This window comes from Salmo salar, chromosome ssa06 (assembly GCF_905237065.1).
Source record: "Salmo salar chromosome ssa06, Ssal_v3.1, whole genome shotgun sequence".
Classification (NCBI taxonomy): domain Eukaryota; kingdom Metazoa; phylum Chordata; class Actinopteri; order Salmoniformes; family Salmonidae; genus Salmo; species Salmo salar.
The window spans coordinates 58,873,100-59,017,278 of NC_059447.1; the positions used below are offsets into that span (position 1 = coordinate 58,873,100).

Here is a 144,179-nt window from a genome sequence, read left to right on the forward strand (position 1 = left end):
CGTTAGATATTGCTGCACTAGATAATTGAAGCACAAGCATTTCGCTACACCCGGAATAACATCTGCTAACCATGTGTATGTGACCAATAAAATTAGATTTGATTTGATTATAGATTAAAGGTTTTGGTCAGCTGTGAAGAAATGTAATCCATTTGGTATGACTGCATATTATTTTGTATGTTAGCTAGTAAGCGCAGAGACAGACAGATTGAGCCACAGAGGAGTCTGATTATCTCATCAACGGCATGTACCTGTAGCAGCCCAGCAGGCACAAGCACAGATCGGGCTGTACCTGTGCAGAGCCCAGTTATCTAAAAGGGTCATGATCTATTAACCTGTGGCGGCATACTGGTATTTATCTTAGCCAAGTATATTGAAATACATTTGAACTGCCTCTTAAACATTCTTCTCAATATCAATGTTGACCTTAGTATTTGATGTGAATTGTATGAATAGTAGGAAACTAGTGCTTCAGATTATTAAAGAAATAAAGACATTTCTTCCCCTTAATCCTCTACTGGCAGTCTTTCAGTTTTTCTCCCTCCCTGTCTGACGGTTGAGTTTAGTGCATTATATCTGGGAGATATAAGTTTTTCCTATTCAGACACGGAGAGAAGGCTTTTATAAAGAAGATCATTATTGTAACACCTCAAGCAACTGACTGGAAATAAAACCTTGCCTTTTCCAGCGAGCTTGCACTTTGCAGAGCTCCTTTTCTTTACTTGTTCTGTTGGAGTTTGCATGTTTTCAGCATTAATACTATGTCCAATCAGCCTGCAACCACTCAAAGTGTCCCCATGGTCGTGAGAAAAAAACAACCTCTACCAAAATACCTTTAACATAAATCTGACAAACTAGGAGTCATGAGGCTGGAAGAACACTCTGTGTTCCTATTAAATCAGTCCAACTTTACTGTGTATATCAAAATACCTAAACATTTCCCCATCCCTGTTAGATGGCAGGGTGATAAGCAGGCTGCAATGTACTGTAGGGATTAGTGGTGACAGAGGAGTAACCATGGATCCTCTCTTCCTCTCCCAAAAATGCATGGATGGGGGCCAAACTCCCCTGGAAACATACATTATGGATGTGTCTTAAATGGCACCCTATTTGCTATATAGTGCACTACTTTGACCAGAGACCTATGGACACTGGTGAAAAGTAGTGCACTATGAAGGGAATAAGGTTCCATTTGGAACGGATATTATATGTTTTATGATTGAATTCCATCAGCCTCTGGGACGAGATGTTAAGATTCCACCAACTTAATAAAATAAATATTACAATAATGGGAGATATAATCTTTATAAATCCATTAAGGTTCCTTTGTTTAGCCTAAGTCCCTCAGGATGGAGCTTAATTAGATTTTTTTGTGCAAGGTTGGAGGGCTGGTAATGTCTTTTTAATGACACCATCCCTTGCTGTCTTTCTTCATATATACTTTACCCACCCATGTCATTCACACACACACACACACACACACACACACACACACACACACACACACACACACACACACACACACACACACACACACACACACACACACACACACACACACACACACACACACACACACACACACACCACGCAAACACACACGCACACCATCACGCAAACACACACACACAATCACACACACACACACACCATCACACACACACCATCACGCAAACACGAAAAGGTCATGCATTCCATTTGTTTACATTCAATCAAAACAAGTTCGATCATATTCTTACTTGAACATTCAAAGAACACTGATTAATGATTTACAAAATGGTGCATGCTGATGGATATATAAAACGAGATCCTATGTAAAGACATGACACTAATTACGATGGAAAAGACTCCAATGAGAGAGGATTTCTATAGAGATTGTATTATATTTCCAAAAATATATGTACAGTCTATTACAAAGGTTACGAAGCAAAAAAGAAACGTCTATTTAACAAGAAATCGTCTAAGTAATGATTTTACACTTCTGCTGTTTGGGGAAAATACTCTTGACCAATGAATACTCTCAATACTCTCATCACAGAAAAATAAATAATAAATTGACAATTCGTATTACTGTACATTAAACTAAAAGGCAAAAATAAAAACAAAATACAATTCTAAATGGAAAACCTATCAGCTGTCTTTGGTCCTAAATGAGAAAGTATGTACAACTGAAATCTTCTGGGTGACAGTAATCATCTGCAAGTGAGATAGAAAAATATAGTGCATTTTCAATGTATTCAGAGCTCACTACAGAGTAATGTGTGTAAAAAGACAACAACAATATAAATAAAAATGTACAAGTTTTACAATTAGAACATATAAAAAGTTCCCCTCGGACCTCTGATCTTTCTGACACCATCAACAGTGCTGAACTCTTTGGAATTATCCACCATCTATGCAAAGGCGCGTTCACAATTTCCAACAGTTTGTCCAAAAGGTTTGCAAAATATTAACCAGTCTACTTCATATTTTAAATGACTTCTCATTCTTGAATCCAATAAACCCGCCACACAATCTGCCTTAAACTTAGTTGAAACACAATAACACCCCCATATATTGAGTTAAACATCCTCAACTACAAAATGGGTAAGAAACAAAGTAAAAGCGAACAGTAAAAGGTGACATTGCCCGTGAAGGTTACAGATGATTTATATGGCGGATCGATTGTATCCACGTCTTAATCTCAATTTGGCTCAAATTGCTGTCTCTACAGGACCCCTGACTCAGAGGGAGAGGGAAGGGGGAGTGGGGGCCTCCAGCACCGAGGTGTGAAGGCCCCCAGGGGCCCGCTGTTTGAGATCAGAGCAGGGGAGAGTAGACAGAGAGAGAGCGGGAGAGGGGGAGAGAACGAGGACTGACTGCTGCCTGCCTGTGAACTGGGGAGTTTTGTGCTGACTGAATGCCTTTGCACTGGTATTCAATTCAAAGGGCTGGCATAGACCCAATTGCTGAGCTTTGCTGTATGGATAAAGAGTGGCTCTGTCTGTCTGTGACATGGGGCCCAGAGCAGGCTGGGCAAGGTCTGATTCCCAGGTATCCCCCTACCACAGGGGTGAGTCCCTTTGGACTGAGCACAATGGAAATGTATCTAGGAAAGAATAGACAAAATCGCTAATGGCTTTACAAATCCTTAGCTTACAGCCAAAGTCCATGATGGTGTTTCAGGGTTGGCTTTCCCGAAGACCATTTCAGTCTCTACAGGCAAATTGAAGGGCATCTTAAATAATCATTGGAAAAACTGCAGCTTTAAAAATCTGTATCTATGATGAGTCCACAGGAACAAAGACAGCATCAGCTACAGCCAAATACTCTAACATTGGGTACATATATACAGTACCAGTCAAAAGTTTGGACACACCTACTCATTCCAGGGTTTTTCTTTATTTTTACTATTTTCTACACTGAAGAATAATAGTGAAGACATCATAACTATGAAATAACATACATGGAATCATGTAGTAACCAAAAAAGTTAAACAAATCAAAATATATGTTAGATTTTAGATTCTTCAAATAGCCACCCTTTGCCTTGATGACAGCTTTGCACATTCTTGGCATTCTCACAACCAGCTTCATGAGGTAGTCACCTGGAATGCATTTCGATTAAAAGGTGTGCCTTGTTAAAGTTCATTTGTGGAATTTCTTTCCTTTGCATTGTGTTTGAGCCAGTCAGTTCTGTTGTGACAAGGTAGGGGTGGTATACAGAAGATAGCCCCATTTGGTAAAAGACCAAGTCCTTATTATGGCAAGAACAGGTCAAATAAGAAAAGAGAAAAGACAGTCCATCATTACTTTAAGACATGAATGTCTGTCAATATGGGAAATTTCAAGAACTTTGAAAGTTTCTTCAAGTGCAGTTGCAAAAACCATCAATCGCTATGATGAAACTGGCTCTCATGAGGACCACCACAGGAAAGGAAGACCCAGAGTTACCTCTGCTGCAGAGGATACGTTCATTAGAGTAACCAGCCTCAGATATTGCAGCCCAAATAAATGCTGCACAGAGTTCAAGTAACAGACACATCTCAACATCAACTGTTCAGAGGAGACTGCGTGAATCAGGCCTTCATGGTTGAATTGCTGCAAAGAAACCACTACTAAAGGACACCAATAAGAAGAAGAGACTTGTTTGGGCCAATAAACACGAGCAATGGACATTCAACCTGTGGAAATTTGTCCTTTGGTCTGATGAGTCCAAATGTGACAATTTTGGTTCCAATCGCAGGTGAATGGTTGATCTCAGCATGTGTGGTATCCACTGTGAAGCATTGAGGAGGAGGTATGATGGTGTGGGGGTGCTTTGCTGGTGACACTGTCTGTGATTTATTTAGAATTCAAGGCACACTTAACCAGCATGGCTACCACAGCCTTCTGCAGCGATACGCCACCCCATCTGGCTTGGGCTTAGTGGGACTATCATTTGTTTTTCAACAGGACAATGACCCAACACCTCCAGGCTGTGTAAGGTCTATTTGACCAAGAAGGAGAGTGATGGAGTGCTGCATCAGATGACCTGGCCTCCACAATCACCCGACCTCAACCCAATTGAGATGGTTTGGGATGAGTTGGACCGCAGAGGGAAGGAAAAGCAGCCAACAAGTGCTCAGCATATGTGGGAAATCCTTCAAGACTGTTAGAAAAGCATTCCAGGTGAAGCTGGTTGAGAGAATGCCTAGAGTCTACAAAGCAGTCATCAAGGCAAAGGGTGGCTACTTTGAAGAATCTAAAATCTAACATTTTGTTTAACACTTCTTCGGTTACTACATGATTCCATATGTGTTTCATAGTTTTGATGTCTTCACTATTAGTCTACAATGTAGAAAATAGTAAAAATAAAGAAAAACCCTTGAATGAGTAGGTGTGTCCAAACTTTTGACTGGTACTGTATGTTTATCCACCTCTTCTCAAAATACTGTTAAACCCCCCCCTTTTTTTTTTTACACAACTGCAGTTGGAAATACCTACATTTTCCTTACTTTTAATGAGAAAGAAATGAGTGAACCAACCATTCGTCAGAGAATAATACAATGCTGAAGACATATATGATAACATTCATTTTGTTGTAAAAGGTGAAGACTGATGGCACCATTAGGTTGGCTTTTTAGCACATCTTCGCAGAGCCCATTCCTAATCTCTGTGCCCTGATTAGCATACAAAGGGCCAGGGAAGTAAAAAAAAAAAAAGCATGGAAACACTTTTATGCATGTTACATCACCCATACTGTTTGCCTGGCTCTCCTGAATGGCTAGGGCTGGGACGGTAAGTGATTTTCACAGTTTGATCATCGTAATAAGGAGTATCAGGATTTTCTATATATCATGATATTGGGTTATTAGATACTGTAAGTACCTCATATCAAACTGAAGGCCTTCAAATTCAGTGTGGTGCAATGGAAAGGATGATGTCATGACTAATGCATGTGCCTCTCTGCTGCTTGAATGTCATTTCACCCCACTGTTACAGCCATATATTCCAAATATAATCATACACTGTGACCTCGTTATTAAGTCATTAGCATATTCCGGGATACCATTTCGTAAGTGGCATTACTATTTAATGATTTGATAACTTAGTATACCGGTATATTATCCCAGCACAACAAAAATTTCTGTAAAACCTAGCACCTTCAAATCTCAGAGGAGGACCATTTCTACCTGGGCTAATTATTGCTCTGTTTGGTCAATCTTCTACCCTACACTGACTGTGTCAATCATCAATCGTGAAATTCAACATACGCAAGTGTGCATGATTTTCAAGTTCAGGATGAATGGAGCAGGTTGGCATTTACTTTCATGAGTCTTGCCCTGGAGGCAGCTCTGCAGAGTGGTCACTAGCTGGCACAGCCACAAAGTCATAAAATCTGATTTTAAACCTAACTCTATCCTTAACCCTAACCTTGAGGGGTTGGGTTAAATGCAGAAGACACATTCCAGTTGAAGGCATTCAGTTGTACAACTGACTAGGTATCCCGCTTTCCCTTTCCTTTCCTTTAACCACACTACTAACCCTAATGTCTAACCCTTACCTTAAATTAAGACCAAAAAGCGAATGTTTGTTTTCATGAATTTTTACGATATATCCAATTAGGATTTTGCAGCTGGCCCATCTAGCGGAAACTGCTCAGTTCTGCCTCCAGGGCAAGATTCGTAACAATAAACGTCAACCTGCATGAAAGGAACAAAGAAAATGGGGAAACTTTCCATTCAACCCTACACAAGACCTGTCTCACTGAACTGCAAAAAACATTGCCATTGAATAGCCTAAAAATAATGTCAATACATTAGTCTAACACATTTTAAGGCATTATTACTTCTAGAAAGAACGTACACAGCATTTCCTAGACTCACCCTCAACCACTGTATTCACTAAAATACGAAACAAATACTGTTTGCTGCAACATTGTTTTGGGGGGGGGATTTCAATGGCAACACCGTTTGCGGTGGATCAAGTCATCTCATTAAGTTTCAATACAATCTTTCTGTAGAGCTATCTGTGGAAACTTTCAATTAATGAATTAAACAACGGAAATCAAAGTTCAGATTGAAAGCATATTGGACAATATGATCAAATGATTAATGTGGTAAACATGAACATGTAAAGAATGTTGCCACTTTGATGCTTGATATTAGATATAAAAGTTGTGATCAATCTTAAATCAATTTGAATGATTGGTGTCATACTGTTTCAAAATGTCTACATACAAATTTGAAATCAGATTTTTCCATCATAAAATGGGAGTATCTGTGTTCAGAAAAATGCATACAGCAAAGCACTCCTGTAAGCTTCAAACGACCAAGAGGACACTACTATCTCTGAAGTCACTTATCTGAGGTGCAGGATACCATTTTTCACTTCAAAAACATCAGGAAGAAAAAACACAACTCACTGCAAACAGTTAAAACAGCCAGTAGCGTCTCAAGACAAACTGGTCAAAGTACCTCTAAATCATTTCCACCAAAATGTTCAGACACCATATTCATCCTTTTGGATGGGAACGTTTACCCTGTTGTCAAGTCCAAAATAGAAAAAAGGAAGAAAAAAATTGTATGGGGAAAATAAAAATGAAAGATTACTGTACGTACCACACCATATCACTGTGGCTCCTGACACTAACAAAATGAACAAACTAGTAAAGAAAATACTGAAAAACCACCGCAAGGGGAATAAACAAATTGTTTGAAATCTTTTTTCTTTTTCCTTTTTTTTAAGTGAAATCCATTTTCATGGTGCACAAATAAAATCATTCACGAGGTTAAAAGAACAAGGTAATACGTATCAAACTCATTTTCCAAAGCTCCATCTCTGTTTGATATGTTGTTGAGAGTTCCTCAGAGCGTTTTAAGTTCGGCATCATGGTCAGGTAGTATTCTGTCATTCTCTCCTTAGTACCCGTTCTAAAGAGGGGTTAAATCCTTCGCCAAGGATCACAGGAATTATTTCATTCCGAAACATCCGGAAAAAAAATAGTCAGATAGGAGACGACATCACGTCACATGATTTTCAAAGATTATCCTGGGAGGTTTTTGCCTTAGTGCTGCTCTAGATAGCCCGTCCACAGGGGGCACTGTAGTCTGTCATCACACCTGGATTCCTGTGCCATGGAGATGCAGCATCTGGGCTCTCATAGTCTGTATGCTGCTCATGATCTTCTTCTGATGGCCCACTAAACTGATCCCCAAGCTCATCACATCCCTGCAAGACAAGACGGCCAATCATAAATCACAGCAGTGGACAACAGAGGGGCTCAAAACATCCCATGATGTATAGCAGCACCAGGTATTTCATTAATGGACGAATAGATCTGAAAACATGACAGGCTTGTTTCTGAATCACAATGATGAAATAAAAATGCAGTAGTGCCATGTCCAATGATATTGAATGAGAAAATAGTTATATGACAACTCTCCAGAACTGGCTATATTGGATTTGACCTCCACAAGGGTTTTAAAGTTCAGGTTCCTTACTCAATTGACATCCTGGCCACAGAGTCCAGTGAGCTGTAGCCAGCGGCGGTGAAGTTGTCTCTGTATCTCTCCATCTTGATGGCCTCCAGCCACTCCCCAACCGAGCGGAAAGTAGTGAAGTCTGGTGTGCTCTGATCTAACAGGGGACTAATCGGTCTGTTGGATGAGCAAGAGGAAGCCATTAACGTCTCATGCGAAAACTGAAACATTCCCATAACAAACACAAATTGAGCCGGGAGCAAAATACAAAGACAGCCAAAGACATCCCGGGGTAACAGTAAATTGCATGTGAAAAACAAATTAACACATTTTGAAAATTTCAATCGATGTCAAATTCAAAAGTGCCGATGCCATTTGATCCTCTTTTTCAAACAAACGTGTGTGCTATAAGTAACTATCAAAAACACTCAACATCATATGGATGGTAATTTTACTTCAAACCTCCACAAAATGGCCTTCAAAAATGGAAGCACTTTCTAACAGTTATTTTTTTTGGGGGGGTTACGCTGTCAATCTCACCCAGGGAGATTGTGTTCTGAATGTAAATAGAGTTAATTTGACAAATGTCCCAGAGGGGTCCAGAGTTCCCACAGCACTTAAAAACCCCAGGAACTCATTACAGGGATTGATTTAAAAGCCCTGCTATTGACCATAAAGCCATGGAAGCTGCTTTGGCTTATTGATTCTCCGGGATTTATCTTTCATCTGTGAACTCCTGTGGATAAATCAACCCCTGGATGCTTTGGATTGTCCACTAATGTAGCTCCATAGGAAAGAAATATGAAGAAGCAATACAAATATACTTCCATAGTCTTACAGCTACTTCGGTCACATTTTATAACTGAAGCTGCTAATTTATTCCATTTGGAGGTTTGTAGTGCTCAGTTACAGGGTTTAATGAGACAAGCTTTCCTTACCTCGTGCAGGTTCCCACCGGGGTTTTCAAGGTATTGGGATTGCGAATCATCTTATCAAGGATGCCAACTATTTGATCAAATTTGGGTCGATCGGCCCTGTCTTTCTGCCAGCAGTCCAGCATTAGCTGGTGCAGGCCTGGAGGGCAGTCCATGGGAGCAGGGAGGCGGTACCCCTCTTCTATGGCCTTTATCACCTGGGAAAACCAAACCACAGGCAAGTCTTTAAGGGCTATTACCACTACCATTACCACCACATTAACACAAGTCACCATTTACTAGAGTTCATTTCCATTTCATTCTCTAATCAAGATGTTTGTAAACAGGAAGTGTCAGTACAAGTCTTGTGTGGTTCCCTATTTACAGAAGTGGTGCTTTGAGGAGAAACAGGCCTAACCAGATGTAATCACTCAGTCTCAGCTTGTTAAGATGATGGTGAGACCCAAGGACTCAGAGTAGCAGGACCCAAATTAGGAGATATTGAGAGTAGCATCTAGTGTCCCTGTATGGTACAGAGATGGGTCTCTAGAACACCTGCTCATGCCTGTCATATTATACAAATAGACCTGATTGTAATTAATTAAGCAAACAGTGGCTCTGTTTTCCCTTAGATGCATCCTTCATATTGTTTGTACTCTTTGTCTCATCAATAGACTGCATTTACACAGGTCTAATGAATAATGAAAATACACAAAGTTGCATGTCTTCAAGCTACTTCTATTCTCACTGTGTCAATAGTTCAAAACAAAGTCCATTGAAAGTCAACGGCGTGAGAACTTTAAACATTAGGGGCAATGGGCACCTTTGATTTGAGACTCAACCGTCTCTTCCTCTATTTCGGGGAATGTGAGGATGTTAATTTTCTGCACATATTCATCTGTTATTCCTGTCAGGGCTATTCAAACAAGACTGAGCTACGGAAGAAAAAGTGTCAAAGGAGCTGTTTGCTGACATCTTGACAGAGGAACTGTAATCTCTGACATTGATGCCTGTCAAGCACCCTACTTCCATAACCAATCATGTTTAGCATTTCTAACAGCTGATTGTTCAATCAGCAGGCTTCCCATTAGGAGGAGCTGAGTGTAATATAATCCTATTTAGTCTTTCTGCTGAGGAGAAGACTGTTTGTCCTACTGGATTATGTCATCTTTAACTTCGCCACGGGAGAAAACTACCACTGGAGCATCTTTCAGACAAGTACTTGCAAACAGTGGCAAATGAAACCATTTTACCGGTTATTAAGTATCATCGTTACAGACTTTCAAATCGGCGGCCAAACTCCTCTAAAGCCACTCTTACGATCAGCACGATGAACAGATTTGCAATGTTCATCTGTTCCAATTTAGACTGAAACAAAGCAACGACCGCAGCTAAAACTGAAAGTTCCATATGACTAACTAGTTAGCTCCGGCATTATTGAACTCTGACAAATAAGGTTCAATTATCATAACTCATTATAAAGGTTAAAAGCAGTTTTGAAGTCCAAAAAGTATTTTGTATGCCAAGTATTAAGTCTCTTTCTTTGTATTATCATATAAAAGCATTTTATGAATATCAATCTCTGATTAAAACAGAATGAATTAATACCTAACAATCCTCCTCATTCAACTCTAAATAGTCATTGTGGCCCACGTTTAAATCAGTCCAAAGAATTCAGCTAATTCTGTTATTCTGTTCATTTCTGTAATATGATGGCCAGTCTCTGAGTAACATGCGAAAGCTGACATGTATTTGGTGAATGATTGACGTCATGTAAGAGAGCAACTCACATCTTGATTGGACATGTCCCAGTAAGGCCGTTCACCATAGGACATGACCTCCCACATGACAATGCCATAACTCCACACATCACTAGCGGAAGTGAATTTACGGTACTGGATGGCTTCCATTGCTGTCCATCGAACAGGTATTTTTCCACCCTGTTCAGTAAAATGCAGGTCAGTGGCTGGAGTAAAGATCAAATTCATTATATCCTGCATCTTCCCCTAAAACATCAATTAGAATAGAGTTACAACTTTGCACACAGGGTCAGCAAAACTTCCAAACGTTCAAGGCTAAAACTTCACCAAAGAGACTGCAGGCCTTGCATATTGAATAACTAGGCCCAGACATGTATGGGCATGCATGCGTAGTTTATACTCCATTCCCATGCATTGGCTGTTGGCTTGATTTGAGTGTTCAGAGAGAGAGCTCAGGGAGTCTAGGCAGGGAAAGCAATACGGGGCTGGTTTAATTGACTCACCGTTGTTGTGTAGACAGCCTCGGGATCGTCATCGATCACTCTTGACAGGCCGAAGTCAGACACTTTACATACGAGATTGCTGTTGACAAGTACGTTTCGTGCAGCCAGATCTCGATGGACATACCCCATGTCGGAGAGATATCTCATCCCTGCTGCTATGCCCCGCAGCATCCCCACTAACTGGATCACTGTGAACTGACCATCATGTTTCTGTACACAACAGAGGAAAACAGTCAGCTAAGCAAAATCCACTCAGTTCACAAAGGTATTGCAGTGCTATTATTTATAGAATAAGGAACTCTTAATGCGAACATACTGTATTTCACATGTATAACTGGTAAGGGAGTTGCGGTTTACATTTTTGTTACATTTAACCTTTATTTAACTAGGCAAGTCAGTTAAGAACAATGACAGGCTACCCCGGCCAAACCCGAACGACGCTGGGCCAGTTGTGCGCCGCCCTATGGGACTCCCAATCACGGCCGGATGTGATACAGCCTGGATTCAAACCAGGGACAATAGTGACGCCTCTTGCACTGAGACGCAGTGCCTTAGACCGCTGCCCCACTCGGGAGCATTGAACGCGTTGAGAGGTACTCACCCTGAGAAAAGCGTCTAACGAGCCGTTTTCCATATATTCAATCACAATCATCACCGGTTTGCCTGAAAACAAGGGTGACACATCCATTATTTGACAACAACAAAAAAATGTCTTGCAATTGTTTATTAACGGCTTGCTAAAATACATTTCCGCCTTTAGTGTTATATTGAACCATTTGTTTCATTGGTTTGTAATTAAGTGTTAACATCTGTTCCTTATTTTAGGCTGTCTAAATGAGACAATATAAAGCAGGGAGCAAGGCTATTTTTATCAGAAACACTATATGTACAAAAGTTTGCGGTCACCCCTTCAAATTTGTGAATTTGGCTGTTTCAGCCACACCCATTTCCGACACCTGTAGAAAACTGAGCACGCAGCCATGCAATTTCCATAGACAAACATTGGCAGCAGAATGGCCTTACTGAAGAGCTCGGTGACTTTCAACGTGGCACCGTCATAGGATGCCACCTTTCCAACAAGTCAGTTCGTCTAGCAGGGCAGATTTCTGAGCTGCCCCGGTCAACTGTAAGTGTTATTATTGTGAAGTAGAAACACTGAGGAGCAACAACGGCTCAGCCGCAAAGTGGTAGGCCACACAAGCTCACAGAACGGGATCATCGAGTGCTGAATCTCATAGCGCGTAAAATTGTCTGAGTTCCAAACTTCCTTTGGAAGCAACGACAGCACAATAACTTTTTGTTGGGAGCTTCATGAAATGGGTTTCCATGGCCGAGCACCCGCACACAAGCCTAAGTTCACCATGCGCAATGCCAAGCGTCGGCTGGAGGGGTGTAAAGGTCGTCGCTATTGGACTCCGGAGCAGTGGAAACATCTGAAGTGATTTATCATGCTTCACCATCTGGCAGTCCAACGGACAAATCTAGGTTTGGTGGATGCCAGGAGAACGCTACCTGCCTCTATGCATAGTGCCAACTGTAAAGTTTGGTGGAGGAGGAATAATGGTCTGGGGCTTGTTTTTCATGTTTTGGGCTAAGTCCCTTAGCCCAGTGAAGGGACATTTTAATGCTACAGAATACAATGACATTCTAGGCGATTCTGTGATTCCAACTTTGTGGCAACAGTTTGGTGAAGGCCCTTTCCTGTTTCAGCATGACAATGCCCCCATGCACAAAGCGAGGTCTGGTATGGAAGAACTTGACTGGCATGCACAGAGCCCTGTCCTCAACCTCATCGAACACCTTTAGGATGAATTGGAACGCAGACCGTGAGCCGGGCCTAATCGGCCAACATCAGTGCCCGACCTCACTAATGCCCTTGTGGCTGAATGGAAGCACGTCTATTAGTAATACTTTTGGTCAGGAACAAAAAAAGTATGTGCACACCTGCTCGTTGAACATCTCATTCCAAGATCATGGGCATTAATATGGAGTAGGTCCCCCCTTTGCTGCTATAACAGCCTCCAGTCTTCTGGGAAGGCTTTCCACTAGATATTGGAACATTGCTGCGGGGACTTGCTTCCATGCAGCCACAAGAGCATTAGCATTAGTGACGTTGGGCACTGATGTTGGGCATTTAGGCCTCGCTCAAATTTGACAAACTGACTTGTTGGAAAGGTGGCATCCTATGATGGGTGCCACGTTGAAAGTCACTGAGCTCTTCAATAAGGCCATTCTACTGCCAATATTTGTCTATGGAGATTGCATGGCTGTGTGGTCGATTTTATACACCTGTCAACAATGGATGTGGCTGAAATAGTCCAATCCACTAATTTGAAGGGGAGTCCACATACTTTTGTATATATAGTGTGGTCTTTGAGTGCACTTGCTTTACTTTCTTGCTGCAGCTGTAGGCGTATGTGTGTGTGTGTGTGTGTGTGTGTGTGTGTGTGTGTGTGTGTGTGTGTGTGTGTGTGTGTGTGTGTGTGTGTGTGTGTGTGTGTGTGTGTGTGTGTGTGTGTGTGTTTGAGAGAGAATGCAGTCCTTACCTCTGGTCACCACTCCCTCCAGATGGACAACATTGGGATGGTCAAACTGGCCCATAATGCTGGCCTCACACAGGAAGTCCCTCCTCTGTTTCTCTGAGTAGCCCACCTTCAGGGTTTTAATGGCCACTGACATGTCCCGTTTCCCTGGGAGCTTCATCCGTCCACTACACACCTCCCCAAACTCTCCTGTGAGACAGACACAGAGACAAAACCACTCATGAGTCATGAACCTTCAGAAAAACTAGCAATCATGTTTTTTTACAAAGTGCTTAGTGTACGTTCAGAGAAAACAGCTGTGCTGCAGGAGATAATAAATTGGAGTAGGACATCTTGTTATGCTCAAGCTGTGGAAATATAGATACTCTCATTGACTGCATCTCTAAATCTGATGTGGCAGCAATTCATCAGCCGTGAAGCATCTTTGCTATTGTCGTACCTTTAAAAAAGATGCAGGCCCACACATTAACTGCAATGAACTTTTCCCCCCTTTTTGCAATTGCCCTATCAATATACAGCGAGGATAAACCGTGTCCCAATTCAAAGTGTAAATATGTGGCTGTCATTGTGATGTATGAGTGTATGGTATGACTAAACAGAGAGAGCTGGGAGACACCAGCCAGACTCACCTGCTCCAATAACTCGCTCAATCTTAATGCAGGACGCGTCCAGCTCCTTGGCAAATTGATGGACAGCCCTGTTCGGGTCCTCGTAGGTTTCAGGGTCAATGTATGTTTTGGTGCCTGGAAATTTAACTGTAGAAAGGTAAGGGGATTACTGTTATGATTAAATATGCATACAGCATGCCGGGCCGACCGGGCGCTTGTCAGACACACCATTACCAACAGCAACCATTCAGAAGGAATTGCTAAACAGCCAGCTGATGGAAAGCACCTGGGTCAAAAAGCTCTTTTTACAAACACCCTTATACCAGACATTTATTATTTTTTCCTTTTTTATTTTTCCTCCAATAGAAATGAACACGTTATTATATTTTCTTCTCAACCTCCTCACAAAAGGACCAACAAAGGTTTGAGCAGCCTAGAACGAGATTTACTGCCAAGGTTGTCTGCTATACTGAGCAGGTTTTGGAGCTAGCTCAGACCAATCAAGCTCTGCCAGTGAATGAAAAGTCTGTTAGACAGACCCTGATATACAGTAATGCCAGTCATGAATGCAAGTTATTTACTTATGGTCGTTTCTGTGGCTTGATAACCTCCTGAATCATGCTGCCCAGGTAATGGTGACTGTAGTTATATCACAGTTAGATCAGCACAACGAGTACATGTTTTGAATCATGTATCACCATAAAATATGAAGTAACACAATGATACTGGATTGACTCATACGTATTCATGCACACATAGGGGAAATGCGTAGTACAAAGAAAAATAAGCATTTAGCTGACCGTGGTTTGAGAAAAAAAAATATGATATAACGCCACACTAATAAATGACACTGTTATGGTACGTGTGTGTTCCGCTGACCTAATTTGTTCATATCAAATTCCCCCTAATTACAACATAACCTGCCAACTTCCATACCACAAGCTATTTAATGAGATGCATATAGCTGAAGACAATAAAATACAAGGAAAACAGACACACCAAAACACCATAATTAAATTACTAATCAGCTCCAGGCTCAATAACGACAAGCCGAAGAAAAAAAATTCTGCAATATCCTCTGTTTGCGTCCTGGAAAGCCATATTGGCCGACCCACTAACAAACACTATGCATTGTTTTCCAGCTAGGAGCTCCAGCGATGGCAGCTGATATTTCCCTCCACTCGCTCCTATAATTGCTTCGTCCATCCAAGCTGTCACTGGATCTGATAGGGAGACGTCTTATCACGACTTCTCGCGCTACACAGCGGACAAATTAAGCCTACATGTTGAATTCACGCACTATCTGGCTTCTGTCGCCCTGGCAGCGTTTCCTCATTTAATATTGTAGAGCAAGTCCCTCTATTAGGCCCAACAACAGCGGAGCGCTCTTGTTTGTGTTTTCATCACCCAGTGTTTTTAGCAAGAGGACCTGCGCCTTCCTACAGCTTGATCTGTCAAATACTTAGCAGCCGAGGACCGTGGAACGCCAACACAGCCCTATTTCTACCGCTGTGGCCATGCCGACACCCTGAACCTTTGTTTCCAAATCGTCAGTTTGCCTACAGCAACAGATCATTACGGCTTCGCTTGGGAAGATGTCTGCGGCTGCATCTCCAGGGGCATCGTTAGGACTGGGTGGTGTGGTGTGTGTGTTGGTTAAAGGAGCGTGGAAGGAGAACCTTAGGATCGAGTGAATGTATCTCTATCTCTACTCCGAGGAACACCAGGAAACGAACAGTATACGGCGAGCATACGAAAGAGCCTGAAAAGTTAGGTTTTTTTTAATTTTTAATGAAATATTATCACTTTGAGCTCAGCCCTGGCTCACGGCTCTCTCGCAAATCTCATACGCATGTATTTGCAGTTTGGAACTAAGCCTAATGTCCTCATCTCAACAGATTTGTCCATTAAATCCCAAACAGATGCTAGTGCGAGGGTTCCTGTCTTTTGTTAGAATAAAAACCTATCAAATGAAAGGGATCAAACATTACGGCGTGGGGGCCTTGTTGATGGACCCATTTCCCGTGTCACGGCGAGGCCGTGCTGTAATTGAGGTGTTTCAATGTGTGCGTGTGAGCTGACGGGGAAAGAAGGGACTCACATTGGAAATACAGCTCCTCGTCTCCTTCCTGGTCCGCCTTGCTGTAGCCACAGTGTCTGACAGGGAGAGAGGTAGACACACAATCAACTGATTGGGCAGAGGCAGAAGGTAGAATGGTCTGTTTTGCTAGAATCTTAATGCAGCGAAGCCATAATGCAGTCTATACAGATACAGTACCAGCGGAGAGGTATGGGAACAATGTTTGGCTGCTGATGTTGAACTAAAGTACCCTTGTGTGGTACTACTACATGCTGTTCTCTGTAAAAGACTGATCAGCATTCCTTGTTATATTAATTTGCAACACTGATGTATTGAATGCACCCTCAAGCAGGTAATTCATTGCACTATACAATAGTGTTTGCTGGCAAACTGAAAAATGGATGGATGGGAAACATCAAGTAACAAATGGTTGACATGCAGGTTAATATGTCAAATGCATATAGAAATTCCATGTGTACAAGGCTCTACCCCCATGTAAGGCATGCTGTGATGAAATGCTATCCATATAGTAATGAAGCATCATTGGAGGAGTGCAGCAGGAAATGGCGGTAATGGTGACTGACACATAGGAGGGTTGCTCTGGTAGGAGATGGCTAGAAGCACTGCCAAACAGCACTTCATCCTACCCGAGTGTATTACTGTATAACACCACAGATGTAACACACGCACGCACACACATACATACACAAACACACAGTTAACGGACACACACTCACCATCACCCTCTCACTCGCACGCACACAGAAATATGAGCAAAAACCTTTCATTTTAGAGTACACTTGTCTCTATAATGGATCCATTACAACAACAACAAAAAGACATGCAAAAAATACGGTCCGTTTTTCTTCACAGTGTGAGGACTGGAAAATGATGCATCACAAACCATTAGCACAGCATGCCACAGATGATGGGTGCGTGTGGTGTGTGGTGGCCTGACTCCACGGCTATGGAGGCCAGTGAGTGACAGAAAGGCTAATTGACAAGCAGAGACTCACAGCAGCGGAGAGTCAATGGGGCCCGCGAGAGCGTACCTTCTCCCAATGATGAAGCCGAACACCATGAAGACCAGGATGATGGTCCCCGCCACGGCTACCACCGCGATGATGATGACGGGATTCTGCTCGCTGGAGACAATGGTGGCTGCTTGGAGAGGGACACACACACGCAAGCAGACACACACACACACACACACACACACAAAGGGCACACAGTGTGAACTTTCAGCACATCAGACGTTGGAATCTACAGGGCATAATAGAACCAATGAGGAGTGAGCGGGGAGACTGATAACCCCCTTCTCGCCCTTTACCACAGAGACAAGGGTGTCTAGTTCTATTTCTAGCCTCCGTATGCACGGCTCCACTGTTTCAGAAAGTGGGCTTAATAGTCCCAGATGGTAATGCTGGTGCCCTTCTCCTGAAACAACGACACATTCAGGTTGGATTGTCTCCCATACAGAGACACATTACACCGCTAGACTATTTGCATTGACAAACCACCAATTGCTCAAAAGAATGGGTGCAGTGGCACTTTCTGCTGTCAGTGCAAACGGTGCATTACTGGGAGAATTCGTGCATTTTAAATCAAGTGAGTTCAGTTGCTATATAAACACCAGCGACAGAGGACGGCAATGATTTCTGAGCCCTGCCACTTTAGTTGAGACCTACTGCTCCTTGTGGACGATCCTCAAGCATATTTCTAAAAGGGAAAATTGGCGCTATGAGATCAGCAGTAACTCGACGAAGGTCTGAACACACTAATCATCTCTATAGAGTGTGTGTGTGTGTGCTTATGCGTGTGTCCGTGCGTGCCTTTGTGTGTGCACGCCCATGCATGTGTTCTGCTGGTACCTGAGGCCTCCTCCTTGGTGGTGACCTCCAGCCGGGGTCCGTAGGTGCCGTAGCCGGCCGCGGTGAAGGCTCGGATCTGGAACACGTAGGCCGTGCTGGGCTTCAGGTTGTTCACTGTGGCTGACGTGGACCTGGACTTCACTGTGGAGTAGATGCGATCCTTCTGGTCCTTTAGAGAGGAACAGACATTGGCTTTGTGTTATGTTATGTTAGTCCTGTCAATCATAGACACCAAGATACAGCCATTTTTTGAGCATAAATGTTTTGACAATGACAATTGAATCGCGACCCAACATTTATTGTGTGTGTGTGTTTGTGTGTGTGGCCTATCAGTGGGAAAGCTGGAATGTTTCTTCAGTTTGATACATTTATTGAAACTGGGGTGATGGGATGATGGTTGACAGGTCAACTCGGAGGACATGCTGGCTGTCCAGTCTGTTTCTGCTTTAAGTTTTCAGCACGGCCCTAGCAGAGAAGCCACTTTCACACAGATAGGTAGTGCTGAACGGTAGCATGATTCTGATTGCATGACAGGCGAGAGCAGGATACTCATTTCCCGGGAAGCGCATGCTCAGTCCGCAAACAAATGACAGCTCCACCAGCTGATCCTCTTCGTTGCCTGGCAACATGATGCTTACCATCTCCACTCGAAAGGGCTCCCGTATCCAGTCGTCTTGTCTCCTGTTATCCTCTGTGAAGTAGTTGCAAAACTTTCCTGGCAGCTTGACAAGATGCTGTTCAATGGGTTTTTTTTCAGTATGTCGCCGTGCGCTTTGTTGACCAGATTCGGAATCTCTACATCAGCATTGGGAAACATGTCAATCCCTCCGTTAGAAACATGACTTGCCCAAACGGTGAGCTTCATCTCGAAGGCATCTACTTTGTCCCTCTGTTCACATCGATTGTGCCCCCTCCCTAGCATTGACACATTGAGCGAATTCAGATGATCAAAAATATCTGGAAGGTAGGCTACCTGCGCCAGCCATTCCTCACAATCGAAATGTTCAGCCAGAGGTGACTTGTTTTCCGGAAGAAACTCAGTAATCTCCGCTCGAAGCTCATAAAAATGACCCAACACTTTAGCCCTGGAAAGCCAGCGGACCTCTACATGATAAAGCACCTGCTGGTGCTTTACCGTCATGGCAGCTGCCCCATCAGTGGTCATACCGACGCACCAATCCCAGGCCAGTCCCACGGAGCCCAGGAGCATATCCATTGTGTTAAAGATATCCTCTGCAGTGGTGGTGGTGGGCAAATCAGCACTAAAAAGGAACTGCTCCTCGAAGTTATTATCCAAGACGTGTCTGACACAGACCATTAGAATTGCATGGTTGGCCACATCTGTGGATTCATCAAGCCGCACTGCGTAATGGCCATTTGCACTGATGCGCTGTGCTGTCTGGTGCATTATGTCCTCAGACATGTCCTGGATTCTCCTCATGGTGTCATTGGATAGGGGTGTGGTTTTAAGTTTGTTGGCGTGTGACTCTCCCAAGATTTCAGTGCACATATCAATCGCAGCAGGGAGTATGAGATTCTCTGCGCTGGTGCAGGCTTTTTTGCACTTAGCAATGCGCTGGGCCACAAGGTATGATGCGTGAAGTGCTTTTTCTTGTACCTTGTATACGTTCTTCAATGAATCTTGTGAGGCCTCCAGATATTGACATTTTCCTTTAAAAAAAGTCAGCTGTCTTATCTTTGTGGCTCGGATGCTTGGTGTCCAGATGCTTTTTCATTTTGGAGGGTTTCATGCTATCATTAGCTAACAGCTCACTGCATAGGACGCACTGCGGTCTACACTCACCCTGCCTGTCTTCTATACACAGCACCAGTCAAAAGCTGTCATCAAGGCAAAGGGTGGCTACTTTGAAGAATCTCAAATATAAAATATATTTTCATTTGTTTAACACTGTTTTGGTTACTACATGATTCCATATTATTCTACAAAATATTATTCTAGAAAATAGTAAAACTAAAGAAAAACCATGGAATGAGTAGGTGTGTCCAACCTTTTGACTGGTACTGTATGTAAAACCATATATGAGGAAGTCGGGGTTGTATTTTCTCTTCTTGACAGGGACCGGGTTGTCTGCCTTGCTGTTGACATTGGAAGCAGCAGTAGATGAAGTGGGAGCTGCATGTTTTAAAAACTTATCCATGATTTTACTCTGACAGCTAGCCTGCATGAGTTAAATGACAGTTAACTATTAACATGTGCAATGCCTGCAGAACACATCTGCATAGCTAGCTGTCAATCAAGCTAGCTGTCTGAAGAAATACTGTATTATCTGATTGGACGTGTCACATTTAAAACAAAACAATGTTGCAGAATGCCATTTTTATTGGATCAGTGTGTGTGTGTGTGTGTGTGTGTGTCGGGAAATCTGTCATTTCATTGGATCAGTGTGTGTGTGTGGGGTGAGGACGTTATTGTATTGGTCAGTGAGTGTGTGCAGCGCGAAACCCTGAGAGTCAGAGTGTAGCTAGCCTTTTCACCACTGCGGACGCCCTGCATGTGTAAAGTCAGCAACAATGAGCGGTGCAGCACACACCTGTGTGTAGCGGTAGCGGTGTGTACAGTCTGCCCCAATAAGCGGTGCGGCGGTATCCTTTCAAAATAAATGTTTTGGTGCGGTGTTTACCTTGCAAAGTAATGTTTTTTTGTGTTTTCTTATTATATATTTTATATATATATATGTCACGTCCTGACCGGTAAAGGGGTCTTTTGTCATTGTAGTATGGTCAGGGCGTGGCAGGGGGTGTTTGTTTTGTGTGTTTTGGGGTTTTTGGTCTAGGGGATTTTGGTTCTAGTTTTCATTTTCTATGTTCCGTTTTCCAGGTTTGGCCGAGTGTGGTTTCCAATCAGAGGCAGGTGTCTTTCGTTGTCTCTGATTGGAAGCCATACTTAGGCAGCCTGTTTTTCCTTTGGGTTTTGTGGGTGGTTATTTTCCGTTATAGTCTGTGAACCTTACGGAACTGTTTGCTGTCGTTAGTTTTTTCTTTGTTTACGTGTTCTCTTAAAATAAAGAAAGAAGAATGAGCACTATACCCGCTGCGCCTTGGTCTGTCCTTAATGACGCTTGTGACAATATATATATTCTTGCACAAGTCCCGCAACCCCTTAAAATCCTCCTGTGACCACCAGTTGAGAGTCACTGCTGTAAACGCTTTCTATCAAAGCCAATAGGCAGAAAAGAAGCTCTGCGATGCCAGGCTCGGAATCCGTTTGGAATCTACAGACTGCGTGTACTGTGTATTTTGTTGTTGATCTGTAAATTATTTGTCAGCAAAAACACCAAATGGAATGCCAAAGACTATTAGGAGAGAAGTCATGCTTGTTTCCAATTTTACAGCTGGGCAGACTACAGCCACAGTACGTGACCCAGGAGACTGATTCCTGGCAGCCTGAGAGGTCGTGCTCAACAGGGTCTGGAACCTCTGGAGCCATGGAATCTAGCCCTTTGATTTGTTGTGTTAAACCCACTCTCCTCAACCTCATCAACCTCCTCACTACCTTGCTCATTTGTTCAGAGTTAAAGCACACGGGAGCTCTATTATATATGAGGGGGCGAGGGAAGATACAGTAAGAGATTGTTAATGCTGGCAAGGTAGTGCAATGAAGTGTGTGCTGCCTGGCATGCGTGTGTGGGTGGCTGTGAAGGACCAGGGACTGATTAAAATCTTATGAGCGTCTCATTCAATTTTGAGACAAAGGACGCACTCGCAGAATCCTGCTGATTCCACTCGCAGCGTCTTGCAGATATAATGCAAAATGAAGAGTAGGCTAAATGAAACTAAGAAGAACAGGAGAGAGATAGGGGGAGAGGGTTGAGGAGAGCCAGAGTTGTCTGTGTCCAAAGCTGCCACACACAATCACAGACAGACAGACAGACAGACAGACAGACAGACAGACAGACAGACAGACAGACAGACAGACAGACAGACAGACAGACGGACAGACTGACTCTCTCTCTCTCTCTCATTAATGGATTCAGCGGGGCATCACACACTCACTTTTTCGTAGTACTTAATCTCATATTCGGTGATGACTCCATTGGGCTGCTCAGGCTCCTGCCAGGAGAGCTGGATGCTGCGCTGCTGCACTCTCTCCTTGATGACTTCACTGACTTGGGAGGGAGCTGTTGAAAAAAGATGTGTGTCAATACGTGATGGGCAAACATACTCAGAACTCACATCGTGGCACCTGTGTGCTGGAGTTTTACTCTATTAAGTATACTTCCTTTACTTTCTCAAACTCACATCGTCTCACACACACACACACACCACACACACACACGCGCACACACGCACGCACACCACACACACACACACACACACACACACACACACACACACACACACACACACACACACACACACACACACACAGTCTTGCAAACTAACCTTGTGGGGACACACAATTCAGTCCCATTCAAAATCCTATTTTCCCTAATCCCTAAACCTAAACTTAACCTTTACCCTAACCCTAAACCTAGAAATAGCATTTGACCTTGTGGGGACTAACAAAATGTCCCCATTTGGTCAAATTTCTGTTTGTTTAGTATTCTTGTGGGGACTTCTGGTCCCCATAAGTATAGTTAAACATGTCCACACAGACACATACATACACACATACTCACTCCTCCACTAGCTGCTAAACAACAGTCTTTCTGTGGCCCTCGTGGCTTTGCTACCACTCTGATGAATATTCACATGGCCACTCTTAAATGTTTACACCTCATAATGGAAATTTCAATTACAGTAGAAACAGCGGAAGATAGCGTTATCTCAACCAGTGTAAAACTGCAACGTGGGTTATGAATGACAATTAAGTTCAATTCATTCCAGTGAGACTATTCTCCCCCATGGCAGAGGCATTCAAAAAGCATTTTAGAGAAATGTACCTGTTACCTTGTGACACCTAGTTTATAGCTGAGTAATTATCTGTTGCACTGGGCATGAACTCTGAAACTTTGTCTATTTTTATCTACTTCTACTGCGCAGATACTGTATTGTTGCTGCACCTGGTGTGACGAGCTGCGAAGTTACGATTGTAATTGTACATTGTAGCAGTTCTGAATATTGAAATTCTCACACATTTTTTATATGTCCACAGTTAAGCAAGAGGAAGTAAACACATCGACACGTTTCTTAAGCAAAGATAATACACTCAAGACATTGAATTCCAATATTTGTGCAGATGGGGCATGCATTGCTCATTGCTGGTGTGAGCTTGAAGATGGACAGATTGATGTCTGATACCCTACTTCCATCTACAGTATCAACCACACAGTCATGCCTCAAGACCAGTTGGCTTCTGAATGAAATGTCACTTTTATTTTCACAGAACCACAAATTATGACCGATACAGTTCAACTCCAAAACTTCAACAGAAAATGGAAAATAGTCCTCGTTGAACTTTAAGTTATTGATATTGTAAGAATATGTCGAAAATACACAACGCAGAGACAGAGGGAATGAGGTCAAGAAGATGAGAAGTCAATAGAATTAACAATCAATGGAAATAGTGTTTTTTTCTGTAATGGGGAATTATTTATCAATGGGTCAGAGTCATGGGACGAATTTATCTATACAGTGAGCCTGAAATAAGATACTTGTTATTTGGCCATTGGCCCAGTTGTACTGCAAGGACTTCTAATTGGTCAACCACATGCTAGGGCTGGGTAATAAAACAAGATCCTGTCCCTTTGTTCTGGGGAGATAATCACAGGAGAGAATCACTGGAGAGAACCACTGGAGAGAATCACTGAGAGCATCACTAAGGACAGGGGAGCATGACCATCTACTGATTTGTCCTTTTTGAATAAACCTATTTTCCTCCCCCTGATTTGCTTTGGGGTCTGTGTTATTAAAGAATAACATAAATTGCTAACAATATTGAGCAGCCATGCTCAAGTGGCGGACCGCAGTTCGGATTCGGACCCAGAACGGGTTCAATATGGACCGAGGGTCCCGACAAACACAAAAATCACATTTGTAGGAACTCAGTTGGGCTTTTAACTTTCTGCACAAGGTTCAAATTCGAAATTAATTTGCTAGTGAATGGGCAGTTATCCTCTTGTTATGTTTATCACTGACATAACAAAGAGATATTTTTAACCTGTCAGAAATGTCCAGATGATTAACTACTGGCCATGTTAGCGAGATGGGTAAGTTAGGCTAACCAGCTACAGTTGAAGTCGGAAGTTTACATACACCTTAGCCAAATACATTTAAACTCAGTTTTTCACAATTCCTGACATTTAATCCTACTAAAAGTTCCCTGTCTTAGGTCAGTTAGGATCACCAATTTATTTTAAGAATGTGAAATGGCAGAATAATAGGACAGAATGATTTAATTCAGCTTTTATTTCTTTCATCACATTCCCAGTGGGTCAGAAGTTTACATACACTCAATTAGTATTTGGTAGCATTGCCTTTAAATTGTTTAACTTGGGTCAACGTTTTGGGTAGCCTTCCACAAGCTTCCCACAATAAGTTGGGTGAATTTTGGCCAATTCCTCCTGACAGAGCTGGTGTAACTGAGTCAGGTTTGTAGGCCTCCTTGCTCGCACACGCTTTTTCAGTTCTGCCCATACATTTTCTATGGGATTGAGGTCAGGGCTTTGTGATGGCCACTCCAATACCTTGACTTTGATGTCCTTAAGCCATTTTGCCACAACTTTGGAAGTATGCTTGGGGTCATTGTCCATTTGGAAGACCCATTAGCAACCAAGCTGTAACTTCCTGACTGATGTCTTAAGATGTCTTAAGCAGTGGCTTCTTCCTTGCTGAGCGGCCTTTCAGGTTATGTCGATATAGGACTCGTTTTACTGTGGATATAGATACTTTTGTACCTGTTTCCTCCAGCATCTTCACAAGGTCCTTTGCTATTGTTCTGGGATTGATTTGCACTTTTTGCACCAAAGTACGTTCATCTCTAGGAGACAGAACGCGTCTCCTTCCTGAGCGGTATGACGGCTGCGTGGTCCCATGGTGTTTATACTTGCTTACTATTGTTTGTACAGATGAACGTGGTACCTTCAGGCATTTGGAAATTGCTCCCAATGATGAACCAGACTTGTGGAGGTCTACAATTTATTTTCTGAATTCTTGGCTGATTTCTTTTGATTTTCCCATGATGTCAAGCAAAGAGGCACTGAGTTTGAAGGTAGGCCTTGAAATACATCCACAGGTACACCTTCAATTGACTCAAATGATGTCAATTAGCCTATCAGAAGCTTCTAAAGCCATGACATCATTTTCGGGAATTTTCCAAGCTGTTTAAAGGCACAGTCAACTTAGTGTACGTAAACTTCTGACTCACTGGAATAGTGATACAGTGAATTATAAGTGAAATAATCTGTCTGTAAACAATTGTTTGTAAAATGACTTGTGTCATGCATGAAGTAGATATCCTAACCAACTTACCAAAACTATAGTTTGTTAACAAGAAATTTGTGGAGTGGTTGAAAAACAAGTTTTAATGACTCAAACCTAAGTGTACGTAAACTTCCGACTTCAACTGTATCTAAATATTGTAGTTTTCACAGCCAGATTATGTACCCATTGACCTCAACCCCCAGGGGTCCCCATTGATTTTGTTGAGTCACTCAGGTATCAAAACACACATGACATGGCAAAATGTTTAGAACTGCCGGAAATTTGCTAAAACTGCAAAATGTTCTATCTGCCCCATGGCATGGTGTTGATTTGGCAGGAATGAGCTTAAAAATGGCAAAATGTTGTCCATGCCAACAAGAGGGGTGGGAACAGTTTGGGGTCACATGGGTCACGAGGTTGGGGTTTGTTACTACGCCGATAAATTACAATATCAATCCGAACCTTTGACGTCTAAGAAAAATGTGTGAACGGACCTTCTCAAATAGTAGTTGAGTACCCCTTATATCCTATAAGATGAGATGGCAAAGGAATTCCCCATAGGAAGGAGGGGAGGAAAGAGCCCTGATTGTGTGGGAAGGAAGGAAGGTTGGTGTTGGAGCTAAAAGCAGATAAAGTGCTGATGTTTCTGTGTCATGCTGCTCAGTGACCCGGTGGGAGAGGGGCTCTCGGCCCTAACACGGCCTGACCCCAGATTTGTTTTAAGATGCCCTCCCCGCTAATGACTGCTGCTGGATTAAAACCTTGTTAGGGCTCATCTGCATTCCTGACAATAATGCACACAGTGGACAGTGGACACCAGAGACGCTGTCACAACCCCCTGTTTTGACATGTCACGTATAATCCCATCAATCCAACCAAAACACGTGAACAATATATCCTTCTCACGATGGCCGGGCAGTTACAGGGACAATTAAGTTTTCCTTTCCGGAGTCACAACAAGCAGTTAGGGCAGCTTAACTTGGACCAGCTTTGATGCTTGTTCTCTGCACCCTGTCATGTGACTAGCCCTTTAATAAGTGCAGACAGCCTCCCTTCTCCTGATTGATGTAAGTCCTGGTTTGAGTTTAGAACTGCCTCAAGACACCTCTAGTGTGTGTTCCTCTCTGAGGTTCTGCTCTGGCATTTTGTTTTCATATAAACGTGTCAATTACCCTGGGAGGATTTCAGCAGCCATTGATGTGGGTAGATAGATAGATAGATGCAATCTAAAGTGACATTTGTACAGCTGAAAGCACTTGTAGCTCAGTAATTGGATCTTTTTACACTTTACTGTCGGTTACTTGGTTCCATCGACTATTTGTTTGGAGGTTGAACGAAGACGCTGGCTATTGTGTGTCTCTCTCTCGCTCTCTCTCTCTCTTCAGCTAAACTAGGACAGCAGCAGCAGCTTGCGTGAGCCACCGTTCCTCACAGAAAACATGACAAAGCCAATAGAATAGATTGAGTCTCTTGCCTGAGATCTGTAATTATACTGAGGTGTTTCTATGATGAGTTGTAACACTGTGACACACACAACCAGACCTCATCATCAGCTCCACCTCATTTAGCCCCCTCTGGCCTTAGGCATTCTGCTGCCATGATTCAGTCAGTCACCCAGCAGCCCAAAAAATGTAACTCCTCCATCTCACTGCTCCCTCCCCTCCCTCCCTCCTTCACTTAGCCATGGGTGACATAGAGACAAACAATTTGCAGATCAGTTCCACAGGAGAGAAAACCCTAATTCCAGGATAGTAATTCCAAAAAGTAAAGGGTAGCATTGGCCTTTAAGAACCTGCTTCTCCCCTGTGGATTACTATTCAGGCAGCACCCTGTGACGGCCATTAACGACATACTTCAAATTATGGAGGCCAGAACCCAGTCAGCCACTCTGAGACTTTTAACATACCTGAGGGGCTTAGTGTACCAGAAAATGGTATAATTGTTATGCCTGTCTCAAAGTGACTGTTTGGGGGAAAGCATTTGTGCAATCGCTCACTCTGCAATATTAGAGATCTTATTAGTGACCTGGCAACACCTCCCCCTGTAAAGCTAACTGATCCAGAAACCCTCTCTCTCTCTCTCTCTCTCTCTCTCTCTCTCTCTCTCTCTCTCTCACGTGCCGCACTTGAAAACCTTCATGAATACATTATGCAGGGACATTTTAATATCCGCTTCTTTCACTCAGCCGGTTGGTTCTGAGTAAGTCTACAGTGGCGGAAGCAGTGTCAGAGGCAGAAAAAAATGGCAGCTCGTTATAGAAGCTTCTTTCTTTCTGCTCCTCTGCTTGGCTTGTGAACCAAACCAAGGCTATAAACTACTCGTCTTTTAATTACCAAACTACTGAAGTCACGCTTGAGTATCTTACGCCCACACTATTGATTGAGTATACTAGATGACTTACCGTACACCATCTTAAAAGCCACAGCTACTTGACAGCATTTAAATCCAATACAAGGGGGAGATTGCTGCGTCTATTCTTCAACAGGCTCTGCACAATAGACAGGAAATCTTCTGACAACAGGGACATTTTGAATCAAATGTTTTTGGTCACATGTGCCAAATACAACAGGTGTAGACTTTGCAGTGAAATGCTTACTTACGAGCCCATTCCCAGCAGTGCAGAGTCAAAAAGTAAGTCACATACATGATGAATAAAAAAAGGAAAGAGCAACACAATAAACACAACAAATACAATAAATAACGAGGCCATATACAAGGAGTGTCAGTACCGAGTCAATGTGCAGGGGTATGAGGTCGTTGAGGTAACTGAGGTAATAAAATATGTACAAGTTGGCAGGGGTAAAAGTGACTAGGCAATCAGAACATAATAAACTGAGTAGCAGCAGCTTATGTAAAGTGTGTCTATGTGTGAGTGTGGCGTCAATATGCATGTGTTTGTGTGTGTTTTGTGGGTGTGAGCGTATGTAGTGTGTACGTGTGTGTGTGTGTGTGTGTTAGAGTGTCAGTGTAGTATGCGTGAGTGTGTGGGTTGAGTCTAGTGAGAGTGCATAGAGCCGGCGCAAGAGAGTCAGTGCAAAACAATTAAGATAAATAAATAAGTAATATAGTGGTCAATGTAAATAGTCTGAGTAGCCATTTGATGAACTGTTCAGCAGTCTTATGGCTCGGGGGTAGAAGTTGTTCAGGTGCCTTTTGGTCACAGACTTGGCACTCCGGTACTGCTTGCTGTGCTGTAGCAGAGACAACAGTCTATGACTTGGGTGGCTGGAGTTTTTGACAATTTTTAGGGCCTTCCTTTGACACCGCCTGGTATAAAGGTCCTGGATGGCAGGGAGTTCGGCACTAGTGACGTACTGGCCGTACACACTACCCTCTGTAGCCCCTTGCGTTCGGATGCCGAGCAGCTGCCATACCAAGTCAAGTTGCTATCAATGGTGCAGCTGTAGAACTTTTTGAGGATCTGAGAGCCCATGCTAAAGTTTTCAGCCTCCTGAAGGGGAAAATGCATTGACGTGTGTTGGCGTGTTCGGACCATGATAGGTTCTTGATGTGGACACCGAGGAACTTGAAGGTCTCGACCCACAATACTACAGCACCGTTGATGTGAATGGAGGTATTTTTTGCCTTCCTTTTCTTGTAGTCCATGATCATCTCCTTTGTCTTGCCCACGTTGAGGGAGAGGTTGTTGTACTGGCACCACACAGCCAGGTCTCTGACCTCCTCCCTATAGGCCAGTTCAATGACCTCCTCCCTATAAACCAGGTTTTTTACCTGTCTCCTCGTCATCGTGTCTTCGGCAAACTTAACGATGGTGTTGGAGTCGTACGCGGCCATGCAGTCGTGGGTGAACAGGGAGTACAGGAGGGGACTGAGCACAAAACCCTTAGGGGCCCCAATGTTGAGGGTCAGCATGACGGATGTGTTGATGCCTACCCTCACCACCAGCGGGCGGCCCGTCAGGAATTCCAGGATCCAGTTGCAGAGGGAGGTGTTCAGTCCCAGGGTCCTTAGCTTAGTGATGAGTTTGGAGGGCACTGTGGTGTTTAACGCTGAGCTGTTGTCAGTGAGCAGCATTCTTACGTAGGTGTTCCTTTTGTCCAGGAGGGAAAGGGCAGTGTGGAGTGCAATAGAGATTGCATCATCTATGGATCTGTTGGGGCGATATGCTAATTGGAGTGGGTCCAGGGTTTCTGGGATGATGGTGTAGATGTGAGCCATGACCAGCCTTTCAAAGCATTTCATGGCTACAGATGTGAGTGCTACGGTGTGTTAGTCATTTAGACAGGTTACCTTGGTGTTCTTAGGTACAGGGACTATGGTGATTTGCTTGAAATCTGGCCTCCACAATCACCGTACCTCAACCCAATTGAGATGGTTTGGGATGAGTTGGACTGCAGAGTGAAGGAAAAGCAGCCAACAAGTGCTCAGCATATGTGGGAACTCCTTCAAGACTGTTGGAAAAGCATTCCAGGTGAAGCTGGTTGACAGAATGCCAAGAGTGTGCAAAGCTGTCATCAAGGCAAAGGGTGGCTACTTTGAAGAATCTCAAATATATTTTGATTTGTTTAACGCTTTTTTGGTACCTACATGATTTCATAAGTGTTATTTCATCGTTTTGATGTCTTCACTATTATTCTACAATGTAGAATTAAAAAAATAAAGAAAAATCCTTGAATGAGTAGGTGTGTCCAAACTTTTGCCTGGTACTGTACGTACGGTCACTGTGGGCACAACGTCTTCGATGCACTTATTAATGAAGTCGGTGACTGATGTGGTAAACTCCTCAATGTCATCGGATGAATCGCTGTTTCGCTAGTCTAGCATCCGCTTCATTGGACCACTTCCATATTGAGTGCGTCACTGGTTCTTCCTGTTTGAGTTTTTGCTTGTAAGCAGGAATCAGGAGGATAGAGTTATGGTCCGATTTGTCAAATGGAGAGCTTTGTATATGTCTCTGTGTGTGGAGGAAAGGTGATCTATAGTTTTTATCCCTTTAGTTGCACAGGTGGTAGAAATGTGGTAAAACGGATTTCAGTTGTCCTGCATTAAAGTCACCGGCCACTAGGAGCGCCACCTCTGGATCAGCATTCCCTTGTTTTCTTACGGCCTTATACAGCTCATGGAGTGCGGTCTTACTGCCAGCATCGGTTTGTGGTGGTAAATAGACAGCTACGAAACATACAGATGAAAACTCTCTTGGTAAATAGTATGGTCTACAGCTTATCATGAGGTATTCATACTCAGGCGAGCAAACCCTTGAGACTTTCTGTTGTTAATAAAGAGACAAACACCACCACCCCTGGTCTTTCCAGACTCTGAGGTTCTGTCCAGCCGATGCATAAAACCAGCTTGATTTATATTATTCATGTCCTTGTTCAGCCATGACTCCGAGAAGCATAGCATATTACAGTTCATAATGTTCCACTGATTCGATAGACTCGAACGGAGCTCGTCCAGTTCATTCTCCAGCGATTGCACATTCGCCAATAGAACATTTGGTAGTCTGTAGTCTCACCGCGCCGGCCTCTATAGGGCCTTGTCCGGGTTAATCAACATGTCATTCGCCTCATTCTCGTCCTAATCGAGGTTAGTGATAGCTGTTCTGATGTCCAAAAGCTATTTTCAGTCATAGGAAAACAATGGCGGAAACCGGTGGAGGCTGCTGAGGGGAGGACGGCTCATAATAATGGCTGGAACTGAGCGAACGGAATGGCATCAAACCATGTTTGATATATTTGATACCATTCCACCTACTCCGCTCCAGCCGTTACCACGAGCCCATCCTCCCCAATTAAGGTGCCACCAACCTCCTGTGGCGGAATCATTATACACCAAAAAAGTTAAGCTCAGCACCAAAAAATACACAAAGTAGCAATTGGTCAGGAGCCGGTAAAACGGCCGCAATTCCCTCCCGCGCCATTATTTCCCCAACACCATAAACACCTACAAACAACATAGACCTACATTGGCTTCTGATATAAATATTAGACTACGGAAACGGCTGTGATATCACACAGACAGGAACCAACTCAGACCTGTATTACACAGAGTAAGTTGTTTTTCGTCTGTCCAGCGTCCTCTAGATTTCCTCCTGTAGAGACCATAATTTTGATATTTATGACCCACTTTGTTAAGGCACTCAACTTTAATAGACTGGGAGCCTTTTTTTAGACATCTTTTCCAGAAGTCTATGAAAACATCAAGATCGGCGACAGAATGGTCCCAGGGTTGACGCTAACGAGCTATGACATAATTCTGATAACTTCCCATTTGACATTGTGACTCCCATAAGAGAGAAAAACTCCCTGGTATTAAATGTTGGCGGCGCCCAGGAGAGAGAGGGACGTTGAAGCAGTGGGCCAGGGGAAGTAGAACTGGTGTGTGTGTATGTGTGCGTGCGTGCGTGCGTGTGTTTGTGTGTGTGTGTGTGTAGGTAGTGGTTGAACTCCCTCATTGTTACACCTAGGTTCCCAAAGCTATATAGCTTGATTGGCTGTGAGGCAGTGTAGTGCTGCCTGGGCTGAAACAAGCCGGGGCCTTAGTAGCCTAGTAGTGAAAGGTATTCAAATCACTCAGTAGTCTGCACACTGGGAGCAGACATGAAAAAGAAGAGAGAGGTGAAAATTCCCTTTTTGTGTTCCGCGCAGTCAGTAGAGGCTCAGTGAGTCCGAAAATAAAAACCTCAGACAATGATAGGCTCGGCCTTTGATGAATGTGAGTGGAACTATCGGAATTGGCGTGACAAGGTTCTGGCTAGTGGGCCTCCACCCGTGAGTGTCCTCCACCCGCCCTCTCTCCTGCCTGCCCGCCAAGACCAGCCACACACGGAAATGTGCTTCCCCATCTGCCGCTCACAGCTTTGTCGCCTCCATTTAGAGCCGGGGAGGGAGACAGAGAGAGCGACCACTGCCGATGTAAATCGTTCAGCCAGTTAAAGTAACGCTTTCATTTTTTGAGGGCTTCAGCTTTCATGTGGATGACATCGCTGAGTGGAGTTCTTTGTAACAGAGAAATGCCCAAGCTCTGCTCTGCACCTTCAGCTAAACGAGGCCTATCTCCTATCACTGCCATCACTTGGCAATCTCATCCTCTTTTCAAACCAGACATCACGAACAGATAATAAGGATCTATGAATTGTAGCTAAAGCTATAATGTCTTATTCATCGGTAGGTTACACTTCATTGATCATCTCTATAGTTTATCTGATTCTAATTCCGTGTGAGGGCTATGTATAAATGTGGATGTGTGGAAATACCCATATATAAGTACCCTTGATGGGGTGTGCTTTAAAATAGAGTTAGAAACAGCTAGAGGACAGACCACTACCTGCATAATGACAATGCTGGAATATAGGACACCTTTGCAAGGGAGGTCACGGGGGCATCTGTTTCAAAGCAATTAGCAAATACTGATTTGGGGAGGCTTGCTCTTTCATGTTCCATCGGAGAACTGACAGCTCCACAACTGAGGGGCCAATGATGAATACATATCTAACACTTCAGTACTGACAGCTAGACGGGGCTTTCAAAATGACATTTCCACATCATTATTTTCCCACTCAAAGACCTTTTTAGGAAACCTAGCCTCCCCGTCGTATATTAATTTGTATTCTCCTGGATCAGTGGGATATCAAATCCAATTTTCTTGGCTTCAGAACTTTTCTGAAAGTGTCACCGTCTATCATGTACTGTATGTTACTACTATTTTTAAATATCATGTGACAATGATATACTATATCTTTTTAAAAAAAATTGAAGAAAAGCTTTCGGACTGGAATTTGAATCACCAATGAATAATTTCACGATCGCCCAATTTTGTGTCTGCAAAGAAATTAGATTGAATGCGTTTCAGTAGGTCTCCTGTGTGTCACCCTCCATAACAACATGAGTAGAGCCTTGTGCCGAGCTGTGAAGCTGTGTGTGTGCCTCATAGCAGAGAGTCCGCGGGGAAAAAATTTGCTCCAGACCCCTTTCATTTTCATGCTACACTGACGTGCACACATTGTGCGCCATGCGCAACATTCCCCCTCCATCGCGTGCTGACAGGGAGTCCGTTCGTTCGACCCTGCCCCTCGATGGCCGTCCCATGCTGTGTGAACACTGTCCTAATCTCTAAATAGCATTCGGTTGTGTAACAGATGCATAAATCACTGGTCAACTTTGTTACATAATTGTTTAGCCAGCAGGGACCCCACTTATTGAAAATCCACTCCGCTGCTCTGTGTCAGTGGCCAAATTAGGGAACAGGGCAACCAGGCTGGCAGCCTATCAACAGCCTCTCTGAGACACACCCCGATGCCTCCAAGAGAACAGGAGAGTTGAGGTTTTGTTTTCAAGGCTGGGGGCCAAAATAATTCTGTCTTCATTAGGACATTTCCCTGCTTAGCATAGTTTGGGCTAATGTACTAAAATGATGGCACAGACAATAATACATGTTTGAACCCAGAAAAAGAAAGACACTGCAACATACGGAGTAAACAAAGGTTTGTGTACTACAGTACAAACCACAACACTACACCGAGACCATGCATTCCCCCCTGAAGTCAAATTTGGCCTCTTTACATTTTTTATTTATTTATTTGATTTATTTCACCTTTATTTAACCAGGTAGGCAAGTTGAGAACAAGTTCTCATTTACAACTGCGACCTGGCCAAGATAAAGCAAAGCAGTGTGACACAGACAACAACACAGAGTTACACATGGAGTAAACAAACAAGCCAATAACACAATAAACAAGTCAATGATACAGTAGAAAAAAGAAAGTCTATATACAGTGTGTGCAAAAGGCATGAGGAGGTAGGAAATAAATAGGCCATAGGAGCAAATAATTACAATTTAGCAGATTAGCACTGGAGTGATAAATGAGCATATGAAGATGTGCATGTAGAGATACTGGTGTGCAAAAAGAGCAGAAAAGTAAATAAAATAAAAACAATAACTTCATCATAAAATGTGCATTTCTGTCAAATCCTCTGTTGCTCACATTGGGGAGTATACGAGAGCTCAATTTAATGCAATACATTTTACTAGCTGCCAAATGAGGGCTTTTGTTGACTTCCGTTGGCAATCAAAATTTCACTGACTATAAACAGAAGGCCTGGATGTGAGAGGAGAAGAATGGAAACGGCGCTAAACGCAAACGTGTTTCACGGCGGTCGTCAGAAATAAATGACAAGGTCAAAAACAGAGTGAGAGCTCTGCGGCTTTGTAAATAAATCTTGGTTTTGTTTGAGTCCATCTGAACTCACTTAATTAGATTAAATCCCAGTTGGAGAACAGAACAGAACAGCCTTCCTGGAAGATGTACAGTGCCACATCCCGGATCCCGGATCCTAATTGCAGCATTTCCCCGAGATCAACGGAATTCACCGCCCAATAATGAAGTCATAAAAATATGTTATGCCCGTGCTACTCCAAATCCCTTTTTTCTTGTGAGTCGTACTCTAATGATGATATCTAAGTCCTGCTCGGCACACTGAATGTCACAGGGAATCGTCTGTGAAACAACAGATGCGGCCCAGATGAGAAATGAAAGTAGCGGGACAGGCGGTAATGCACTAACGTAGACGCTTGGTTCTGCTTATCGCCCGCCTCAATGACCTTTCTACTGCAGGCAGCTGCCGGGCATGTCTTTTCAAATATACTAACAGGCCTAAGCAGAGATATGCGTTTGCATACACAGTGGCTTCATCATTTATCTTAATAAAACAAAGGCTCTGGCGTGAAAAGGCACAGAGGCAGATTACAGCGGTGGCTCACGCGGACAAACGTTCCTAAGAGTTGGTCTGACTGCAACTGTGGATATTTACAGGAATCCGCTGCTAACCAGCCGCAAGGCCCTCCACCTCCTCCTCGCTTCTATTAAAGGTCAAAGCACAGCCCCAGGCCCCCGGCGCATGCATCTAAATCCTTGATTGGATATCCAAGCCATACAGGGATTGAAACGCAAGATAATTCATAAAATGCAGTGTGCTGGTGACTGATGGGGCCCTGCTTGGGTCAGAATCCAGGCATGGCTATTATATAGGGGTTTGGAGCATTATGGCTACTTATCTATGCCTTCCCACAGAGGCAGCTCTGCCTGCCTTAAACTGCCTTAACCCCGCATACTCATTTCCTTATCAGCTGCGAATAAATCTTGTGTTTGGCAACGCCACGGCAAATATTAACATTTCAAATTAGACCTCCAAACAACCGTTTCGCAGGAATGGGGGGGGGAAATGTGATCACCGAGGGTTGGCATCGTAAACATCCATTCTACAAATACCTCTGTCATCACCAAGATGATCATATTAATCAGAGTTCTTATGCCCTTAATCACAGTCTTGGACAGCATCCATCGCAAGGAAATCATATCCATAGCCCCTCCAGCCAAGTCTGTAATTTTGCACTGAGCACTGGTGGGACGCATTGTGCTGATTGCCAACAGATCCAGGCCAAGCCGACAGGCCTCTCCCTGTCTGCCTCTACCTTTTTGAAAACACTGAGTCAGGTCCATACCTGTGGATTCCAGGCCAAAGGCAGACTATCTCTTCCCCCAGTGTGGAAAAGAACCCTGCCTACTTTAAACAATTTGGACAGATGCGGGGGTGCAGTATGTTGGGAAAGAAAGACATCATCATCACCTCTGGTACTGCTGTGGCCAGCGTACCAGAGTCTGTAAAAAGATAAAGCAGGAGCAGCACAATCATCAAGGCTGTGTTTTCAAACACCACGTATTTGTGGTAAAAGTGTATTTTTTTCCGTTTGGCAAGCAGACAGGAAATGATCAGTGGAAAGAGGGACACATCTGTGTGAGTGGGGACATGGTATCAAAATTGGCATCACGGAATCACAACAGTGAGATGAGAGGCGAGCTGTGTTCTATTCAACAAACACTTGAATGTCGACTAAACAAAAAAAAACTGAAAAACAGCTCAGATTATTAGTCCCCCCCAAAAAACGACAACAACTACAAATATCTTAGCCAACCCCAGTAGTTTTCACCACAGCTCTGACACCCTCCGATTACTGCCAGCTCTTGATTCAGGTGAACTGGGTTTCCAAAGCCACAGGTCACGCTCTCAGAGGGGAGGTATGCTGCCTCACAGCTCTCTCATGTCGGCCCGTAAACCCCCCCCCCCGCAAATCCAATAAATGCCTCAGCCACAACCCCGCCTAGCAACACCTCATTCTACCTCCTATTTCGCCACGCGATCAATGAAACCTCCTTCGCTACCGCCGCAAACCACAACCCGGCTTGCGCTGAGGTGATAATGACCGTACATGGAAGTCGGAGGAATAGACCAGGTGGGCGTAGGACGGAGCATAACTCATTCCGCCCGTGACAGGCGAGCGTGCCTGTCCATGTAAAAAACAACATCGGCTTCAGCTGTGCCCCATCCGGGAAACGAAGAGAGAAGAGGAGTGCATTACTGGAGTTAGTGTGCCTAGCGATGAGGGACAGAGCTGGCACGCCCACCCAACTCCAAGCAGCCAGTAATGACGGGAAAGGCCCACATACTAGCAGCAGTGGCCGAGATGACTAAACCCTGCCTCACACACCCAGACAAACCTAGCCCTCAGCCCGCCCTCCACTGAGCCATATAGACAGCTAAGACACAGATTGCGCAAAACAGTCTGCTTAGTCACGGTATAGTTTTGGAGGTCGGCTTTTTCAGTCTGTCATCGACGGTGAGCTTCACTATCATTCATCTGTCTGATGTGAAGCAAGCTTGATGTCTTCTTTATGTTCAGACAAAAACAAAATGACAGGGCATGACGAAAAACAGACACACGCGCACACACAAGCATACATTGACAGGGTGTGGCCCCCTTAGCTCATTTTACACTTCAACATCATGCTTCAAACATAGTTCTACCAGAGAATAAAGTAGAAATACACAGTAGCGACGGTTCATTCATCTACACTACGTAGATGCGTTGATGATTTGAAATGTGATGGTCCAACCAGCCATATCTAGCTATTCCTTCTGTCATATTAGCTAAACGGAAACACAAACTGATTGTGACTTAATGTCTGCTTAAAATACACAGAGAAACCCAATGACTGTGTCTATGGTGCTTTCCCATATAACACCACAAGACATTACAACTCCTGCCTTTTGAGAGTCAGTTTGCCACATCTCCCCAGCTTGTAACAATCTGTTTTGATCACAACTGTAACCATGATTAATGATAGTGTCAGGTAAAAGCTGTTTTTTTGACACGCTAAAACTTACGTTGTTTCCAACCCTAAGTTGGGAATGAGTTGAACCGCATCAGAAAGGGCAGCCTTCCCTCCCCCTGGGATATCAAATGGCTGTGATGTGCTACCTGCTAAAACAATGACCTCACTCAGGTTGCTTAGCCGAACCCAGAGCTGACTAGAGAGGATATCTCTCTCTCTCTCTGCCCTACAAAGACCAGTCAGACAGTGTCCTTTGTCCCTCCTCCGCCCTACACAGCCAGCTTCCAGGACATGTGATTGGCCATAATTCGCAGGGCACAAATCGGCTTCAGTTTGCCGTGAGAAGCGCAACACCGCTGTAATACCCAGCAGATAACCAGGTTAGCTCCATTTCCCTAGAAAGCAGCCCCCTAATCCTCTTCAACAGAATAACAATAAAAACGAGAGTTTTGAAGGTAGCCGTCCCACCTCTCAGCTGGTGGGATATTGGCTAAGCTGTACTGTCCACAACAGTATGACCCTTAACCCAGGAAATAGAGCCACAGGAGGTTCTGTCTGCTGATGTAAGAGGATGTGGTCTGTCTGCTGTTGTTTTGTATTCAGTACCTGAACTGCCTGTGGTTAAACTAATTCCCCCAGACCGCAGCTCTCAGGAAAATAACTGATCTTTCAACACAATAGCTGAAATGATTCTACTGCTACACAAGTCAGGGAAATCATTAATGGGGTATTACAAATGTAGTATTTTTTGGTATTCTGACAATACTAGTAAGTGCATGTGTGAGTGTGTGAATATGAATCTGTTCTCACATTTTGACATAGTGCCGGAGCCCAGGGTCCCTATCATTATGAGTTACATTGGCATCATTATTTCATGGTAATTATCCCTCAGAACGTTATTCAGTCACCTGACGAGAGGATATATTTGGTTACTAACTCTTGGCCTTTGTAATGACTCTTTCTTCTCCCCTCAATCTCTGACATAAAGCAATATATCGACACTATCAGTGTGGTAGCCTATGGCACTTTGAATAGAATACAAGGAAGTCTCTAGTACTGAATGACAAACGTTATAAAAGCTACAATTCAAAATTTGACTCAAGGTTGAGAAGCGTTTTTGTAGAGGACAGACCAGCTATATTTATGGAGTGGGATTTTGAAGTACCCACAGAAAAGCAGGACAGCTTTTTTGTAATTGTTCCATTAGCTGCATAATGTTTACTGATTTGGGGACCAAAGCGAGACATTTTAATGGCTTTATGATGAAGTTATTGATAGTTGCTTAAAATGACAAACCCAAGGAATGGTCCAATAAAACTCAGCAGATTAATCCGTTTCTCTGGTTGCATGAAAGGAGGAAACACGGCCAGCGGAAAATATTGAAATGTAAGAGGGGAATAGAAAGGCTGGCAAAGGTCTTTGAAGTCTGATTAAAGTTTGGAGCTTGGCTAGATACAAAAAAACAAAAACAATCTTACTCCAAATTTTCTCTCGGGAATTGTCATTTATTTCTCTCAAAGAGAAGGCAGGTGCAGTATGAACACAAGTTTCTTTCATCGGAGGGGGGGAATTCCCTAATCTAGTACAAATGAAATCGCACTTTGGTCAAATAAAATTCTCAGTCTTCCAACTGGAACTAATCAGTAGTCAATGCCTTGAATCACAATCTCATTGTGTTGCTTCTTAGGGCGTTTTCACACATAATTCTTGGCTATAGTTCAAATCAGAGTTTGATTATTTGCTACATTCTATTGTTGGTTGGTTTCACATTGCCACAGTTTAAACAAACTAAACTGCCTAGACAAAACTTTGTGTCCATGCAAGTCCATTTGTTTATTGGAGAAAAATGCTCACGTTAAATCCATCTATTATCATCATGTAGCATCACTTACGTGTCCTAATCCTCATATTACTTTCGCTTTGGTCTTCCAACAACACGCGGGAGGAAAACAGCGCGACAGACGCTCTAACCGCGTCACGCAGTCAATACGGTATATTCAGTTGCCTTTAACCCCTGTATAACCCTGGTTTCCTCTAATCTGCAAATGGATGTTTCAGAGATATCAAGTTATGATAATGTGTGCATTTTATCAAACGCTCGCAGTCAAACAACAAATAATACAGTTCGAATCGAGTTATTTTCCGTGTGTTTGGTCCGCACCAAGGTAGGAATGGGAAAGGACCCGAGACCATCTTTTTTGAGCGAACCCCAGTGCTTTGTTTGATGCGCTCCTGATTCTGGACAGTGTTCACACCAGTCCAAACGAACCGAACTCAGGGGGCAAACGCATTCATATCCATATCCCACGCACTCTCCATTTTGCCTCGATGTGGATTTAGGACAAGCGATGAGGGGTAAGGGGGGGTAAGGGGGTGTTTGTAATGCAGATAGATATTCTACACCGAGTAGGACCACCAGCAATGCAGGTAGCACAAACACACCACTTTTACACAGATAGTAGATTTTTTTCCTAACAATGGGCCCAAAGGATAACAAAATTATCTGAAATTGGACTAAGGCGGCTAAATGTTGTGCATATTGGGGGAGTTAGTGACCGAGGATCCCTCAATTGAGAGATCAAGTAAACCTTGTTGATGAAGATGAGCCAGCTGTCACTTCTATCAGCCATTGTGTATTAGAGGGAAGGATTTGCCATTACAGTAATTGGTCATTTCTGTGCGTTGTGAGACAGTAAGGAATAGGCTTAGGCCTAAGTGGGAGGGCTGGACAATCGTTTGCTTTCAGGCCGTTGAGCTTGTCCCGAACCCCGTTCCCAATTACCCCCACAGCACAGTGACAGACAGAGGATTTCGCCTCTCTTTGTGTCACACCGTATGTTTGTCTTTAGCAAATCCAAATCCACTTTGTCACCAGTTAATTGGAGGATGTTGTCGTATTATTATGTAAATATCAGGAATGTTCACACAATTTAACATGAGCTACCTTTCAGTTATCTGGAGGTAACAAACGAACAAAACTACCAGTCTGGGAGATCAGCCTCCTCTCACCTGCAAGCAGCAAGCTTAGTAAAGCCATCGTGGAGCAGTATACCTTTACAGTATCAGCCCATGTGCCAGTTACCTGTAATGTCGTATCCACAGTGAAACAAGAAGGTCTTGCCAAAGTGTATTAGTCTAGCCACTATGTGACAGTATTTATGTTTTGGCCATGGCTAGTCAGTGGTGCGACAGCGAGGCAATTTGAGAGGAATTCAACACATTTCATTATGTCGGTCTCTGAGGACATCAGCTCCTCCAAGTTTCATTTAAATTGAATTTTTCCTGTGAGAATACTTTTCAGAAAACAATCCCCCAAAAAAACACAATCCTGGCTCTCTTCAAAGAAAAAGATATTGATAACTCCAGTAAGAAATATGGTCATTTTATATGCATGAGGAAACTGTGTGACCTAGAAAGCACTTTTTTTTTTGCCTAAGCTTTAGGCACATCCACACAATCACAACAAACAACAAACACAAAGAATATCAAAAAGACTGAATCTGGTCATGCAAGAATAATGCATCCCCAACACAGACTATTGTCTAATGTACTACCTGAAGAAATATCCTGAGACACCATAGAGGGTAATTAAGCCATTTATCAAGCAGTGTTAAGTTGTGAAACCATGTTTTTTGGCACCTGAGTATAAAAGTATTACATTTCACTGATGCTCAAGGTTAATTAGGCAATTAAATTCCCTACTACATGACTCCCTAGTTAATATAGGACACCGAAGGGACCCTTCAAAAAAATGGCTTTTTCTAGATCGTCTCACAGGACTGTCGAAGGATTTCGTTTAAGACAACCAAAGACGACCACAGAGATGACCCCACTCTCTCCTCTGGGCATGGATACTGAGGAAAGGAGGCAGGGAGGAACGTTGGTTTCAAAGCCCACAGAAGGTCACTTCTCGACAGTTTAGTCCCAGCTTCTCTCCAGCCCAGATGTGTCCCATCTGCTCCACAACCAGTAACCGACTCCGCGAACTCTGCGGACGCCATAATCTTTTTACTGTTGTTTTTATATCAAATCATTCAAAGCAGCCTAGCAGATGGCTGTCATATATTCCCCGTGCTTTGATAAAAGACAATGTGTTGTTGGTACTGAGCTGCTGGTGTAGCTACGTTGGGGAGGTGAGGGGGCCTCAGTTAGCACAGCTGAGGAGACTAGCAGCTAGTGAGATGAAACCGAGTCGTCGTCGCTGTAAGGCTTTTGAGGCGACAGCTTTGGGGTCAAGAGGTCGACCATAATTACCAGCGGGCCTTTTCAGAGGTGGCAACTGCTGTTTGAAGGTTTTCCTGGATTTTTGTTCTTTTTTCATTTTTCCTCCCGTTCTGAGCCGAAGTGTTCTTCTGACTCAAACTCATTATTATTTCCAAGTGTTATGATCTGAATAAAGGGGAAAGGGTGAAGCATGGGGTTGAAGACATAATTAGTTCCTCTCACTGCAGGAGACAGTGCGCTGATGAGACAATGAAAGAGTGAAACAACAGACCTGTCAATCTGCCTCTATTCTTTTAGTGACTAATGCTCACAGACACAGAGACAAATCTCTCTCTCTCACTGCTATCAAAATACATTGTTGTGTTATGCAACATACAAGTTCTGTCCAAATCCCTTCCCATAAGACAATCTGTTGTTCTCCCGAAGCTGAACAGAAAAGAAGAAGAAAAGTAAGTAGGTAGTTGTTTGCTTGTTGCAGACATGTTGCAGCTCCTGTTCTGCCGCACAGAGTTGTTTGAATAGAACTGTTCTCTCTGTATAAAAGTCATGGTGACAAGTTGAAATGGACTGATAATGGATATCAAATGTCCTTTAACCTCAGGCTGACCGAGCTGTTTTCCAGTGTGTGGCAGTCTAGCAGACAGAGTTAAACCTGTCACCCTGAGATAAACTGTCTTTGTCGTATGAAAGGTATCCCCCTAGTCTACACCCACAGCAGAGCTGGCAAAATACCCTCTGTAAAAGGAACAAACCATCAAGGTCTTGAGATTGGGGAATGGCTTCGTGGGAGTGTGTGTTTTTTTCTCTCAAGTCTATGGGGATTTGGCAACTATCAGGCACCTATGACATACATCACTATTTAGGTTTTATTACCAAACTCCTTTAAGTTCTTCGGCAGGAAATGAAACACTTGAATGCCTATTCTGCAAAGTGCTGGAGCCCTTTCCATCCAGGGGATCTAGCATGCACGAGCATGTGTTCCATATAAACACAGTGCCTGGGAGTCACAGGTGCATGCTGAGTTTGTGTGTGTGTGTGTGCGTGTGCGTGTGTGTGCGGTGTCAGAGAAAGAGAGAGAGTATATGAGTGTTTACTGGGGCCTCCCAGTCACCCCTATGGGCAGTAAAGGGAGTAGAGCCTCTGCATAGCGTCACAGGCCAGCCTCAGCTTGCTCTACTTACTGGTCAACTGGACTCATCCAAAGCAGATCTCTATGTACATCGTAAACACAATTTCTGTTTCAAGCACTTTATCTTAATAAAGTTGTTACAACATCATTTCATTCAGCCAAACTTATTATTATTTGATCCATTTGTCGCCATGAATATGTACTGTATGTATACTTGTGTATTGTACACATACTGTATGTATACTTGTATGTATATTTGTATTTGTATTTATTAGGGATCCCCATTAGCTCTTGCCAAGGGAGCAGCTACTCTTCCTGGGGTCCAAACACATCAAGACAGTTACATTACACATAAAACAAGACATAAAACAGTACATCATATAACATCGCTAAACCAACACATATCCACAACAGAAAATGCACAATACCACCATAAAATAAAGCCACAATGTACGAGTGTGTGTGCTAGCATGTGTGTGCGTATGCCTGTGTCGGTACCTGTGTGTGTGTGTCTCTTCACAGTCCCCGCTGTTCCATAAGGTGTATTTTTATCTGTTTTTTAAATCTGATTCTACTGCTTGCATCAGTTACCTGATGTGGAATAGAGTTCCATGTAGTCATGGCTCTATGTAGTACTGTTAGCCTCCCATACTATGTTGTGAAGAGACCTCTGGTGGCATGAAGAGACCTCTGGTGGCATGAAGAGATGTCTGGTGGCATGTCTTGTGGGGTATGCATGGGTGTCCGAGCTGTGTGCTAGTAGTTTAAACAGACAGCTCGGTGCATTCAGCTTGTCCACACTTCTTACATCTTGAAGGCGCCGGAGGTAATTACACACAAGAGTTTCATACTAATGCTGAATACATTCTCAACAACTCAGAGGTATACAAAAAGTGTGACGTCATTGAAAACAAAGGGTTATGCATTGCAAAATACATTCCTCTGCATAAGAATGAAGGCATTGTCTCTGAACCTGTGTTATGAGTAATTTTATCAGCGCTAAATATATTTTCATTATTTTCCATTCGCGTTTCATTGTTCGCAGGTCATGCTATTATTTATCCCAGCCCTCATCCGCTATTTCCACCCAGCCATGGACTGCTCCATTTAGGAGCTGTCAGTCAAAGAAACTCGTTAATAATAAGAGTCCAATCAAATTTTAAATTAACTATATTAGAGTTCCATTTTTGTGCTTAATGATATTTCTCAAGTAGACATTTACTTTGTAAGGACATTCATTTCACTGAGCTCATAATCTGTACTACATGGAATTTTCCTATATGCCAGTATCTCCTACATGCCAGTATCTCCTATATGCCAGTGGTCTTAAATGAATGAGTCATAGAGGAAAAATGTAGATTCCTTGTCCTAGACATAAAAAGTGAAAATTTGAATCGTTGGAACAGTTGAAAACTAGCTAGCTGGCTTAATCTGGCATATTTACAGAAATGTTGATTGATGTGCGTTGTCCCTGTCAAATACATGTAAAAAACATTATATGAATATGAAGGGTGTAAATGTTCTGGGACAGTGAAAAGTTCAGCTGCTGTTGCTAAGGTAAACAATAGGTAGCCTGGGAAAAACTTTGTAGCCTCAAACTTGTTTGCAGTTTCACAGGCGTCTAAATAATGGAGCTGGTTTCCATCCTGAATTCTGTGGGAAACACCGGCTAGAAGATAAAACCGAATAAGAATCAGCGCCGTAGCCTTTTCACTTTGACAAGATTCCCAGCTGGGCAAAACAACATCATAATCACAAAAGAATTGCAGTTCCCGGCAGTGTTTTCAATCCAGATATCAAATAACATTCTTTTCTACAAATGTTCACGCATCACTGCCAATGCAACACGCTTAGACACACACATAAACACAAAGAAAGTATAGAATGAGAGACTGAAAGTATAGAATGAGAGACTGCTTTCGTCAACATTATCCCAGCTATGAACGGGTAAGGAACAAAAAGTCATTTTTCGCAAATGCTATTTAGTGGACGGTAACAAATGTGTTTTTCACAGCTCCTCGACACAGCCTGCCTGTAACCGTGTCTGTAAATGTGTCCTTTCCGAGGCAAGAGAGAGAAACGGGGCTGTAATTCTGACAGAGCGCACGGAGCGCTTAAACTATGTGTGTTCTCAGAGAAAGGCCCCTCTGCCACTGGGCTGTCCACTGGTGGTGATAGGCACCAAGTCAAGGGGAAAGAGGGAACACTGTGGGGCTACTGTGAGAGAGAGCCCAGTCATGCACGCCAGATTCAGGGGGATTTAGGTAGCTCGTCTGCCAGCAATAAAAGACTGAAACAGGATACTTGGGGAGATTAATTACCTAGATAGGCCACGATAATGCCATTTAAATAGGAAAGTAATTAAAGTGCACCTTCCATGAAAATTATTCATTGCTGACGGATTGGGTGACAGGCAAATCAGGAGGCATTTACAGAAAGCTACAGGTTAAGTGCCGGAGCGCTTGTGCTTCGGGGAGACCACCGCTGTTTTATTGCAGCTGTTGAATCGGACTGCTTTGCCCAGCTCTCATCAAATTACTGCATGTGGAGGGACAGAGAAAAAAGAGGGGGGGGGGGCTCCCAGGTAACATAAAACCACTGACAAATGCAACAAAGGAGGATCCGCTTAACTTTAAAATGACACCGTCCACGATGGTGGTGGTCAGTGGGGAATCCTCCGAATCAATCCACTCTATCTAAGGCCACCATGACAGATTAGGACATTAAAAAGAATCAATCAATGGGCCTTTGTTTCCATAAGTGTTACTCTCACCAACACATTGAGAAATATCCACTTTGCAGTGATAAAGTGCAGATAAAGTGACCATATATATATTGCCGTTCGAGAACCACAGAGCATCAGCTTGCATGGTTGCCTGTTTAAACACTTCTCACTCCCGACATGTATCTAACTCATTTCACTGTGTTAAAGGGGCAATCAGCAGTTGCCACATCACTTTTTGGACTTTTATTTAATGATATGTACCCATTGATTCTTGAAGAATACAACTTATAAATGCCTCACGATCAACTGTCGTACCCCATCAGAACCCCAGATAAAAGCTTGTTTTACTCCAATGTTTGTAAACAAAGAAAATGTAAACAAACACTATATGGCCTCAAAACACAGTTCAAACTATCATTTCGATATCATGGATGGTCAATCCTTGCATCTATAGCTCGGTCAATTAATTTCTGAGAGTGATTACATTTCTCCAGCCCCTTCCCTCAGCTTTGTTAATGTTTCTACTGCTGATTGTCGCTTTAAGGGAGATTAATTATCCAATCATAGCACTAATATTTGTTGCTGTAGACCTTCATACAAATGAGTGACATCAAACAATAAAGTAGTCCTGACAATACTAGCAGCCTAACAACTTGTGTTGAAAGAGGGATATTTGCTTCTCACGCAAGGCTAGAGCATAGAGGCTTTTCAGATCAAAGCGAAATGCTTAGCTTACACTCATGCGTGCCACAATGCATTTTCTCACCGAGTAAAATGGTGGCAAAGGGAATAGCCCGTTGTTCCCTTTGAATGTTTAAATAGGTTTGCACTTGAGGACACTCTGATCTCATTTGAAATAAATATGAAGTTACACAACAATAGTCCTGAAGGAGATGATCTAAAAGGAAACCCAGAAAGCAACACTGTTTTATCTGAATCCATTCATCTGCAACAATTGATTCAAAAAAAGGCTATCAACGTGCAATCTATTACAGTTCCACCATGAAGGAGGATGGAATGAAGAATAAAAGACAACCCCCAATTTTCATTGAAGTGTAAATAAAACATATTGCTAAGTTATATCCCAATCCCACGCTGACTCATACTAGAGGGCTCGGGAACACAAATAGCGGCAGTAGAAGTTTCTATCGGTATGTAACCTGTTCGCTGCTCCTGGCTAATATGAGCAGTCAGCATTAAAATCAATTTCCACAGCTTCCCCCTTTCCATCTTCAAAGGTGCAATGTACAGAAATCGCTTCGCCATTTCCTGGTTGCTAAAATTCTAACAGTTTGCCTATTTTCTGTTCATATGACAAAACAAGCAATGTACTCTATAGTGTAGAGCATTGTTTCCCAAACTCGGTCCTGGGGACCCCAAGGGGTGCAGGTTTTGTTTTTTTGGCCTAGCACTACACAATTGATTCAAATAATAAACTCATCGTTAAACTTTGACTATTTGAAACAGCTGTGTAGTGCTATGGCAAAAAACAAAACATGCCCCCCATTGGATCCCCAGTACTGAGTTTGAAAAACACTGGTGTAGAGAATCATTATACCATATAAACCGCTGTGAAATATCATTTCAATAACCAAAAAGATAGTATTTTCAGCTGTTTGAAACTGTTATACAAAACCGAAAGTAAAATACGCAAAAACGAAACTTAAGAACGGGAAGCATAGAAATAGCGCACATAGAACAGATCTACCGCTTCTAAGACTTCAATGAGATTAATCTATAACTCACATTTCTATGTGAATTTGGTCGGTCGCCAAAAAAAGTTACATATTGCAGCTGTAATAAATTGTTTACGCCACTTTATGCTCACACCTTAACAGCATCATCCACTGGTCTGTGGCTGAGTATCCCGTCACACATAGTGCTCCTATAGCCCTTCCCCTTAACCAATTCCAATCATATTTCTACCGTGGTTCTCCACAGGGAATTTTCGGGTTGAGATGTGCACACACACTCTCTTGAATAAATATGAATGGTTATTCCATCAGCGGTTCTCACTCACAGGCTTCTGAAAGAACAAAAGTCCTTCTCTACAAGTGTAGCGGCATGAAAGCATCCGGAGTATGGAGGATCTTCGAGGGCAGCTCTCTAGAGTTATCAAGCGACAATAGTACCCTGATTGAAATGCACTCTCCGTCTAGCTAGCCCAACTTTTTCCGGAAAAATTCCACCTCATCAAGATGTGATGAGAAATTCATATTAATTCGCCCGTGTAGGAGGACGTGGTGAGGATACGATGGGGAGAGTCGAAGACAAAACAAAATGATGAACTTGCATGCGCCGCATCTCCAACAGTAGTTATTTAAACACACTTATAGACAGAGCTGGGAGGTAATTTGGTTTCCCTGGGAACAATAAGCACTCATCCACGGCTGCAAACTGCCTCACTGCCTTACTCCTCACACGTCCTTTGGTATAATCAGGGGAGGTGTGAATTCCTAATCAGATGAATCACCATCTGCATTTTCGCAGTCACCCTGCTCCTCTCCTTCTCTCCTCCTCTCCCTCTGTTCCGCTCCTCCTCTCCTCTTCACAGGTTGATTATCCTTTAGCAGGAGTGAGAGGCACTACCTGCTAGATGGTCTCGCCTCTCCTCTCTTCAAGGCTTTTTCAGGACCACGGCTCACTCTCTCGCTACCTCCATCCTGAGGAAAGGTTCATCAATTCTGGATGGTGAGGCGTAAAAGGGTTTATTATTGCAGTCATTCATTAACAATGTGGCCCGACGGTACATGCTTGCTCGGGAAGGGGCCATTGTTTTAGGAAGCGCCGTCGTTCCAATTAAAAAGCGCTGGAGCGTTCCCTAATGGCCCGGGAACAGCATCCGGACACGATGAAGACCCAGTGGCCAGTGCTGAAAAGCGCCGCAGGACAGAGTTAACGTCTGGGCTGCAACCTGCGCAGCAACACTGATTCTGCTTGCTCTCTCACATGAGGATCTCACTAACAATATGTGTTGGCCCATCATCAAACTGAAGCCAAGCAGTCTGCTACATCCCCAATTGTTGAAATTTGTCATAGTATATCTAGGCTATAGGGTAACAAAACATCTATAAACACATCTAGTTACACTAAATAGTAGTGAACATCTCAAACTATGTAATTCTTGCTTCAAATAGTAGCCTAATACTAGCTTTAAGACGTAAACATAATTGCTTCCTCATCAAACGCTTCCCTCTATTTCCCACTATTTCTGATGGCTAAATATACCGCAGGGTTAACAGAGTAATTGTCTGTTGTCAACATGCCACGTGTAATTATAAGAAGCTCTGAGGGAGCCATGTGTTAATTGTTTCCCCCATCTTTTCCTGCAGGTCTCCCTCCTTGCAGTGTCCTTGTGTCCTTGGCAAGGCAACCCCTAGAACCATCCAGCGTGTGTCTCTGTCATGAACCATGTCACGGAACATACATCATTCCCTACAGTTTAACCCACATTCATTCTGCTGCCTGGCCACAATTATCCATTCTATTTCGCTCTCTCTTTCTCTCTCCTCTCTCTCCTTTTGATAGTCTTAGAATGGGGGTTGTTGCGATATTTGTTCTTCTATTTGGTCTATTTGATATATATGCAAACAAATCTATTTGGTCTATTTGATATATATGCAAACAAATAACACAGTGCAGTATTCTAAATGATTGCACTCCAAACTGTCTGAAATAAAACAGGTACTGTATGCATATTCATCTTACTATGAGAGCGTCACAGGACATGTCTGCATGTTCAGGATTGCCCCAATTCTTTCAAGAAAAAACTCTAAAGAGTTGCAGCTCTTCTGCGTTCATGTAGAGGGCTGGGTTGGGGTGAAGTTAAGTCTAAAAAGACAACATCCCAAACCTAATTTCAGGTCATCTGAAAGGTGGTTCAAAGTCAAACTTAAACATATACCACAAGAGCCTCAGTGTGCGCCACACAAGTCCCAGAATTCTCGTAGCTACTGGTTAGCAACATGGTTATGATGATAATATTCCCCAAACACTCTTTACAAGCTACAATGGCTGTGCAACCCTCTTTTAATGACCCTAGTTAGTATTCCCTTTTGACTCCAACTGCGCTTCATGGATGCTTGAGCATGAAAGATAAATCTTGTTTGGTGGATCCATAGAAATAATGAATTAAAAAAGGGTGTAGTGCTGCCTTCAGTCGGAGTGTGTCACCAAGAAAATACAGCATTTTAATTATGCTAGGTTCCCAGGGGAGTTAGCGACACGCACTGTTTCCTATGGTACAACTCGCAGCAAGCCTTGCTATGCTACTAATGTTTTCCACCATAGCTCTGACACACATATTAAATTAATCTGGCTAATATGCCAACTGTAAATGCTGTGTATCAGCCTATGATCATTAATGCCAATGAGGTATGATTAAGGTACTTAGCGTGTTTCCAGTTGAACGGCAGACCTCAGTGCAAAATGGCCATTTGTTTGTATGTAAAATATGCGAAAGTTTGTATAGTGCATAGGCTAAGTGCAAACGTTTCACATTATTCTGTGTCCTAAAAGGGCCATATCTGCCTTGCTTATCCTGAACATCGAGGAGACCATGAAGTGCTGCATCTGAAAATGTGTGTTTCTTTGTAACTTAATCATGAAGGCAATTCTAGATTCACACCAGCAGAATATGAAAGTGCAAGGAATTTAGCAATAGTTATTAATTAAAGTGTATAGTGAAGGGTGGATGTTAGGATGTAGGACCTTGTTCTGGAATCTAGCCAAACCCCAGAATTCGATCTCTATGAGCCAATCAGACTCCTTACTTGCTTGACTGGTGGCGATGCTGACTGCGGCGAACAGCCTCTGGGTGCGGCTGAGGTCAGACACCCCGTTGACGGCCTCAACCTCGAAGGTGTAGTTGGCGTGGGCCAGCAGGTCCACCACGCTCACGTAGGTGTCCACTAATCCCGCCTGTTGGGGGGAGTATCCCACGTTCCCCCCGCACGGCACGCACTCCTCCGGCTCCCAGCTGCAGCGACGGCACATAATCCTGTAGGTGACGTCGTTGCGGCCACCCGTGTCGGCCGGCGGGCTCCACTCCAGGCTGACCGTGGTCTGGTTGATGTTGTAGACCAGGTTCTGTGGCGCCGAGGGAGGTCCTGTCAGGGAGGGAGGCAGACAAAGAGGGAGAGGAGGGAAGGAAGGAAGGAAGGAGGGAAGGAAGGAAGGAAGGAAGGAAGGAAGGAAGGAAGGAAGGAAGGAAGGAAGGAAGGAAGGAAGGAAGGAAGGAAGGAAGGAAGGAAGGAAGGAAGGAAGGAAGGAAGGAAGGAAGGAAGGAAGGAAGGAAGGAAGGAAGGAAGGAAGGAAGGAAGGAAGGAAGGAAGGAAGGAAGGAAGGAAGGAAGGAAGGAAGGAAGAGGGGGGAGAGTTAAATAACAGAGTGCCAGGGAGGGAAAGTGACAGCGGACTGAGTGTGTGCACTGACTGGATATGCGGTTCACTGTTCTGCTCTGTTCTCTCAGACTGACTGGCACGGGACATGCCAGCTCTGACCCTTTGAGCCACACTGACACACAATTATAACAGAGCTCAGGTCTAAAAAGAAAAACTAGTGCAGGTAGGCAGAGAGGAAGTCAAACACCAGCAAAGCCAAGGTCAATGAGGAGTAGGCTGCAAAACTCATCGGAACTATGATAATGCATAATGACTGCATCCCTACCACTCTGATTTGATGCTGTACATGCTAAATACGAATGCGAACGTGTTAAGTATCGGTAATTGTCATGTCAAATGTGTAATAGTATTGCCTTTGGGGTGTGATTAGCACTGTTAAGGAACAGGTACCTGTTTAAAGGAGTGAATGGGTCATGCAAGGTGACGGTAGGCCCTTTTTGGATGCCCGTTCTGTTCATTCAATAACCGTGCATTCACAAAGTCACGAATTGTCGTTAACATTCAACCATGGAATATATCAGAAATGTAACATTGGCAGGAATATCCAGTTGAAATGATCGAGATGTCGTTCCATTGCAGAACTATTTATCCTGAACAGGGGATCAGAGGGAGGCAGATACGAGGCATTATTAGCTCTCCCTCAGTCCTCCTCAATATACAATTATCCCAGTGTGAGACAAAGGGTTTCCTTTCCAGTGAATCACAGAGACAAGACACTTAAAGTTGATGTTTTTGAAAAATAGCCCCGGAATTTACAAGTGAGATTAAATCTGAGTTATCACCCCACAATAGCCTCTATATAGAATATCACTGGAAGCACACTAACCACGGGTTCAATAAATTATCCATACTTCACTAGAACATAAACCATTGTCATCTCTGAACAATAGCAAGGAAGTACACTCTTCTCATAAAAACAATGATTTACAAATTGCTGCTTTTATCACTCAAATTCAAGCCCTTGCTTTTATGACCCAGATGTTTATATACTGTAGGCCTGCATTTAAGTGATCGTTTTATATCCCTTTTAATGCACTATAGATTATGACTTGTATTCTTTGTTCATGGGCGTTTTTAAAAGCATCTTTAATTTTCTCTGTGAAATACTAAACGACTCCATTTTCATTCAAATCCAAAGAGCTTCTCACCACGTTTACTTAGACAAAAGTCTTTACAAATTGGTAACACTTATGCATAGAGCGAAAACTATAATCGTCTGAGTCATTATTTATTTTATTTATTTAACCTTTATTTAACTTGGCAAGTCAGTTAAGAACAAATTCTTATTTTACAATGTCGGTCTACCCCGGCCAAACCCTCCCCTAACCCGGATGATGCTGGGCCAATTGTGCATCGCCCTATGGGACTCCAGATCACACCAGTTGTGATAGAGCCCAGGATCGGACAAGGGTCTGTAGTGACGCCTCTAGCACTGAGATGCAGTGCCTTAGTGCCACACAGGAGCCCAATATTGCACATTGGGTTATTTTCCTAATTCCTCCCATTAAGAAGAATGAGGCAGGCGGAACAGAGCCATCCATATTCACGGCTACAGAGGGAAATGATGAGATGGAGCCGGTGATACTCTGGGCTCTGGAGATGAAAGAGACACATGTGGCAGCTGAAGAGGAGAGGCGGCACGACTCTCTAGCTAGAGCCAAGGCACGACTTCAGCACTGTCACCTACACTGGACCTGCGCTCATAAAGGGCTAGTTCACTATTTTACAACTTGATGTTAGACAGTTCCTCACCCTAGAAGTAGTCTATGGGCCGGAGTAATGTAATCCAGGGTTCAGTCTTCTTTAAACAGCCATTACAAATTTCCGCTAACCTTAGCCACCACAAGCTAACAATCAATGTAAGTGATGGGGGCATGTGTTACTTAAAGGTGATTTGGCAACAACAACAAAAATGTACACGCTTACATGCCAACATCACTCCCATTCGTTATTAGCTTGTAGTGGCTAAAGTTAGTAGCGGCTGTTTAAAGAGAACTGAACCATGGGTTACAGTTTCTCCTGGCCAATAGACTACTTCCAGGGTGAGGAACCAGCTAACATCAAGTTGTAAAATAGTGAACTAGTCCTTTAATCCTCTTCGGGGACAAAGAGCGAGAGTCACACACATACACACACGTGCACGCACAAACACACACACGCGCACACACACGCACTCATCTCTCAGGCGTTTGTTTGTACTGCATTACCATGGTCACGGTTACCAACAGGCTATAGCTTGTTTTATTTACTCAGCTACTCTCATTGAGTCTCAGGTGACAAGGATCAGGGCAGTGATTTCAGAGATACCAGCTGGAGGAGGATATTGAATTAGAATGAATTTGAGTGGCCTGGTTCTTGTTTTGCGGACATGGAATCCAGCGAGCGCAAGCTTCCCTTCGCTGTCCTAGGCTAGACATAGTGCTTCCCGTTCCCTGGGTTGGCTTTGTTCCCCCGCCACCACACAGTTCTCTCCCTGCCTCTGTAAGGTGAGGTGACACTGTCCTCCCCGTCTTACCTGCAGCTAGGAGAGGCGACATCCTGAGCCTCTGCCGTCTGTCTGCTGATCCTCGTAGCTCAAGGGCTTGCCGCCCCCGCTCGCTCGCTCTCTCTCTCTCTCTTTTTCCGTCTCTCACTCCTCTCCTCTCCTCTCTCTGTCTTATCTCTTTACGTTTCCCCTCTCACCCCCTCCTCCCGGTGAAGTTTCATTTCACGGATTAGCCTTCCATAGCCCTCACAGTCTGAGACGTCTCAATCACATGCTAGCTTCTTCCTTCCAACGCCGCATTGTGTGTGTGTGTGTGTGTGTGTGTGGGTGGGTGGGTGAATGTGTCCTGTCACCTCCTCCTTATAGCGTAATACAGCTGATTCTCCAGACACTGGGTGAATCTGTGATATTGCTGATGAATAACCGCCTCTGACAGCACATTCACTCATCAACCAAATCGAATGGACCTTTTTAACTGAATGATATTGCATAAACCAAGATGGCTGACTCTTTTTGGATAATAGCAATAGTTACTAGATAATTAGGTCATCTTGCTGAGCCTGTCTCTCTCTGTAGAGCTGAGAGACCTGAGTTAGTCAGAGGGCTTAGGAGAAAACACTAATGTCCTGATCTGCTGGGAGAGAGAGCAGAGCTAAAAGAGAGAGGTGCTCTTGGCCGTCTCAGCCCTCCACTGCCCTATTAGGGGGCTACACACTAATTGGAGGGATGGAGGGAAAGAGGGGAGGCTGGGGGTGAATGGTATTCAAATCAGCCAAGCACTCATCCTTCATCTGCAAACATGTGTCGTGACCTTTGACCTGGGTGGTTTAAAACCTGGCTGAGTGAAGCCATGTGGAAGAGAGGGAGGCCGTGATAGGAGGAAGAAAGGAGGAAAGGGACTCCTACGTTCCACTGGCCCTCATCCGTCCCCTAGCAACTACAGGCTCCAATCAGGATGGAATCTATCTATCTCTTTCTTTCTTCCTTTCTTTCTTTCTTTCTCTCTTTCTTTCTTTCTCTCTCTCTCTCTCTCTCTCTCTCTCTCTCTCTCTCTCTCTTTCGCTCTCTCTCTTTATTTCTCATTATTTCCTTCTCCCGCTCTCTCTCTCTCTCTCCCTCTCCCTCTCTGTGAGATGTCAACTTGTTGAGGTTGCAAATTTGAGTGGGACGACGGGGGCGAGATGGGGGAGAGGGGAGGAAGGGGGAGATGGCTGCTCACAACTGCCCTTTTCAGACCCTGCTAGCGCCAGCACTGCTCACAGCTGTCACATGATTGATGCCCACTCCCCAACCTGTCAGCAGCTTCAAGGCTTTGCTCCGCTTCTGGAAAAATGCTCCCAGCCTTCCTGCAGTGCCATCCCCATACATTTCTCATTATCTCCTGGCTTTGCATAAGAATGGAGTGAGCAAATATTGGAAAAACAATATCATACAATGTGTTTTCCCTTCTCTCTCAACACACAATATTTGCAACAATGATAATGGAAAATATATTGTCCGACGGCCTTTCAAAACTAGTGTCTTAATTTCCGTTTTTGCCTGTTGCAGTGAATTACCTCTCCCAATATATCCACGTTTCATCTTTATCTTCCTCTTCGTCCAATCTTAGTCTCATAAAGACATTCCTAATCCATGTGCTGTAGAGATCTGTCTCTCTGTTTGTACAGAGCCTAAGATAAGGGAGGTTTACAAGCGCCCATTTAAAAATCTGTCAATCAAGCTGTTTGCTCAAGCAATGTAAATTCACTTTCAATTACTATTGAATTCTACCCATGACCAGACCAGACCCCACAAAGGCTGGCCCACGTCGGGGAAAATGTAGGGAAAATGGCGCAGCACACCTTCTAAAAAAAGATTTGCATTCAAACTAGGGACTTTGTGGCTAATTGAGGAAAGCAGGTAATTCTGTTAATAGATTATGCATGTATGAACTACACATTGAAACATCCAGCTCAAAGCGGGAGGTTTAAAAAAAAGTGTAGTAGTCGCCAAAGTTCCAGAGCATGTCTTTATGTAGATAAACAGTGGAATCTATTAAAAAGACAACTTGGCCATGGCCATTTCACATGTCTGTTTCCACCAAAGTAATTCTTCACAGCAGAACAGACAGAGGGCATCAGGAAATAACAAAATAATATAAAACTTCTTCACGGTCAATGGCGTAGCAGTAAAGTTATTGTTTTCATCTTCCGACAGTAAACCCACAGGACGGGCTTGGTGGAGAAAGAAATGGATCAATCTTTCATAAAAACATCTGAGTGGTTACTGTGGAAATGTGGGCTTTTTGTTTACTACCGGTTTCTGGCCCTGTAAAAGCCCCCGTGGATCTACCTGTCTGGGAGCAACAGATGTGGATTTGGGAGCAAATGAGCCCCGCCTTCTAAAATGAATCCCCTGGCCTGTGTAAACAGGTCATCAATGCCTGTCACATAATTGCAACATTGACCAGAACAAATGGAGACACAGGGTGCTGCTGTTGACTGTAATTGCAATCTTTTAGACGGGAAATGGCAAATTGCTCCTCTGATCATTAACTACCAGCCGGGAGAGGGGGGGGGGGTAGAGGAAAAAAACACACTCAGGCCCATGAACATAATTATAAAGACATATTGGGAAGCAGAGGCAGGGGACTGGTATGGGCTCTGGAGTAGATTAGATGGTGAACAGATCTGGGCTTTTCACAATCCTCCAGATTGAACATTCTCAGTGTGGCCAGTGGGGGTCTGGAAGGGAGACTTGCATGTGCACGTGCAAGCATGTGTTCTTGAGTGCATAAATGCAGACTCTAAGACAGGTCCTTCCTGTATTTACCTAGCAACGCTCCAGTACTTACTTGTACAGGCCACAGAGGGCGGGTCCGAGAGTCCCCGGTAGTAGCCGTCCTCACAGTCGCAGCGCCACGAGCCCTCCCGATCATTGTAGCTGTGTGCTGGGCAGCGCGAACACTGCAGGTCCTGGGACGAGGACTTGTAGAACCCACGGCCACATGCTATAATCAGAGAAAGAAGGGAAGGGAAGGGAAGGGAAGGGGGGGGGTTTGGTTCACACTTGAATTCCCAGAAAAGAGAAAGGGCATGATAGAACAGAGAATTACACTTTTGTTCACATCACAGAACAGCTGGTGTTCGGATCAACCTGCCCCTCTGGCTTCATCAACCAGCTTAACAAACCCCAGTTAAAAACGCATCACCAATATCACCATGTCAAAGCCTGCACTGGATGAGGAAAAATGACTGCTTATTAACCTGAGAGGGAAAATAGGGCTATTTCTGTTCTGTTTTTTATCCCCCGGTCAGTAAATAAATACGTGTTTTGTTTATCAAAGCCCAGTCTGTGCGGGAGTGCTGTCCTAGTCAGGCATACAGTGCTAAGTGAGGTGTGAATAGAGAAAACAGACAAGGTTGTAGAAACCCTTCATGGATTATTTGAGCGTTTCAGCTTCGTGAATATGCTCGTATGCCAGGGATAAGAGACAAGTGTATGAATGATTCCCTGCTGGTCACATGGCTGTTTTTTGGTTGAGCATGTCACATGACCTGGATTTGAAACTTTAAGCCTTTTCCAGAAATGAGAATTACGCCCCAAAAAAAGGAAAGCGTTTGTCTGAGGAAGGCGCTGGACCATCTGACATAAAAAGAAAAGAAGAAAGTTTGATGAAAGTAAAGTTTAAAATCCAGGTCACGCGACACGATCAACCAAACAACAGGCCCTAGCGATGAGTTAACTCAGCCACTTGTGAGTTATTAGGGATCATTGTTTCACGCAACAAGCCAAACACTAAATCTGGAGGGGGAAAAAAACAGGGACAGTAACTGACAGAAATGCAGCAATAATGAAAAAGAAAATTCCTGTACAACAAATGAAACGATTCATACAGAGGGCTTTGTGAATCACATGCGTGATCCAAATTCACTTTTAAGCATGAGTGAATAGGGAAATGTCTATTTTGGGTTTGGCTTTTTTAGTCTCAACACTTCAAGACAAGTAAGCCACAGTGACCCGCTGTTAGTGGAAAATCCAACGCTAAGCCTTGTGGAGAAATAAAACCTCAATCTAGGCCACATGATTTCTGTTCCAATCTGCAAAGGAATCTATATGCCTGTAAATAGCTCTGCATACAAACTATCAAATTATACAAAACATTTATTTTACATGAGCTGCTGGGGAAACGGGCAAAGTGTTTTTATACCGAGGTCCCCCGTTTCACATCTCCGTTACACTCTTTTTTTCGGAGGTTCAGAATCTTGCCGTACTTCTGTGACAGGTCTAAAATAGAGAGGATAAAGGAACCTGGCTTCCCCTCATTCTAACACCTCCGCAGCGCAAGGAGGAGACCGAGGGACGGGGTATCCCCATTTCAGCAACATGAAAGCCCTGTCACTCTCTATTTATCTCACCGCACTAGCCTCGTGAAACAAGACCTTTTTCGGAGAGGGGAAAAATAGATGATTTTATCTCTAATACTTCCTTACCTGAGAACGGCAGTAATTGAAAACAGGGTTTTAAAAGCTGTGAGAGAGGCGCCTTGTGATGGGAGCTGTGTGCTGCCTACCGAAACATATTAATCACACAAATTCTCATGTACCAATCCACCATAACGTTAGACATTAAGTGCAAACAATGTACCTACACATATATACCCACACCTAATGCACCATACCACTCTCTGATAAGACTACGTAAATATTCACATACGTTAGCGTGTGCCTGTGATAACACAGAGCAGTCCATTTGCAGAATGTTCAAGATTGGTCAGCGGTGCTGTTTGAAAGGCTGCTCTCTCCTCTCCCACTACGCATGGCTGTTTAAACACTCTGATAAGCCAGCGTGTCTGTTTGCCTTTGGGTTTGGGTAGTGGTGCTCCGCTGGGTGGCCAGCAGTGTTGAGGGGAGGCCCAGCTCTCTCCCATTGCTACTGCCACTCTGCCTGCCTGGCTCTCAGGCATCCAAACTGAGTCTCCAGATTAGTGCTATCTCAGCCACTGGAACAACAGGGCTTTCAGAAGTAAACAGTACTCCAAGTTAAAGTTCCCATGCAAAAATATGGTTTATTTCCCGTTTCTTTTTTTTTCATGATGGCCCCTGTGTTTATCAATGTGTCTGACCGGCTGTTTACAGAAGCAACGAGGCGGCAAAGTAGGGCATCAAATCAAACAGCTGTGTGACATGGGTAACCATTTTTCTGGGCTCGCCTTGGCTCTCCCTCTCCCGTGCTCTCTCACAGTGCACTGAGTGACAAGGGCAAACACAGCCATCCCAGAGCCTGCATTCCTGTCCAAGCAGCACAGACGCTCTTGGCCAGTTCCTGGTCTTGGCATCATCAGCTGAAAACACACTCTTTAACAGAGATGTTGAAGCATTAGATGAAAGCGTGTGATAGTGAGTGATTTTTTTCCCCTCGTCTTTCCTTTGCAGCAACATATTTCTTCAGAGGGGGGAGAAAAAAAACGCCGCCGCATAATTACCCTGAGTTCACTCTCTAGTGCTTGTCTGTAATATCAGGGCAAACCTGGCGCGCCTCTCGTACAGTACTTGAGAACTTCGCTAACAAAGTGTTACACTGACAGCGAAACCCATTAGAACCCTGTACGTGTCTCCCGACTCACGATAATCCCTAGCACACCCTAGATTGATCACATCCAGCAGACAAACGTATAATTACACGCATGTGAGGGGGAAAAAGTACATAGTGACAACTTAAAAAGGCCCTTCAACACCACTCAGATGAAGGCTAATACGCTTGTGCTCGTTGACACAGGCGAGGGGGAGAAAAACGCAGAAAACACCAGCCTCATTTACACTACACTGCGAATAGAGCCGGTCCTTAGAGAACAGGGCTGAGGTTGAGCAGAGAGAGCGAGCGAGGGAGGGAGGAAGAAAATACAAATCTGACATTCCACCCCGCTCCTTAGCGAGGAGTAACAGAGCCAGCATCTGTAATTTTCCTTCCAGTGGTCAAACGCTCTCATTCAGCGATGGGGGAAAAACAGTGTGCAGTCAGCGTTTTTATGCACCACACTGATAGAACAGAAAAGGCCTCAGTTAGGAATGACTATGGCCCGACTCACTCTATCTCTTCTGAGGACGTTTAAATCACTCTCCACATTGTGTGAGACAACGAGAGGATAAAACAAGAAGCCGTTATCTGGAACAGACACACACTAAGAGACGAAATTCTCAATATTTATTTTTCCTCCGAGTCTGGCTTCTTAACATTTTTGAATTGCATCCAGACAGCGGCTCTCACTGTTTGGCGATTAAATGACAATCTGGATAAAGGACACGGAGGCGGAAAAAAGGGAAGAGGATGGATGAGATTCCTGCGTTGACATTTTGTGACAGGCTGACATATCGCTTCCTGTGGCCTTACCAGACGATAATTATTCCTAATGTCCCGGCGCAATGGCACTTGAACTGTATTTCCTGCGTTTAATCTTCCACTTAGATTGACAGTTTGCATTTCATTTCGACTTCTAGCTAGTGTTACCATTACGGAAAAGCAAAGGTTTTACCTTTGTTTTAGAGAGTCGGTGAAATATGTAAACAACCCTCTTCCACTTCCCAATTAACCCTCGCAACTAATCAGGTTCTCCTTATCAACTATTGAGGACAGAGGGGACTTCAGGGTCTTAATAGGCTAGAAGTAATATAGAGTTTCACCACATCTGCCTCATTGTACTATGGTAGAGGTTCAGAGGGACAGGCGTAGCCCCTAGAAGTAGTACAAGTAATCCTGCCTCGGATGAGAGTGGGGGGGAATGGTGCTGGTGGTGATGGTGAGTGTTGTGCTCCAGCTCTCCTGGCCAACAGTGCGATGAGATGGACTAGTGTGTGCCAGTCTGTCTCCATGGCCTGCCGTGATGAGCCCTGTCAGAGCCGGGCCTCCCCCCTGGCCACCCTCCCATCAAGCTTGATTATGTGTTAAATCCGCATGCGTGTCTTTCAGGATGGATGTGGAAAGAATGCAAGAGTCGGCCGGCCGGCAAGCGGAGAGGAGCGGAGGCTAAAGAGGCCCGGCGAGAGAGAGAGCAGCGTGGAGAGATAGCACGCCATTAGAGTGATAAAGGAGGCCGAGGGAGAGAACTGCAGTCGACAGGACCAACAGGCAGGCCAGGCTCTGCTCGCTGATGAATGCCAGGTGGAGCGGGTCAAACGCGATAAAGGAAACAGTTTATTTTCTTATTTCAAAACGCCGTTGCCTTTCCTTAAACAGTCTCCGTCGCCACCGCCACCGCTACGATAGGGAAATGTCCTTATAAATATCAACTATAAACACAGGCCCCGCGAAGGATGGGATTCTAGTCTACGCTGCTTTTTATTAATCCATTTCCTCCGGGTGTCTTTCTCTCCTTCCTTGTTTTGCTTGTTCTGACCTCGGTGCTCAGTTGTCTGGCTAGACAGCATAAACACATCTACCTCCTATTCTCTCTGCTAGACATTGTTTCATCAACTTCATTATACTGCTAACTCAATGTTAATATTACCAGGGACATTCTTTGCCAGTCATTTTTTTTTAAAAACGTCCTGTTTCTAAATGTTCACAGAGCCACGACATTCTATTTCGGAATCATTGCTTTAGATCCATGTTTGGGTTTTAACTTCTAAAGCATAACTGAGCAATAAGGCACGTGGGGGTGTTGTATATGGCCAATAAACCATGGCTAAGGGCTGTTCTTAGGTGCGACGCAACCCAGAGGTTGTTGCTATTATAAACTGGTTACCAACATAATTAGAGCAGTAAAGATAAATGTTTTGTCATACCCGTAGTATACGGTCTGACATACCATGGCTGTCAGTCAATCAGCATTCAGGACTCGAACCACCCAGTTCATAATATACAATTATGACCGTGACACTGTGTTGTAGCTGGAAAGGGATGCCAATAGCTCTGGAGAAGCTGATTTCTTATGCATTACTTAACATTGGCTACAGGGTGTATACTGTGTGGCTTAGATGTAACTTGTGTGCTTGCCTCAGTAAATAGTATGTGTGCACATCCATCAAGCTCTGTTTACTGACATGTTATGTACGCTACACTCTCTTTTATATGCTAATGAAATTTTGTTTCACTGCGTCCGCCTAGCAACAGGTGTTTTTACACTTTTCCACCTCTGTGAGGAAAACAATATTCAGGTAGCCTACTGCACTTTCTATTAAATCTCCCTTTTTTTATCTATAAAGAAAGAAAAGAAAGGGAAGCTAAGCTGAACAACTGGGCTTTTTCCCTGAGACATGTTAATCTTTCACCTTTGAAAGGCGAGGCGCCTAACCAGCTCCTGGAAACAGTGGCACAACACACACAGAAGTGGAGGGAGACAGAACTGAGACCCTGCTGGAACTCTCTACGCAGGGGACGCAAATTTAGTTTGAATGTCTAACCCCTTCCAAACAAGCTACTTTCAAACACCTACACCTCCTGTGGGCTTTAGATGGGGGGTAGACAAGGCTACAGTGAGCGAAAAACTACAAAATGTTCAGATTAAGAGTCTTAGCTAGAAAGAACCAGATTAAATGGTTAAAACACCTAAAACTATCATATTGTCGATAATTCTTTCCACATAGGCCCACCACGCACAGCTGGATTGGCTGGCTTGGCACATCCAGACAACTGCTCCATTCATCGGTGCTAACTGTGCTTAGGGGGAGATAAGTAGCTTTACCATGAGAAACAAAGAGAAGATTAGCATTCCCTTACACTGTGTTAGAGGGCGCACTCCCTGAGGAAGTGTCTGGTTAGATGTACCGAGCTAAGATCAAAACTAGCCTACCAATTTTTTATTTTTTTAAAATCTATTCTGTTCTGGCTAACCAGACATTCCATATAATTGAAGTCTTAAAGTATTTGGGTTATAGAATTAAAAATATACACATCATTGGGAATGAAATCTAACAGGGAAATATGGTTTCAATTTCACAGCAAAATGAACTGATTTAAATGATTTAGGCCTCTGATTTAGGCCCAGTGCAGTAAAAAAAAAAAAAAAATATCATGGGTTTTATATATATTTCCAAATTATGGAATAATACTGTGAAATTGTGAAAATTATGATAATGCACTTTTAATGTAAGAGCTGTTTGAAAAGACCGCCTGAAATTTCCACCTGTTTTGGTGGGAGGGAGTTTTGGCCTTCCATGCAGTACATTAGTTAATAGACCAATAAGTAAGAGAGTTCTAAACCTCTCTACCAATAACAGCTAATTTTCTGTTTTCCCCTGCCCACTCAGACCACTCCCACACAGTCCTAGCAAAATTCTTGCTTGAGAAATTGCTCTTTGCTAAGAAGCCATTTTTCTTTCTTTTTGAAGCTTTTAATTGAAAACAATCACTGCAAGGTGCTTAATTGTTACCCAGAAGTTATTTGATATTGGATCTTTAAGTAAAATAGCAGGGCAATCTAATTACTACTGAATACATTATATTTCTGACAGTCCCATTTGTGTTGGCTCCACTTTGTCATCCGTAGTACCAAAGGAAGTCTCTTTAGCCCCGCTTGTAATTGTTCATGTGTTAAACCTAAAGCCAAGACATATATGTTAAAATGATGTCTTAGAAGAGAACGTATTGTATCGGCTGTGTTGATAATCATGCCAGCACATCCAATTCAATAATCAATATGTACCGTCGTTTTGGTAAATGTCGCAGCAGTTACAAAAGTCACATGATAGGTGTGAAGAAAACATAACATCATTTACTTATAACCAGTTCATAACTAGTTTCCAAACTTTTCAAAAGACATCTGCTCCTAATGCATTACAGCCTGCGCTGCTGCATGTTGTCAGAAATACAAATAAGCAACAATAAACTCCAGCACCTGTTTCCTCCCTCAGCTTTCATATTGATTTACTGCATGGATCTGCAGATGGAAAATGAAGGATGTTATCACATTAAATCAATTATATTACTGAATTTATAGCTCTGGTCCCGCCTGAGCAGAAACTGAACATTGCGTCCGTACAAAACGAAAGCCTCTTCCAGAGAAAGAGAGAGGTCTTCACTTCTTTAATTCATCATGCAGGGTAAAGGCTTTCCAAATGACTTTCCAGTGACATGGAAAATGTCCCTGCCTAATCGTCTTTTATTTAGTTCATTTAACTCGCATGGCGACGGGAGAGAAAAGTCTTAAGGGCAGCTAGGCCGTGCAGCTACATTTTAATGGAGGATGTGGTCAGCTCTGAGAGGACCTCTGCTGAAAGACTTCTAAGGAAAGGAGAAGAGACTGTGCTGCTCTGGAGATAAAAGCAGTGGGCCAAAGGTTTACCCAGACCCAAAGCCCCCTGCAGCCACAACGAATCAGCACTCAAAATGTCCCCAGTCAGCAACTAAGCATTATATCCAGATTGTGCCAATGCTCCCCACTCTCTTCCACCCCACCCACCCCACTCCAATCCCCATGGTCCCACTACTGTGACAGAAAGGACTGAAACACAGGGACAATGTCAAACCAGTCGCTAGTTTCCCCACCGCGGTCCAGCCCCCGTGGCCTCCAGTGACACAAAGGTGTCCGTTTGCCCTCAGATGGCCGTGCTGCCGTGCACGCTGCTCCAGAGACAGCCAGGGCCCCTCAGGAGGCCAAGAGAACCATCGATCAAGATTTGACAACCAACTACACCAAATCTAAACCCAGTTCCTGTCCTGACAACCAACCACACCAAATATATACCCAGTTCCTGTCCTGACAACCAACCACACCAAATATATACCCAGTTCCTGTCCTGACAACCAACCACACTAAATCTAAACCCAGTTCCTGTCCTGACAACCAACCACACCAAATATATACCCAGTTCCTGTCCTGACAACCAACCACACAAAATCTAAACCCAGTTCCTGTCCTGACAACCAACCACACCAAATATATACCCAGTTCCTGTCCTAACAACCAACCACACCAAATATATACCCAGTTCCTGTCCGTGGCCGCTCCAGTTCAAACAAATGCTAATCACAAGTTTATGGATTATAATTATCATGATAATTTGAACAAACTTGCTTTTTTGCATCTGAACAAGCAGTATCACTGAGATGCTTTGCTTACGTGAGCAGATAAAATTATGTGGAGTGGGGAAAAACAGACGCCTTGAGTCAAAAATACATGATCTGTTTTATAATTTTTTATAACTTGCTTAAATGTTTTATTTGGTAATAACCTAGCACAGAAACACACTCATTGCCTGCCTCACAAAGTAGCTTGTATTCCTCTGTGCAGTGCTTTTGCTCTTTGTAACCCCTAGTTATGAGAAAAGGGCAGTTTCTTCTGCTTCTCATTAGTATAAAGTAGCATAGTTCCTTCCTCTGAGAAATGTAAAGAGCACAAAATGGTTTAAATTGTGAATTTGGAGTGCTATTGAATTGTACATTTGGACAGTTAACAGGGTATTCATTTTAATGTTGGATCCAATGTCTCTCCCTTTTAAATATATACTACCACTTCCGAATGAGAAATAAAATAATACAAAATTAAACTTTTCCCTGGATATCAAGTCTCCTAGCTGCACAATGCTGCCAGGCCTGACATTCTGCAGGAACGTCCACATGTCAAATTAAATACAAAGGCCTCGTTTTCCTAACAAAAAGGTTTTACTGGGCTCACTCTTTTCCATTCATTTTGGTTTGGTAAATATTTGTTTCAAAGTCATATGCAAAACTAGAATAGCCGATATGCATCGATTCACATGATTATAGGCCTTAATCTAACATTAATGCATATTGGGTTAGGGCAATATCAAACGAAAAGAAAACTCTATTATCTTTCATGTTTGCTCCTGCTGTTTGTCATTCTTGCAGATATTATATCTATAGATAAAAGTGGATATAATGAGGGTATAAAATCCACACCTAAAAGTATCCGGTATAAGTCTCCCCGCAGACAAAACGTTGTTGCTCGCTTGCTGCCTGGTCATTGGTAAAAGGTTTTTCTTTCACCTCGCTTGATAAGCTGCTGGAACTAACTCATGTTCATATGATTAGAAATCAGAGAGTAAAACATAAACCGCTTAAAACTTGTCGGGACACACCAACGTGTCCAGAAGACACTAACAGATTACATTTATTTAACCCCTTCGCTGAATAACTGTTAATCAAATGGGGCAAAATCAAATATATTATCCCTCTAGTAAGCACACTTTGAGTCATGCTAGTTCAAAATGGAGAGTTCAAACTGACACACATTAATCATCTATAGATGTGTCACTAAATAAGAGCTGTCAGGCCAAATTAGAGACCCAAGTTGAATTTCATGAATAGACAGAAGCCTAGTAAACATTCTCTGTTTTGAAGCAAACAAAGACAACGAGGAGAGGTATGTGGGTAGACATTGTTGACCCTGAAATGGAGACCTTTGCTATTTTGTGTCAGATTGTGTTATTTCCAATGTGACACCGGGGTCTCTCATTGGCTATGCATAAGGTCAGGGAATATTAACTTCCTTTACACACGGCTACAAACAAGGACGGGCTGGACAATGGAGGCCTGCCTCTTGCGCTTAGTAACGTGAGTGCCCTGGATGACAGGACACTGCCAAGATGGAAGATGGATGATCGCAGCAGATGACCCTTGGTCATCAAAAGAGTCACCTCTCCGGCTCCCTCTCTCCGCACAACAATAGCCCCTTCCCCGTGCCTCAGCAGTCCTCATCTCCACTTGCACTAACAGGTTCAGACACCTCCATCGATCCCCAGTTCTATACCTCTTGAGATTGCGGGCTTTACTTCTCTTTGGCTATCTAAACTGTGGCACAGATGTCTTTTTTTTGTAATTGCTCAGCCGCTGACTCTTGGGAGGCATGCGATCGGACAGGCGAACACGATGTCAGAAGACAACGTCGTGCCATTTAGTGGTACTGTCCCTGTGGGTGAAAGTGATATGTGACTGGGCCCGGGGTCTTAGCACCTAGCCGTGTGTCAGGGAGGGCCTTGTCTGTTGTCAGCGAGGCTCTCTCCTCTGGGAGCTCTGCAGACTGGTGGCTCTGCACTTCAATCTTCCTTTAAGAGGAAAATCAATAACTTATTACATAAGCTCACACTTTTTCCCACTTAAACCCAGAGCAGGCAGAGGGGGGACTCAAAAATGTGCGTGGAAGTGCTCTGTAGCATGAAAGCCTAGTGGTTTTGTTTCCCAGTGACTTGTTCTCCTTGTGCAAAACAGGCACATGCTCTATTACACAGTAACTATACATTTGGGGTGTGTAAATAGGTGAGGGTGTTTACTATCTACGTGTCTCTCCAGCTACTAACAAAACAAGCATTACAATCTCCATCAAAATGAACAATAATATCCCAAGCTTGGTAAACATGTATAAGCCTACATACTATTTAGATGAATCCGCCCCAAAATACAAAACAAATTCATTTTCAGATTCGATGTAAGCTGTCGACCATGTTTGTGTTCAAAAGCAATAGATACAATGGCACATCTGTGCCTATATCACTGTGCTACCTGCCAGGTCAAACAAAAAAAACTGGAACAACCCTGAAGCTGTGAAAGAATGCAGCTATTTACAGGAACTTAGCCAACACTGGCGGTGACAAGACTAACCACAATCTATCACCAAATTATTTCAATCTTGAGTGATTTAAATCCAGTTGCGTCTCCTGGGGATTCCTTGTGTGCCGTTATTTGCATAATTAAGCTTGGTAGCGGTTACAAAGGACAGCCATTTGGAGCATTAAATTCACACCTTATCAATCAGGAGGAGCGTCAAGATGCATGAGGTCCCCTGACTCCTGGCTTCCTTTGAAATGCTAAGTAGTTGCCTGGGCCTGGAGCTGGGCTGGGGCCTCTCTCCCCTCCACACAGACACACCTTGGCTTCTGTGGTCAACCCCAACACAGCTAGGTCCTTCCCTCAGGGGCCTCGGCCCATCAATCAGCCCCAGACTAACTCCTGTCTGACTTCCTCCTGTCTGACTTCCTGACACCCCAAGATGGATGCCATCGGTGTCTGCAGGATGCTAAATCCTTTCATTAATTCTCTTGTTAGCATGTAGCGATAGCGCTGGGATAAGTTTGTGTTTTTATCTGTTTACTTGAGGTACCAGGCCTTTCACACTGGAGAAATAGTTGAGCAGGTCAATAGTTAATCCGTTTTCAGGATAGGTTGCTAAAAAGGGCAACTCCGACACTTTTAACATTTGGGTTGCTATAATGAAGTATTTAGCAATGTCCTACACAGTTTTAGTGTATATCATGATTTCATGTATATTGACTCTTTAGTGATGAGGAGGATCCCTGAGATGACGAATAAAATCTGTAGTTTTTTTGATAATTGTGGGACTCCCTGCTATATGTTGCTCTGGTTGTCTAATAACATCTGGAAATATTTCAAACAGACGCTCAAAAATCTAATGACATTTTCAGCCTGCTTACTCCAATATACTTCTGTTGTTCAAGGCTCAAAGTCCCATGATTCCATTCTGCAAAACCACTCCCACCATCCCTGATGAAGTTGCGTGGACATATATTTTTATGGTTACTGCTATCTGGGATCCTTGGGACGTCACTACCATGAACCCTAACCTTAACCCCTATCCTTACCCTAACCTTAACCCTTAACTTAACCATTTTAAATGTCAACTTCAATGGGGTAGGCACATCCCAAGGATCACTAATTGTAAGGAACATATTTTCGTATCAAATTACTTGTTAACTTTTTTTATTAGTTCCAATAGGTCTTCAGTGTTGTTGGATGGTTGCTTGGACAGTTCTTAAGGTTGTATTTGGCTTCTTTTTTAAAACACTTTATTTCAGATGCAGCAGGGTTAGCTATGTAGCTAGCTAGCATTGCTAATATTAGCACCAAAGATACAGGTTTCAAGCATGAGAGACTACGATTCCGTAGTGATGTGCCTGTACATTTCATAACACGTCTGCATGTTTTTTGACTGTTGTTTAAGACAGTCACTAAGATTAAACTTGGCTGTAATTGTTGTAAACACTATTATTTCTGATATAGCAGTCGGGTTAGCTAACTATCAGACACGGTAACTTAGGGTTAGCAATCATTAGAATCTAAATTAGAATTATTTTTGAGTGTAATGCAATTTATTGGTGACAATGTCATGAACATATATTCAGCATGATATTCATGCAAACATTATAATATATTTACAACCCAAATAGTAAAGTGAAATGGACTCAACTTATGACATAAGTTTCGTCTGGGCTTGCTAGAAAACTAAACTAACTGAAGATTGGCGGAGCATTGCATCTTGGGAGATGAAATGCACTCTGGGAATTATAGTATACTGTATATGAGGGCAATGCCGATGATTTTTTTAAAAATTTAAAAAGGAATTGTGCAGTATGACTAACAAAAGCGATAGAAAATGTATATAAAATCTTACAGTTGTGCATTTATTCTAACATCATAATAACTGGTTATAAAGTGGTGGAATTGTCCTTTAACAACATAATTATGTGATTATGTATTAAAATTGGACAACATACAGGTCAATAGTTATTCAGCTCTCAGGAGTTGGTTGCTTAGGAACAATTATGTGATGTGTTAAAATTTGAAAACACATTCCTGGGGTTCGAGAACAACTCAGGAAAAAAACACAAGGGCCCTCTCTTTCTCAAAATGACTCAGTGGCTCCATTTCAGTGAGTGGGCCACTGCTGAACAGAACCTGAAAATGAATGCCTACTATTTTAACACCACACACTTCTATGCAAATAAACCCTGCGCACGCTGCAGGACACTTCAAATGGGCCTTTTTCAAAACCCACAACACTGAATCTCGTAACACTGGGAGAGAGAGAAAGACAGGCATTTATAGTGCTGCAGATTGCCACACAAAGAGTTAAAGAGAGACAGAGACAGGGAGGGAGAGGACTGAAAGACATGCAGCCCTTCTCCAGTGACGGTGATGAATGAGTGGATCACAACACGTTTTGGAGGAGGCCGCTGCATCCACAGAGGGGGGCTGCTAGTCCTCGAATGACATGACTGACAGCTCAACTCACTTGCTCCTCCTTCAACCTTCTCCTCGATATATCACAGACGGCCATTTTATAGTTGGGGGATACTGTAGATATTGAAAATGGGACAGTGAGGGAATGTATGAGGGAATGTGTATCTATGATCTATATAGGAAGGCGCAGTATCCCGATCAGGAAGCTAAAAGAGAGGCCTGGGTAAAGACTGTATGAAATCCAACGCAAGTACTTTAGCTGTACTGTTGTAGGGCAATGGCCTGCAGGATAAGCTAGTCGTGGTTACAAAGGACAAAAACATCTTCCATTCTAGGCCCCATTGCAGTGGTGTTCAACCGATGGAAAACTTTAGTATTTTCCCCTTTGATTTGCTCCAGAGGAAACCCCTGAATGGGCAGTTTAATATCACCACATATCTGAGAAGCTGCTGATGCTGCAGTATGATGTTCATTTTATTTAGATTAACTACCCCATAATACAATAGCCAACCATGCCCCAATCGAAATAAATCTCTTATAAAGTTAAGGACAATTTTTTTTTTTTTTGGATCCGTTCATTGCCTGGAATGGGCAACAGTTCAGTTCAAGCAGACCATGTGCACAATGCTTTACAAGCAGAAGAGCAGGCATAAGCAGGCATTTTTTAGACAAAGCTTTTATACTATATGCTACATTGTTTGCTCCTTTGGAAGTGAATCAGAAAATGGCCCAAATTGCTTTTTAATGTAGCTTTTGTCCCTGGGGCAGAATTGCACAGCTACTTACCAAAATAACATAAACAACACCAGAAAAAAAGATTCCTGGGTGTTGAACGAGCTCTACCACATTTGAGGGAACATAACTCAAGAGGCAATTTTTGTTTCTGATAATATCACCTAAGTACACTTCACAGGGTAGAGGGTATATGCCTAACACGCTGGTGAAGGACCATGTTTGGCAGTAGTGGCCTGAAAGTGGCTAGCCTACTTGGACTTCTAATTTGTGCTGAGAAACATTCCCTTTAATTATTACTTGTCAATACCCCTCATAAGCTGCTTTGATGGACCTTGTGAGGGGGGACATTTTTTTGGCTGACAAGACAGGGCACTTAAGCTATGTGACCTAAGCAGTTCTCCTTTAATCCAATGTGATTTTTATCTTACAAGTCAGGTGGCCACTGAAAATAATCCTTTGTGCAATTATAGTGACATAAAGCATTTTAATGCTAATTGCAGAGGCTTGGTGCTAGGACCAAACAACACAGCCAAGCTTGACTGTAATTGCGTTTCCTGTTATGGCCCTTCATAAATATCCTGGGGCCTAAATGCCACAGTATGGCGGCTATTTGTTTCCCTTTCTGTCAGGGTCGTTTGGATTGGGCAGAGGGATACTGAAATATTGGATGGACTTCCTTCAGACCTGTGTGTTCTGCAAGTGATTGCCTTGGCCAGAAGCCATCCATAGAGGTAAGTGCTCTTGCAGAGGAGTATTGCGCTAAACTGAAGTGCAAGTTATCATTTAATCCCAGTGTCAACAGAACCACGGATATAAATTAAGAGCCCGCTAATCAAACAATTAACATGGATTACAATTATAACACTGAGGATTTCTGGGCCTCCATACTTTATCCATCATTATTATTGCCTTCAAATCAGCTGCTTTAATTTTATTTGCCACCACAACTATTCAATGTGGCCTAACTTGTAATTTGCATGCTTTGCATAATTAAAAACTAAAATGCTCAACAGATTTTTTTTCTGGTGTTTAGGCATAGTATGGGTGATTCTGTGCGATAATGATTCAAAGGGAAAAAAACTATTCTAAACATGTACATTTGAATGAGGCACATTTTCTGCTTACCAATAAGTTTAATATTTCCCTAATTAAAACAATGTTTGGAGTTCAGTAATATTTCTCAATATTGCAAACTGACATTTTTTCAGAGGATGGAAAAAGTTATGCCACTAATGAAAACTGAGTATAGAGAGAATATATACAGCGAGGTTACTATACTATAACCGTACTCACGTTCACATGCATCGCCCTTCTGATGAAATCCCGCTTTACATATACATTTCCCTATAGGCACCAGCCATTCCCCCTCTGCGCTGCAGTGCATCTTGGGAGAGTTGTCGGCCTCCTCCTCGGCGTCACTGACACACATGCCCTCGACCTCGACCAGAGAAGAGAACTCTGATCCCGTCACTGTGTCTGGGAAAGTGGCCAGGTTCTCAATGATGGACCAGCACTTCTTGTAATAAACTTTGACAGAGACCAGAGCGATGCATGCCCCTACATCCTGGAATGCCAGGTAAAACCCTCGTCTGGACAGCGGCCCAATGATGCGCACTTCTGTATTCAGCTTCATCTTCCTCTCTCCCAGGTCCCCCTGGGTGAAGCTCTCGTCTGCTGCGATTGTGTCAATTTTCACATACTGGTTCTCTCGTATATTCCTGCCGACTTCCGAATCGGTTTCCTGATAATACAAGTTGAATGTCTCCTTGCACGTGCCCACCACACCGGGTAGACTGTTACAATCCCTCAAGGTGAACTTCAGTTCCACAAAAATCCTTTGGGCATCGCCCTTCTCTATCCAGCTAGTCCGAAGCCAGTTGTTCTGATTTGGCTCCATGACCTGACAAACCTGGTATGTGCGAATGGGGGTGTAGTTTTCATCCAACCCGCTGATCTCTTCCCACTAAAAAAGAACAGAGCACAAGTTTGGTAAATTTATATTGATTGGCTCTCATCAGCGATATATTTTTGCAATGAAATCAAAACCCAACGATGTAAATGACGGACGGTTTTTATGTCCTACTGTAGTATTGTTTCAACGCAGTGTCTTTGTATGTAATACATAGTAATGAAGTAGTGTATAAGCTGCACAAATGAATAATAAATGTGCATAAAGGTGGTGCAGCAAAATGTTATTCCAAGTACATAGGGAAAGACAAGACCTCCGTTATTGGAGCACTTTCTGAAAAATGTGTAATCCATTATGCTTTTAATCTATTTGGAAATGAGTTTGCAACTATTATACATAACCCATAAACGTATCACTGTTATTCTGAAATCAGGCCCAAAGAAATATTTAGAAATACTAACAGAAATTAACAGAGTAAATACAGTGCCTTCAGAAAGTATTCATAACCCTTGACTTATTCCACATTTTGTTGTGTTACAAAATAAATCTACACACAATTCCCATAATGACAAAGTAAAAACATGTTTTTAGAAATGTTTACAAATTTATTGAAAATGAAATACAGAAATAACTCATTTACATAAGTATTCACAGTCACATACATGTTAGAATCACCATTGGCAGTGATTACAGCTGTAGGTCTTTCTGGGTAAGTCTCTAAGAGCTTTCCACACCTGATTGTACAATATAATTTTTTTAATTATTCAAGCTCTGTCAAGTTGGTTGTTGATCACTGCTAGACAGCCATTTTAAAGTCTTGCCATATATTTTCAAGCTGATTCAAGTCAATCTCATCTTGGTAAGCAACTCTAGTGTATATTTGGCCTTGGGTTTTAGGATATTGTCCCACTGAAAGGTGAATTTGTCTCCCAGTGTCTCTAGGATTTTGCCTGTGCTTAGTTCTATTCCATTTATTTTTATCCTAAAAAAACTCGGTAGTCCTTGCCGATGACAAGCATACCCATAACATGATGAAGCCCCCACATGCTTGAAAATATGAATAGTGGTACTCAGTGATGGGTTGCGTTGGATTTGCCCCAAACATAAAGCTTTGTATTCAGGACAAACATTTAATTTCTTTGCCACATTTTTTGTACTTTTACTTTAGTGCCTTATTGCAAAAAAAAGATGCATGTTTCCTTCCTCTCTGGCAACTGAGTTAGGAAAGGCACCTGTATCTTTGTAGTGACTGGGTGTATTGATACACCATCCAAAGTGTAATTAATAACTTCACCAAGCTCAAAGGGATATTCAATATGCTCGACTGAGGGACCTTACAGATAATTGTAAGTCTTGGGTACAGAGATGATGTAGTCATTCAAAAATCATGTTAAACACTTTTATTGATTGAGTCCAAGCAACTTATTATGTGACTTATTAAGCAATATTTTTACTCCTGAACTTATTTAGGCTTGCCATAACAAAGGGGTTGAATACTTATTGACTGAAGACATTTCAGCTTTCCATATGTAATTCATTTGTAAAAATGTCTAAAAACATCACTTTAACATTATGAGTTATTGTGTGTAGGCCAGTGACACAAAATCTCAATTTAATCAATTTCAAATTCAGGCTATAAGAAAACATCACGTGGAAAAAGTCAAGAGGTGTGAATACTTTCTGAAGGCACTGTAAGTATACGTAATAAGCATAAAAACAAATGATGGCTCAATTAAGATTACTTCCATACCTGACTTTCCAATCACATTACTGAATTTTGTATTTATTTTTTAAATGTTTTTATTTATGAAAATGTAAAAATATTTAGGGACAAGCTATTATGGAATGTTGACTTGAGGCCTAGGCTACATCAAAAACAAAATGAATATCTCTTCACTTAAATGCCACCCATCCAATAGATTTTCAGGACTGCTACTACTGACATCAATTAACATAAACAAACATCCCACCCAAATGGTCTTTGTTGAACTCAGTCCGACACTGTGGAAATTTGAAAAAGCTTGCCTCTGGATAGCATGGCTGTCAATTACCGAGAGGCACATATGCATGGTAATGAGTCAGCCAGATATAATTATACTGGACCGTGTTGAAATTTCCCATTCCAATTAGCCCTAGATTTTCCTCGTTAGTAGGCCTACAAAGCCCATTCCCGACACCAATAAAGAAAATCTGACTACGAGTTATGAGATAGTATGTCATAACTATTAGATAGTAAGTCATTATTATGAGATATATAAATCATAATTCTGAGATATATAAGTCATCATTCTGAGATATATAAGTCATAATCCTGAGATATGTAAGTCATAATTATGAGATAGTATGTCTGGATTATTGTCACGCCATTTTAAAGGGGCAATCTGGAATTCAAACAAAAACAAAAACAAAACGTACTCCCTGCCACTTTTTTTGGTAAACAGCTGAGGAATGGTGCAGGAGAAATGTAACCACTCTCATACATAGACGCAAGGACTCTCACATATGGAAGCAAGCACTGACCATCCATGATAGTTTAACCATGTTTTGAAGCTGTACCATTTTTGTTTACAATTACATTGTTTACAAACAATGGAGTAAAATAAGCATATATTTGGGGTTCTGATGGGGTAAGAACGTTGCTCATGCATTTCTAAGTTACATTCCTCAATAATAAATGGCTATACAGTATATTAATCATTTAAAAGTCAAAAAATGGATGTACCAATCCCAGATTGCCTCTTTCATTGAGGCACCAACTCGCATGAAAAAACGTTTCAATACATTAATATGGAACAATATCACCACAAACTCTCTCTCTCTCTCTCTCTCTCTCTCTCTCTCTCTCTCTCTCTCTCTCTCTTTCTCTCACACACACACACAAACACACACACATACACACACACAATGTGTGATTGACTTTAGGGCATACGTAAGGTTGTCCTTGAAAGTTGCGGAGGGCCTGATGTAAAGTGCACATTGGATTCGTGTAATACAGATCGCCTAAATGCATAACATTATAATGATTTACATATCTCATAATAATGACTTACTATCTCATAATTATGACTTACTATCTCATAATGACTTGCTATCTCATAATTATGACTTACTATCTCATAATAATAACATACTATCTCATAATAATGACTTACTATCTCATGACTCGTAGTCAGATGTATTTATTATTTGTGGTGGGAAAGGACTTCCATATGGAGCATAATAACGATGAAAATAATAGGGTTGCTTTAAGTATTTTATGAAAATGTTCTCAGAAGTGTGTAGGCTAGTTAATGTCCGTCCCACTTACCCCACTAGGAGGATAGGATATCCACTCCAGCTCTGTCTGCTGCGCCTTGGAATCCAACAGAATCACTAGCGACAGGAAATAAAATGGTAGAGCAGGCGATTAAATCTCTGAATGTTTTCACTGTCTGTTCCCTGAATATTACTAATAATCTATACAAGTCTACTTTGCGGCTAGATGAGTAGACGTATGACCCACTTTCTGCAGCCAGCTATTAAAATGAACAATTACAGGCTGAGCAGACGGGCATTGATGGCAATACCTTTCACCTAAATGACACTGCATGAGAATACTGCCATATATTCAAGACATTGCAGCACCAAACACTGGATAAACACATGTCCCTTCCTATAAAGACTTTGGACAACTTGTATCTTCATTTATCTAAAAAGTAAGTGTTGTGTGTGACAACTTTGTGTTCCATGTAGCCCGCAAACCACATAACATGAGGTAAAATAGCAAAAACATTCAAATCGATCTGTGTGTCTTTTAAGTATGCATGCATGCTGGTGCAATAAGGTTAGACGAGAACACCTGCCTCTATACGTAAATCTAGCACATTAAAAAGCAACGCATGAGTCCTTCCTGTGCCCGGGCGGCAGGCGTACTAACAACAGGAAAATTATCCCAAAACAGTTCAGATGTAGTCAACCAACGGCGACATGAATTTGGTGTAAAGTGTCACTTGTAAAATATATCCGGTATAGGCATTCAATAGATTATTAGCGGGTAGTCACGGCCGAACCATTCACCAAATACAGCCTGAGAGCGCACTGCCGTTTTGTCTCCCTAGAACGCAGGGCCGTGAGAGAGTATGTTTGATAACGGCGTTATTATATGCTTAATATCTGTTAAATATATTGATCAGACATACGACCATATGTATATAACCCTATATGCTTTTTAAAATAAAAAACAATTTACACAGCCAATTTCAAACTTCAGACGGACACTCCAGTAGACTATGTCAGAATCAATACAGTGTGTTTACGAACACAACAATCCCCGTATAAGTGAAGGTCAACAGCTTGGTGCCATTATAATCTTATTTCTCTCCTTCCGATTGTATTTATTTATTAACACGCGTATTTCTTTAGATTTCAACAGTTCATAGTGATCTTCCTTTCTATCGCTCTGTGTATGTGATAGACTTTCCTTGCGCGTTCTGAGCATGCCAGTTTGTAGAAAAACAGATTTATTTAAGGTATTTCAAATATGAACTCCTGCAATGACAAGGAGGTTTACTGTGTACCATATGTATGGTGTCTAATGCGATAGTAATTAGCCTATCCAACGATCATGGAAGTTAATTCCTAGTCATAATGTATGTATGATATGACACTGAGTGGCATGACAGTCTTCCTAAATGTAGACTTGTAGCCTTGAAAACTAAAATGTAACCATCGTCCATACGGAGCCTTATTTTTGATTGGGTGCCATGCGTAAAAGCCTGCTAAAATAGCCTACAACGGACAGTTTGTCACACAAACGGTGTGAATGCGCACAGAGACTGCAATCTACTGAGTAACAACACTGTAAGTCACTGAACTAATGTCATGACATATTGCATTTTACAGATTTCACAAATACAGGAATGATCGTTCGTGCGCAAGCAACAGAATGTCAGGATGTGCGCTGTCTTTGGATATCACTTCGCGCCATTGCCGATCAGTTTTCGGGTTGTACCCTGGATGATGAGAGGGTATCAAACTTTATTACATACCTTCTTTCGCATTCTGTGCTTTTCCAGTGTCCATAAAACAACATAAATGAATGCAAAATGTAATCCACAAACACGGAATCGACGTGGAACCCATGTTGTAAATGGAAGTTAGCTAGACAGTATTCGCTTTTCCACCGTGTCGTGTGCTTCCCATTGACGACGCGAAACCCCCTGCTACTTTAGGTTAATGTACAAGAAACTGCCGTCTCTCACTCAAATAGCATCAGCAGCTGCTGGGCGGGGACTGTAACACAACCGATGTCACTAAACTAGACTGATAGAGGAATTATCCACTCACGGCTCGTAGAAAAAGATCATGTGCAAGCTTTGTGACCAATACATTCTTTGCAGATTCTGTTCTTAGACATAAGGCATACAGTATGATTTTAGGAAATGTTACAGTCTAGTCCTCTTTGGCCAAGTTGGACCTCTTTTGGGTAATATGATGGTAAACGCTTTTATTTATGTACAAGACAACACATATTTTTTATCAGCCTTACATTTCCTTAGCCTAGATAAAAAATATCAATAGGCCTATTTGACCCCGTCTCTCGCTCGCTCGCTATCTCGCTCTCTCTCTCTCCCTCAATTCAATTTCAATTTAAGGGATTTATTGGCATGGGAAACATATGTTAACATTGCCAAAGCAAGTGAAGTAGATAATAAACAAAAGTGAAATAAACAATAAAAAGTAACAGTAAACATTACACTCACAGAAGTTCCAAAAGAATAAAGACATTTCAAATGTCATATTATGTCTATATACAGTCTTGTAACGATTTGCAAATAGTTAAAGTACAAAAGGGAAAATAAATAAACATAAATATGGGTTGTAATTACAATCCTGTTTGTTCTTCACTGGTTGCCCTTTTCTCGTGGCAACAGGTCACAAATCGTGCTGCTGTGATAGCACACGGTGGTATTTCACCCAGTAGATATTGGAGTTTATCAAAAGTGGGTTTGTTTTCGAATTCTTTGTGGATCTGTGTAATCTGAGGGAAATCTTTCTCTCTCTTTGTCTCTCATCTCTCGAAGTAAGGGTTTGAGGATGAGGGTTGGAAAAGAGAATATACTCAATAGTGGAAAAAGTGCACAATTGTCATACCTTAATAGAAAATGACTCAAGTAAAAGTGAAAGTCACCCAGTAAAGTACTACTTGAGTAAAAGTCTAAAAGTATTTGGTTTTAAATATACTTAAGTATAAAAAGTAAATGTAATTGCTCAAATATACTTAAGTGTCGAAAGTAAAAGTATAAATCATTTCAAATTCCTTACATTAAGCAAACCAGACGGCGACATTTAAAAGAAAAAAAGGACGGATAGCCAGGGGCACGCTCCAACACTCAGACATCTTTTACAAACGGAGCATGTGTTTAGTGAGTCCGCCAGATCAGAGGCAGTAGATGACCAGCGATGTTCTCTTGATAAGTGAGTGAATTAGACCATTTTCATGTCATGCTAACCATTTAAAGTGTAACAAGTACTTTTAGGTGCCAGGGAAAACGTATGGAGTAAAAAGTACATCATTTTCATTAGGAATGTAGTGAAGTAAAAGTAAAAGTTGTCAAAAATATAAATAGTCAAGTAAATTACAGATACCCCAAAAAACGACTTAAGTAGCACTTTCAAGTATCTGTACTTAAAGACTTTACACCACTGGATATACTCTATATCAAAGCATGTGGTGCATTAACCTGAAATAACAACATATATACACTAAACTTAAGGGGCATCTGGGAAAATAATGTTGTGTTCATAACTTGTTACCATTGTTTACCATGTTACCGCTTGATTCTGTGCTGTAATGTATTGAATTGAAATTAATTTATTTGGGGTAACAGACATATACAATAAAATGTACAATGTGGACCCAGAGGATATCACTTGAAATTATTATTGTTTCCAAAGTGGTCCTCGATTGTAAAAACAATAGCACATATAATGCAGTACGGAGTAACATGCTAGTAAGGAGCTTCCATTTTAAACTCCACAGTCCCATGTATTTTTGTATTTGCTGAGAAGAGTGAGTAGAGACAGCGAGACACAGTTGTGTGCATCATCTTCAGAAGGTCACCTTAAGATAGGAGGAGTCCCACTGAGTCTGGTCATTGGGAGGAGGAGTGTTTGACTCATTATGTTGTGTTGTGTTTCTGCATGAAAGACTGCTACCATACTGATTGAACTAACTGCATCCTGGGGTTCTAAGTAGCGCTCTAGAATCAAGATAAACACAAAACACAATTAAAAAGTGTAAAGTTCATTTCCAGTCACTCAGATGACTTGGCAAATCACTGATAAATTGCAGCATAAAAGAGAAACTCATTAGCCCTTTACATATAAAGCATGTGTTTCAGGTCACTAATTAATCTCCATTTACCTCATACCAAGTAAAAAACTGCTATAATTATGACTCACAAATATTGATTAATAAACGATGTACATCATGAATGGATGGTAGGAGACAAGGACTAACTTCAAGGTTTATTTACATACATTTTTTGTTTGGCCTGTTTATTATGCAAATTCCTGTTAATCCTCTTTACCCTTGATACATGTTCCACCATGGCATTATTCTGTATGCCGCATTATTAGAGAATTAAAATGTATTAAAGTTAACTTCATTACACAGCGTTTTGTATTATTTATAGCTTAACTTAACAATATAAATTGTGCCATTTAATTTTTGATTCGAATAAGAAGAAAAAAAAATTAAGGAAATATAAGGAAAAAATAATATGTTCAGGAGGGCATCATTTCAGACCTGTTGCTTGTGTTTTTTTACTGTTCCACTGACTGTCAAAGGTAGATAGTACTCTGCCACTTGGATTTGTATCAAAGACGTTTGAATATTCATGGTTATTGGTAATTCACTCTCCATCTTTGGCTTGATTCCCATGTGACAAACTAAGGCATTACAAGGCTTCCTCTTCCAATTCTCTAGAATAGACTGAATCACTGGATAATAGATTCATGAGGATATATACAAAGAGTAAGCAATCCATATATGTTTGTACACTTACATTGTACAATAGTTATATGTAAGGCGTGATGCAGTCTTTTTATGATATTATTAACATTTGGGCATTGCTACATCATAGAAGATCTATATTCTGTATCATGCCAAGGAATTGTCAAGCTAGGTCAGATTTCAGGTCATTATAAGCTTCTGAGATTAATTAGCTATATTTGCTTTTATTATCTGTTGCTTACTGTTACCATGGCACTCTCTAATTGGGTTCTTGTTATTATACCATGCTGTGGTCAGGTGGAAGTGACACTCTGGACAAGGGAATAAGACTGTATTAGTCGTGTGTTCAGGGTTTTCTAGTAAAGCTATCAGCAGCAACTAGTCTATCCTTTGGTCTGGGGTGTGGATTGGTTATTACACAGGAACCCATATAACCCATACAACATGTGACAGATGAAATCTTAGTTTTTCAAAGGTTTAATATTTAAATTATAGTGGGTGAGAGTTGCACTTGAAGCTATTTCAGTTTACGGCTGTCCAACTGCACATCATATGGGGAAACAATGATGAGGGAGTGTCCGGAGGGAGAGATGCAGCTGTTGCTGCAAAACCAAGTGTTATTGCAAGCTGTGAACTGACAGACACTTACCGCTCCCATTCAGTCTGTTTGAAGACCCCCCTAGTTGTCGAGATATCAATGGAAATTAATGTGAAATCATTAGGCAAGTGAACGTAGCTAGACCCACTCCCCAAAACCAAAATAAATAATAGAGCCTGAGAAAAAATGACCACCTGTGACCAATAATTCACAAGAGTAACTACAGGTTTAATGACAAGGACACGATAGTTTATTATACAGTATTAAACATTCATTACTTTTCTGGTTCCCTTCCAGTGAAAGCCAAACCTCCACCAACCAGACTGTCCTCATCAGCAGGAAGTGACACGCCACTTCTTTTAAAGCTTCTTTCCCTGCAGGACTGAATGATGTGGTTCTCACCCAGAGCAACGTGAAGACTGCTGAGATGTAAAGAGGGTGAAGGACTACTTCTGTATACAGCTCTGTCTTGTTCCCATGTACCTCTGGCTGTGTTGGTAAGTAGTGGGAAACACCTTCACAGCAGCTTGCTACAGGCTGATCCTGGCATCCTGCATGGCTGGGCGGGGGCAGTCGGAACGTCTGTGAGGCCCTGGAGGAACACACCATCCAGAGGTTTAATAGCGACAAAGAGGAAAAAGCCATGAGGCCCTGTCAAATGGTGGTTGGATTGGTCTAGCAGGTAATTCAGTTCTTTTTATAGTTCCCTAATATGGAATTGTGGTCCCATAGGAAATCTCAAGTGTTGAAAATTCACTGGGGCTGTGGGGCAGCTCACACCCATTTGCACCTGACACCCGTTTGTTGATATAATCACATTCCTGTCGGAGTCTGTCTCTGTTAAAAAAAATGCAAAGCACTGAAGAAACTGTAATCATGCCACCCAATTTCCCCAGTGTTAAAACAGATAGAAGCCTCATATTCATGCCTTGGGTCACAATTAAGTTAATATGAAAAAGTTTAAAAAAAATTGGGAAGTATGCTGGAAATCCTTAATATGCAGTGATCCAATTAAACAGTTCAAATAGAGCGATATGCAAACTTATCTTTATTAAGCATGTTCCTATCTGGCATGTATGTCTATTCCGAGATAACAGGAAGGAAATAGCAGGAAGGTTCCATTCGAGGCATATGTATAAAAGAGAGAACATAGACTGTGTTCTAGGCTACTTGTATAGGCCATTGGAACCACCAGTACGATGATCTGTCAGTGTATAAAGGCAGGCTGGTTAGTGTGACTAATTGTCATAGCAACATTAAAAAAAAATTAATAATAATCTTTAATTTAATTACATGAAGAGATAAGTCAGAATGGAAAATTACAGACACAACCGAAGACTAATGGAGCCTCAAACAACACAACAGTGTCACCAGAGGAGGAAAAAACATGTATTGACCGATGTGCTCATATTAAAGTTAAGCAGCAATAACACTTGTGCTTTCAATTCGAGCCTGTTATTTCATAGCGAGTGGAAATGAATTCAAACTCTCAAACACGATCTGCACTGTGTATGCAATAGCGCTGCCTTTATGCACCCATTTCAAATTAATCGGACATTTTACCAACTGCAAACGGGGATAGAGCCAGTTGGTTTTCTGAAAATGTATACTCTGCTTTCCATCAACATTTATAATTCAAGATTCAGTAGTTTTGAGGGGAGCCCTTGAGTTCTGCTTGTGTCCTGTGAGTTCTGCCTCTGCGTGTCGGTTCCTTAGAGGTCTTCCTTACTAATGACTGGGTCAGTGCCTGCACCATGGGTCTTTGGGCTAGCCCAGACATGGAGGGATTCTTTTAGTGACAGCTGAAGACATCCAGACATCAATATGTATGGAAATCCTGTGGTTGGTACGTTCCTCCTTCATGTTTCAGGAGAAGCAATTTGATTGGCTCAGCCAGGATCATTAATGTCTCTCTGTGTATTTTGGCATTGTGAAAAAGACCCGCCTACACAGCCTCAGATGTTTGCTTTAAACGGCTGCCACTTTGTAGCTGGAAAAATTAGGAACAATAAGGTTCCTTTGAGCCAAGAATAAATTCTCAAATCAACCGTTTGCATAATCTGTATGAGGAAGGGTGGGGCATTGTTGTGATCAATGATTGAGTTGTTTTTAAGTGTGAGAACATTATGGTGTAGCAATGATATACATTACAATTTTTCTCCGTATACCTGACAATAAATGTGATCTTTACATCCTCTGAAACACAGATGAAAGCATAAGGTGAGCACTGATAAGGTTAGAACTGGATCAGATCATAAGGCCGCTATATCTTCTTATGATATAATGAACCCCGAGGAGTTTAAAAGTTAAGACTGAAAGGATGTGGAAAGATGAGGAGTCACAATGACGCTAAGAACCTATAAGCCTCCAATTACTGTCCATGTTGCATGCAGATCACTGTTCCACTAACTGTACGCGTGTACACTATTCTTCTCTAATAATTCATGCAAACATAGTGTCTATGTATGTAGTGTGTAATATAAAGTGTTACCATACATGTATTAATATCCTGCTGAAGTACTTAAGCACGGGGTATGTGCTGCAAGGTTTTTGTGGTGGAGGCAAAGTCACAACTGAACTCATAATTTAAAGTTATCATTGTTCAGCTGTTCATGCAATGATAAATCTAATTTTACCGACAAAAATAGATACGGATTTCTGGGCTCAAATAACGGGAACGCATCCCAAATGGCACCCTATTTCCTAGATAGTGCACCCTATTCCCTACATAGTGCGCTGCTTTTGACTAGGCCCCAAAGTCTCTCTCTTTCAGGTATTGCAGCTCTGTCAGACTGTTACTGTACGTGTCACCAAGATCCAAATGTGGTAACAGTATAGCATTACTCAACTGTCTCTTATAAATCAACTACCTCAGAGAGAAAAAAACAGCCAGGGAGTTGGTAAGGATTTCCATAGCGTGAAATAGTAGTCAGTGGCCCCTGTGAATCTGAAGGATGCCCAGCAGAAAGGTGTTTTATTTCACTGTTTCTCCAGCTGCCTGCTCCAAAATGCTGACGGCATCCACTTTGGTGATGGTTGGCTTGCGTCTCCCTGGCCTGTTCAGTCAGTCAGCCAGGCCAAAGGGGGCCCACAGCCCAGACAGAAGCCAAGCTCGGCTAGTTGCTGTCTGGCAGCCATGGCTCCTGAGAAATATTACATGTCCTGTCCTCCAATCGTGGTTTAATCAGTTCCCTGCACAACATATTGACCAATTCTAATTCCTTTAGGCCTTTTTGTTTTGGATATTGCAACAGTATCCTCTTGTGCCATTGTCTCACTCTTTGGGGAATGTTATTAGATGGCATGGCTATTTTTGGATAATTTGCTTAGGGGCTTAGTCTGTAACAAACTTGCACAAACCGCAAACTTCAGAAATAAGAGATTGGGGAACTTGCTCAGTGCAATAATAGTGTATTGACAGGGAAATCATAGGGGTTCAGCATAAGCAGCAAAAGAATGATTCAATAATCAACGACAAATGAATTGAAACCTTTAGTCCTACCAGAACCTCTGGTTGGGTCTGAGTCTTGAATGGAAATCCAAGTCTAGGTCCAAATAACTATTTGTAATCCAATGGAAAACCCCCCCAAAAAATACAAAAAAACGAATCCCTACAAAATCCTGGATATTATAGTTTCGCCGGTCGGCACGACTATAGCATGGGATTGGTTCAAGCTCAATGTTAAATTCAAATATCCTTACCATTATATTTAAGCCAATATGACTTGTCGATGAAAATTCGCAAATCAACTTGATGGCAGGTACACAAAACTATCCTCGCCTTTCATCATGATCAAAGAACTACTATACCTGATTTTTGACAGAGTCATTAGCATTAGGGTTGCCAGACAATTTTTTTGCCCAAACCTAGCTCAAATTCTAGACATTGGATTAAAACGAGGCTGCAGCATCCATAAATTGACCAATAGACTTAGATACATTTGGACTGAATACGTTTGTAGGTGCAGCACATTTCTGCCCAATAAAAAACAACAATATGCTACCTTTTTGTAGCATGTATGACAATGCTGACTGACATCTTTTCTGCCGAATCTCAGTGTTCTAAAACCGGGTTGAGCAATTTGGTTGCTGTGCAACAGTAGCAGCTAGGTAGTAGAAGGCTAGAAGCTGTAGCTAGCTAGCTAACACCAGTTGGATGAGAAGCAAAAGAAAGGTATATTCTATGGAAGGTTTTTCATAGTCATCGGTGTAAACTGTTGAGCTGTGGACAATTGCGTGTAATCAGAGCACAAACAAATAAGCAAGCAAATGTCCTTGGCTGCCATTATATCTGACCAGTTAGATACACAAAACTTTGGGAAAACTGCCATGCTGCTAAATTCTGTCAGTACAATTTTCTTAATGTCATTAGAATCCAAATGTGCGCTGACTTTTCAATGTGCAACCCGAAAACCTGAAGTCGCCATCCGCAAGTAGAAAATAGCAGGGGTGCCGGTTGCACACGAAGCATCCAGATAAAACAACAACAGCATCATAATGATCATTGCTTGCTTGCGCAACCTATGCTCAGTCAAAATAAAACGCCGTGCTTGCTAACTTGGTTGGCTATGTGATCAAATGAAACTGTTTTCAACACGTCAACTGTTTTAGACAACAACAAAAAATGACCAAGCCAGATAAATAAACGTTCAATCAGTACTGGGTGAATTAAAAAAATATATAATTGGAACGAACGCATGCTGACATCCTCAGACTGTCCATTTAAATAGTGTCAACTTGACAGGTGTTTGTAGTGTAATGGTTAGTGTCACTGCCCTGGGATTTGGTTCTGGATTTGCCTACCAGAGAAGATATTTTGACCATTCTCTTTCCCGACACACACACACGGTGTATGCTTATTTTCATTTATTAGGTGCCTCTTAAAAGAGCCATTGGGCTTGTTAGGCATCATTGAGGTGACAAGGGACAGGGAGTGTGACGTGTACTAGCTGAATAAACTAAGTTTGAGCCTATTCCTGGAAACATTGAACCACTGTAGTTTACATCAATTATAATTTCTAAAGTGGAAGTTGGAAAAGTTATATTTGAGTGTTTCAGTGAATGGTTAGTGAGGGAGGCCCTGCTCTCTCACTTCCCCAGTTGTTTAGTTAAGTTTCATTCCAATCTCCCTTGCATTAGCGTAGCCTCTCCTGTAGCCTGTCAACTATGTGTCTGTCTATCCCTGTTCTCTCCTCTCTGCACAGGCCACACAAACGCTTCACACCGCATGCCACTCTAACCTGGTGGTCCCAGCGCGCACGACCCACGTGGAGTTCCAGGTCTCCGGCAGCCTCTGGAACTGCCGGTCTGCGGCCAACAAGGCAGAGTTCATCTCAGCCTATGCTACCCTCCAGTCCCTCGACTTCTTGGCGCTGACGGAAACATGGATTACCACAGAAAACACTGCTACTCCTACTGCTCTCTCCTCGTCTGACCACGTGTTCTCGCATACCCCGAGAGCATCTGGTCAGCGGGGTGGTGGCACTGGAATCCTCATCTCTCCCAAGTGGACATTCTCTCTTTCTCCCCTGACCCATCTGTCTATCTCCTCCTTTGAATTCCATGCTGTCACAGTCACTAGCCCATTCAAGCTTAACATCCTTATCATTTATCGCCCTCCAGGTTCCCTTGGAGAGTTCATCAATGAGCTTGACGCCTTGATAAGTTCCTTTCCTGAGGATGGCTCACCCCTCACAGTTCTGGGTGACTTTAACCTCCCTACGTCTACCTTTGACTCATTTCTCTCTGCCTCCTCCTTTCCACTCCTCTCCTCTTTTGACCTCACCCTCTCACCGTCCCCCCCTACTCACAAGGCAGGCAAAACGCTTGATCTCATCTTTACTAGATGCTGTTCTTCTACTAATCTCACTGCAACTCCCCTCCAAGTCTCGGACCACTACCTTGTATCCTTTTCCCTCTCGCTCTCCTCCAACACTACTCACTCTGCCCCTACTCAGATGGTATTGCGCCATCGCAACCTTCGCTCTCTCTCTCCTGCTACTTTCTCCTCTTCCATCCTATCATCTCTTCCCTCTGCTCAATCCTTCTCCAACCAATCTCCTGATTCTGCCTCCTCAACCCTCCTCTCCTCCCTTTCTGCATCCTTTGACTCTCTATGTCCCCTATCCTCCCAGCCGGCTCAGTCCTCCCCTCCTGCTCCGTGGCTTGACGACTCATTGCGAGCTCACAGAACAGGGCTCCGGGCAGCCGAGCGGAAATGGAGGAAAACTAGCCTCCCTGCAGACCTGGCATCTTTTCACTCCCTCCTCTCCACATTTTCTTCCTCTGTTTCTGCTGCTAAAGCCACTTTCTACCACTCTAAATTGCAAGCATCTGCCTCTAACCCTAGGAAGCTCTTTGCCACCTTCTCCTCCCTCCTGAATCCTCCTCCCCTCCCCCCTCACTTTCTGCAGATGACTTTGTCAACCATTTTGAAAAGAAGGTTGAAGACATCCGATCCTCGTTTGTTAAGTCAAACGACACCGCTGGTCCTGCTCACATTGCCCTACCCTATGCTTTGACCTCTTTCTCCCCTCTCTCTCCAGATGAAATCTTGCGACTTGTGATGGCCGGCCGCCCAACAACCTGCCCGCTTGACCCTATCCCCTCCTCTCTTCTCCAGACCATTTCCGGAGACCTTCTCAATTACCTCACCTCGCTCATCAACTCATCCTTGACCGCTGGCTACGTCCCTTCCGTCTTCAAGAGAGCGAGAGTTGCACCCCTTCTGAAAAGACCTACACTCGATCCCTCCGATGTCAACAACTACAGACCAGTATCCCTTCTTTCTTTTCTCTCCAAAACTCTTGAGCGTGCCATCCTTGGCCAGCTCTCTTGCTATCTCTCTCAGAATTACCTTCTTGATCCAAATCAGTCAGGTTTCAAGACTGGTCATTCAACTGAGACTGCTCTTCTCTGTGTCACGGAGGCTCGCCGCACTGCTAAAGCTAACTCTCTCTCCTCTGCTCTCATCCTTCTAGACCTATCTGCTGCCTTTGATACTGTGAACCATCAGATCCTCCTCTCCACCCTCTCCGAGTTGGGCATCTCCGGCGCGGCTCACTCTTGGATTGCGTCCTACCTGACAGGTCGCTCCTACCAGGTGGCGTGGCGAGAATCCGTCTCCGCACCACGTGCTCTCACCACTGGTGTCCCCCAGGGCTCAGTTCTAGGCCCTCTCCTATTCTCGCTATACACCAAGTCACTTGGCTCTGTCATATCCTCACATGGTCTCTCCTATCATTGCTACGCAGACGACACACAATTAATCTTCTCCTTTCCCCCTTCTGATAACCAGGTGGCGAATCGCATCTCTGCATGTCTGGCAGACATATCAGTGTGGATGACGGATCACCACCTCAAGCTGAACCTCGGCAAGACGGAGCTGCTCTTCCTCCCGGGGGAAGGACTGCCTGTTCCATGATCTTGCCATCACAGTTGACAACTCCATTGTGTCCTCCTCCCAGAGTGCTAAGAGCCTTGGCGTGACCCTGGACAACACCCTGTCGTTCTCCGCTAACATCAAGGCGGTGACCCGATCCTGTAGGTACATGCTCTACAACATTCGCAGAGTACGACCCTGCCTCACACAGGAAGCGGCGCAGGTCCTAATCCACGCACTTGTCATCTCCCGTCTGGATTACTGCAACTCGCTGTTGGCGGGGCTCCCTGCCTGTGCCATTAAGCCCCTACAACTCATCCAGAACGCCGCAGCCCGTCTGGTGTTCAACCTTCCCAAGTTCTCTCACGTCACCCCGCTCCTCCGCACACTCCACTGGCTTCCAGTTGAAGCTCGCATCTGCTACAAGACCATGGTGCTTGCCTACGGAGCTGTGAGGGGAACGGCACCTCCGTACCTTCAGGCTCTGATCAGTCCCTACACCCAAAGAAGGGCACTGCGTTCATCCACCTCTGGCCTGTTCACCTCCCTACCTCTGCGGAAGCACAGTTCCCGCTCAGCCCAGTCAAAACTGTTTGCTGCGCTGGCACCCCAATGGTGGAACAAGCTCCCTCACGACGCCAGGACAGCGGAGTCAATCACCACCTTCCAGAGACACCTGAAACCCCACCTCTTTAAGGAATACCTGGGATAGGATTAAGTAATCCTTCTAACCCTCCCCCCCCACCCTCCCCCCCAAAAAGATATAGATGTACTATTGTAAAGTGGTTGTTCCACTGGATATCATATGGTGAATGCACCAATTTGTAAGTCGCTCTGGATAAGAGTGTCTGCTAAATGACGTAAATGTAAATATAAATGTAATAGTGCACGAGGAGAGAATGGTGGAGAGACCAACTCTCAAACTATCAAGGAAGACTTCATTGCCCTGATCCGTCAGATGCACGCCATCCCTACAGTACATCCTAGAGACAGTTGATTACCCCCCTCTACCGACATGCAGGGAAAGCCCCAGTCTGCTTAATGGCCAGGATAAATGCCATTTATAAAAGTGTGAATGTGTACTCTATGACTGGAGTTGGACAGCTGTGTACAGCATTACTAAGAACATTTGTAGCTAAAGGATTTAGAGCACCTATCCCATGTCATATTTGTAAATATGTATTCTTAAGTGTTTTGTACTTGTTTAATGACTTAGCAGTTTGTCATTTGTCACAGTGTTTGAATCAGGAGTTACCAAAATTGCTATTGACGAGCCACAAGGTTATGCATGTTTTTTTGTTCAAGCCCAGTGCTACCACACCTGATTCTACTACTCAGCTGTTCTTCAAGACCTCAGCTGTTCATCGAGACCTTGAATAGTAGAATCAGGTGTGGCAGAAATGGGCTTGAACAATAAAGCCTGCATAACTCTATATATGTTTAAGTGCAATTGTGGCCATTCCTGAATTGTATGACTATATCTGATGAATGTACGTTTGATTACACATTTTATATTTTGTAATAACTCACTATTGTTTACAGGTAATGAAGTACTAGGCTTTTCTTCAGTAAACTTTAAAGTACGTTTTCATGTTAATAGTTTATAGTTGTATTTTGATTATTTGTGTATTTTCCAGGAGCTTTCTCGATTGTCTTGTTAAAAGAGATCATGGACATTTTCTCCAGTTTATTCCATATTGGCTTAAATGGGTTTCAGTTTTTTTTTTACTAATAACTACATTATTTCTGTTGCAATTTGTCATTATTGTGTACTCTTACTTTACTTTTATTGCTGTGTTTTGCTGTATTATAATGTTGTATAATAATGTTGTATATAATCACCTAAAAACCACGAAAAAACAACAAAAAGAAACAACGTTTTAAGTGAGAAATAGTTATTGGACTAAAGCCGAAAAATAAAGGAAATTCACATGATCACCACAATGTGTACTTCACCCATGCTCTACCAAGGTTTTCCAGCACAAAGCTTTGACCTACTACAGTAGCTATGTTGGTCAATTGTACCTCCAACAATGTGTAGGCAGATTGCTTAGGATACTAACCTTCTCAAAAAGCCCAATTCATACTCTTCAGAGGGATAATGGATTTTACAGTGTCCTGCTATTCAAATAATGTATACACATATATACAGTATATACCATACAGTTGAAGTCGGAAGTTTACATACACTTAGGTTGGAGTCATTAAAACTCGTTTTTCAACCACTCCACAAATTTCTTGTTAACAAACTATAGTTTTGGCAAGTCAGTTAGGACATCTACTTTGTGAATTTTACCAACAATTGTTTACAGACAGTTTATTTCACTTATAAATCACTGTATCACAATTCTAGTGGGTCAGAAGTTTACATACACTAAGTTGACTGTGCCTTTAAACAGCTTGGAAAATTCCAGAAAATGATGTCCTGGCTTTAGAAGCTTCTGATAGGCTAATTGACATCATTTGAGTCAATTGGAGGTGTACCTGTGGATGTATTTCAAGGCCTACCTTCAAAATCAGTGCCTCTTTGCTTGACATCATGGGAAAATCAAAAGAAATCAGCCAAGACATCAGAAAAATAATTGTATACCTCCACAAGTCTGGTTCATCCTTGGGAGCAATTTCCAAATGCCTGAAGGTACCACGTTCACCTGTACAAACAATAGTACGCAAGTATAAACACCATGGGACCACACAGCTGTCATACTGCTCAGGAAGGAGACACATTCTGTCTCCTAGAGATGAATGTACTTTGGTGCGAAAAGTGCAAATCAATCCCAGAACAACAGCAAAGGACCTTGTGAAGATGCTGGAGGAAACAGGTACAAAAGTATCTATATCCACAGTAAAACAAGTCCTATATCGACATAACCTGAAAGGCCGCTCAGCAAGGAAGAAGCCACTGCTCCAAAACCAGCATAAAAAAGACAAACTATGGTTTGCAACAGCACATGGGGACAAAGATCGTACTTTTTTGAGAAATGTCTTCTGGTGTGATGAAACAGAAATGGAACTGTTTGGCCATAATGACCATCGTTATGTTTGGAGGAAAAGGGGGAGGCTTGCAAGAACACCATCCCAACCGTGAAACACAAGGGGCGGCAGCATCATGTTGTGGGGGTATTTGCTGCAGGAGGGACTGGTGCACTTCACAAAATAGATGGCATCATGCGGAAGGAAAATTATGTGGATATATTGAAGCAACATCTCAAGACATCAGTCAGGAAGTTAAAGCTTGGTCGCAAATGGGTCTTCCAAATGGACAATGACCCCAAGTATACTTACAAAGTTGTGGCAAAATGGCTTAAGGACCACAAAGTCAAGGTATTGGAGTGGCCATCACAAAGCCCTGACCTTAATCCAATGGAAAATTTGTGGGCAGAACTGAAAAAGTGTGCGAGCAAGGAGGCCTACAAACCTGACTCAGTTACAGCAGCTCTGTCAGGAGGAATGGGCTAAAATTCACCCAAGTTATTGTGGGAAGCTTGTGGAAGGCTACACGAAACGTTTGACCCAAGTTAAACAATTTAAAGGCAATGCTCCCAAATACTAATTGAGTGTATGTACATTTCTGACCCACTGGGAATGTGATGAAAGAAAGAAAAGCAGAAATAAGTAATTCTCTCTACAATTATTCTGACATTTCACATGAAGTGAAGTGGTGATCCTAACTGACCTAAGACAGGGATTTTTTACTAGGATTAAATGTCAGGAATTGTGAAAACTGAGTTTAAGTGTATTTGGCTAAGGTGTATGTAAACTTCTGACTTCAACTGTATATGTACTATAACAGTACCAGTCAAATGTTTGGACACACCTACTCATTCCAGGTTTTTTATTTATTTTCACTATTTTCTACATTGTAGAATAATAGTGAAGACATCAAAACTATGAAATAAAACATATGGACTCAAGTAGTAACCAAAAAAGTGTTAAACAATAATATATTTCATATTTGAGATTCTTCAAAGTAGCCAGCCGTTGCCTTGATGACAGCTTTGCACACTCTTGGCATTCTCTCAACCAGCTTCATGAGGTTAAAAGTTATTTATGTCCTTCTTAATGTGTTTGAGACAATCAGTTGTGTTGTGACAAGGTAGGGGTGGTATACAGAAGTTAGCCCCATTTGATAAAAGATCAAGTCCATATTATGGCAAGAACAGTTCAAATAAGCAAAGAGAAACGACAGTCCATCATTACTTTAAGACATGAATGTCAGTCAATATGGAACATTTCAGGAACTTTGAACGTTTCTTCAAGAGCAGTCGCAAAAACCATCAAGCTCTATGATGAAACTGGCTCTCATGAGGACCGCCACAGGAAAGGAAGACCCAAAGTTACCTCTGCTGCAGAGGATATGTTCATTAGAGTTAACTGTACCTCAGAAATTGCAGCTCAAATAAATGCTTCACAGAGTTCAAGTAACAGACACATCTCAAAATCAACTGTTCAGAGGAGACTGTGTGAATCAGGCCATTATGGTTGAATTGCTGCAAAGAAACCACTACCAACGGACACCAATAAGAAGAAGAGATTTGCTTCGGCCAAGAAACACGAGCAATGGACATTCGACCAGTGGAAATCTGTCCTTTGGTCTGACGAGTCCAAATTTGAGATGTTTGGTTCCAACCGCCATGTCCTTGTGAGACGCGGTGTGGGTGAACGGATGATCTCTGCATGTGTGGTTCCCACCGTGAAGCATATAGGAGGAGGTGTGATGATGTGGGGGTGCTTTGCTGGTGACACAGTCTGTGATTTATTTAGAATTCAAGGCACACTTAACCAGCATGGCTACCAAAGCATTCTGTAGCGATACGCCATCCCATCTGGTTTGTGCTTAGTGGGACTATCGTTTGTTTTTCAACAGGACAATGACCCAACACACATCCAGGCTGTGTAAGGTCTATTTGACCAAGAAGGAGAGCGATGGAGTGCTGCATCAGATGACCTGGCCTCTACAATCCCCCGACCTCAAACAAATTGATAAGGTTTGGGATGAGTCGGCCCGCAGTGTGAAGGAAAAGCAGCTAACAAGTGCTCAGCATGTGGGAACTCCTTCAAGACTGTTGGAAAAGCATAGCAGGTGAAGCTGGTTGAGAGAATGAAAAGAGAGAATAGTTGAGAGAATGTGCAACGCTGTCATCAAGGCAAAGGGTGGCTATTTGAAGAATCTCAAAAATAAAACATATTTTGATTTGTTTAACACTTTTTCGGTTACTACATGATTCCATACGTGATATTTGATAGTTTTGATGTCTTCCCTATTATTCTACAATGTAGAAAATAGTAAAAATAAAGAAAAGGCCTTGAATGAGTCAGTGTTCTAAAACTTCTGACCGGTAGTGTGTATATATATATATATATACACTGCTCAAAAAAATAAAGGGAACACTTAAACAACACAATGTAACTCCAAGTCAATCACACTTCTGTGAAATCAAACTGTCCACTTAGGAAGCAACACTGATTGACAATACATTTCACATGCTGTTGTGCAAATGGAATAGACAACAGGTGGAAATTATAGGCAATTAGCAAGACACCCCCAATAAAGGAGTTGTTCTGCAGGTGGTGACCACAGACCACTTCTCAGTTCCTATGCTTCCTGGCTGATGTTTTGGTCACTTTTGAATGCTGGCTGTGCTTTCACTCTAGTGGTAGCATGAGACGGAGTCTACAACCCACACAAGTGGCTCAGGTAGTGCAGCTCATCCAGGATGGCACATCAATGCGAGCTGTGGCAAGAAGGTTTGCTGTGTCTGTCAGCGTAGTGTCCAGAGCACGGAGGCGCTACCAGGAGACAGGCCAGTACATCAGGAGACGTGGAGGAGGCCGTAGGAGGGCAACAACCCAGCAGCAGGACCGCTACCTCCGCCTTTGTGCAAGGAGGAGCAGGAGGAGCACTGCCAGAGCCCTGCAAAATGACCTCCAGCAGGCCACAAATGTGCATGTGTCTGCTCAAACGGTCAGAAACAGACTCCATGAGGGTGGTATGAGGACCCGACGTCCACAGGTGGGGTTGTGCTTACAGCCCAACACTGTGCAGGACGTTTGGCATTTGCCAGAGAACACCAAGATTGGCAAATTCGCCACTGGCGCCCTGTGCTCTTCACAGATGAAATCAGGTTCACACTGAGCACATGTGACAGACGTGACAGAGTCTGGAGACGCCGTGGAGAACGTTCTGCTGCCTGCAACATCCTCCAGCATGGTGTGGGGTGCCGCACAGCCCTCACTGTGCTCGCCAGAGGTAGCCTGACTGCCATTAGGTACCGAGATGAGATCCTCAGACCCCGTGTGAGACCATATGCTGGTGCGGTTGGCCCTGGGTTCCTCCTAATGCAAGACAATGCTGGACCTCATGTGACTGGAGTGTGTCAGCAGATCCTGCAAGAGGAAGGCATTGATGCTATGGACTGGCCCGCCCGTTCCCCAGACCTGAATCCAATTGAGCACATCTGGGACATCATGTCTAGCTCCATCCACAAATGGCACGTTGCACCACAGACTGTCCAGGAGTTGGCGGATGCTTTAGTCCAGGTCTGGGAGGAGATCCCTCAGGAGACCATCCGCCACCTCATGAGGAGCATGCCCAAGCGTTGTAGGGAGGTCATACAGGCACATGGAGGCCACACACACTACTGAGCCTCATTTTGACGTGTTTTAAGGACATTACATCAAAGTTGGATCAGCCTGTAGTGTGGTTTTCCACTTTAATTTTGAGTGTGACTCCAAATCCAGACCTCCATGGGTTGATAAATTGGATTTCCATTGATTATTTTTGTGTGATTTTGTTGTCAGCACATTCAACTATGTAAAGAAAAAAGTATTTAATAAGATGATTTCTTTCATTCAGATCTAGGATGTGTTGTTTAAGTGTTCCCTTTATTTTTTTGAGCAGTATATATATAGTTAGGCTGTATGTATTGTTAGATATAGGCCTATTGTAAATGTGTATTATTGTAACATCGTTATCTTTATTGCAAAAATAAATACAAATGCACACAACTTTAAGCTACATATTCATTTGACAGAGGTAATGAACTGCCCATTGATCAGCACAGCAATTGATAAAACAGGACCGTGTTTGAAAAACAAGTGGTTCTGAGCTTATGTCAATATTACACAGGTAAGCTTACGATTACAGAAATTAGGAATGAAGACATGCATGCTCTACAGACCTCTATATCTATATGAGTGACTGTGCCAACACACCACCGCCTGTTGTTATGTTGGGCACCTACTGACCAAAAATGATGTTATGAAATATATTTATTTTTCAATGTATTGTTAAAATAAAGGTTTACGGAAATACAGTCAAGCACCATATTACTACAAGATAAAACAGCTCACTCACTCAAGCCTTATGGTGTTGCAAGTATAAAAGCAAAGCTTGCTTTCATATAATAAAAAAAGCTTGAAAAGGTAGTGGAATGGGGTAATGTCTAAGTGTAGGAAGCATGCAGTACATTACCTTGTATGCGGTACAAATCACATTATTGTGGGATCACCTCCTCTAAGAGCATGAATTAGGCTTTTTGAGAAGGTTTGAATCCTAAGCAACCGGCCTTCATATTGTTAGAAGTACAATAGACCAACATAGCTTCTTTAGTAGGTCAAAGCTTTGTGCTGGAAAACCTTGGTAGAGCATGGGTGAAGTACGCATTGTGATGCTCATGTGAAGTTCTTTCTTTTTTGGCTTCAGACCACTAATAAAGTAAATAATACAAAAGAAATGGAAGGTGGTGACTATCAATGTATACCAAAACAGTGGAATATGGGAGAAAAAAGTCCTGAAAACCATTTGAGCAAACAATGCTAGCTCTCAATGGGCCTTCATTTTCATTGTATGCTTTCATGTTAACACATTTTACAACTCTACTATACTTCATTGCAATTTACCCCAAAAGTAACATTCACCAATTCCACAGATGGACACACACTGTAATTTTTCACTGTATTAAGCTGTGAGATGGTAAGTGTAATTTCAGAAGTTTTGTCCTAAAAGGCCAATTAGTACTTACAGTACTCCCTATCCATCTCTATTATTAATTTAGTATGTCTTTACCCATGGAGAAAAATGGCCAAGGTCCTTAATCTGGTGAGTCAAAGTAAAATAATTCTATCCTCTCTAGATTTTGCAGAAGCCCTGAGCTTTCATATAATGAACGAGTGGCCTTGGGAAGAACCTGCTATCATAAAAAAATAAATTGTCATTCTGCTTTTCTTTCAGCCCTTTCTTTTTACTCAGAAAACCCATTTTCTAACCTGTATGCCTTAACTCAGAAGGGAGACAAAATAAGGGACCAGGAAGAAATCCTTTAACACCGCCTCTAACCTGTGAGACACGTTAATGAGATACCACTGGCTCGCTACAAAGTTTCTGCTCATCTCTGTCATTAAGGCACCGGAGTTGACTTTTGACTTCAGATTTAGTTCATTTTTCCTGCAGGGAAACAAAAGGGATCATGTAAGCTTTAAAGAGATTGGCCTGCATCTAGCCCTGCTCCTCTGTTCCGTTTCATCTCCTGATTGGGTCAATTTTTGGTTGGGGTAAAGGAGGAGAGAGAAGTGCTGAGTGATAGAGAGAATGACTTTGAAGCAGGGCCAGACATGCCATGCTGCAACCATACATACACTGTTCTACCAGAGCCCTCTCTCTGCTCAGAGTACACAGGCTGAGGAGCCACTCTCCTTCTCTTCTCTTTCTCTCTCTTCTTTCTGTCCGCCTCTCGTTTCTTTCTACACATCACCATGTGTCTACTGTCTCTACCTATGTTTCCTTACCTCTCTCTCTCTCTCTTTCTCTCTCTCTCCCTCTCTCTCAATTCAATTACATTTAAGGACTTTATTGGCATGGGAAACATTTGTTTACATTGCCAAAGCAAGTGAAATAGATCATAAACAAAAGTGAAATAAACAATACAACTCTCTCTTTGCGTGTATGGATTTTGCGCCAGCTCTCAATCTCTTTGCACTGCCCCACTCCCCCTCTATCTATATGTACAGCATTATGTGAAACTTCCTCCTTTCCTCTACTACTCCCTCTGTGAAGCCACACTCCTTCATTTCTTCCTGTGTACATCAGTTAGAGAGAGAGAGAGAGAGAGAGAGAGCAAGAGTCTGACTATACTTGAGCTGACAGCCATGCAAACCCCAAAGTCACACGCAAGTTAACAAGTGCCATATTTTCATATGCTAATTCAGGCGCCCTGGGTAGTGTGGGTATGCAACAGTGATCTCTCTCCGAGTCAATGTACGCCAATAGCATATTAATGCCAACATAAACATACTCCAGGGGTAAATTACACTAGTAGGGCAATACCACCTACATTTTAATCAATATGATGTATTATTTCACATTTATGGTGTTTAAAATGTCCACTTACTGTAACGTGAAAGGGCAAGAAAATAAATGCAAGATAAATTACGCCAAGCAAGCCCCTAAGGGTAGTACTGTATTTGCATTTTTGTCCCCACCCCAGAAAATACAACAATCATCACAAAGTGACCTCAAGAACTGCCAGACTCCCACACTCACCTACACTCTGAGAAAAAAAATGCTTCTCTCGAGAACCTAAAAGGGTTCTTCGGCTGTCCTCATATTAGAACCCTTTAAAGTAAAACCGTTTTGGGTTCCATGTAAAACTCTTTCCAGGGTTCTCCCATGGGGACAGCCTAAGAACCCTTTTGGAATCCTTTTTTCTAAGTGTAGACAAGGCATCCTGAGGGAGTGTGAAACACATTTACCTTTGTCTCAAATTACAAACACGGTGGCACAATACACATTACAATATCTTTATCAATGAGATACCTATAGAAAGACCTAATACAACATTTTCAATGTGTAGCCAGAGGTTGACATACAGCCAAAACGGACATTGTCAAAACGAATATTATCATATGTGACCAAAAGGAAAAAGCAGATAAAGCATCAAAAGATTTGATTTGAAGATAGACAAAATACACCATTAACTTTATGACCCTGAGGACTGTTGGGAAAAGGGCAACAAAGTGTTCGGGCTCTTGTGAGGATTGACAAGACAGATCCAGATACCTGGGATTTAATTGGAAAAGTATACCTCTTACAATGTTATCAGATAATTAAATCATAGAACAATTGTGTTTCACATGTCCTTAAATGTCTGATTCAACATGTGAAATCTAAACCGGCACTCAGAGACACAAAGCACAAAAAGAACAGACACTTTTAATTCCCAGCGATAGCTCAACATCAAAGGATTAGAAAGCTCAATGTTATGAAGAATTACATTACCAATCGTTCCCCGTTCCGAGAGCTTTCGCTTAATAATAGCCACTGTATAACAAAGGGAGCACTAAAGTGCACTTTATGGGTTTAAATGGATATAGTTATATTTGCTGTTAAAAAATAAATTCCTGTTCACTTCACATAAGATATGGCATTGAAAATAATAATAATAAGTCATTTTAACAGCTCATCAACATTGCCCCGCTAGCTTGGGCTCTGCTCAATGGACATTTATGTCTCTTTGGCTTGAGGGGATAATGTACTTCCTGTCAAGTTGGCGGTAGAGTGATATTCTAAGACAGCTATTAGACATTCCCTCCTAAGCATGTCTTTTATTAATGTCCTCAGAGTATGAAGACGCAGGGTGAGACAGACATTGTTTAGTGAAATGATCCTTGCTCCATGCTGCTTTCGCTAAATAAATGTTTTTCTACTCCCCTGGGCAAGTCATCAGTGTTAGCGTCGTATCACCACATGACACTCATATTAGTTCCCTCAGTTTCATAGCGGTGCACTACTAGACTTTATAAGACTGTTAACATTTCTCTCTAGGCCCATGCATCTGCTGCATGTGATTGTCAGGCCCGAAATTATTGGCACTTGATAAAGATGAGCAAAAAAATACTATTAAAACAATTTTTCAAATACTGTATTGTATGCAAAAAAAATTGTTCATTATATTATTTTATATTCATCCAATTGCTCAGAGAAATATATTTTCTTATTATATTTCATATCATATTTAAAATTTCTCATAGAGACTTTTTCTGAAATGTTTTATGAGATTTGAGAACCCGTTGGTAGGGATCTTAGACCATTCCTCCATACAGAATCTTTCCAGATCCTTGAAATCCTTCATCTGTGACTGTGCTTATGGACTGCCCTCTTCAATTCAAACCACAGGTTTTCAACAGGGTTCAAGTCCAGAGAATGGCCATTGCAAAATGTTGATTCTGTGGCCAATTAACCCTATTAAAAAAAATCAGCTTTTCATTTATCTGTATGTCATTTATCTGTATGTATATTTAGCCTCACATTGAAGTTGTATACCATGTTCTTTTCAGGACAACCAGGGCTACAAGTAGAACACAAAACTATTTGACACAAATAGTTGCATTCATGAGTTTTATTGACAAATGTCCGCCAACACAAAAACCTGATAAAAATGAATTTATATGAATGTTGTAAGTACAGAAACTGAATATCCAACTGAATATGAATATCAGTGACAACTGGGTGGAGGTTGGAGTTTGTGACAGCAACTATGTGAGCTTATTACAGTATGTAGACACTTATGTCCTGGGCTTTCCTATGACCTTCTATGAAGAAAAACCCCTTACCTTCTAACGACTCTTGCGAAGCTTGATGTTATGGGGCTATTTTGCTTCCACTAGTCCTGAAGCCCTTGTTAAGGTCAACAACATCATGAACCTTACCCAGTATCACAACATTTTAGCCAAAAACCTGGTTGCCTCTGCCAGGAGGCTGAAACTTGGCCGCAAGTGGATCTTCCAGCAGGACAATAACCCAAAGCACACATCAAAATCCACACAGAACTTGTTAATTGACCACAAAATCAACATTTTGCAGTCTCCGGACTTGAACCCCATTGAAAACCTGTTGTTTGAATTGAAGAGGCCAGTCCATAAGCGCATATGAAGGATATCAAGGATCTGGAAAGATACTTTATGGAGGAACGGTCTAATATCCCTCCCAATATGTTCTCCAATCTCATAAAACATAGAAAAGGGCTTTGTACCATTATCCTCGCAAGGTGAGGCATTGAAAGGTATTGAAAGCAGGGGTCCCAATAATTTTGAAACCCATATTTTTTTTGAAAAAATGTATTATTGTTTAACATGACTGCTTGGTATGGCAACATCACCACCCTCGATGGCATGACGCTACAGAGGGTGGTGTGAACAGCCCAGTACATCACTGGGGCCGAGCTCCCTGCCATCCAGGACCTCTATACCAGGAGGTGTGAAAGGAGGGCCCAGAAAATTGTTAATGACTCCAGCCACCCCAAGACACATAGAGCACATGCCCTCATTGATTTTGTTAGTTACTCTCACTCAGAAATCATTAACATGGCTTAAGACATGGCAAAATGTGCTTTAAAACTGCAAACATTTCCCTCCACCCCATAGCAAAATGTGTAGAATTACAGGAAACTTGCTTTAAAACTGCAAAAATGTCTCTCTGCCCCATGGCAAAATAAGTAGAATTGCATGAAATGTGTTATACAATTTGCAAAATGTTCTCTCTAACTTCAAAAATGTTGCCTGCTTGGTGGGGGTTCCTCCCAACCAAATCTCACTTAGGGCCTCCAAAAAGCTAGAGCTGGCCCAGTACGACATGAGGAGCTCTCCTAAATTCAAAGTGTTTTTGTCTTCAATATTTAATGACTCTAGGCAAAACGGTGAAGTTGAACATGCAGAAGTTTAGTCCTGCACAGGCATGTCACAGCGTTTTGCTTTTCCCCATGCCTCTGTGTTGAAATACTGTTTATGTACAAAGGTCACATCCATTCACATCTCGCTCACTGATCAGACAGAGCTGACCATTGTGGCTCACTACACACATAATGACATTTACCCTCTGGCCTTCACAAACATAGTGATCAGCTGGTAATTGCTTAATGGTGCCGGGGTGCTAGGTCAAAATGAATGTGTTGCTGTTAATAGCTGAGCCTCATGCTGTCTGTATGCACCAATGTAATCTACATGATTACTTTGACTCTGTAATAATACAGTGCCTTCAGAAAGTATTCATACCCCTTGACCTATTCCACATTTTGTTGTGTTACAGCCAAAATTCTAAATATATTTAAAAAATAAAAAATTCTAACCCATCTACACACAATACCCCACAATGACAATGTGAAAACATGTTTTTACAATATTGAAAATTAAATACATAAATATCTCATTTACATAAGTATTCACACCCCTGACTCAATACTTTGTAGGAACACCTTTGGCAGCCATTGCAGCTGTGAGTCTTTCTGGGTAAGTCTCTAAGAGCTTTCAACACCTGGATTGTGCAACATTTGCCCATTCTTTTTTACAAAATTCTTCAAGCTCTTTCAAATTGGTTTGTTATCATTGCTAGACAACCATTTTTAGGTAGTGCCATAGATTTTCACGTTAGATTTACGTCAAAACTGTAATTCGGCCACTAAAGAACATTCACTGTCTTCTTGGTAAGGAACTCCAGTGTAGATTTGGCCTTGTGTTTTAGGTTATTGTCCTGCTGAAAGGTGAATTAATCTCCCAGTGTCTGGTGGAAAGCTGACTGAACCAGGTTTTCCTCTAGTATTTTACTTTTGCTTAGCTCCATTCCATTTATTCTATATCATGAAAAACTCCCCAGTCCTTAATGATTACATGCATCCCCAGAACATGACGCAGTCACCACAATGCTTGGAAATATGGAGAGTGGTACTCAGTAATGTGTTGTATTGGATTTGCCCCAAACATAACACTTTGATTTCAGGACAAAAAGTGAATTGCTTTGTAACATTTTTGCAGTATTACTTTAGTGCCTTGTTGCTAAGAGGATGCATGATTTGGAATATTTTTATTCTGTACAAGCTTCCTTCTTTTCACTCTGTCAATTAGGTTAGTATTGTGGAGTAACTACAATGTTGTCGATCCATCCTCAGTTCTCTCCAATCAAATGTAATTTGTCACATGCGCCGAATACAACCGGTGTAGACCTTAAAGTGAAATGCTCAATTATAAGCCCTTAACCAACAATGCAGTTTTAAGAAAAATACCTAAAAAAAGGGGGAAAAAGGAAAAATAATTAATGTGCCGCAGTAAAATAACAATAGTGAGGCTATATACAGGGGGTACCGGTACAGAGTGAATGTGAGGGGGAACTGGTTAGATGAGGTAATATGTACAGTTGAAGTCGGAAGTTTACATACACTCAGGTGGGAGTAATTAAAACTCGTTTTTCAACCACTCCACACATGTCTTGTTAATAAACTATAGTTTTGGCAAGTCGGTTAGGACATCTACTTCGTGCATGACACAAGTCATTCTTCCAACAATTATTTACAGACAGATTATTTAATTTATAATTCACTGTATCACAATTCCAGTGGGTCAGAAGTTTACATACACTAAGTTGACTGTACCTTTAAACAGCTTCCAGAAAATGATGTCCTGGCTTTAGAAGCTTCTGATAGGCTAATTGATATAATTTGAGTCAATTGGAGGTGTACCTGTGGATGTATTTCAAGGCCTACCTTCAAACTCAGTGCCTCTTTGCTTGACATCATGGGAAACTCAAAAGAAATCAGCCAAGACCTCAGAAAAAAATTGTAGATCTCCACAAGTCTGGTTCATCCTTGGGAGCAATTTCCAAACGCCTGAAGGTACCACGTTCATCTGTACAAACAATAGTACGCAAGTATAAACACCATGGGACCACGCAGCCGTCATACCGCTCAGGAAGGAAACGCGTTCTGTCTCATAGAGATGAACATACTTTGGTGCGAAAAGTGCAAATCAATCCCAGAACAACAGCAAAGGACCTTGTGAAGATGCTGGAGGAAACAGGTACAAAAGTATCTATATCCACAGTAAAATGAGTCCTATATCGACATAACCTGAAAGGCTGCTCAGCAATGAAGAAGCCACTGCTCCAAAACCGGCATAAAAAAGCCAGACTACAGTTTGCAACTGCACATGGGGACAAAGATTGTACTTTTTGGAGAAATGTCCTCTGATCTGATGAAACAGAAATAGAACTGTTTGGCCATAATGACCATTGTTATGTTTGGAGGAAAAGGGGGAGGCTTACAAGCCAAGGAAACACCATCCCAACCGTGAAGCACGGGGGTTGCAGCATCATGTTGTGGGGGTGCTTTGCTGCAGGAGGGGCTGGTGCACTTCACAAAATGGATGGCATCATGAGGTAGGAAAATTATGTGGATATATTGAAGCAACATCTCAAGACATCAGTCAGGAAGTTAAAGCTTGGTCGCAAATGGGTCTTCCAAATGGACAATGACCCCCAAGCATACTTACAAAGTTGTGGCAAAATGGCTTAAGGACCACAAAGTCAAGGTATTGGAGTGGCCATCACAAAGCCCTGACCTCAATCCTATAGAAAATTTGTGGACAGAACTGAAAAAGTGTGTGCGAGCAAGTAGGCCTACAAACCTGACTCAGTTACACCAGCTCTGTCAGGAGGAATGGGCCAAAATTCACCCAACCTATTGTGGGAAGCTTGTGGAAGGATACCTGAAATGTTTGACCCATGTTAAACAATTTGATGGCAATGCTACCAAGTACTAATTGAGTGTATGTAAACGTCTGACCCACTGGGAATATGATACCAGGCAGTGATGCAACCAGCCAGGATGCTTTCGATGGTGCTGCTGGAGAACCTTTTGAGGATCTGAGGACCCATGCCAAATCTTTCAGTTTCCTGAGGGGGAATAGGTTTTGTGGTGCCCTCTTCACGGCTGTCTTGGTGCGCTTGGACCATGTTAGTTTGTTGGTGATGTGGACACCAAGGAACTTGAAGCTCTCAATCTGCTCCACTACAGTCCCGCCAATGAGAATGGGGGCGTGCTCGGTCCTCCTTTTCCTGTATTCCACAATCATCTCCTTTGTCTTGATCACGTTGAGGGAGAGGTTGTTGTCCTTGCACCACACTGTCAGGTCTCTGACGTCCTCCCTATAGGCTGTCTTGTCGTTGTCGGTGATCAGGCCTACCACTGTTGTGTCATCGGCAAACTTAATGAGGGTGTTGGTGTCGTGTCTGGCCCTGCAGTCATGAGTGAACAGGGAGTACAGGGGGGACTGAGCATGCACCCCTGAGGAGCCCCCGTGTTGAGGATCAGTGTGGCGTATGTGTTGTTACCTACCTTTACCACCAGCGGGCGGCCCGTCAGGAAGTCCAGGATCCAGTTGCAGAGGGAGGTGTTTAGTCCCAGGTTCCTTAGCTTAGTGATGAGCTTTGAGGGCCCTATGGTGTTAAACGCTGAGCTGTAGTCAATGAATAGCATTCTCACATAGGTGTTCCTTTTGTCCAGGTGTGAAAGGGCAGTGTGGAGTGCAATAGATTGTATCATCTTTGGATCTGTTGGGGCGGTATGCAAATTTAAGTGGGTCTAGGGTTTCTGGGATAATGGTGTTGCTGTGAGCCATGACCCGCCTTTCAAAGCACTACATGGCTACAGATGTGAGTGCTATGGGTTGGTAATCATTTAGGCAGGTAACCTTAGTGTTCTTGGGCACAGGGACTATGGTGGTCTGCTTGAAACATGTTGGTCTTACAGACTCAGACAGGGAGAGGTTGAAAATGTCAGTGAATATTCTTGTCAGTTGGTCAGCGCATACTTCGAGTACACGTCCTGGTAATCCGTCTCGCCTTGCGGCCTTGTAAATGTTGACCTGTTTAAAGGTCTTACATTGGCTGTGGAGAGCATGATCACACAGTCATCCGGAACAGCTGATGCTCTCATGCATGTTTCAGTATTACTTGCCTCCAAGTAAGCATAGAAGTAATTTAGCTCGTCTGGTAGGCTCGTGTCACTGGGCAGTCCTCGGCTGTGCTTCCCTTTGTTGCCCGTAATAGTTTGCAAGCCCTGCCCCATCCGACGAGCGTCGGAGCCGGTGTAGTATGACTCGATCTGAGTCCTGTATTGACGCTCTGCCTGTTTGATGGTTCGTCGGAGGACATAGCGGGATTTCTTTTAACCTTCCGGGTTAGAGACCCGCTCCTTGAAAGTGGCAGCTCTACCCTTTAGCTCAGTGCGGATGTTGCCTGTAATCCATGGCTTATGGTTGGGGTATGTACGTACAGTCACTGTGGGGATGACGTCATCGATGCACTTATTGATGAAGCCAGTGACTGATGTGGTGTAATCCTCAATGCCATCGGAAGAATCCTGGAACATATTCCAGTCTGTGCTAGCAAAACAGTTCTGTAGCTTAGCATCTGCTTCATCTGACCACTTTTTCATTGACCAAGTCACTGGTGCTTCCTGCTTACATTTTTGCTTGTAAGCAGGAATCAGGAGGATACAATTATGGTCAGATATGCCAAATGGAGGGCGAGGGTGAGCTTTGTACACGTCTCTGTGTGTGGAGTTAAGGTGGTCAAGAGTTTTTTCCCCTCTGGTTGCACTTCACAGCCATTTCTCTCCAGCAACTGGGTTAGGAAGGACTCCTGTATCTTTGTATTGACTGGGTGTATTGATACACCATCCAAATGTGTAATTAATTAATACATTTTTTATTTTTATCCATCTGCCAATAGGTGCCCTTTGCGAGGCACTGGAAAATCTCCCTGGTCTTTGTGGTTGAATCTGTGTTTGAAATTCACTGCTTGACTGAGGGACCTTACAGATAATTGTATGTGTGGGGTACAGAGATGAGGTAGTCATTAAAAAATAATGTTAAACATTATTATTGCACACAGAGTGAGTCCATGCAACTTCTTATGTGACTTGCTAAGCACATTTTTACTACTGCAGTTATTTAGGCTTGTCATAGCGAAGGGGTTGAATACATTTCAGCTTTTCATGTTGAATTAATTTGTAAACATAATTCCACTTTGACATTATGGGGTATTGCGTGTAGGCCAGTGACAAGACATCTCAATTGATTCCACTTGAAATTCAGGCTGTAACACAACAAAAGTTGGGAAAAGTAAAGGGGTGTGAATACTTTCTGAAGGCACTGTAGGTCTCATTAATGCTGGACTGGAAGCTTTAGTTTCATGAGTTCATTGGTGTTACCTTTTACCTTTAAGCTTTTCCTCTGCTTGTGATTTGCTATCTTTTCTCATCTTTCAGATCCTCCTGATATCTCTCCCTTTCAACATTCTGCCCTTTCTTTACCTGTCAGATGGAGAAGTGCAAGCTGTCAAAGGGATGCATCCAGTTTTTGTCTTTCTTACCCAGGACACATTGCAATCACACACTCAGATAGGTTTTCCATTCCCTGCTTTTCTTTCACTTCTTCTGGAAATAGCAACTATAGACTTCAGGTCAGGACACCGCCTATCCCATTTTGACAACAGACACGCACAATAATTTATCTTCTTAATGTCTCGGAAAACAAAACAATTTAGACTTTCCAGAAGAACCCTGCCCATATAATTCCAAATGTAGTTTTCTTCCGTAGAACCAGAACATAAGAACTAAGCTAGGAAAAGCCTGAGTGTAGACGTCAAGTTATTTGACACCGACGACAGCCCAGATGACTAAATCTCCCATGGGAATGCTACTGTACAGTATGCATAGGTGGAAAACTATATAACATGCTTTTGATGCAGTGTCCTCTGCATTTTGCAACTCAGCAACATTTTTATACAGGCTAGTCTAAAGGGATACTTTGGGACTTTGGCAATGAAGCCCTTTCTCTACTTCCCCAGAGTCAGATTAACTCATGGACAGCATTGTTATGTCTATGCATACATTATGAACGAAGTTAGAGGTATTTTTGGAAGTCTATGATAACAGCTAGCATGCTAACTGATTACGCGAGTAGCAGGTGAGCTAACGCTAGTTAGCAACTTCCTTCAAACTTCCTTCAAACTTCAAACTGACATAAAAATGGTATTCATGAGTCCATCTGACAGTGGGGAAGTAGATAAAGGGCTTCTTTGCCAAAATCCCAAAGTATCCCTTTTAAAACATATATCCAGCAAGTTCAAATATTTTATTATTACAAAACATTTACAAACAATTATATATCATTACAAAAATCTAGCTTTTAAACACCAGCAATAACAAATCTGTACATAACCATTGTTTCAGTTGAACCTAAATATTACATTTTATTCATGTCACATTCATTTCTGACACAGGAACCTATTTCAGGCGCTCTAAACGATTACAAGAGGGTGTACAGCATTATTAAATTCAGACCTGAGACATGACATGAGCACCATCTGTGGTCATGCGATATCATTATGAAATGTTAAAAATGGTTTTGGTGAGGAAATGTATATGGTTATTGCACCTGGGAATATGGGGCTAAACCACAGTGACTTTAATGGACTATCAGTGGCTTCAAACATAATTGAATGACCTGTATAATCAATATATATCTCCAACAGAGTAGATTGCTGTAGGCTACGACATTGCAAACATTTGTTCGCAATTCTATCGTTGCCATTGGCAAAGACAATGACCAGTCAATGCAGTTTGTATTCAAATGCATTGGTCCTCATAGGATTTACTCTCATTCAAATACATACAGCCTTCCACTTATAAGCCTAAACCCCCACCTCCCATTCTCATCCCCACCCCAACAGCTAACCATGATCTGCCTGAACATTGATACACACAATACTGCACAAAGCTAATTAAAAGTCACATGAGATCATTGCATTCCCTATCATTTTATTTGAGTCATCTGGCACAAATAATAATTTGACTCACGTTTGGATGATTCCACAGATGTGCCCCAAATGAATACATTAAATGGGTATATTTTGGGAATCAAAATAATTTTATTGTGATTTCCTGTATTCACTCACTCATGAAAACACTACTCATTGTCTATCCTCTTTTAGATTGAAATCAGATGAGTCTAACATGAAAATATGAATTACAGTAATGCGTCATGAGCAATGATGGGGGAATTTATGTTGTCTTTGAAGAGTGTCCTCTATCTTTGGAGCGTGGCCACCGGCTTTGGAATAAGGTGGTCACCCTCCCATGCTGCTGGGAGGCTTTTAGGAAGTCCTACAATAAGCAAAGCCTTATGTCTCTGTGTGTAACGACCCCAGCACTTCCCCTTTTTGTTTTGGGCATGACAAACCCACCAATGAAAGCTCGTAGCCTGAAGGGAAAGGGCTACAATCGGCTGTCTGTTTAGCGCAGGTCTGCAAAGTTTATATCGGAGCAGGGTGGAGGAAAAACAGAGCAGATTCACAGGATCACTTCTGTTACCAGATTTCCCAGCAGGTAACAGGCCCAGATTGCTTATCTCCCCACCTGGGTGTTCTTCTCTTCCCATTCCCCTCTGCATTCCCAGTGGCTCATGAGCTATGACGCTGTGTGGACGTTTTGTTCACGTTCTTGGGTTTGTGTGTTCTTTTGATGTACTGTACATGCTGCCAGTGCTTCATACAACCTGTCATTCGCACTGGCCTAACAGATTTGATGTCCTGCTTTTGGAAGAAAGCATGAAAGACATAAGTGGTGTTCTTTTTCTCAGGGCTTGAGTTCCACATCAGAATAATGTGGGTTTACTTATTCCCCATAGTGAACCTGCATTGCAGTCCTGTTTCCTATGCCAGGGATACATGTCTGTGTTGTATTGTGTTTTGGACGATGTTAATGTAATACAAGCCATTTCTCATTTATCTTCTCTAATTCAGATCCGTCTGTCGGTGGCAAGTAGTGCGGGGTCTTGCAGCGCTCCCAGTGATTATTTCAGACACAGACCTGGCTTTGACTCACAGCTGTCACTTGTATTTTCAGAGCTCCTTCACAAACTATTACCATAGCAGTACATGCAGGCTAAGAAATTAAATGGGAACAGTGAATGCATGCTAGCCAACCACACAATATTTGTCCCACTTTACGGTGCCTGTTCTCCCTGAGTCAGTATTTTGTATTCTGTTCTCACTCTACACCATGCCTTTAGTGATCAGGGAATCAACCCGGCAGAGCATATAGTTCAGTAACACAGTAACTGCATTTTCTTTGTCCAAAATATCGCTACTTATGAGGTCCAAATAAGTCTAACTGAATAAATTGTGGAGGTACTGTGCAGTAGTCTGGATCTGACGTTCTATTAAATGGCTCTGTCTGGGCCCTTGCATTTGCAGTGAAGCATTTAAGGCACTGTGCACTGCTAATAGATCCACAGCTAGGGCTGGGAGACCAGAGCACGACGACGACAATGTCTGTGGGTCTGGGATCAGACGATACGCTGAAGTCTTAACTCCCTCTGGTCACATGGCACTTATCTCAAAGAGGATTATCATTAACCTCTGCATACTGGACAACTTCCCTGCCCACTTCTCTCATTGTCTCCACCTAATTATCCCAAAGTTTAATTGGCTAAATAAATCACAGCCAGGCCTTAACAACTTCAGTGTCGGGGACTAGTCTGGAACCCAATGGGCAGTGTGAATCAAATCACCCAGGTGATTTAAACATAATTGAGAAACATAGGTCACTTCAGGGCTTTTGTCTTAGTGTACTATGGTGTTGATTGTGGTAGAATGCTAAATTGAACAGATATTGTATAGATGTTTATTTTATTTAATAGATAGCCAGCATTCATATTCGTATAAGAGAGTTATAATGGAGTATCAAGTATGGTTCCCAAAAGGGTGCCATGTACTCCCTTTATACAAACCATGCAAACTCAAAGGGTTACCTGCAAGCGGTTTGATTAAACCATGGCTTGGTTCAGAACAAGGTACAAAAGGTTTTTTGAATTGCAGGTGTAATGGTAGTCAGCTATTGAAGTCCCCCTATCAGGTGGTAAACATGTTGTCAAGCAGAACCTGAAATATCTGTGGTGGATTGAAGGCATAGCACCCTTCCCATTTCATGCTGCAACGGTTTAAAGAATTCTAAGCAGTCAATTCATGGCTCAGGTTAGACACGATCTGAGGTGCACCTCAGAAATAACTGGTGAGATCGGTCACAGATGAAAACCATGTTTAATAAAGCCACTGTGTTGTCAGCTCATAACCAGAAAGCTTTTTTTCACACCATGCCATTTGATCATGGGGGATTTTCGTGCTCTCGCTTCTTTTTTGTTGTTGTTGCAACTGCTTAACCCTGTGAGACCCAACATTGCAAAAACGTTTCCTAAATTGCATCCTGTACAGGGCCTAAACCAAAAGGTAATGTCAAACACTACGCAGTGGATCTTAGAACCAGAATCTCTTAGTAGTATGTGTTGTGTATGATTATAGTGGCCTCTGTAGCCTCTGAAACATTAGAAACCTGTCCTCTCATCTGACACCACACTTGTCCCCTACACAAGCATGTGTTGTAGGCCATCCATGTAAGTACATGATTTCAACAACAAAAAAATCCTGTCTTCTCTAAGATGTAGTGATTATGTAGAGAAGAAAAGAAATTGAGAAACAAACATTCTGCGCCAGCGCTAGATGTCATTTGTAAGTGTTGCAAAAATGCATCATCGGGCTTAAGGACTGTTTGAAAAGACCGCCTGAAATTTCAGCCTGTTTTGGTGATAGGGAGTGTTGGCCTTCCATGGTGACAACACCATGGGGTATATTAGACCAATAAGACAGAGAGTTCCAAACCTCTCTGTCAATCACAGCACATTTTCAGTTTTCCCCTCCCCACTCAAACCACTCCATATTGAGAAATGTTTCCGTGCTAAAAAGCATTTTTTAAAATAATGTTTTATCATTTTAATTGAAAACAATCACAGGACAGGTTCTTAATTGTTACGCAGAAATAATTTGATATTGCGATAAAAACAGCATTTGATATTGCGATAAAAACTTTCTACCTCTCTCTTTGTGAGGTAGAAAGTCCAATGCAGTGGGTCAGCATGGGTCTCTTGTTCTGTGGGGAGGGAATGTATGATACTAGATTGACTCTGACACATTCTTTACCAACAATCTCTTTGTGATAGAAACCAATGAATAAAAATCCTAAGCTATTTGTTGTCCAGTAGAGAACACTGAGGTACGGAGGAGGCTTTTTTTAATCCATGTAATAGGTTATTGACTTTGACCCCTTGGGAGCTCAGTTTGAGGACATTGGTGTTCCTATTTTACTTACATTACAGTTCTGCAATGAGACAGTCAGAATACACCTATTTACTTTCATCTGTTTAAGAATTTGAAATGCGTTTGAAGCATTTCTTTTCCAAGGGTGAAACAAATTGCTTTCAGAGCCTATATAGGTGTATTTACTGCTTTGATTTATCCTCTAGTTTTCTGTGCGTCTCAGGCAGATCAGGAAGATAAACGCGAACACATATACTTCTACAATTATTGTTCAAACACAAATACCATTTAAATTTGTTATGACAGCTTTATACTTTTCTCAATTTCATCCTTTAATTTTTCTACAATGGCATTTTATAAATGACAGTGAAATCAAACGTCAAGAGATCTCTAATTGATCTACCTCAATTTTCAAAAATAACATTTACATCAGCCTACAATTTCTATGGAAAACTGCTATGTTAACTATATATATATATATATATACGCATTGTGGATGGACAAGCTACAATACGAGGCAAAACAATGCTATAGGTTTGCTATATCTTTTTATTAGTTGGAGAATGCGCATATGAAATATCACCTGTGGAAAGCCATTACCTAGTAGCGTAGAAAGGCATTTGTGATTATGTTGATTGCCACTGTCAAAATCTCATGTCAAAGTTTGTTTTAATTATACTAAACAGGTGTTGCTAAGCAAGAGACAGATAACGGAATCATGAACCACATTTGCAAAACAATGAACATAATGCAACAGATTTGGCTGTCATTTTAAAGACTTTGCATAATTACGCTCCCATTGAATAACTCTCCATAATTGCCCATGCACTAATGCTCACCAAGAATAACACACTATTCAGTAAACTAGAAACCAGAAGTGTGTTTGTCTTTAATTGCTGTCCATTCTTTTTAACCTCATCTTCAAAGGTCAAGTGTATTCAAATCTATTATATTGTGTATTAAATAATATTTGATGAAGCTAATAGTAAAGAACGAATTCAAGGTGGACAAAGGTGCCAAATCAGCTATTCTCCCATAAGCACTGTTCATTAATATTTTCAAAGGTGATTAATGTGTCCTTTCTCCCCATCCCTTCTCAGTAACACTGAATTGTGTGTGTGTGTGTGTGTGTGTGTGTGTGTGTGTGTGTGTGTGTGTGTGTGTGTGTGTGTGTGTGTGTGTGTGTGTGTATTGAGTTGGCCTGAGGAATATGCTAAAATGCAGGGTCCATACAGCCCATCTCCAGTCAGACTCTGGCAGCCCCACTGGGCCCTAAAGCTTCAGATGAGGTGATTTCAAACCCACTATTGTCAATTTCACATTTCTGTCTTGAAAAGGTAGAAGAAAGCAGACGTGACTGTTTTTTATTTCTTCTTTGAAGTGTGGAAACCTGAAGGTAAACAACCTACAGGACGGCACGGGGGTCAGCAGCGTGTCTGGACCGAGCCTCTCCCCATAGACTGAGGCTGTCAGAGGCCTGGCTCGGCCCTGTTTGGCTGAGCCACCTGGGCTGACTGTCTGACACGCCGTCAAGCTCCGGGGCAGGGATTGTCATGGAGCAGAGCTGCCTCGTGAATCCCCCACCCCTTTTAGCATGCAGGGGTCGTACGTCATGGCTCATGTTCTGGGAGCTCCCTCTTGTCAAAGGCCGGGGGTGGCTTTGGAGGGCTAAATGGCTGGCCAAATGAACCCATAATCCCTTGCAACCGTTCAAAATGTATGGGCAGAGAGAGAAGACAGGGGGCTCAAAGGGGGGTGCCCAGTTCTATCAGAGTTGGGGACTTCTGGAACAGCACATCAGCAATCTCATCTGTCGCCCTGCAGGTAGCCTCCCACCCAGCCTCAGCACTGGAGACACGCAGAGCTGAAATAGCATAGAATGGGTTCCTTCTCTGTGCCCCTGAGGAAACAAAGTACACTGTCACCAAGTTAGTTTCAGGATCCGAGTTATGGAGATCTGTTCAAGAGTGAACTGAGGGAATTATGTGTGGGGGTTGTTAAATAGTCATATCGACAATATCAAGGTTCACATAGGGAGATGTTTAATTAATAGAAAACATTGTATAACTTTTCTCTTTTGTTAGTCACTATAAACTACTTGAAATGAGATTTTTCAAACTTTTCAACCATCTACTCAGTCTTTCAGTCTTTCACATATAGTATAACGAAGAGGACTAAGGTTAGGTTATTCAATATGGACAGATCTTAAACAGGCTCCCTTTTTAAAGTCACAGCGAATCACGACTGGTTTGAGTGTCTTTCACGTCAGTCTTCTATGTCTATGTAGCATTATGTTCAGTGAATTGACCCAGAGCGTTCTCAAGTAATATGTTGACGGAATCTTCATTTAAATTTGCCCTTGAGACATATGGAGGCTATGAATCTGGTTTTGAATGAGTCGGCAACATTGTCATATTTTCTATCCAGTCCAGATATGTTAAGAAAAATGATAATCTTCATGATGGATTTCTTCCCTTTGTGAACACAGAGTCCATAAGCATTTATGTAACTCACTTGGAATGCATCGTCTGATCACATTGAGACCGTGACTGTTTTGACGTTCCCACCTCTATCCACTGAATCAAAACCCAGACAGTTTAGCTTGTTTAAATATCTGTGTTGGGAGAAAATGAAGCAGTGAAACTTTCTCAGACCCAGCTGACTGGGAGCCCCCCGTTTCAGGGAGATTAGGTTGCTTGTGTATCAGCTTAAAACAGGGGACAAGACAAGCACCCTGACCTGACCTTTTCACATCTGTAGTGGGCCTGAATGTCCTGCAAATCACCGACATGGGCGGGAGCATATATGTCCAAGAGCTTAGAGCTCAGTAAGACCTGCAGGACCTAGGCACTTGACGACTTATTAAAAGCAGAAGGCATAGAAGAGGGAGAATGTCTGCCTCATCACCCCCTCAATAAGGCACCAGATGTCACCCAGGCCAGCCCTGTTCCTATGGCATTTGATTAAACCATCATGTCAAAATGATGACTTGTGGGGAGAATATTGGGTGACACTTTACTTGACACCTACCGTCATAACATGATAATTTGTCATAATATATCATAACCCATCATAATATGGTCATAACACTGTCATGACCCATATATTTACACCTGTTGTGACATAAGAGTGTCAAAACCCACATTTATTTAAATGTGTTTTTTCCCTGCCAAGAACTTTCCTTTCATTTGAAAGTTTGTTTCTTAAATCCTTTGTTGTTGCTACAATTAATTCTTTAAAGTCATGTTTTTACACTTTATGACACTGTCAAGAAGCATTATGACTATACCGTGTCACTTTACTTGGACTAAGAAAATACACTTTATGACACTGTCAAAAAGCATTATAACCATCAGAATCTTACAAGCCAGATAGGTCTATCACGTACATGCACTTATATCAATCGTGTTATGACGCTAGGTGTCAAGTAACGTGTTACCGAATATTGCAAGCTAAATCGATTCTGATATACAATCATCCACTGTAAGATTTTGTGTATGCAATTATGCATAAAAGCTCAACAGTACAGTGGCAAGAAAAAGTATGTGAACCCTTTGGAAATACCTGGATGTATTCTTGGGATGTCTGGTGTGAACTGCTCTCTTGAGGTCATGCCACAGCCTCTCAATCGGGTTGAGATCAGGACTCTGACTGGGCCACTCCAGAAGGTGTATTTTCTTCTGTTGAAGCCATTCTGTTGTTGATTTACTTCTGTGTTTTGGGTCGTTGTCCTGTTGCATCACCCAACTTCTGTTGAGCTTCAATTGGCGGACAGATAGCCTAACATTCTCCTGGAAAATGTCTTGATAAACTTGGGAATTCATTTTTCCATCGATGATAGCAAGCTGTCCAGGCCCTGAAGCAGCAAAGCAGCCCCAAACCGATGACGCTACCTCCACCATACTTTACAGTTGGGATGAGGTTTTGATGTTGGTGTGCTGTGCATTTTTTTCTCCACACATAATGTTGTGTGTTCCTTCCAAACAACTCAACTGTAGTTTCATCTGTCCACAGTGTGACGTCCTGACCAGTATAAGGGGTTATTTGTTATTGTAGTTTGGTCAGGACGTGGCAGGGGTGTGTTTGTTTTGTGTTGTCGGGGTTTTTGGGAAGTGTTCTATGTTTTGTATTTCTATGTTCTATTTTCTAGTTATTCTATTTCTATGTTTAGTTTATTGTTTTGACCTTCAATTGGAGGCAGCTGTTCCTCGTTGCCTCTAATTGAAGGTCCTATTTAGTAGGGGTGTTTTTCATGGGGTTTTTGTGGGTAGTTGTTTCTTGTTTAGCTGTGTACCTGACAGGACTGTTTTCGTCATTATTTTTGTTCAGTGTTCATTTATTTTAATAAAGAAGAAAATGAGCATTCACGTACATTTTGGTCCAATTCATACGATGCCCGTGACACACAGAATATTTTGCCAGTAGCATTCTGGAACATCCAGGTGCACTTTTGCAAACTTCAAACGTGCACCAATGTTTTTTTTGGACTGCAGTGGCTTCTTCCGTGGTGTCCTCCCATGAACACCATTCTTGTTTAGTGTTTAACGTATCGTAGACTCGTCAACAGAGATGTTAGCATGTTCCAGAGACTTCTGTAAGTCTTTAGCTGACACTCTAGGATTCTTCTTAACCTCATTGAGCATTCTACGCTGTGTTCTTGCAGTCATCTTTGCGGAACGGCTACTCCTAGGGAGAGTAGCAACAGTGCTGAACTTTCTCCATTTATAGACAATTTGTCTTACCGTGGACTGATGAACATCAAGGCTTTTAGAGATACTTTTGTAACCCTTTCCAGCTTTATGCAAGTCAACAATTGGTAATCTTAGGTCTTCTGAGATCTCTTTTGTTCGAGGCATGGTTCACATCAGGCAATGCTTCTTGTGAATAGCAAACTCAAATTCTGTGAATGTTTTTTATAGGGCAAGGCAGCTCTAACCAACATCTCCAATCTCGTCTCGTTGATTTAACTCCAGGTTTGCTGACTCCAGGTTAGCTTTTGGGGTTCACATGCTTTTTCCAACCTACACTGTGAATGTTTAAATTATGTATTCAATATAGACAAAAAAAATACAATAATTTGGGTGTTATTCGTTTAAGCACACTTTGTCTATTATTGGATGAAGATCAGATTAAATTTGATGACCAATTGATGCAGAATTCCAGGTAATTCCAAAGGGTTCACATACTTTTTCTTGCCACTGTATAAGATAATGACGTACATAACATGATCATACATAGACAGACGTATGCCAGGAAGACAAAAAAACAGCTACATATTTAATGGACCAACTTGCCAACAGCACACACCGGCAAGCACTCAACATTGACTTGTATCAGATCAAAGCCTGTGTGGACCTTCAGGCCATCCGTCATGCTTTTTCCTGTATACATTGTCTAATGAGAGAGCCCTCAACACACCATTACAAGTCAGCCCACAGTTTTATGGAGCTAAACTGCCATACTGCATGTCACATTTCAAGTACCTGGAATGGCGTGTTAGGCAGCAGAGCTGTACTCATCAGTGAGGAGAGGAAGACCCTGCGATACCGTAGGTGGTAGACCACTTGGCAGTGGATGAAAAGTCATTTTTTCATTTCCCCTGCAGTCGGAGAGTAATTAAAATGCATGCCTGTTTCTCTTCATCATTTATCCCCCAAAAAACTCCAGATACTAAATAATAATCCTACTTTAAAGGGATGTAACTTTGAAATATTCATGGTAGATTAATGAAATGCCTGTTTGTGTCTTATTTTAAAGCCCATGGCACTGTTATGCACTTTGGCCGAACCCAAAGATACTAGCAGTTTTACTTTGGGTCTGTATCAGCGAGATCAGTTTGTGTGTTTATGTGTGTGGGGCTGGGTGTGTTTGTGTGTTGTGCTTGTTTGAAGTAAAGTTCAACCCCACAATTAAAGTAACACACAACCTCAGCATAGTGGGGGTGATGTTGATGAAATTAGATCTATGACTAGAGCTAGGATCTTTGGTGACTAACATCATTGCTTGTTATTTCAACTTACTCTGATCACTCCTTAAAGCTAAAAGTTCACCTCAAAAATTGTTGCAAAAAGATCCAAGAAAAAAGAAAGAAAAAAAAAAAGGCTTGTATTTCTTTTGGTAGGTTATAGTAGGTTATACACTTCACAGTGCATACTACATAAATAGCTCATCTTTAATGTTGAAAATATGTTAAATAAGCTTGTAACACATGCCTGTTTGTTGAAAGATATACATGCTGTAGCCACAATGTCGCTTTTCTTTTCTGTAATCGAACATAAACTAGACACATGAAGAACATATCAAACATCCAAACCTGGCAAATGAAAGAAGAAAATGGTGCAAGTGACAAACACATCTGAAGTGCTTTGCAAATCACCTGCGAGGATTAGTGAGGGGATTGAGTCTCCCCTGCACCAGCTGCAGGTCTCTGGGCTTCCTGTTCTTGTTTCTGAGGCTCGATGCACTGCAGGAGACTGCGGCCCCACTGTGCTGTTTGTTACTGTAAGGCAAATGTTCTGTGTGTCAGAAATTTGTCCCTGGCACAGGCCCCTTCCCCACAGCCACAACGCAACACAGCTATGTGCCATGGCAGCAAGTCACCTCTGCAGGCCCTCCGCTGAACAACAGGAGAGAGAAGGGGGGAAAGGGGAAGGAGGGAGGGGGGGGGAGAGAGAAAACGAGGAGGGAGGAGTGACAGAGAGAATAAGAGCGCACTAGAGAGTTCTATTGATCAGGTGCTGATCGAGATTTGCCAATTAGATTTATTGACCGTGAACATCATCAGTGTGGATATTTATGGGCTGAACTATCATTTTAAGAGGCTGTGTTGTCACGATAACAGCCATAAACTCTGATACTGTATTTAAAATGGGTTTCTGTCAAGTGATCCTAGATTCATAGGACAGATAGAGGCAGGTTGTCTTCTACTCGGGAATCAGGAATGCATGTCCACCCAGCCCAGCAGACTAGGGCTGGATATGCCATCGCATGACCCTTCCCCGCCCAGCTCTCTTCACTGGAGGACTGAATGAACTTGCAGCGTTATTCACGCTCCACAGATTTTCCCTCTGCTTTTTCGCTTTTCAGCTGTGATTGAGCGTGGCTGGACAGGGGGAAAGTGTGTGCAAGTCCGGGCCACAGGAAACATGAAAATCTCAGTTTACACTCCGAGACACGTTTCTGTTTCACACCAGATACTCTTGATCTCCCGTGCAGCCATTTTAGTCTTCCCTCTCACTGTCAAGGGTCCCCCCAAGACTCTAGGATCCACTCTCCAGCCTCTAGCCTTACTGGCTCTACACGTCTAGTTCAGATTCACAAAGCCTATGTTCACATCTTCAACAGACTAAAAATTCCTCCATCTTTAAAGGAAGGACTATGAATCATGGATTTTTCTCTCACTTTATATGGCCTTCTTTACACCATAAAGGCAGTGGTTGTAGAAAAGATACCTCATTAACTTTTAAAACAAAGATCTCCTGCAGTTAAAATTGGTAATCAATGGAAATTGTTTCCTCAAAGATATTTTAAGTTAGTTAACTAAACAATAAGTGGCCATGGTTAGACAGGTATACTCTTGGGAAACATAGATGTCACCTAGATGCATGCATATATGTAGCCTATGTAAGGGATTTACCAAAACAACAACACAAAAGCCATCCACACCTATTATAAAGGTACAGTATGTGCTTAGAAAGCAGTTTCTGCAAAAGCACATTATAGCTGCTCTGAGAAGTGTCATGTATAATTTCTGTAGCAGTTTACACAGTTCTTCCAATTAGCAGTCCGGTGTACACAGGTCCGGGTTCAGCCGGGAAGCCTTGAGAGTGAAATTGGAGCTGACTGCTTCACATCAGCTCTCAGTGTGTGCCAGATTGATTTACTCACAAGCAAGCCTCCGTGTTTTGTCCTATACGTTTTCTCACTGGTATTTCTGCTGCACAGCACTTTTGGAATCGATAACAATCCGCTTTGTCCTTATGGTATCTGTAAGCGTAAGGTGAGGATACAACATACTGCTAAGTTTATTCCATGACTTAGATGAATGTTGTGGTTAGCAGCTTAAAGACAATCGGTGGACAGATGGCGAGGTGTTAGATGTCCCCTCGACGGTGTCTTTTGACACAACAAACGTGAAGGATCTGATAGATTGACGGACAGATTCAGCCATCTGGAGTTCGCTTGTCAACTTAGTTTTTTATCAAAAACAATGTATGTGCCGACGTCTCCGTTCTGTCAACCTGAGAATCTTCCCTTCATCCGTCCATCCATCCATCCATCCATCCATCCATCCATCTCCTCACCTTACCTCAGATCCTCTGTTACGTCATGTCGTTCATAGGTCTGATGTGGAGGGTAGTTTAGACACGAACTCTTGTCATCCTGTCAACATCAATTATGTGCAAAGCAGAGGCATGCAGATGCGCTTCAGGGTCAGTCACGGCACTGACAATCAACACGATTAATGACATTGCGAAGAGCAAGGCCCCGAGATGCGATGCGAGCGTGTGCCATCCGTTCTTCTATAGGTTATTGAAATGTGGGCAAACAAAAAAGCCATTCTATATAGTCAAAGATCATCAGATCAACAACAGCATCAGAATGTCAAGGATATCCTGAAAGGCACAGAAAGTTTCATGATTTAAATGTGAGTGTTTATGTGTGTATATGTCTGCCTGTGTGCTTGCATGTGCTTGAGCATGTGTGTGTGTGCATGTATTTTCCAAGTCACCCTGAGAAAGGACTGTAATATACACAGAACAAAAATATAAAAGCAACATGTAAAGTGTTGGTCCCATGATTCATGAGCTGAAACAAAAAGCTTATTTCTCTGAAATGCTGTGCACAAATTTGTTTACATCCCTGTTAGTGAGCATTTCTCCTTTGCCAAGATAATCCATCCACCTCACAGGTGTGGCATATCAAGAAGTTGATTAAACAGCATCATTACAATGGTGCACCTTGTGCTGGGAAAATAAAAGCCACTCTAAAATGTGTCACACAACACAATGCCACAGATGTCTCAGGTTTAATGTTATTTTCTCTACCATAATCGTTTTAGAGAATTTGGCAGTATGCCCAACGAGCCTCACAACCGCAGACCACGTGTAACCACGCCAGCCCAGGACCTCCACCTCCATCTTCTTCACCTGTGGGATCGTCTGAGACCAGCCACCCGGACAGCTGACGAACTGTGGGTTTGCACAACCGAAGAATTTCTGCACAAACTGTCAGAAACCATCTCAGGGAAGCTCATCTGCGTGCTCGTTGTCCTCACCAGGGTCTTGACCTGACTGCAGTTCGACATTGTAACTGACTTCATTGGGCAAATGCTCACCTTCGACGGTCACTGTTACGCTGGAGAAGTGTTCTCTTCACTGATGAATCCTGGTTCCAACTGTACAGGGCAGATGGCAGACAGCGTGTATGGCATCGTGTGGGCGAGCGGTTTGCTGATGTCAACGTTGTGAACAGAGTGCCCCATGGTGGAGGTGGGGTCATGGTATGGGGAGGCATAAGCTACGGACAATGAACACAATTGTATTTTATCGATTGCAATTTGAATGCACGGAGATACCGTTATGAGATCCTGAGGCCCTTTGTCGTGCCATTCTTCCACTGCTATCCACACATTTTTCAGCATGATAATGCATGGCCCCATGGCGCAAGGATCTGTACACAATTCCTGGAAGCTGAAAATGTGTTAGCGCTGCATGAGGCAAATGGTGGTCACACCAGATACTGACTGGTTTTCTAATCCACACCCCTACCTTTTTTAAAGGTATCTGTGGCCAACAGATGCATATCTGTATTCCCAGTCATGTGAAATCCATAGATTAGGGCCTAATTTATTTATTTAAATTGACTGATTTGCTTATATGAACTGAAATTGTTGCATTTTACGTTTATATTTTTGTTCAGTGTAAATTATCACAACACAAAAAATCTGAGAAACATTCCTCCACAGTAATTTTCAGTCTTTTGAGATTGATTAGTCACATAGTTTATCCCAGAGATATCTCTGTCTCCTTGACCCCTCAGCAGTCCCCAGTTGGAACCAAAAACCAAGATTTCAAAAGAAGAATTTCAGAGGATATTCCTAGACTACAAAAAGTTGAATAGAGAAGAAGATTACATGGTCAATTCCATCTAAATATCTTCTGTATCTATTGATATCCTTTACATAATCCTTTACTTTTTTTTGAAAATCCATTTTGGTGTCATGAAATGCATGCCAGAAACTCTTTCTCCCACATAACAATGTCTGTTTTGGAGATTGTCAGTGCATTTCATTGCAGGCTCATATTGTGCCTGAGGGACAGCGTCTCCTCATTACTTTAACCCACACACCACTCGCCCGGCGCTGTTACAATGATTCCAGGAAAACAATGGGCTGCCAAACTTTCTGTTGTCACCAAAGGGAGTGACTGCAGTGTTTGATTTCAGTCTGATAGGCGATCTTCCCGAAGCAGACAATTAATATTTAACTCGATAGGCTAGGAGAGCAAAGTCAAGACGCACAACAATAGAAGCAATTTAAACGTGCAAAACGAAACCATTCAAAAGCGTTCGGATCATAAGTCATCTCCTGGCAATTGAAGGAGGGCCCGGTTTGCTGGACTCAACATTCAATTAAAAATTGCTTCTTTTTACCTTCTGCTGGCAGGCTACTGTAACGGTTTGGCCTTTGTGAACCTGTCACACTCATCCGTTACTCAAAAGCAGAGGGAAGTAGGCTAGTGTGCTGTTTCCATACTCCCTCACAAGGGTATGCCCTAGCTGCCATATTTAATTTAAAAAGGTTATATTGTTTGGTAAATATGTGAAACACTTGTAATTCCCATTTAATTGATTATTCATCCTGTGTGTGACCTCTGCCCCCTTCTCTCCTTTCAACTCACTCCTAAGTAAAATCCAACTATCTCCCCAAATGATTCTTTGAAGCCCCACTTGGAGAGCCTGACATTTTGACCTTTCCATATCCAGAGAGCAGCATTCCAATGTTCACGTTACACCACAACACTCCCAATAGCAAATACACTATACACAAGCAAAGTGATTGCCAACACATCCACAAATACAGTATATTCACTGGAGATGGGAAACAAATAATATTTTTTGCATCATTAAACTAAAATAGTACACATCTCAAATACACTGCTCAAAAAAATAAAGGGAACACTTAAACAACACAATGTAACTCCAAGTCTATCACACTTCTGTGAAATCAAACTGTCCACTTAGGAAGCAACACTGATTGACAATACATTTCACATGCTGCTGTGCAAATGGAATAGACAACAGGTGGAAATTATAGGCAATTAACAAGACACCCCCAATAAAGGAGTGGTTCTGCAGGTGGGGACCACAGACGACTTCTCAGTTCCTATGCTTCCTGGCTGATGTTTTGGTCACTTTTGAATGGTGGCTGTGCTTTCACTCTAGTGGTAGCATGAGACGGAGTCTACAACCCACACAAGTGGCTCAGGTAGTGCAGCTCATCCAGGATGGCACATCAATGCGAGCTGTGGCAAGAAGGTTTGCTGTGTCTGTCAGCGTAGTGTCCAGAGCATGGAGGCGCTACCAGGAGACAGGCCAGTACATCAGGAGATGTGGAGGAGGCCGTAGGAGGGCAACAACCCAGCAGCAGGACCGCTACCTCCGCCTTTGTGCAAGGAGGAGCAGGAGAAGCACTGCCAGAGCCCTGCAAAATGACCTCCAGCAGGCCACAAATGTGCATGTGTCTGCTCAAACAGTCAGAAACAGACTCCATGAGGGTGGTATGAGGGCCCGACGTCCACAGGTGGGGGTTGTGCTTACAGCCCAACACCGTGCAGGACGTTTGGCATTTGCCAGAAAACACCAAGATTGGCAAATTCGCCACTGGCGCCCTGTGCTCTTCACAGATGAAAGCAGGTTCACACTGAGCACAGTGACAGACGTGACAGAGTCTGGAGACGCCGTGGAGAACGTTCTGCTGCCTGCAACATCCTCCGGCAGTCATGGTGTGGGGTGGCCGCACAGCCCTCCATGTGCTCGCCAGAGGTAGCCTGGCTGCCATTAGGTACCGAGATGAGATCCTCAGACCCCTTGTGAGACCATATGCTGGTGCGGTTGGCCCTGGGTTCCTCCTAATGCAAGACAATGCTAGACCTCATGTGGCTGGAGTGTGTCAGCAGTTCCTGCAAGAGGAAGGCATCGATGCTATGGAGTGGCCCGCCCGTTCCCCAGACCTGAATCCAATTGAGCACATCTGGGACATCATGTCTCGCTCCATCCACCAACGTCACGTTGCACCACAGACTGTCCAGGAGTTGGCGGATGCTTTAGTCCAGGTCTGGGAGGAGATCCCTCAGGAGACCATCCGCCACCTCACCAGGAGCATGCCCAGGCGTTGTAGGGGAGGTCATACAGGCACGTGGAGGCCACACACACTACTGAGCCTCATTTTGACTTGTTTTAAGGACATTACATCAAAGTTGGATCAGCCTGTAGTGTGGTTTTCCACTTTAATTTTGAGTGTGACTCCAAATCCAGACCTCCATGGGTTGATAAATTGGATTTCCATTGATTATTTTTGTGTGATTTTGTTGTCAGCACATTCAACTATGTAAAGAAAAAAGTATTTAATAAGATGATTTCTTTCATTCAGATCTAGGATGTGTTGTTTAAGTGTTCCCTTTATTTTTTTGAGCAGTATAGATACAAAGTTACTGCTTGAACACGAGAGTTGCTATTTCCCCCTCAAATCTATCTCAAAGGGGTTTGCCAGAAAGAGTAGATTAGGGACTGTCGTTCCATCCAAGAATTTAGTAACTCATTTGCAATTGTGGCGCTAGGTCAATATTTGAATCTGCTGATGTATCCCTTTCTCTCCTCTCTCCCTCTTTGTGAAACTGTCAGACATTGATGGCTTTGTTAGTGATTCCATTTTGGAGTCTGGCCTGAGTGTCTGTAGGTTTAGAAGAAGAGGTCTGGTGTATAATTGCAGCACAAGGAAACTAACGTTGTTAGCCACTGGCTGACAGCTAATTGAGATACAGTCCCTTCCTAAGATATATATTCATCTTGTCATATATTTTCATCTTTTACTTGTAGATATTCTTTTTGAAGGATATCATATGGATTTACATGCAAATGCTATTTCACTTGCTTGCTTATTAATTATTCATTTCCTCTCAGTCCCAAGAGAGCTATATACGCTCGCAACATGTAAAAATCTATGTGGCTAATTGAAACACCAGAATTATGCCTTTGTGAGTGATTATTTATTTATTTTAACTTTCGATGTGTCCATATCTTGTAGACTGCTCTAAATTGCACCGGGAGGCCGTAAATATTTTTGAAGCCATTCTGCACATTTTAACTGTCAGCCTGCCAACCATTCCCACTCACATATAGTTATATTCCTGCACAGCTCTAAAAATACAACGGCCATCGAATTCTCAGCCCTTTGAAGACCTGACGGTGGGGCGTGGAGAGGCTGGGAAACACACCATTAGATAGATTTGAGGAAGACAGATGACCAGCGGCGAGCTGCAGGTTGGAGGCAAGGCCCTAGCACTGTGTATTTGGGCACAGATATATCCGACTATCAAGGAGCCATTTGGAAGAGGCTGTCACCGGGAGAGAGTGCAATTCCCCGACAGATAGGCAGAGGGGAAGACATTAGTGTGAGAGTGAGAGCAGGAGAGCAGAGGAGGAGAGGGGAGGGGGGGCCATGTTTCGAAGGGTTGGGAGTGAGGTTCCTCTCAAATGGAACACTAGGGACGATTATCACATGACCACCGGCAGGGGGGTGAGAACTCATGGGAGGGTGGCTGAGTGGCCTGGGGCAGTAGGGGGGAGTAAATGACGCTCGCCAGGATTACAGGGAGGTTTGGGGAGGCTGGTGCGAGGCCACTTTGCTACACGGAGATATGTACTCAACGCCGGAATCAGCGTCAGATAGGATAGGTTAGTGATTTGTCCATTTGTTTGCTTCATTATCAGCACCTCTGTCAATTGTGTGGACCGGTCCGGTCTGAAAAGAAGTTCTATAAGCAGGGTGAATGTTTAGAATCCTCAGTCCACACAGACGTTCCCTAATAGGCTAGATAACCCCTCCCCTTACGTATAGGCACAAGCTCCCATTTACTCGCCTTGGGACAGCTTAGAATGCAAATGTGTTGGCTTTCTTGTGTAAATAACTTGTTTCTCCTCATTCAGCTTTTCATTCAGTAAGTTGTTCACCTCCACTGCCTTAATGGGTTTGCTAATTACTCTCACACTCCGTTTTACAGGATCCAGCCTTGTTTGTGTTCATCTGATAACTCTTGTTTAGATAGAGGATGGAGTGTGATTCGAGCAGCCTGGTCGTCTTTTCTGCACACCAGCTGGAGTTTTGACGAGAGGCAGCGAGCATCGTTCCCCTCTCTCTCTCTCTCTCTCTCTCTCTCTCCTCATCTATTCTCAACAGAGTTTTGCAGAACGAACGTCGTAACCACCGGGCCATATATCTGGGTTGGATCTCTCTCTGGCGATGTGGAAAGCAGTCATTACTAGGACAAGTGATTTCTCTTTCAGCCCGGGTTCATGGGTCAATTGCTCTTTCCCATTCTATTAGATGGCAGAGTTGGTGGGATTGGAGCCTCATTGCTAACCTGAGCTCTCCATTCCCACGCATTCTTTGGGGCTATTGAGACCTCCGGTGGCTCACAGTTGGCTCTTCAGCTTTCGTAGCGCATTGTGTTTTACTTTATTGATTCTAACAAGGCAGCGGTTGGTTTGTGTGTCATCTGAACAGGACCCTGTGTTTGTCCAGATTTATGTGCCCTGCTCTAAGTGAAAATCCCTGCCCAGTAAAATCATTAAAACCCCATGCTGTCCTCTTATTGAATAACTGTCAGCTGTCTTTAGATGACAGACTTTAGGGTTTTATTCCTCTACATGGCTATAAAGGTTTCATCAGCCACAACCCCAGTAAAGGAAAATAAATAACGGACAATAAAAAGCGTGAGGCTCATTATCGGAGTTAAAGGTCTGAGGCTGTCTGGGCATAGATCTTCGAACATTTTCCATACTTAATTACGACAGGGCGATTCCATTCCAGAAGTGTTACAATACTGCATATTTTAGCGACTCGGTTTTTAATATTTTAATTATAGCAGTATTTTAAGAAGGACACAGTGAGTGCATATTTGAGCAACTTTCTAGAAAATCTTTAGGCTTTCACAATCTAGCCTTTCTGAGAAGGAAACTGGTAAGGCGTGAGATCAAGTGGAAAACAAGGGGACGGGCATTGAACAACCATGATATGGATAGTAAACAAAAGAATCGGTACAGCACTGGGTCTTCCGGTTCACTGACAGAACAAAGACAAAGGTGCTCTCCAGACTCCACAAGCAACATGGAGCTGGTTGGACAAGACTCTGAGAATACCAACAAACAGGGGCATTGTCATTTTACACCTCTTTTTTTTGTCTTCCATGTGGTGTCCAGTGGTGTGTACGGGAACATCTCCTATGGAGTGATGCTGAGTAAAGCTTCTGTACTCTGTAAACATATGTGGAATGTGTTTACGGACAGTTGAAGTCAGAGTTCAGCTGAGTCACTGATTACGTCCCAAATGGCACCCTAGTCAAAGCCCTGGTCAAAAGTAGTGCACTATAAATGGAATAGGGTGCTATCTTGGACGTAGCCACTCTGTAAATGGGGTAGCAGGTAGCCTAATGGTTAGAGCGATGGGCCAGTAACCGAAAGGTTGGAGGATCGAATCCCCGAGCTGACAAGGTACAAATCTGTTGTTCTGCCCCTGAACAAGGCAGTTCACCCACTGTTCCTTGGCCGTCATTGTAAATAAGAGTTTGTTCTTAACTGACTCGCCTAGTTAAATAAAGAAACGAGGGGGCCCTGTGCATTTCTTCTTCTCTCCTCCCGGGAACAACATGCCTGTGCCTCCTGTTGTAGAATGGGTTAGAGGTCAGCCTCCAGCCTCATTACATCATCGTGTCCCTGTCATAGCACCCCCACTCTCTTACCCTCTTTTAAAGACAGCATTAGTGTAAACACAGCAGCGTTGTTGACATTAAACGGCCGTGGCGCTTTGAACCCCTCTGAAATATCAGTGGTCCTGCAATCCCCCAGCCAGAGTACACATGTACCCTTCCAAACAAAAGCAAGGCAAGTGTAACTGAATCTCCTTAAAGCTCAGGTGCAACAATTCACACTGTTGTTTAGCATCAACAAACAAGAACAAACACTGGCTGCTGTTGAAGAGTGAGGCAGTTAACACACTGGTTTGTTTTAGTACCACATAGCTGACAACAGACTGTAAGCCCTGCAAACCAGCATCCACAAGGATGTGGATGTTTGGCAAATTATTTATATACGTAACAAATACCTACAATGCCTTCAGATATTCATACCCCTTGACTTACTCCACATTGTATTGTGTTACAGACTGAATTCAAAATGGATTAAATACTGCAGATTTTTTCTCTCACCTAATGTTTGGCAAATTATTTATATACGCAACATACAGTATACCTACACTACAGTTCAAAAGTTTGGGGTCATGTAGAAATGTCCTTGTTTTTGAAAGATAAACACATTTTTTGTCCATTAAAAATAACACGCCTCACAAGTGCTCAACTGGAGGCTTCATTAAATAGTACCCGCAAAACACCAGTCTCAACGTCAACAGTGAAGAGGCGACTCCGGGATGCTGGCCTTCTAGGCAGAGTTCCTCTGTCCAGTGTCTGTGTTCTTTTGCCCATCTTAATCTTTTCTTTTTATTGGCCAGTCTGAGATATGACTTTTTCTTTGCAACTCTGCCTAGAAGGCCAGCATCCCGGAGTCGCCTCTTCACTGTTGACGTTGAGACCGGTGTTATGCGGGTACTATTTAATGAAGCTGCCAGTTGAGAACTTGTGAGGCGTCTGTTTCTCAAACTAGACACTCTAATGTACTCAGTTGTGCACCGGGGCCTCCCACTCCTCTTTCTATTCTGGTTAGAGACAGTTTGCGCTGTTCTGTGAAGGGAGTAGTACAAGATCTTTCGTTTCTCGCATGGAATAGCCTTCATTTCTCAGAACAAGAATAGACTGATGAGTTTCAGAAGAAAGGTCTTTGGTTCTGGCCATTTTGAGCCTGTAATCGAACCCACAAATGCTGATGCTCCAGATACTCAACTAGTCTAAAGAAGGCCAGGTTTATTGCTTCTTTAATCAGAACAACAGTTTTCAGCTGTGCTAACACAATTGCAAAATGTTTTCTAATGATCAATTAGCCTTCTAAAATTATAAACTTGGATTAGCTAACACAACGTGCCATTGTAACACAGGAGTGATGGTTGCTGATAATGGGCCTCTGTACGCCTATGTAGATATTCCAATAAAAAAAATCTGCAGTTTCCAGTTACAATAGTCATTTACAACATGAACAATGTCTACACTGTATTTCTGATCAATTTGATGTAATCTTAATGGACAAAAAATGTGCTTTTCTTTCAAAAACAAGGACATTTCTAAGTGACCCCAAACTTTTGAATAGTAGTGTATGTTGAAGTTCGGCATGGAATACACATTTTCCATTTCATTACAAAAATAACATTTCTGTAAGCATATTAGAAATACCTCCAAAAAACTGCATGTGAGGAGGGGCGGGGGAGCTTCAGGCTTGCAATAGAATACCTGACATATTCATGGCTTGTGGTCCTAGCTGCAGTGTAAACCCTCCACAGGCATCCAGTCTCATTGTACGTTATATTGATTAATAACATCCCAGGAAACCAAAGGCATTAAGCGAATTATGAGCCAGTGGGCTCCAAAGGAGCGTGTGTAACTTTACACACAGAACCGGATCCCACCTCTCAGCGTCTCCCATCCATCCAGAAACAGGAAAATCTGCAGTTGGGTTAGAAAACAGCCCCTAATTTGACGGTAACATTCTGTATTCTCCTATTTGGTTTGGCCGCTGCCCAGGTGATTAATGTGGGGAAACTGACAGGGAGAGAGTCTGTGTTGTGTTGATGGTCTGCTTCACTCCGTAATCTGGGTGTGTGTGTGTGTGTGTGTGTGTGTGTGTGTGTGTGTACGTGATTGATTCTCTCTCTTTTTTTATAAATTCCTCTGTTTTTTCTCTTTTTTTTGTGAAGTCTCTTTTTCTCGCTACTGTTTTACATTACCTGGCTTGTTAGGAAATGCCTCCCAGTTGTTGTTCCTACGAAGCAAATTATCATCCCACTGTCGACTACCTCTCCATCTGGAAGATTTTATTCGGTCCCTTTCTTTCCAGACGTTTTAAATACGTACATTAGGCAGAAATGATACATGTCTTTTTTAGTACAGCAGCGATGAATCCACTCCTGCGGTTGCCTTGTAAATTATGTCTGCTCTTCAGCGTGGAGGAAGCTCTATGGGTGATAAAGAATTGCCATCATGGGTCCATTACGGTTTGGATTGAGAGCTTTCTCTGTGCCCTCCGTGCCCGCTTGTCAGGGGAAATAACAGGCTGCATTAGCTATATACATCAGCAGACCACCCGAGGAACCTTTACCATCGACGAACAGAGTCTGAAATGAACCTCTGGCACTTTATCTCATAGTTTAACACCGGTAGTGCAGGATAGTCTATTTTCTGAGTACTTTATGTAGAATCTTGTACAAATAACACTATTGCCACGTAGTGGAAAATACATAAGGATTGATAATGGCTTTCTCTCTCACCATTGAGTTGAATGGCAACATTGAACTGGTTAAATGTGATATGAACGCCAGCTGTTCCACTTCAGTGCTCCTGCTAAGTGGAGCGGCCCAGTGTTTCTGATGAATCCTCGCTGATAATGAGTGCTAACCAGGCTCAGAATTAGCCCACATTTCAATCATTAAGCTCTGTAGTGGGAGGATAGGAGAGGAAGTTAAAGAGAGGGAGCGAGAGAGGGAGAGAGAGAAGTTCCTCAGCTTGTGAGTAGGAGTGGGTGAAAGACTGAGGTGGAGAGTGGTAGTACAACCCCCCCCCCAGACCACATACAGTAGGTGTTTTTTTCACAGTCACAGTTGCAGAAACAATGCTAGGGGTAGACAGTTCACAGTCCAACAGGTATCACCTTCCATAGCAGGCAAATATTTGCCACAGTATCAGATGTGATCTGAGAGTCAGAAACGTTTCCACTTGAATGAAATATTTAACGAGTTTGATGTATGGTGGGCACACAGGTCCATGTGCTTTCTGCCCAACATAAATAAAGCTGTGGGACAGGAGTCTCCAGTGAGGGAATTGGAGCCTTGCCTATGGGATCATCTGAGGGCCTCCTGGGCCTGTAGCATGGGGATTTGGTTGGATACAGGAAGAGGCCTGACGAGGAGGCCGTAATGACCAAACACGGCGCTGATTGGACATCTTGTACGCATTAAACTCTGTTAGATGATGCTTTGTGTCCTTCAGTCTGCGGATATCCGATAACAAAGGCAAGCTTTATGCGTAAGGTGATCCTATCAGTGGCCGAGGCTCTGTCTGAAGGCCTGGTGCCTGGGCTCCCAAGAAACACCTCTCTGTTTGAGAGCACTGAAAGGGGAGACTTGGGATGCACAAACTGAACAAGCCATGAACCCTAGGAGTCGCAGGCGGATGCAAATGGAATTCAGAGGATATATGGCATGAAGTTTGTGGGTTTTTATACAATGACGTTATCATATTAAAGCTGATTCCGTGTCACTGTAGCAGTTATTTTATTGACATGTAATTGAAGAGTTGATTATGTAAAACTCAATGGGAAATAAAAAACAATATTGGATGGTAGGAGCGATCCAAAGGGAAGTGTGATGTTATATTCCAAGGTCCCATAAGACCCAGAAACGTTATACGGGAGACATTATTCTAGGGGCCTCACAGCCAACTAGCCTATCAAATGTAGTTTAGATGAGGAATGACACTGCAGTTGAAGTATTTTCACATGAAAGTCGTATATCTATCTATTACATATTCATTTCCGAAGCGGCTTGATTGCGTGTGTGCTACGCGCATGTCTGTCTGTCTCTGTTTGTGTATGTGAAGGCCTGTTAAATCTCAGTGAATGTGAGTCAAGCGTAAATGTAGCTTATCTCTTGGAGCTCCAAGTTTTGGCAGATCTTAGGGCTTTAATTACATTTATTTCCAAATCTATTTTTTTTTTTGAGTGGCGGCTCACAGTAAGTCGCATGGACGGATGATGATTTAAATCACTGATTGAAAACATAAAAACCCTCCTAGTTCTTTACGAATGTCGTTAACATGGCAGAGTTTTCTGGGAACCTCATGTCATCTGGTGTTTTTCGCTGCTATTTTATTTAATTATCATAATATCTCACACCCTAAATTAGGAGAACAGAGCCCAAACCAGGACTGGCTCGTGAAGACATGCGTGGGAAAGACAAATCGCATGGGTACAGTTTCCTTCCAGCCACAGAGGGAAGAGAGACAGAAACATATGTCTGGCTATTAATTATCTGGAGCAGACCAGCAAGATTTAGCGTGAGGGAAACAAAAGGTGTCTTTTCATGAGATTTGTCTCTTGGCTCTGTGCGGACTTCTTTGTGAGGATCTATTGTTTTGTTTAGGCATAGGAGGTCCACAAAGAATTACAGCCACCCCCTCCCCTCAATGGACTGAATGAGTACAAGTAGACTCTGAGAAGCAATGCCTGACCTACCACTAGCTGATTCTCCACAAAACAAAGGGACTACTAGAGATGATCTTGTCTAACGAATGTTGAACAACCAAAATGTTCTTTACAGATCAACATTTTTGCGATTGAGCTCAGAAAGCAATGCGTCTCTTGGCTTGTTGCTCTTTGTCAGACTGTTGAGATAACTCTTTCGTATTTTGTCATATTTCTCACAGATTTTTTTTTTTCCTGGGGTGAGAACTTGGAGATGAGTGATTTTGGCTTTGCGTATTGCGGCGAGTTTGTGGGGTTCTCAAACTGTGTGTGGTGCCAGTGTGCTGTCGCTCATCATCCCTCGCCCCTCCCTGTCTTAGGGATCTCCCAAATCCCCCCCCCCCACCCCACCCTCTTCTCTTCATCCTGGACACATACAGGCTCTGTGGCATTTCCCTCCTTCTCCAGCCAGTTGCTCTTGTCTGAATGAAAGCCATGGAGAAAATAAAGAGATCTAAATGTCAGCGGGGAGCTGAGTGCATTCCTCTCGCCGTGTCCCAAGACCGGTCACCCAGAACAACTTGTGATCCAGGGACAAAGCTGACGACAGCAGGTGGCCATATGAAGACATTTTCCTCCCAGAATTAGATACTATCCCGGGGAAGCGCCATTGAGTCAAGGATAATACCCCCCAACCTGCTGGGTGGAGAAGGATTTTCATTTCAGTTTCTTTACACAACGATGCTTTTCTTCTTATCGGGGTTGCAATGACAGTGCTCTGCTATGAAATAAATGGGAACCAGTTGAAAGGCAGAATTATTCCTTGAACTTGCAACATTTCCTGACATGCTGCATTGTTTGTGTCTATGTACTGTACATTGATATGAAAGTGCATGCATGCGAAAACATACAAAATAAAACATTTAGACACACACACACACACACACACACACACACACACACACACACACACACACACACACACACGTAATAAAGATAAATTGGGAATATACCCAGTGACAAAGATATAATCCAAGCAGGATTGGGATTTCTATATTTATTTTTCATTTTTCTGAAAGGTGTTTCTGGGGGGATATAAATGATGCATGAGGCGAAAAGGTCACCCTGAAAATGAAATAATAAAAGCTCTTTCGTCACACTGAAAATGGTCATTTTATTTATTCATTTGAGGTTCCTGGCAAAGAGAAATACAAAAGCTACAAAAGGCCAAATTCGTCCGTGAGTCACTGTCATTTCATAGCTGATTCTGTTTCTTACAGATCAGTATGGCGGTGTATAAACATATTGCTCTTCCAATACTCAATTAAAGCAAGCGCTTTCTAATGCTAAAGTCTGTCTCAAAAAGCGTCACTGTCATGTTTACCATGGACATGAAAAACCACAACATATTTCCAAGGAAGGCACTATTTACATCCAGTATCATACAGGTGTGCTTTAAATTTACACTTCCTGTCACTGAGTGTTGTCCAGATCAAAGAACATACTCTTAACCTCAGTTGAAGCCTCGTGGAATATATTATCCTGTTTCACTGAAAACGAGGTTTACCTCAAATGCAACACCAGCCAACATTAGATCAGCATGCATGTGTATGATATTATGTGGGCTCAACCCAGATTTGACTTAAAATACATCTAACCACAATGAGAAAAAATTCCAGCCTGCTACTGTATGTGTTTTGAATTACTGTGCATCAGTGTTGTCCAACTTGGACTCAGGAGTAGACGTAACATAATACATGTAAATCCGGGATGCTCCAATTAGCCTGATATGTTACATTTCGTATGGTACGTATTCATTTGTGGATGTCTATCATCCATTTTGTATTATGTGATACGAATTACAAATTGTATGATATGTTACGAAATGCAATTGGTATGATATGCTACGAATTTGCAAACGTATGATATGTTACGAATTCCAATTGGTTGTGGCTAATGTTAGCTAGGTGGCTAGGTGGCTAACCCTAAGGTTAGCTAGGTGGCTAACGTTAGCTAAACGTTAGGGTTTAGGGGTTATGGTTAGGAGTTATGTTAAAGGGTTAAGGTTACGATTAGCTAACATGCTAAGTAGTTGCAAACTTGCTAATTAGTGAAAATGCTAAAGTTGTTCATGATGGGATTTAAACACGCAACATTTTGGTTGCTAGATGTTACGTTATATGCCTACCAATCTACTCCGACCAATCACCCGACTTTTGTTTTGCCTTAAGTAACTTTCTGTCTTATGTAACCATACCAAACATAACATATCATACTCATTTCAGTGTCCCAGATGTACATTTACTATGTTACGTCTAGTCTGTAAGACCAGGCTGTGTCCGTTCGTGGCTTCCTCAAACATTGTCTGCTGTCCTCTCTACAGTCCCGTGGTATGAATTAAGCCAGTCAGGAGAAATAACATCAAAATCCAAACAAAGAACAATGTATGCTTAGAAAATGTGCTTAAGAACACAGCATAGGCCTACTGAAAATATTTGTTCACCAAGAGTAAACTTGCAATATGTGCTTTTGTTGCTTAGCCTGTGTTCCATTGACAAATATAAGCAAGATTTTTATGAGTATGTGTATGTGTAAAGGCAGAGAGTTGTATTTAAACAGCAGTGTGGATCATGCACCGCTACCCTCCCCTGCCTCTCCATCTGTAAACAGTGGTAGTGACACACAAGGCTGGAGCCAGCAGCCAATCTGCTATCCCAGCCTCACCTTTCCCGGATCATTTGCTGGCTAACACCTGATACTTTCATGTCGCTAACTCGGAGGCTGCCCACAATTGCCTTGCCAAATGGCCTGAGACCACCTATTCTGCAGGTCTCTATTGTGGATCAATTGAACACTGTCCAGGAGCAAACTCAACCTAATTAACCCCATATGTGTTCTCTCGAAGTTCAGATCCACCCGCCGGCTGTATCTATGGTTCACTAACAAAATCCGTTTAATGTGGACTTCATGTATATATACTGTAGGCTCACTGATCAAAGGAACAAAGCCTATATTGATCAGAAGGAGCAGTGTGAAAAAAGATGAAGAGAAGCATTGTTTTCACCATCACAAAGTCATTTTGGACCTGTTTTATGCATCATGAAGTATAAAACAAAAACAGGGAAAAAACTATAGGAAGCATTGAATTAAAGGACTCATTGCAAAAGATGAAAAGACCTTTGTGACTTTAATTAATGACAATTTAATATGAGTGTATTAATTAGCAAAGACGGCAGGGAAGTGAGTCCCGATCGGGGTCAGTGTGTGTGAGACAGAGCTTCAAATAGGAGCCACCAGAGTACACAAATAGCTTGGCCTGAGTGGCCGGCCGGTCTCCCATAGTGCCCGGCCTGGCCTGGCTGGCCTGTCTGCCCGAGGAGGAGAGGTTATTAAATAGCCGCTCCCAACTGGTCCTCCGACAAACATTCAGAGACAATCTGGAACCAATTCTGATCTGGCAGCAAAAATGGCTTTGTGGAATTTGCAAATACTGCCCATAAAAATATAAGTGATTCAAGAGGGAACTCTAGAGCAGAGCATAGCAGCACACATGAGTTTAAGCCTTGCTTTATTTGAGGCACACAGGAGCATTATGGAGCAGATTTGCTTGATTTTATAAGTAACCTGCCACGGTATTAGAAAGAAGAGTTTCTCAAGAAATCAATGTCATAGCAACAGTCTAGCTGCATCTTTTTCATTTGCATAAAATCATTAAAATCATAATATTGTATTTAATTTGTTGTGCCTATTACAATGTATCAGAAAATCTATACATATTTAGTTTGCTAGTTTTCCACTGAATATTCATTTGCCTTATTATTTACAGAATTATCAATGCTCAATCATTCATAATTCAATAAATGGAAAATAATGACTTCCATCTGGAACAGTGAGTGGGAGGAATTACTGAGGTTGTTTTTTTTTTATCATCGTCAAGATTCGTTGAGGGCTGCATCTGTCAATAACTGTAATGTAATTCAGGGGCCCAGAGTAAGAGCCCAAGGAACATAATGTTGATGTATAATTGCATGTCTGAAACCTCTGAAGCAATCTCCCTGAAATACCTCTCGAAGGATTTGCAAGATGAACCCTTATGCCATTTATTCCTGGCCTGCACGCAAAATGCACAGTGCAGCTAAAGCGTTCAGCTACTACCACTACTTCACATTATCCATACGGCTGAAGAAAACAATGTTGAATTCATTCTATAGCCGTTGAGGAAGCTTAAAGCTTTAGGTCTATTGTTTTCCAAGTCTCTAATTAAATTAAAAGACACTGTCCCAAGTCATTGTTTGGGGACAAAGCCCAGGAAAAGCTCTGACAAAGTGAGGTCCTGTTGCTGTTGGCTTAGCCGTAGAGAATGACTCCTCAATGGGAGGGTCACACGCTTGACAAGGCACAGGTGCCACAGTAACACGTCCTGTTCTGGCCCATCAACCCTGAGGCGTCCTCAATGAGCCTAAGACCACTTCATCAATGCCTGTCAATGGAACACGGTTACTCACAGTTAAAGTGCACTGGACTGGGAGAAGACTAGAGTATTTGGTATTTGGTATTTTATTAGGATCCCCATTAGCTGTTGCAAAAGCAGCAGCTATACGTAGCCTACATATCAATACCAAAACATACACACTAGGCCAAATAGGGGAGAGGCGTTGTGCCCTGAGGTGTTGCTTCATCTGTTTTCTGAAACCAGGTTTGCTGTTCATTTGAGCTATAATATGCGATGGAATGGAGTTCCATGCAATAATGGCTCTATATAATACTGTACGCTTTCTTGAATTTGTTCTGGATTTGGGGACTGTGAAAAGACCTCTGGTGGCATGTCTGGTGGGGTAAGTGTGTGTGTCAGAGCTTTGTGTAAGTTGACTAGACAGAAGTCCTTCAATCACTTTCAAGTTACTAGCCCAGATCACAGTGGAGCAGTTACTGGGAAGCATGCATGTTAACTCTCTTCCTGATAAAATGTAATGAAATAACCTTTGAAAACCATACAAAGGTGTAATTGCATATTGTAATATGCATATTGTAATTTTCCCCCTAAGTAAATAAAATAACTATCTAGTTTTGTCAGAGAAAATGAGGTCAACAGCATTGCTGTGTGATGGCCAGCGAGAATTTAGAAAGCAATGGAAAAGGCTAATAGACAAATAGGCCTAACCATTGCTGTATGGAAGAATTCCAGAAACATGAGGGCTTTTCCAACCCTCCATGATTGAAAACGGAAGTGTTAATGGCGGCTGTTTTTATTTGATTTAACAAGTCCTTGATTTACTGTTGCATGAGTGACAAAAAAACATTGTAATGCGTCAACTCCATTTCCTCCGTGGACCAAGCCCTGTTTTATTATTTTAATGACTATTGAGACAACCGAGTAAACAAACACTTCATCCATTTAGTTGAAGACAATGGCAGTGGCGGTGCTGTTCGCAATCCAAATTCTGTGAAATGTTAATCGCTTTCCATGGTCCGGGCCTCCTTGCTTTTGTCCTCAGCGGGACTCCCACTGAGTTTCGTGACTTAATTTGAATAAGTGGAAGAGTGCTGGCACCTCGGCTGGAGAGTGAGCTGTTCTCTGTTTGGGTCAGACTACAGGGGGAGGAGAGAGAGTTATACAGTTCTGTATACAGCCCCTCCAAGCCTGCTGTCAGGCCCTGTTATTGATGCCCATGCCACCACCAGCTAGCTGAGTGATTGCTGGACGGCCAACCCCTTTGATTGATGTGACAGATGACTGGCTTGCCGTTTGAACCCCCCCTCCCCTCCCCCCCACTCCCCTCCCCCCCACTCCCCTCTGAAGCCATCTCTGGAAATGCATAGTGCGTGTGATGGTGTGTTGTTTTCATTAAATGAAAAACAACTAAGTGTAACTGTAGGGACTGGGTTTCTCTGTACTGGCTGCCTGGGCTGACACACCCGGTTGATTAATATGACGGGTCCATTGACGTAGAAGGGGGCTACATGCCACGGAGGACGCTTTGTTTATGGTTCAAACAACAATAGACGCAACTGTCTTATCTGAGAGCCCAGAGAGGTAGGCCATACTACGTACGTAGTAGCTAGATGTAGCCAGGCTTTTCTGAAATTAGCTAGCTTCAGTTAGCAACACATTCCAGCGCAGGCTTCATCCGTACTACGAAGGTGGACATTGTGTCCACCTGCCGCTAAATCTAGCTGGCTTGTAACTGCACGAGCATGTCGCACGTGGCTAGTCAAATGCCAAACTTTTCATTGAGACTGCTGAATCATCTGCCCACGGGCGAGTCAGTGCCACTTTTTCATTTTTGACGAATGAACATGAAAGAAATGTTATTGCAAGTTCAGCAGGTTATGTTGTGAAATAGGCTACAAGAATTGCCATCTTTCTTTTATTACTTGGAGTTAATGTCTTCTTTGATGTGTTTTAGTGTGCTTATCAATGTGCACAGCACTTTTTCCCTCACTTTTATCGATATTTTTTAAACTATTAAGTCAGAAAAAAAGTGTGCATTGCGTCAAGTTTAAAATGCATTTTGTCATCACACGTGTAATGTGATATATTTTAACATTACAATTTTTTTACACCAAAAAACATTTCATTAATAAAATATTGAATCAGTCGTCTTCTTCAAATGAAGGGGATGATGATGCAATCTTTGCAAAAGGGAGGGAATCTGATTTCATTGGTCCTCAACTCACGGCTCATTTCATTCAGGGTAAGTGGAGTTAGCCTGCCTCGGAGAATGTTAGTTCTGAAGGATTCGTTGCCATAGAAATGTACCTGGCTAAAATGTTAGTTACTTTTCTGGTACCGGTTATCCCGAGTTGAACTCACAGTTTACCAAAGTTACCTCGATAACTCCTTAAATCCGCTTCGTAGGATACCCCTCGGGTTAGTTCTGAAGAATTCGTTGTCATTGAAATTTACCTGGCTGAAAGGGGAGCCACTTTCATGGTGTCGGTAGTATACCCCTCTGGAGATTAAATCAATGATCAGTTGTCAGAATGGACATTTTATCAGGGATTACGCCACTTCTTTTTGTAGATGTTATCAAAAATGTCCAGAACTATGTCAGATATAATAATATCCAAGGCATTTAAACCACACAGTCCGTCAGCCATTTGACAAGTAGAATGGCTGACGCCCTCAACTTCCGGACTTGTCTCCATGCTGTTGTGCTGTTTGTTGCTACTTGGCTACCTGCCAAACTCTTCGGTTTTTACTTTAAATACATTTAGCAACGTCTTCGTTTTTTTGCTTCATTCAACTTTTTCACTCTGGACGCTTTATCTGGACATGGTTCTACAGGACCTCCACCAGGCGACAAAGCTAAGTAGTAACATTAACATGATGCCTTCTAATTGCAGTCGCTGTACTCATAATATACAGGAGAACTATTGCCTTATGGTGAGGATAGCCTTGTCGCAAGCCCAGCTTCAGATGCAGTCGTTAGGCAAGGGCAGTTTAAGTGTAGGAAACGATGAAACAGCATCCGTGTCACCAGTAAGTACAGATAGTAGTGTAAATCCCCCCCTCACAGTCCCCGCATCCGGACAATTTTCTCAAGGGTTTTTGAAAGAAATGCTGTCGGCATGCTCATCCGGTGTAGCTCATTCAGCCGACAGAAACTTTCAACCAGTTCTACCTATTAAGCAACTAGTCGGAGTCAGAGGCCGAGCCTTCTCAGGTCTCTCCTCCACCCGTTACGGGGTCTGAGCTGCCAAAGCCTCCCACCATTAGCTCTGACAAATTGAAAACCCTAGTCATTGGCGACTCCATTATCTGCAATATTAGACCTAAAAAGAATCATCAAGCAATCATACACTGTTTACCAGGGGGCAGGGCTACCGACGTAAAGGCTAATCTGAAGATGGTGCTGGCTAAGGCTAAAACTGGCGAGTGTAGAGAGTACAGAGATATTGTTATCCACATCGGCACCAAAGATGTTAGGATGAAACAGTCAGAGGTAACCAAGCACAACATGGCTTCAGCATGTAAATCAGCTAGAAAGATGTGTTGGCATTGAGTAATTGTCTCTGGACCCTCCCAGTTATGGGGAGTGATGAGCTCTACAGCAGTCTCTCCCAACTCAATCACTGGTTGAAAACTGCATTCTGACCCTCCCAAAAGATAGCATTTGTAGATAATTGGTCCTCTTTCTGGGACTCACCCTCAAACAGGACCAAGCCTGGCCTGCTGAGGAGTGATGGACTCCATCCTAGCTGGAGGGTTTCTCTCATCTTATCTATGAACATAGAAAGGGCTCCAACACCTCTAGCTCCACAATGAGATAGGGTGCAGGCTAGGCAGCAGGCTGTTAGCCAGCCTGCCAGCTTAGTGGAGTCTGCCACAGTCAGTGTAGTCAGCTTAGCTATCCCCATTGAGATCGTGTCTGTGCCTCGATCTAGGTTGATCAAAACAAAACATGGCGGTGTTCGCCTTCAGCAATCTCACTGGAATAAAGACCCTTCCTGTCATTATTGAAAGAGAATGTAATAGCTCACATCTCAAAATAGGCTTACTTACTCTTAGGTCCCTCACTTCCAAGGCAGTCATAGTCAATGAACTAATCACTGATCATAATCTTGATGTGATTGGCCTGACTGAAACATGGCTGAAGCCTGATGCATTTACTGTGTTAAATGAGGCATCTCCTCCTGGTTACACTAGGTGTTAATAACATTTATGACAGCAAATTTCAATAAAAAAAAAAATCAATAAAAAATTACTGCGTTTCTGTCTTGAGCTTCTAGTCATGAAATCTATGCTGCCTACTCAATCCCTTTTTATAGCTACTGTTTACAGGTCTCCTGGGCCACATACAGCATTCCTCACTGAGTTCCCTGAATTCCTATCGGACCTTGCAGTCATGACAGATAATATTCAACTTTTTGGTGACTTTAATATTCACATGGAAAAGTCCACAGACCCACTCCAAAAGGCTTTCGGAGCCTTTTGGGTTTTGTTCAACATGTCTCCAGACTTACTCATTGCTAAAGTCATACCCTGGATCTAAATGTGTTTCCTCATAATCCTAGACTATCGGACCAGCATTTTATTACATTTGCAATCGCAACAAATAATCTTCTCAGACCCCAACCAAGGATCATCAAAAGCTGTGCTATAACTTCTAGGACAACCCAAAGATTCCTAGTTGCCCTTCCAGACTCCCTCTTACCTACCCAAGGATGTCAGAGTACAAAAATTGGTTAACCACCTAACTGAGGATGTAAATGTAACCTTGCATATTACCCTAGATGCAGTCACACCCCTAAAAAAAAAACATTTGTCACAAGATATTTGCTCCCTGGTATACAGAAAATACCCGAGCCCTGAAGCAAGCTTCCAGAAAATTGGAACAGAAATGGCGCACCACCAAACTGGAAGTCTTCCAACTAGCTTGGAAAGACAGTACCGTGCAATATCGAAGAGCCCTCACTGCTGCTCGATCATCCTATTTTTCCAACCTAATTGAGGAGAATAAGAACAATCCAAAATGTATTTTTGATACTGTCGCAAAGTTAACTAAAAAGCAGCATTCAACAAGAGAGTATAGCTTTCACTTTAGCAGTGATAAATTCATGAACTTCTTCGATGGAAAGATCATTAGAAAGCAAATTACAGACTCAATGGAGACACTGAAGTTTTTTTAATCCTGTATCTCTTGACACATTCATGAAAATAGTCATGGCCTCTAAACCGTCAAGCTGCATACTGGACCCTATTCCAACTTAACTACTGAAAGAGCTACTTCCTGTCCTTGGCCCTCCTATGTTGAACATAATAAATGGCCCCCTATCCACCGGATGTGTACCAATCTCACTAAAAATGGCAGTAATAAAGCTTCTCTTGAAAAAGCCAAACCTTAACCCGGAAAATGTAAAAAAAAAATAAAAAAACGAAATCGACTTCTAACGAATCTCCCATTCCACTCAATTTAAAAAAAATTAATTGCCTTCCTGAAGAAAAATATTGTTTACAAAATGCTTCAGTCTGGTTTTAGACCCCATCATAGCATTGAGACTGCACTCGTGAAGGTGGTAAATTACATTTTAATGCGTCAGACCAAAACTCTGCATCTGTCCTCGTGCTCCTAGACCTTGGTGCACCATCGATCACCACATTATTTTGGAGAGATTAGAAACCCTCATTGGTCTACATGGACAAGTTCTTACCTGGTTTAGATCTTATCTGTCGGAAAGATATCAGTTTGTCTCTGTGGATGGTTTGTCCTCTGACAAATCAACGGAAAGTTTTGGTGTTCCTCAAGGTTCCGTTTTAGGACCACTATTGTTTTTACTATATATTCTACCTCTTGGTGATGTCATTCGGAAAAGACAATGTCAATTTTCACTGCTATGCGGACGACACACAGCTGTGCATTTCAATGAAACATGGTGAAGCCCCAAAATTGCCTACCCTGGAAGTCTGTGTTTCAGACATAAGGAAGTGGACGGCGGTAAATGTTTTACTTTTAAACTCGGACAAAACAGAGATGCTAGTTCTAGGTCTCAAGAAACAAGGAGATCTGCTGTTGATCTGACAATTAATCTTGATGATTGTACAGTCATCTCAAATAAAACTGAAGGACCTTGGCATTACTCTGGACCCTGATCTCTCTTTTGACGAATATATATAGATTATTTCAAGGACAGCTTTTTTTCCATCTTCCTCAACATTGCAAAAACCGTAAACTTTTTTCCAAAAATGATGCAGAAAAGCTAATCCATGCTTTTTTCACTTCTAGATTAGACTACTGCAATGCTCTACTCTCCGGCTACCCGGATGAAGCACTAAATAAACTTCAGTTAGTGCTAAACACAGCTGCTAGAATTTGATCATATTACTCCAGTGCTAGTCTCTCTACATTGGCTTTCTGTTAAAAGGCTAGGGCTGATTTTAAGGTTTTACTACTAACATACAAAGCATTACATGGGCTTGCTCCTATCTCTCTCCCCGATTTGGTTGTGCCGTACATACCTACAGGTACGCTACGGCCACAAAACGCAGGCCCCCTTATTGACCCTAGAATTTCTAAGGAAACAGCTGGAGGCAGGGCTTTCTCCTATAGAGATCCATTTTTATGGAGTGGTCTGCCTATCCATATGAGAGACGCAGACTCTGTCTCAACCTTTAAGTCTCTACTGAAGACCCATCTCTTCAGTAGGTCCTATGACTGAGTGCAGTCTGGCCCAGGGATGTGAAGGTGAACGGCAAGGCACTGGAGCGACAAACTGTCCTTGCTGTCTCTGCCTGGCCAGCTCCCCTCTCTCCACTGGAATTCTCTGCCTTTGACCCTATTACAGGGGCTGAGTCACCGGCTTACAAGTGCTCTTCCATGCTGTCCCTAGGAGGGGTGCGTCACTTGAGTGGGTTGAGTTACAGACGTGATCTTCCTGTCCGGGTTTAGCGCCCCCTTGGGCTCATGCGGTGGAGGAGATCTTCGTGGGCTATACTCAGACTTGTCTCAGGATAGTTAGTTGGTGGTCTGTTGATATCCCTCTAGTGGTGTGGGGGCTTGTGCTTTGGCAAAGTGGGTGTGGTTATATCCTGCCTGGTTGGCCCTGTCCGGGGCTATCGGCGGACGGGGCCATAGTGTCCCCTGACCCACCCCTGTCTCAGCCTACAGTATCTATGCTGCAATAGTCTATGTGCCGGGAGGCTAGGTACAGTCTGTTATATCTGGTGTAATTCTCCTGTCTTATCTGGTGTCCTGTGTGAATTGAAGTATGCTCCCTCTAATTCTCTCTCTCCCTCCCCTCCAGGAGGACCTGAGCCCTAGGCTCGTGCCTCAGGACTACCTGGCCTGATGACTCCTGACTGTCCCCAGTCCACCTGGTCATGCTGCTGCTCCAGTTTCAACTGTTCTGCCTGCGCCTAGGGAAACCTGACCTGTTCACCAGACGTGCTACCATGTCCCCGACCTGCTGTTTTCGATTATCTCTCTCTACCGCACCTGCTGTCTCAAATTGAGTGCTTGGCTATGAAAAGCCAACTGACATTTACTCCTGAGGTACTGACCTGTTGCACCCTCTACAACCACTGTGACCCTGCTGGTCATCTATGAACATTTGAACATCTTGAAGAACAATCTGGCCTTAAAATGGCCATGTACTCTTGTAATCTCCACCCGGCACAGCCAGAAGAGGACTGGCCACCCCTCAGAGCCTGGTTCCTCTCTAGTTTTATTCCTAGCTTCCTGCCTTTTCTAGGGAGTTTTTCCTAGCCACCTTGCTTCTATATCGGCATTGCTTGCTGTTTGGGGTTTTAAGCTGGGTTTCTGTATATCTGCTGATGTTAACAGGGCTTTATAAATACATTTGATTGATTGATAGATAAGTGCCGTGTGGAACATGTTGGTGAGAGTGGCATCGGTAA

General features: G+C 42.6%; 1 protein-coding gene across 9 annotated transcripts; it reads right to left on the bottom strand.

The window, feature by feature from the left end:
• Nucleotides 1-4,961: 4,961 nt before the first annotated feature.
• LOC106607720 (ephrin type-A receptor 7) lies at nucleotides 4,962-77,478 on the bottom strand. Of its 9 annotated transcripts, none has more exons than XM_045720777.1 (17): nucleotides 77,280-77,478; nucleotides 75,560-75,624; nucleotides 71,637-72,306; nucleotides 56,533-56,688; nucleotides 50,585-50,920; nucleotides 22,236-22,360; nucleotides 18,222-18,390; nucleotides 17,403-17,511; nucleotides 16,372-16,427; nucleotides 14,292-14,405; nucleotides 13,666-13,851; nucleotides 11,721-11,782; nucleotides 11,120-11,329; nucleotides 10,647-10,796; nucleotides 8,881-9,074; nucleotides 7,964-8,119; nucleotides 4,962-7,691 (listed from the first exon to the last, which is right to left on the bottom strand). In XM_045720777.1, the coding sequence occupies exons 1-17, from the start codon at nucleotides 77,371-77,373 to the stop codon at nucleotides 7,577-7,579; spliced, it is 2,967 nt and encodes a 988-aa protein (XP_045576733.1). In that variant the 5' UTR covers nucleotides 77,374-77,478; the 3' UTR covers nucleotides 4,962-7,576. The 9 variants fall into 9 exon arrangements, with proteins under 9 accessions (XP_045576733.1, XP_045576731.1, XP_014060462.1 ...); XM_045720775.1 differs by having other exon boundaries at nucleotides 10,647-10,862; XM_014204987.2 differs by having other exon boundaries at nucleotides 14,292-14,417.
• Nucleotides 77,479-144,179: the final 66,701 nt, after the last annotated feature.

Excerpts from the sequence above, each read along its gene's own strand:
- LOC106607720 (XM_014204981.2), bottom strand. The coding sequence starts at position 77,373 with ATGGGTTCCACGTCGATTCCGTGTTTGTGGATTACATTTTGCATTCAT. Across the intron at positions 18,391-22,235 it reads AGATTAAGTACTACGAAAAA|GACCAGAAGGATCGCATCTA; the intron begins GTGAGTGTGTGA and ends TCCTCTCTAAAG. Across the intron at positions 13,852-14,291 it reads TGAGCGAGTTATTGGAGCAG|GAGAGTTTGGGGAGGTGTGT; the intron begins GTGAGTCTGGCT and ends TCTGTCTCACAG.